Here is a 144,179-nt window from a genome sequence, read left to right as displayed (position 1 = left end):
CATCAAAAACTTATCATGAGGAGAAGCAGAGCAGCCATACCTTGACTTGCACCTGAGAAAACTGAGACCTCCCTGTTTCCCTGACAAGCAGAGGATAAGAACAAATCATCACAAAAGTTTCTCTCTTTAAATGTATTTCTGATTTGTCATCCTGCTGTACCTGCCTCAGGTCAGAGCGGTGGACCTCACATTAACCCAAAAGACTGTGTGCTGTTGTACTGTGGCCCTGAAAACATGGATATATACCGCCAAAGTATTTCATGCTTACATGGCTGTGCTTCATTCAAATAACAGTAGAGCCAGTTTGTAAAGAAAATAATCTTCTCTCCTCTGGGCCAGGCTGGATTAAGCACTTACTTTCTACAATGTGGTTTGCTATCTAGTTAGACTGAATAAAATCTGCAAAGATCTGAGGAATGGAACAGAATTTAGACCTCTGGAACATTTTGAAATGTTTTTATGCCTGACATAACATGGGAAACAGCAATTTTGGAGATTTAGCAAATTTCACCCAAGTATTCATAAAATCTTCTTTACAAAATCAGACTGTTGTCTACTATGAGACAACAGCAAGTGGTGTTGTGATTTTTTTTGTGATTGCAAAAACAGATGAAAAAGTGTTTTGCTCTACATGAAATAGACAGGGCTTGCAGAGTTGGGTGATATCCAGGGAGAAACTTCTCTACCAACTTATACTAAGTCATTATTTTGATAATGTTTCTCATTATTTTGAAATACTGAGATATTTTTTTCAAGAAAGTTTCTCATTATAATGATTTACAGGACTTGCGTAACCTTAAAAAATGCCATTTGCAGACCTACAATGGTGGAAAAATAAGTAAGCACTTAGTCCTACACAAACAAATGCATACACATACAATAGACAATTTCCAAGGTGGACAAAAAAAACATGTCAAAACATTTTTGTCATATCAGCTCTAGCATTAATAATGGCTCAAGAAAAAAAAATCATATCCTTGCATGTTCTGTGACATCTGCAGACGTCGCACAAAACCCACATGAGGAGAGGATGTCAGAGTTCAGGTTGAGTTTGTTCAAGCAAGAAGGCAATCCTTCAGAATAAGACAGTGCAGCAACGTTCAAATTAAAAATAAAATTTTCTATATCCACACCTGTCAACTGTGAAAGTTTTCTGTATAGTAAAAAAAAAATATTTGTATACACTTTAAAAATTGTGCATGAATCAATCTTTAATTAATATTATATACAGTGGCAGTGTCCTGTCTGCTGGTTTAACAATAATTTGTCATGTTTAATGTTGTGTTTTTATTTTCATCTCTAAAAGTAATCATGGACATTTTACCTGTGACGGCCCTGTCTGGCTGAAACATCCTGGTGCTGGTGGGAAGAGTGTAGATGTTGGTGGCCGAGGCAGGACCCCAGAATGACGAGGCAACATGTCCGCAATGTCCCAGTGGGTGCACCAGTGGGTTAGCTGCTAACAAAACAGAGCATCTGAAGCATAACGGAGCCAAGCAACAACAGCTCCATCAGGCCGAATGAAAAGCTGCCACACTGCAAGGAAATATATCAGACTAGCAGTATATGATGAGGATGAAACACACAGAGCTGGGCTGTGAGATGAACGTATGTTGCTGAGTCACATAACCAAAAAATTTAAAATTTTTCCAGCAGTCATTTTTCCAACCATGAAATTTGCTCTTCACACAAATGCTCTCATGATTTCTTGAAATAAAATTTATTTTTTCCTTCAGCAAAGCAAAATATTTGTCTCATGCTTTAAAAGTATTGTAAATGACGAAAGTTAGAAAACACTTTTTTTTTTTGAAAGTCACACTTTAAGACCACAGTCCTATATGTTAAGTATCATTTCTTATGAAATCTAAAATTCTCTTGTATGTCATTAAACCATAGTCCAAAAATGAAAATGTTGCTGAGTCAGAGTATTAGGCTACTAATACTACTTTTATTTCTTCAGGGATTATTTATGACATAAATTTGAACAAATGGGTTGGGGTATCATTAGATTACCAAGTATCCAATGATACCCCAACCCATATGTCATTGGCGAACATTTTGACATGGTAGTTTAGCTCTACTGTCAGGGAAAACACAAATAGGAACCTTTGTTCTGAAAACACTCGAACTTTGGAAGAAAATCTCAGTTTAGAAACAGTTTACTTAAACCTTAAACTGGCTTTGGATCAACTGTGGGATCCATTTCTGCAATAAACGAGGAATGTGGTTTTTGATTCCCCTCACTGACTTTTATTATCACCGTTGGTGTACAACATGTCCAGGAAGTGGTTCCCTCATGTGTAAGCATTGTCTTGACAAAGGATTAACTTGTTGTGCATTGTGGAACAGTGGACCAGCTCTTTACCCTTGTAGGGCTGCTGGAGAGGTCGTGGGAGTTTGCCCATCCAGCCAATATGTGCTTTGTGGACTTAGAGAAGGCTTACAACCATATCTCAAGGGGAGTCTTGTGGGACGTACTGTGGGAATATATGGTGCTGGGATCACTGCTATGAGCCATCCGGTTCTTCAATGTGAGAGCTGTGTCTGCATACTTGGCACAAAATCAAACACATTCTGAGATGGTGTTGGCCTCTGATTCTTTTCATGATATGCATGGACAGGATCTCAAGGCGCAGCTGGGGAGAGGGAGGGGTCCGGTTTGGCAACCTCAGAATTGCATCTCTGCTTTTTGCAGATGATGTGGTTCTGTTGGCTTCATCACACCGTGACCTCCAGCATAGACTGGGGCGGTTTGCAGCTGAGTGTGAAGTGATCAGGATGAGAGTCAGCACCTCCAAATCTGAGGCCGTGGTTCTCTGCCGGAAACAAGGGAGTTCAAGTATCTTTGGGTCTCATTCACGAGTGAGGGCAGAATGGAACATGAGCTGGATCGGCGGTTTGGTGTGGCTTCTGCAGTGATGTGGGCGCTGTGCCCGACTGTCATGGTGAAATGAGAGTGGGGCCAGAAGGCAAAACTTTCGATTTACTGGTCCATATACGTCCCAACCCTCACCTATGGTCATGAGCTCTGGGTAGTTACTGAAAGAATGAGGATGCAGTCACAAGCGGCCAAAATGAGCTTCCTCTGTGGGGTGGATGGGCTCGGACATCGAAGGGAGCTCGGAGTAGAGCCGCTGCTTGAGTTGGTTAGGGCATCTGATCAATATATTTCCTAGACACTTCCTGTTAGCGGTGTTCTGGGCACGTCCCACTGGTAGGAGGCCCCAGGGCAGACCCAGAACACACTGGAGGGATTACATATCTCATCTGGCCTGGAAACGCCCCGGGGTCACCCAGGAGGAGCTGGAAAGCATTGCTGGGGAGAGGGACATCTGGAATGCTTTGCTCGGCCTGCGGTTGATTGACCCAACTTTGGATAAGCACTTGAAAATGAATGGATGGTGTTGTGCATTTGAGCAGGTTTGCAAAAAGGTAGTGCTGTGCATCCATTCCACACACTGCATAACTCTGTTTTCAACACTGGCAACAAAGAACATTATTGTTTTGCTTCCAATACTGCGTGAGGAGGAGCTACTGTCTGTTTAGGGGTATCTATGGGCAGAAATGGAATATAATATTCTTAACTACTGTATTTTAGTTTTCATTAGCTTATAATCACCTGACCATAAAAATTGTTGTGTTTTCTTTACTTTAGAAAGAGCCGTTTATATCCACATATGGAGCAGGTCACCTGCCACTGAGTCCGACAAGTTGTTCAACCACAACCCAAAATGGACAAACCAAACACTGGCTCTAGATAGAGCCATTCGAGTTTTCATGTCAGCCACCATAGTTCTCCGACATGCTTGGCACACAAGTTTCAGTTGACTGTAATCTGCACCCTCACTGCAAGATTCCACAAAATCCTATACACCAGGTAAAGGTTTAACATGTAGGATTTAGCATTACTGACAAGAAGAGGAGGAATCATTGGCCCATTTCAACCTACGCATTTTTACGTTGTCTTCACATCAGCAAACCCTAGAAACAAGCAGGGGACAGTACAAAGTGACCTGAGAGAAGTAACTGGTTTTACTCAAAGTAAACATTATCATTGTCCTTAACATCTCTTGAGTCCCTGATTCAGTACTAAAAAAATCCCTTTCCCTAAGTTCATGCACATGTGTAATCTTTGTGCTTAAAGGATTAGTCTCTCATTTGTGAGTATTTCTGCGTGTCCTTAAAACTTTCTAATCTTGTGCTTTTCAAAAAGGATTTGCTGAATAATAAAACAAGACATAAAAAAGAACTGAATCTCTCTGTAGCAAATGTCAGTACTTCGGACTCTTATGATCGAAGTGGAAGAAACAAACATCTTTTAATGAATTTGTGTAAATTGAGCCTTCATTTTCAGCTCCTGTGGCCGCATGGTGAAAACAAGGCTTACAGGTTGGCTGTAGATAATTCTACAGCCATTAAATTGTGCATTCAACATTTACTTTAAGAGTCAAAGCAACAAACTTGTCTGTTTCCACTTTATTATCACAGAAAAGACATTAGTGAAGGTCTGTCTCTCAGTCCAACATTTTATACTTCTGTTGTGGTACTGCAGGCAGGTGTTGTGCAGAAGCAACAACAAGACAATAGGAACTTTAAGAAATTAAGTATTTAAGCAGTGACAGCAGACTGAGGAAACCACAAGGAGCAAAACAATAGCTGCAAACACGTGAGGCCTGTACTACAAAGCAGGATTTGGAGTTAGCGAGGTAACTTCAGGGTTAGCTCTGGGTTGTCAGTACTACAAAGCTGGTTCTCTTTTTACTGGGATAAATCACCATGGCAACTTACTCTGAGTGGAGCAGGTTAACTTCAGAGTATCGAATCACAACCTGTCAACACCCCGACCTCTGACCAATCAGATCACTGAAAAAAAACAAACAAATATTTTATTAGTAAAATAATCCACACACTGTTAATTGGCCTCTGTTATTATAAATGCCACATTTCGGTCAGATAGATCTCATCAGCCATTAATTAGGTTACTTTTCCACCCTTTACCTCAGGAGCAGAAACAGTCTTTAAATTGTTTTATGTTACATATTCATCAACCAACTAAAACAGCAAAAAAATGCTCTCTACTAATGTCACATAAGTTCATAGCTCAGTGATACCTGCATGTAATTTAAGTCTTGGCCAACAGTGAATTTTTGGATAGTATTTTCAGTATTTCTACATTTTAAGTTATAAGATCACAGAGTGTCGTTTACATCCCACGCAGTCCCAGATACTTTCGGTACCATTTCATCTCGTATGATATGAAGCAGCCTACCTTATTCGTGGTTCTGATGATGTCGCTCATAATTAACACCCCCGCCTCTTTCACATGAATGGCTGGTTAGGAAAACCCAGAGCTGACTTAACCAGTTGATAACCAGCTTTGTAGTACCAGTTATCAAGACGGCCAATGTCACAGGTTAGTCAAACCAAATAACAAAAAGATACCCAGGGTAGGTTGAAAAGACTTCATAACATGGGCCTCAGGATACAAAGATCATGAACTGACAAGGAACAAAGGGAAACACAGGTATACAGTACAGGCCAAAAGTTTGGACACACCTTCTCATTCAATGCGTTTTCTTTATTTTCATGACTATTTACATTGTAGATTCTCACTGAAGGCATCAAAACTATGAATGAACACATGTGGAGTTATGTACTTAACAAAAAAAGGTGAAATAACTGAAAACATGTTTTATATTCTAGTTTCTTCAAAATAGCCACCCTTTGCTCTGATTACTGCTTTGCACACTCTTGGCATTCTCTCCATGAGCTTCAAGAGGTAGTCACCTGAAATGGTTTTCCAACAGTCTTGAAGGAGTTCCCAGAGGTGTTTAGCACTTGTTGGCCCCTTTGCCTTCACTCTGCGGTCCAGCTCACCCCAAACCATCTGGATTGGGTTCAGGTCCGGTGACTGTGGAGGCCAGGTCATCTGCCGCAGCACTCCATCACTCTCCTTCTTGGTCAAATAGCCCTTACACAGCCTGGAGGTGTGTTTGGGGTCATTGTCCTGTTGAAAAATAAATGATCGTCCAACTAAACGCAAACCAGATGGGATGGCATGTCGCTGCAGGATGCTGTGGTAGCCATGCTGGTTCAGTGTGCCTTCAATTTTGAATAAATCCCCAACAGTGTCACCAGCAAAACACCCCCACACCATCACACCTCCTCCTCCATGCTTCACAGTGGGAACCAGGCATGTGGAATCCATCCGTTCACCTTTTCTGCGTCTCACAAAGACACGGCGGTTGGAACCAAAGATCTCAAATTTGGACTCATCAGACCAAAGCACAGATTTCCACTGGTCTAATGTCCATTCCTTGTGTTTCTTGGCCCAAACAAATCTCTTCTGCTTGTTGCCTCTCCTTAGCAGTGGTTTCCTAGCAGCTATTTGACCATGAAGGCCTGATTGGCGCAGTCTCCTCTTAACAGTTGTTCTAGAGATGGGTCTGCTGCTAGAACTCTGTGTGGCATTCATCTGGTCTCTGATCTGAGCTGCTGTTAACTTGCGATTTCTGAGGCTGGTGACTCGGATGAACTTATCCTCAGAAGCAGAGGTGACTCTTGGTCTTCCTTTCCTGGGTCGGTCCTCATGTGTGCCAGTTTCGTTGTAGCGCTTGATGGTTTTTGCGACTCCACTTGGGGACACATTTAAAGTTTTTGCAATTTTCCGGACTGACTGACCTTCATTTCTTAAAGTAATGATGGCCACTCGTTTTTCTTTAGTTAGCTGATTGGTTCTTGCCATAATATGAATTTTAACAGTTGTCCAATAGGGCTGTCGGCTGTGTATTAACCTGACTTCTGCACAACACAACTGATGGTCCCAACCCCATTGATAAAGCAAGAAATTCCACTAATTAACCCTGATAAGGCACACCTGTGAAGTGGAAACCATTTCAGGTGACTACCTCTTGAAGCTCATGGAGAGAATGCCAAGAGTGTGCAAATCAGAGCAAAGGGTGGCTATTTTGAAGAAACTAGAATATAAAACATGTTTTCAGTTATTTCACCTTTTTTTGTTAAGTACATAACTCCACATGTGTTCATTCATAGTTTTGATGCCTTCAGTGAGAATCTACAATGTAAATAGTCATGAAAATAAAGAAAACGCATTGAATGAGAAGGTGTGTCCAAACTTTTGGCCTGTACTGTATATACACAGACAACTAATCAGAAGAACAAGACACAGCTGGAGTAGACAGCTGGCAAAAGGAGGAAAACACAAGGACTGTTTAACAGTGGAGACAACAAGGATGTGGTAGGTAACACTAGAGAGCAAATGAGACTACAAGGCAGGTGTGGTGGGAACATTGTGAAACAGGGAAGGAGTAACAAGACTGATAGAAAGCAGGAGTGTAAGAAAACAGGCAGGAAACAGATAAAAATACAAAGTGAAAGACGACATGACACATGAGGAGAGTGGTCTTCAAAACAAAACAGGAAACAAACTACAACAAAACCCTAAGACCATGGCAACTCCCTGTCTGGTGTCTGCTGAGTATACTGTAAGTTTCATTTATTTATAAAATACAACTGGTGTGAACCTGACACTAGAGGAAGAAGCCGACTGGGCTTTTAATATAAACACAGCCAGGCACCGTGACATGTTCTCTCTAGTTTCATCTGTTTAAATTTACATCTCCCTGAGAGAATGGACTGTACTCTTTCATCATTTATCAAGGGATATATGATGGAAAAGATTTTTTAAGATGCATTATGGCTTATACATCAGACTGATGTCTGAGATTCTGGTCTGAAAATGTTTTGTTCCAGATGATTACTGAATCATTGATGGGGCACACGCTGACTTATTCATTTCTCATGCACTGTCATTGTACACTGTGTTCCAGTTATTACTCCATATCTTGTAATCTTAACAGGCAATGAGACCATAACTTTACAGCATTATTTGAAACAGTGTGGGCTTGATCCAGCAAGAAACCAAGTCGGAAACTAACTAATTAAAGATTAAATTTAAGAGGAAAATGATACTACATCCCTTACCTTTTCCATTTGTATACATTTTCTCAGATTTTACAGTGTAAGCTGAGCCAAATCACTGGAAACCATTAAACTAACACAAATCCGCACTTGGCAGGACTAAAGAGCGTGCTACCCTCTTCCCCTAAAAACAGTATGTTCTGATGGGGTAGTGAACATGTGGAGTACAAATCCAGCAGAACATCACCTTGTTTGGTAACACCATCTCTAAAAGCTTATGTCAGCAAAGAGAGAATTGTGCACAAATACAAAGGTCAAGTGACTTTTCTTGTTACTTCCGTCCATCTCCTGGAGGCTTTCATCCAAACAGCTCAGTATAGAGAAGTGAAAGTCAGTGGAAGGTGCAGGTCCATTTCCATAGTCTAATATATTACTTTAATGTGTGTAATGAATGCAAAACGTGTTTCCATTTCTTTCTCCCACCCAGTTCTCCCAGTACAATTTACTACTTCTTTCACAGCGATTGCAAAGAAATGCCATGTGTGAAGAGAGAACGAATGTTCAATCTTTCAAATCTCAGATGTTAACCCTCACATTGAACACTTCACCTGTGTATTCATGCTTTTTTAATCTTATCTTACATAGGACATTTTGTTTTTAATCAGACAAACTCTCTTTACAACTGCTTTTTGATTTATTGTAAGCTTGCTCAAGAGGGTGAGTCAGCGTGTTTATTTAGAGTTGACGGTGATAAGTGAAAGCCTGGACTTGAAGCATAAGCGGGAATTAACCTGGAAATGAGGTGATACACTAGATCAGGGGTGTCAAACCCATTTTAGGCCATATCCACACGAAGACGAAACCGATTTTGTTTATTAAAAGTTTTCCATAAACACGGAATCGTCTCAAGATATGTGTACATAAACATGAAGCCACTGAAAGCGCTGTGGTATATATGCAAGGCCTGTAAGTGGTGCTGCAACACTGCCACAAAGCACATCAAAAACAGAGAATAAGAAATGGAGCATGCGCCTAAAACTCGCGGGATGTAAACAAACACGAAGAAGAAGATGGCAGAAAATACAAATGCCAGAGGAGCCCACTTTGTATGGACTGACGACGAGGTAGAGCTGCTACGTAGGGTCACACTTGATTACAAAACTACAAAACTGCAGTCAGCCATTGTTGTTGTGGCGCCTTTACACCTAGCGCATTCGGGTTAAGGGAGAAGTGGGGTTGTGGTGTCATCGCTTCAGAAAAGAGGTGTACTGTGTTGTAAATACGGAAACGCGAAGGTGGCGTCTTCAGATTTTTTCACTCTGGGACCCGGTTTCAAAAGTTGGCATATTTGGGCTCCTAAAACGCTGGTTCCGTGTTTACGAAAGGTCTATACGATAAAAAACCTTTGCGGATACACCTAATGGCCTTAGTTCACGGGCCACATACAGTCCAATTTGATTGCGGGTGGGCCGGACCAGTAGAACCATTGCATAATATCCAATATATACAGTACAGGCCAAAAGTTTGGACACACCTTCTCATTCAATGTGTTTTCTTTATTTTCATGACTATTTACATTGTAGATTCTCACTGAAGGCATCAAAACTATGAATGAACACATGTGGAGTTATGTACTTAACAAAAAAAGGTGAAATAACTGAAAACATGTTTTATATTCTAGTTTCTTCAAAATAGCCACCCTTTGCTCTGATTACTGCTTTGCACACTCTTGGCATTCTCTCCATGAGCTTCAAGAGGTAGTCACCTGAAATGGTTTTCCAACAGTCTTGAAGGAGTTCCCAGAGGTGTTTAGCACTTGTTGGCCCCTTTGCCTTCACTCTGCGGTCCAGCTCACCCCAAACCAACTCGATTGGGTTCAGGTCCGGTGACTGTGGAGGCCAGGTCAGTGAGAATCTACAATGTAAATAGTCATGAAAATAAAGAAAACACATTGAATGAGAAGGTGTGTCCAAACTTTTGGCCTGTACTGTATATAATCCTATAAAACCTCCATTTCATTTCCTTGCTTTGATTTAAAGAAGTACAAAAGTAAATTTACAAAACAGATGACAAACAGCCTGTGATGTCTTCAGAAGAACAGATTCAATTTCACTTTTTCTCAGTCAGTCAACCACTCACAGTCATTACATGTGCATTTATAAATACATTTCCACTCCTCTGTGTGTGTGTGTGTGTGTGTGTGTGTGTGGGGGGGGGGGGGGGGGGGCTCTGAAAGCTACTCAGTGTTTAACTTGCTCCTGAAACCTGACACCTCTTAGCCTTCACAAGCACATCACTAGCTGGATTGGACTCTTTGGCAGGCTGGTTCTGTATGTTTGACACCCCTGCACTTGCTGTAAGCCAAAAATATGTTTTCAGTGATTTGGGCGTGTCAATCCTTTAAATGTGCTATTAGCTGTAAGTAGAGCAGGATGAGGTTATGATGTTCCTCACATATGTAATATGATTTGTAATGGTATTCAAGTTGATGTTAATGTTCTGAGTGAGAAAATGGATTAGGGTTAGGGAACAGGTTAGGTAACAGCATTAATACAAAGGGAACATACAGTATGGTTAGATAAAACCAAATTATCACCCATTAGTTATCACACTGGATCGTTATCACGAGTGAATTGAATGTGGCAGGTTTAGAGTGAATCTTTTAGTAGGTTACCTTTAACCTTAAGCTGTGATAAGATGTGGATGACCTCAATATAACTTAATGGTTTCATCTAAATGAAATAGCTGGATTCATTAGTTGATCAGTCATCACTGCACTGGTCCAGGAGTGTTGTGCAAGTAACATTGGGAACGCAATTGCTCCTGTGTTTATGTGTACACGAGTTCTGTGTGCGTTTATGTGACAGGACAGAACAGCAGCGGCAGAACAATCAAATAAAATTCAATATAAAATTACACTGAGCGACACTCAATCCTCAGTTAAATGTGCCATCTGATCTGCAATGAGCAGATAAGGTGGTAAGAGGTACCAAGACGATGTAGGTTATCTGTTAGCTATTAGCAGCTTACATCACAAGGATAATCTCAATCAGTGATATGGTTACATTAATATAATGGAGCTGTGTGCTGAATTTAAGCAAGACAATGTCCTTCTTAACGTCACAGCTGAGCAGTTATCAGGCGATAGAAGTTATGGACTGAACTGCTGGTTGTATAGATGTGCTGCAGCTCGCAAAAGCACATCAAACAACCCTATTTTCAAAGCACAATAGAAAAATGTAACCACTTGGACGGCCAGAAAGGACAAAAATGACGAGGGTTAAAACAACAATGAAGGTAAAAAAGTGTCTTTGTTGATGTGCAGACCATTCCTCCTCTGAATATTGTGTCCCATGGGGTTGTATTGGGCTTTAAAAATGTTTTGGTGCAAGATGGCACATTTCTGTAGTTCTGATAAACTTGATACACTTTTTACTAGACTCTAAACAGGGTCAACCAGTGCTTTCTTTATGTCTTTCTAATTCTTTGGTTTGTGGTTCCTGCCACCAGGGATTTATCAGCTGTGCAATAATAATTCCCTCGTCTGCTTTTATGACAGTGGCTCACCAATCGACCTCTATTCTATCATACGATTTCCCTGGGTCTCATTCATGAAAAGTGAGTAAATCTGTGTGTAGATTTGCACATAAAAGCCTACTCTACTAAAAACCTACTCCGGATTCAGGAACTCCGCGGGAAACTCAGATTTGATCATAAACACGTGTGTATGATCATGAATGCCAATCCATCGTAAAGTGACAGCGCGCTCCTGGTAATCAGCAATTAGCATAAAGCTAATAGCTGAACATGTAATGATTTTTTTATGAAGTAAAGATCGTGTAGTCCCCAGATGTCGGAACAAGATGAAACGATAACTGTGTTCACCTTACAGCCTATAAGCACACACAAAAAATACAGTGGTCACCAAACAAACAGAAGATTCATTTGTGGGGTTTTGAATGAAGTGAGAACGGCCGAAGGCCGTAGAGGCTGTGATCCGGCTGTCCTTACGGATATTTTTATTATCATCATTCAACATGTAGAAAGAACGTGTAATCTATTGAGTGGATTTACATAGATAATTCACAATCATGAACCTAATCTGGGTCTTAAACCTGCTAATGGCCAACTAATTTAACTAAATGTGTTATATTTTTAATATTTTGTCATGTTTAGATTGCATGTTTCAAAGGCGTCTGTGTATTGTGTACATAACAGAGTGCAGTACGAATAAAATTGTAATTTCCAATAGTGACAAGCAATATTTATGCGCTTTACTACATTTACACAAGCACTATGAGTGGTCAGGAGCAGGAGTAGATTTTGTTAGTAGCTACGAAAAGATCGGAGCTACTAAAATATTGATGAATGCGGACACGCACGTAAATTTCCATCTGCGAACAGTTTACACACAAATTCCTTCTGCTCACGTTTCATGAATGAGACTCCCAGTGTTTAAGATATGTTGTGAGTTGCTTTTTGCAACCTCAATCTCCCTCTCTATTTCAAAAAAAAAAAAAAACTCAGCTTGGGGAGTGTGCCGCCTGTCCTGTGTGAGGTGGGAACAGTTTTTCTTGTTGCAATTCTGTTTCAATTGACCTGTCGCGAAGCCCCGCCCCTTTGTGATGGTCCGACAAGCTGTCAGAGTAAGCGTGGAGCCCACACTGTAACTAACTGAAAACATATTATCATATTTTTGGAAAAATGAAAGAGTGATTCCAGAGAGAAGCAGACAGAGGGGTCTACAGTCTGTGTTTGAAGGATATATCCGGGATGTCAAACTGACTCAGCAGCAACAACAGGTTCAAAAGACAAAGATAGTTAGAAGCTAAAGCCGAACTATAGGCTACAGATCACAGTGTAAAAGTGAACCACCACATCACTGCTGATCGACACACAAGACAATGAATATAAAGGGAAACTTTGCTGATATTGAACCAGCTGTGTGGCATCACAGTGTGTGCAGATGAACGGTGTTTGGCTTCACCCCCATGCTGCTTCCTGCACCTGGACCTCTACTGCCAGACGTGCAGGGATCTCCAGGTGAGGTCAAACAACTTTCATCTGCGCACAATGCGATGACACACAGCTGGTTGAATATCAGTAAAGTTTCCCTGTTTCCCTTCACTGGTTCCTGTACAGCAGGATCAGTCTTTTTTTCACTGTTATAATCATTAAAAAGCAAAAGCAGCATGTGTATACATTCAGTAGGCTATATCTTCAGTAGCTAGCTAGCTAACCCTGCACTTTTCAGGGTTTGATTTTGGTTTTGGAACAGGGAAGAAACGTATATCTTTTTCCAACCTCTCCAGGTAACGAGTATCATTAAATTATCCAGCCACAACATTTAGCTCCAAATCCACAAAACCAGCCTGAAAAAGAAGGAAATCTGAAACAATTGCATTAAAGTCAATGGAGCCGGCCTGATGCTACGTTAAGATTGACCAATCTACGGGAACTGGACTTAGTGAAGGGTCAGTTGAAATCTGTCTCAGAGTACATTTTATGATAAAGAATTGAAATTTTGTCCATGACTGTTTTAATTCCATAAAAAATATCATTTGAATGCAACTTAACCTTGTAAATGTGAACTGATCAGGGACACAGACTGGGGGATTGTGTTCATAACAAGCGCAGTGACCACAATGTAGAGAGCATGACCATTCATGACAAACCATGACAAAATGTTGTTTAATTATCGGGCTGTTTGCTTCGCATTTATTGCAGAGTCTAGTTTCTGACAGGCAGCTGTCACAGTGTATCAATTACAAATACATTATATATTTCTTGTTCATAAAAATTAAAAATAAAATGTTGGCAGAGTTTTGCAAATCAAATATAATGCTGTTTAACTTTCTTAATGCAGTACTGTTTCATCGTGATTGCAAGAATAGAATGAAAAGGTATACTTTCAAACTCGCTGACAATCAGCTTTTTATCATATTAACAAATAACAAATCTTTGTTGGGACTGTAAATTACTCATTTTGATCTTCAGGGGAGTATTATGGGGGATATTAAGGCTTGAGTAGTATGGGATGAGCACACTCAGCCGTGGTGGTCCCTGCTCGCTCGTCCTGTCTCAGCTTCACTCAGGTCCTTTGCAGAAATTTGGATTCTCTGACTTCACCAGCTGACAAAATTGGCAGAAACCTTCAGACACTCATGTTGACATCACAGACACTACACCAACATTTTCCTACAGTTTATGCTTAACAGCTATTTACCTAACACGTTTCAATAGTCAGTGTGTTCTACATTTTGTACGGTGGACAGTCACTCATGTCACTTGCACTACACAGTCACATGGTGTCTTTAATTGGCTGCACCTCATTCAGACTTGACACACTTGGTGACAATACCATGACGACCACTGCCTTTCTCTCACTCTCCTCAAAGTAAATTCAAAATATAAACTCACGTAAGAATTGACAATTTATTATTTGTTCTGAGCTCAAACTTTAAAAACAGGATGAAGCTCTCATGAGCAAACCATCTTATTCAAACACTGGTGTCACTTTTGGGGGGTGGTAACAACAATTAAGTTTAATAGTAAGTTTGGTGTTTTTCAACCCAGAGACTCATTTCCCATGTTTTTGTGACTAATGAGAACAATTCAGGGCAATTATGCAAATCCTAGAATCCTAAATTAGTCCACTAAAGTGCTTGTTTTTGCCACTTACAAACTCAGATTGTTATTCTAAGTGTCTGACAGCATCATAGAGAGGACCTTTTTGTTTGAAAAGTAAGATCATTTTTTTGTTTAACCACAAACAGCCTCGAAATCACCATTGCTAAATCCACTAGACACCATTTAAACAGTCATTTTTATCATCATTCAAAGTCGAGATAAACAAAATAAAACTCACAAAAGCTGCCTTGAACCTGAACCTGTCAGTGGCAAAAACAAGCTACTTTAGTGGACGTACACTGAAGGTGTGAATGTGCCCTTAGTGTGTGCATTGCAGGCTGTTTTGTGGTTGCTCTCACTCAATACTGGACCAATTAAAATAAAAAAAATATTGTTATTCCCTTTTATCACTTAGACACAAAAACATGGCAAAATAAGATCCAGGTTTAAAAATACCAAACTTACCCTTCAAGCAAGAATAATTCACAATAGATGGAACATTCGCAGAATGTCCCTTTAAAGAAGTAAAGCTTAGGCATGGGAATAATTAATTGACAGGCTTAATTGACATTGCACTGCAAATGCTTAAATAACAGAGGTGATCAATTTTGGTGTGGAAAAAAAAATCCCCTTGAAGGCTGACGTTCCCAGGGCTGTGTCACACAGATTCTCCTGTTTTTTGCTGGTTCACCGTGTCAGCATCAGACTTTCATGTGACTAGTATCTGAGAGTACAAATAAAGGAGCCTGTAAACTAAAAGAAGAGCGTATAAAGACATACTCAGTGTGTGCAGATGACATATTCACCCCTCAGCCCTAGCAACCCTTAAAAAACTGACATCAACCAGACTTTAAAAAAAAAATGTAGTCTACAGACTGATAATACGTCACGAACAAGAATGTCACAACCACAAAAACAACAGAAATCCTCTAGGGCCAAAACCAAAATCCTCTACAAAGAAGTTTATCTCTGCTAGCTGCTCTAGGTCAGGTTCATGAAAAACATGATGAATCTTGATCCCTTGGATCACTTGGTTCTTCCAGCAATCAAATAAGGATTTACAGTAGAAAAAAAATAAAGATATGATTGGAATCATCCCATGAAAAAAAAAGTCCTTCAAAGACCCTCATTACCCATAACACTAAGCTTTTTCTCTCCTCTCAAAGAGTACTTGTGCTTTGTTATATCCTCTGGGTGTTTTTTCTGTTGCCATGTGTTGAAACCGTTTTTCAGAACAATTCATCAAGTTGTTAACATTAAAATAAAATGTACATCTTGACAGGTTAAAGTTCGTTTTTAAACTTTGCACAGAGGAGCCACTTTAATCCTCTTGTGACTCAGAGAAACATAGGTGTTAGTCTTTCCCACTTTGAGTTCATAACATTTCAGCTCTGACTTGATAGACCAAAATTTAATTGTTTTAGTCAGTTTCAAGATGACAAATCGACTGGTCGAGGTGTTTGCTCCGGACTTTCACGCACTGAGGCTGTCTTCTAGTTGGAGCAGGTGTTGATGTTCTTGCCGTCAGCAGCATCCTCCACCAGTGCTAGGTGATAATCAGTAGAGAGTGTGAAGTGGGACACGCAGCCCACCAAGCCTCCAACGTACTGTCTGTTTGTGTGAAGAGCTATCTCTTTCATTCCACCTTTAGGGAGTGAACAGAAAATGTAAAATTATTGTATGATCTACAGTAGATGGGCATCACTTTGTGAGACTGAGTTGTGAGTATCACCTACCAACATATAAGGGTCCATTGATGTTGAGTTGTCTCATCTTTCCAGGTGACCTGCCTGTTTTTGCTCCATAGTCATCAACTGTCAGCTTCCCTGACTGGCCATCCCTGAAGAGATAAGTGGCAATGGTACATGTATTAGTAAAGCTAAGTGACTAAAGCTCAGGTAGGCAGTTTTACTTTGGCATCATTGGGTAAAAATCCCATAATAACCTCTGGGGAGAACATTAGACTGGCTCTGTTTTCAGGCTTTGGAAAATCAACCCTGTGATTGGAGACTTTGGCCAATCAGAGGCCATTTCAGGGAGAGGGCGTTCCTATTGGCTGTTCTAGAAATGCAGATGTGCATTCTCATCCCTTCAGATGGTGACATCCTGATTCAATGGCTGAAAATCCTGCAGAGAGAGTTGCATCTACAGCATTAGCAACAACTGCTTGCACTGCAAAGCAACCCCTAAAAGGAAGATGGGTATATCAAAATGAGAGTCTAAAATAGAGTCTGACACTTAAAGGGAAAAAATAACATGGTCATATCAGCAAAGTATTTCGGATATGGAAGGAAAATGTTGCTAATAGTTTAGCCCTCTGCTAACCAGAACTGTAGGCTCAAGTCTGCAGCTAATTCAAGTTCACATTAGCTAACGTTAGCAAGAGCCTCAAATCACAGTGTGTTCTACGCCTCACTACCTCGCTGGAAGGAGAGCTGGCAGTTGCCCTGGAGAGACTGTTCAGTCAGCAGCTAAAGCAACTCCAGTTTAGCCAGCACAAACCTCAGTGCCTGGGGACCCAACTGCAAACCTTCTGTTGCTGCCATTACACAGGTTAGACCCAGCTCTGCTGCTGGCTACCAGCCCACTGTGACACCCAGGGCTAAGGTTTGCAATGGCTGAATTAAACTTTCTACATCGCAAGTGGACAAATACACCAACTGGTGCAGCTTTAATGTCTGAGTTGTAAAGTGAACACAAAACATAGATTTCTTAATACAGTGACATTCTAAGAGCTTACCTCACAGCTTTGACTCTGTGCCACTTTCCGTCAGTAAAGGTCCCGTTGACGGCAATGCTAGCCGCACCACTGCCTAGGTTATAACTAGAATGTCAAAGGAACACACAGAAGGAGTTTAGTTGGTGACAAAGGGTGCAGTGGGTTCACATGTGTGTGGTTCTGCCCAGATAAATCCTGGTTCTTTTCCAGGTCAGGGTCCTGCCTCAGTCTTGTGGTCTTTTTTTAGCTCTGCCTCGACTGGGTGCTTAGCTCTCCCTGCCCTTTGGTGGGATCAGCGTCTGTCTCCATCATCTTCATCCTCTTCCTACACTAAACTTTCTTCTCTTGCTGAAATCTTCCCTTTTCTCTCTCGCCAGTGCTTTGTCAAAAAGACAGGCAAGTGCAACCGTGCAGCAAGAAATATTTCTTTTATAACCCAGAAATTTCAGTAAGAACATGCGCTTGCATAACTGTTTTAGTAGTTTTAATACAAACACATAAACAAATACCTGAAGATTAGCACACCATCCTGAAGCCCCATAGACAGGAAGTCACTGTTGGGTCTCATTGGACTGTCTCCCCGCCACAACAACAGGCCATCCTTGGCTGTGCTCTTAAAACGCATGAAAAGGTTTGTCCTGGACCCAGAAACCCTGAAGAAAAAAAGGCAAATTTACTTGTAAGCACAACTAAAACAAGATCTTTTGCGTTTGTAGGAACAAACATTAATACAACATAAAAAAAAGAAAACCCTTTCACAGCCACTCATTTCACTACCAACCTTTTCAAGATATCCCTGTTGTCATACGTCAGGTAACTTCGGCCAATGAACTGTGGGATCTCAATGGCTTCAGTCACAGCTGGGCAGAGAAAACACTGTATTTACTTCATATCAGCACAAGGTGGCAGCACTAGCATGTATCTACTGACTCAGGCAACACTAAAAGACTAAAAATGATTCTAAGAAAGACGTATGAGGGCAAATAAGTATTTTTAAATGTTATTTTAGGTTAAGATTATGACAATGAGCAGCTTGTTAATTTCTGCTTTTTAAATTCATAGAAGAAAACTTACTGTTCAAACAGTAATTCCCACACTCTGTTCAGTGAAAGCATTAAAAACAGAGAAGGCATAGATAGGCTTAAGGGATTATGTTGTCCAATATATCATTTTATATGGCATTACATGATTACAGAAGACACATTTAATCCCTGAGAAGAGGAAAGATCATACCACATGATTAAAGCCATACATCACACACAAACAAAACCAAATAGTGTGCCATCTAAATGTAGAAGTTCAAAAAAAAAAAAGACAGACGTGCCGAAACCAGATACATATTTATTCCTAGTACTCAAAAGCACATGACAACAGCCTGAAGACATATCTTTCGATGAGCAGTGTGTAAACCACACATTGCTTTCAGTGATATGTATCAGCCGACATCTTCTTTTGTCTGATGCTCTCTAATCACAACACACCAAACTGTCAAAGGACACTTGTTCTTCTACACTTAATCGGTGTAGTGTTCCATCCACCTTTGGGATGTGCTGTTGATTGTTTAAACTCAAGGACCACACTAAACACTCAACATGCACCCATTTTATAACTGTACTAGTCACAGTATGTATGTAAGTATAACATGAGCCAGCCAAAAGATAGAAATGCTTAAGCAGCTGACCTTTCTGGCAGTGCCTCCCGTCGTACCCTAGAGGGCAGTCACATTCGTAACTGTCCCACTTTGGCCTGCAGGTCCCTCCATTGGCACAGGGACTTTCCACACATGGGTGCGCTGAATTTGCTACATTAACTCCACCAGCGGAGCCAGTTGTTATCGGTATGGTGCGGTCATTGAGTATTAGCTGCGGGGGTTAAAGACAGACAAGAGATGAGGAAGAGGGGGAGAGAACGAGGATTTCAACTTGACATTTGTTATTGTTTTTTTGCGGTAAAGATGATGAATGTATTTGTTTTATTTTGCAACAGCACCTCATGCTATGACCTAAATATGATTATTTTATTGTCTGCTACTTACCTTTGTGATGGATTTGAAATGAATATCATTATAACTGTATCACCAAATTTAAAAAAAAAAGTCTAAGTACAGGTGTTACAGGTGTGGATATGGTAATACCTTCTGAATGATTCCAGTGAAGGGCTTTTTTACACCTGCTGTCCTCTTGGTTTTATCGTATTCTGGTACTCCGCCAATATAAAGAGGTGAACTGCAGTTGATTTGAGTGAAAGCTCCCTGAAGGTTAAATCAGAGTGACAGGTGTTATTATGTTGTCTATTCATAAATTGATTTAGCTTAGCCATACAAATGCATATGTTCACAAAGATCAACATTGTATATGTTTTCTTTATCAAGTTCTTAGTGGAAAAGTGCCATTTAGAAATTTTGTCCGGTAAAGCAGAGAATTTTATCATGCTGAAATTTGGCAGCATCTTCTTGTCCTGTTCAAGATGTTTGCTTAGATTTTACAAATGCACTTGGAATGGAATAGTAAAAGATCTGATGTTAAAATGCTACTACAGTAATTTTGGAGTAAAACATCGAGCCAACTAAAGAGACCCAGCACTGAGCTTACACTTGTATTGTACCTTTCTAATCTTCTAACCACTCAAAGCGCTTTTACAACATGCCATATTAAACCATTCACACGCTGGTGGCCAAGGCTGCCATACAAGGTGCCACCTGCACCTGCTACTCCACTTAAACATTCACATGCATCCACACTGATGGCACAGCCCACAGGAGTTCAGTATCTTGCCCAAGGACACTTTGACATGTGGACTGGAGAAGCCGGAGATCAAACCACCATCTTCCGATTAGTGGAGGAACCGCTTTACCTCCTGGGCCACAGCCATAGGTAGTGTCTGATGACATCATATCATGAGAGGACTGCATGCTCCAGCTGAATTTGGGCTGTTTTTTCATTGTTATCGTTAAAATAGTTTGGCACTGGGAGCAGTTCTTTTTAACATGTAAATGTCAACACCTATAAACAGACTGCAATCAGGTCGTGCTGCTTGGTTCATGAAAATAGGGGTTGCGGTGTCCCTTTTGTGCACACCAAAGGCTCTGTGCACACAAGAGGACGCCACTTTGTACCAAAACACCTGAAAGTGGGGGGACAAAATGTCTCATTGTGCCCCATATATCCTCGCTAGTGGCTTTAGGGTGAGTACATGGTGGAGGTAAGTGTTACTGACACATTCATCCATCCATCATCCATCCATCCATTTTCATATGTTTGTCCGGGGCCGGGTCGTGGAGGCAGTAGGCCAAGCAAAGCACCCCAGACATCCCTCTCGCCAGCAACGTTTTCCAGCTCCTCCAGTGGGACCCCAAGGCATTCCCAGGCCAGATGAGATACTGTATGTAATCCCTCCAGCGAGTTCTGGGTTTACCCCGGGGCCTCCTACCAGCGGGACATGCCCTCTAACGGGAGGCAACCAGGAGGCCTCCTGATCAGATGCCCGAACCACCTCAACTGACCCCTTTCAATGCAAAGAAGCAGTGGCTCTACTCTGAGCTCCTTACCCTATCTCTAAGGCTGAGCCCAGCCACCCCACAGAGAAAACTCATTTCAGCCGCTTGTATCCACAACCTCATTCTTTCGGTCACTACCCAGAGCTCATGACCATAGGTGAGGGTTGAAACATAGATGGACTAGTAAATCGAAAGCTTGGCAGAAAATAATAGTGTGCAAAGATCCTCTTGCTGAGTTTGTTGTGGTGTTTTTCTGCCCTCTTGTGGTCAGAAACAACATAACACAGGGTTACACAGCGCAGAAAATACCTCAGCGATTCCTTCCATTGGCCTCTGGCTGTCCACCTGAAGGATACCACTCTTTGCTGTGCGAGACATCCTCAGCTCATGCCATGTGTCCATACTGATCTGCTCCTCACTCCTGTAACACAGATGGTCACACACAATAAAGGCCATCTAGTGAAATACAATAGCAAGAAGAAGGTGAAGGAGACAGAGAACAGAATGAGAGTATCTATTTATACCTTATTGTGGCACCTCCAGAGCCACAATCAAATCTGAACTCTACATAACCATCCACCAGGTTGATAGCCAGGAAGTCTCCGCTGCCTGCGTCATCACTGTACAACAGCGTCCCGTCGGGCATTGACGGCCGAAACGTCAGCTCAAACTCCATGAAGGACAGATAACTCTGAGAGGACTGAGGCCATGGGATGACAGCGTATGAAAACACTGTCTCATTAAAGAGAGGTGAGGATAGTGAGAAAGCTGAAGAATTAGGGAGAAGATATGAAAAGAGAAGAGTAGATGGGAGAATAGAAGAAGAATTTGAGCCGAGGGGGACAAAGAGGCATGAGCATTAAGATGATTAGAGAGAAGAGGAGGAGGAAGAAGAAGAAGAAGTTGATGAGAACAGAAGAAAAGGAGAGAAAGGACATAAGGAGAAGAAGAAAAAGTGGAAGGTTATGTCTTAGATGCAATCAATCGTTCTGCCTCTATATAAGACATAATAATCCTCATCTCCATCAATTTTCCTTTATATTGCACTCAACTGGTCGGTAATTACGTTGAAAGGTTTGTATGACAATCTATGACAGCCATCAGGTAAGAATAAACCGCAACGGGATTTGACTTTGTACTTTAACACTGGTATGAAACTCGGCTTCTTGTAAGCAGGACAAATAAGAGTTCTTTATGTAGGTGCAAGACAAAGGAAAATAGAGTCGACTCACTCTCTTCACAAAGTGCTCCCCTGAAGCCCAGCGGGCACAGGCAGATGTAGCCATCAGCACGGTTCGCAAAGCAGACTCCACCATTGGCACAGCTGACCAGGTCACACACGCTGTCGCTGCATTCACCTGGTGGTAGGAAGTTACGAGGTGATTAAGACTTCTTTACAAATTCAGATTAATAATACAAAATATAGCAAACGAATACATTTTGATATATTAGTAGATCAAATGAAGCTTTGCGTTAGTTTATGCATAATTTAGCAATTTTATAAAGTCATACGCCCCAGCTAACAGCCAGCTGATATGATCATTGCTTCTAAACAGTCAGACACCAATCACAGCACACTCTCACGACAACGCAGTCCATTTAAATATGGCCTCCTACTCACTGATCCCTGCTAAACCAATGCTGTCACACACTGCTGCAAATGCTTCCTTCACCCCCAGCCTCCACCCTCCAAATTCAGAGTCCTAACATGTCTCAAAGGTCAAACCATTATTTTATGTCTTGCTTTGGGCCCACTCTTGTATGCCCTTGGGGATTTTCTGCATTGCACTCCCTGTTTTGGTTTAGCATGGACAGGTCGCCAGACTATCACAGGGCTGACACATAGAGACAATCATTCACGCTCACATTCACACCTACGGACAATTTAGAGTCACCAATTAACCTGCATGTCTTTGGACTGTGGGAGGAAGCTGGAGTACCTGGAGAAGACCCACGCTGACACAGGGAGAACACGCAAACTCCACACAGAGGGGCTCCCCTACAGCCGTGTTTGAACTCTTACCCATGCATACGAACATGGAGATTGGGGAAACTGGTGCAGCAGATGGTGAGGTGGTGAATTGAAACCAGATTACAGAAATTAAATATGAGTGGAATCATTATATGTTATATATATGTAATAACGTCTCTCACACATTTCATTTTGCCTCATATCATGTTACTTATAGATCCACCTTATCGTTTTATTTTTGCTTGTGCCAATGAGCCATAACTGTGCTGTCAGGGGCACAAAGCACACTGGAGACATTGCGGTGGCTGCCACACACTTGTCTTTCTCCAGTCACCTCATGTTCATCTTCACCTCCTGCACATGTACACTGTGTAAATCAGTAAAGACCTGGAAATAAAGCCAGCTCCTGCTCTCACACAATTATTAATTTCCATATCCTCAATTTGAGTCCTAATCAAAACGCAGGCCAAGATTGCCATGACAAAGGTATATGAATAAATAAATAAATTGTGTTCACCTATTAAACTTTCATCTTCAAATGATTTCCCAATGTTGAGGATACCACTGATTGTCACGATCATTTTGGCACGATGTGAAGCAATCAGTCTAAACACTGTAAACATATAAACACTGAGGCGATACTCTGTCGTTGATGTGTCCCATTCATCAGCAGGTTCATTTCTATGCATCAGTGCCTATGTTGTGCTTTGCATAGAGGGCCTGATAGGAGGCTGATCCACGTGCTGATGATTCCAAGCTGATTTGGGATGTATAAAAGGAAATTGCACTCTGGCAGGCATACGCATGGTTTTTTAAATTAAAATATTTTTTCACGCATGCCAGTTTCAGCTTTTGTCGACATACTCATTTTTCCTATGGATCCTACGTGCTGTTTCATACATGAGAAAAAAAACCACACACACACTTTATTTTAAAGTATTTCAGGCACCGAGCTTTTATTTTGAAGTGTTGTTTCGTGCTGTACACTGAGTGACCACTGCCCTAAATCCTACACACTGGACCTATAAGTATATTTTGATGCTATTTTTTCCTACTTTGACTTAAGTAACATTTTCAGTGCTGGACTTTACTTATAGCAGAATATTTCTAGAGTGTGGTATTGCTACTCTTACTTAAGTAAAATGTCTGAACACTTCATCCACCATCTTTTTTTGCTGCAGCTAATAATAGCTTAGGCTCTTCCTGCATTTAGACAATTATGTTCTGCAAAATCCTCTGTGAAAGATGATTTACCTGCCTCCTGCTTCAGTGATAGATTGTCAGAGACCTAACAGCTAAGAAGGTTATTTTTTCTGATCATGACAGAAAAATGATCTCAAGTTGTGACTGATTATGATCCCCAGACTTTTTCTCTTCTTATATTAACACGTTTGCTGGTCTTTTTATATTTGTTTGTTTTAGGTTGCTGTCAGGTGCTTTAATGAAGGGATGAATGCTGTCATAATGTATCACGCTTTGTTGCCAATTCTTTGATAAAATGAAATGACAATGTGGCACCAAACTGTGCACGCATGTCTAACTGCAATAAATACCGCCTGGCGGCACAGTGGTGCAGTGGTTAGCATTGTAGCCTCACAGCAAGAGACAACAATGCTGGTTCGAATCCAGGGTGGGGGGTTGGAATCCTGGGGTGGGGCAGCCCCTCTGTGTGGAGTTTGCATATGTTCTCCGGGTTTCTCCGGGTACTCCAGCTTCCTCCCACAGTCCAAAAATATGCAGGTTAATTGGCGACTCTAAATTGTCCGTAGGTGTGAATGTGAGCGTGAATGGTTGTCTGTCTCTATGTGTCAGCCCTGTGATAGTCTGCCGACCTGTCCATGCTAAACCAAAACAGGGAGTGCAATGCAGAAAATCCCCAAGGGCATACAAGAGTGGGCCCAAAGCAAGACATAAAATAATACATAAAACACACACACACACACATATATATATGTGTGCTTCCTTACCTATATCAGCTCCACTCAGAGCTTTGCCCAGAGGCCAGGGTCTGATGTCTGTTGCCTTGTTGTTGATGTTCAGACTCTGAATGCAGCCAACAAAGCCACGATTTGTTCCTGTCGCCCTAACCAGCCAGTAAGTACTCGGGGATCCACCCACATACAGCGGGGAGCGGAAAGTTATCTTAGTGTACTGGCCCTGAAAGTGCAAAGAGTGAAGAGAACAGAATGTGCTTGATCCTTTATTACAGCGAGGACACTTAGAGGCTGCTCCACTGCTGCAATAGAGTGAAAGGCAATGTTGTCTGCAATGTCTCATACACAATTCATCCAAAACCAAACTGTCAATGTTAACACCGCAAAAAGCTTTTCCATTTTGAAAAGTGTACTGTGTTTTTGACAAGATAAATGTACGCATAAAAACCCTCAGCTACATGTCTTAATGCTAATGCCTATACAAGCCTTTATCTTACCACCTGCGTGTGTTATTGTTACCTGTGAGCGTCCAGATATGGGGGTGTCATTGTCCATACGCAGCCAGCCGCTCATGCCGTCTCTAAAGACAGTGACTGTGTGCCACTGACCGACCACAATACGACTGTCACTGACTATTTGAGCTGCTCCTGTACCGCAGTTAAACCTGAAGGAAAAACATAAATCCAGCCGTGATAAATGCTAACATGAAAAGATGATCCAAAAGCATTTGCATCCTTTAACAATGCTTCTTTAATTTCCCTGTCTTCTTATATTGCTTTACATTTAGAAATGTTTTCATCAAAATTTCACATATCTGCTTATTTTAACACCCCACTAAAGATATATTGTGCTTATAATGAGTGAACTATTCAAGACATATGACCACCATTTTACAGGAAAACTTCACCCACAAAATTATCATTTGTTTATCAATTACTCACCCCATGTAACATTGAATTCATTAAGAAAACTTTGTATTTCAACCATGGACGAATAATCCAAAAATGGAGAAAATGAAGGATGAATTGCAGTAAAATGGAATCTTTGTTGAACAACAGCAAAACTATGTGAAAACATTTCTGAAAAACTCCAGTCGTACATTCAGTACTTCCCAAAAACATGAATTTTCATTTGAATCTTACTATTTAAAACACTTTGGCATGATTAGTCTCACACATGGACAGGTGGGACGCCTAGACCTATTTTAAAATACTTCTTATTGTTTTTAAATGTTTTAATGGTTTAGCTCCTTCCTGTTGCTGACATACTCACCTGTTATCACCTTCCTATTTCCAAATGTAGATCACTTCACCTTTTGTCATGTCCTGCTTGCTTGTTTTTATGTATGTAATACTTTATTATCTTGTATGATATTTTATGTTCATCATGTATGATGTATTTTAAGCACATTGAGTTTACGCTTGTCGTAAAATAAAGTTGACTTATAGGCAAATGTGCAATTAAAGAAGCAGTCCCCTCTTATTCTAGCCTGGAAATCCAGAGTCATATCTAGAAAGAGTCTGGCCCTCACCGATACACTCTTTCTACCCAACGGGCGGCACTAACTGAGACATTTCAAATGCCACTGCACGCAAATGGATAGCACGATGGCCAATCATAGCAAAAAACAAGGTGACGTATTCATTGCAGTTAGCTGTCTAACAGTCTGCCGAACAGTAGGGCTAACTAATATATTATGCTTTTGCTGTATCCCGTCGGCAAAACAGCAAAAACGTCCTTCTTCTAGGACAGTCTTCTGTTCCTCTCTCAAGGAAAAAGATAAGTGTAGTTGGCTTAGCGTTTCTTCCAAAGCTAAATTGAATGGATGCGGTCCTTCGGCAGCTGCCATCTTGGCTGTATACTTTTCGACTCCTACAGCGCAGCACCGTCGTCACCATGTCACCAGCCCGTCTCTGTCAGATAGACTGATCTGATTGGTCCGATTGGCGATTCAGCTGGCTCTGCTCGTCGGAGCCAGATTCCCGTGCAGTGGAAATTTGAATTTGCTAGGGGCGGGGCATCTGGATTTCCAGGTTACTCTTACTCCAATTCATCAAGAATTTTCTCAGTTTTTGGATACTTGTTCACTGTGGAGGCATGAGAGAAAACCAAAGTTTTCTTTCCATATTCAATGTCACATGGGGGTAATTATTCATATATAAATGGTCATTTTGTGGATTAAATATTCCTTTAAAATGTAGTTTCTTGGGGTGCTCATTAGCTCCTCTGGTAGAGCAGGTGTTCCATGTACAAAGGGCTTATCCTTACCGCAGGTTGATTCCAGCCTACTGCCCTGTGCTGCATGTCATCCCCCTTCTCTTTCACACTAGCAACTGTCCTATTGATTAAATGCAAAAAAGCCCTAAGAAATATCTTTCAAAAAATTAATAAATAAATATGTTTTCTATATGCTGCTTTAATTCAGCAACCAGATCTCTAAGAATCTAAACCCGGTAATGAGTCACTGTTTTCCTCACCTGTAGTGCAGCTTGCCTCGCACCAGAGCCAAAGAGATAAAGTCTCCACGGCCGTGTTCATTTTCTCCACAGTATAGCAACAAGCCATCCTCAGAGTCTGCCTGTACCACAGAGAAACTGTTTCAAAGCCCTTTTCTACCTTTTAAAAGACAAAATCATTTGGGGAAAAACACGTGGTAGCTTACCTTGAACTCCAAAGTGATCTGAAAGGTCTGATAAGAGTTCTTCAAGGGTTCAAAGGTCATGTGAGAGTAACCAAAGAACCTGGGAAAGTTCACTGATACCACTGAAGAAAAACAGTGAATAAAGTTATAATAAATGTATCTAAAAGTTGGAAGTGTAACACAATTGAAAGCTCTCCCATCACCACATAAAAGCTTGTACCCAGCTATATTTCTCTCACCCTCAGAGCACGTGTCCCCTCTTCGTCCAAGGTTGCAGTGGCAGCGTGAGCCTCCACCTTCATAATCACTGAGACAGAAGCTGTCCGGGGGGCACACAGTGTCATCGCATGTCAGGTCATACACGCGAGGTACCTCACCTTTCCAGGGCGACATGGTTGGAGTAGTAGTGGTGGTGGGCAAAGTGATGCTAAGATGGATCAGAAGAAGAAGAAAGATAAGCACATTTAGTTTTGTTTACAGTGCACAGTCAGCGGTTCAGTTAATAACTGTTTCATTTTCAAATGCAGTCTTGTAACGTTTTTATCTGTTCAGCCCTCAGGTTTATGTAAAAGTGATACCGTTTTTCCTTTTTATCTTAGGGTAAGAATCAAACAGCAAAAGCAAAAATGTTCACTCAAATGCAATACAGTGGCAGTTAGGCCACCCGAAATTTGCAGCAGCTAATGACATGCTGTACATCACAACAAGAATGACAGCTTAAATTGATGTGACATTTCACTGCTCCAGTCTCCATCTATTATCAAATAATTAAGTGAAAGAGCACGAAAAAAATAAATTGTAGGTGGCTTGTAAGAGAAAGCAGAAAGGCGGGATGGAGAGACAGCAAATCTAGAAATCAAAGAGCAAGAGGAACTGCAATAAGAATCGTTAATTTATTGATATTAAAGAAACCTTTCTTGATACCCTTGTTTGTTTCTCTTTCCATAGGGAAACATCTGTTAATGTTCAGCTTTGCCTCCTCCAACTGCTGGTAAACATAGTGACATCTTATTAATGCAATACTAATCTATTTAAACAGATATCTGCTCATGTACGCAGAATCTGTAGGCAATAGGACAAGATTTTAGTAGCAAAGGTGTTCTGGTTTCCGTTTGTAGTCTGTTATAGTTTTAGCAACATTGATCAGTCACATAGAGTAGCAGGCCAAGTGTCTGTGTGGAAGTGTGGACGCATTTGCCGAAATGCAATCTCAGAGCCCATTAGCTATCGTCTGATATCTGTTCATAGAGATGTGCCAAAATGACCTGCCCACAGAAAAGGAAGTCTTAGTCCAGACATCTACTAGCTACACCTAAACCTTTCAAATACTGGCTATTGTCTTCAGAGGCTTCTCAGACCGATAGCTGATTGGGTCAGAGATTGATCCAAAGCAGACTCCTTCAGTAAACTGGGTATCAAAGTAACTTGAGGTTTTAAGGTCCATCTCACCTGGTAGTGGTCAGTGGGGCAGTAGTCGTGGCATCAGTCGTAGTACTGGGCTCTGAGATGGTTGGGAAAACCAGATCTGAGAAATCTGGGAAGATGGATGAAGTGGTGGAGGAAGCTGGAGGGGCGGTAACGTTAGGAGGAGCGAAGGTGTTCATACGATAAACAACGTGCCGACCAGATGGCGGATCAGGGCGTGAACGGAGCTGGGACTTCCTGTTGTCCTGGTTGATACCTGGGAATGGCTTCAACTGGAAAGACGAAAGTGATTTATGAGATTAAATACACCTAGAATGTGTCACAGTATCCCTGTCCAGCTGTGGTATGTGATAACCCACCTCCTCAATAAAGATATCGTAATCGGAGTCATCAACCTCGAAGCCATCTTCATCTTTGACCTTTGAGTCTGTGAAGTAACGCCCGTAATCACCACTGCCAACTTCTGATGGACCTGTTCGGATCATCAATACAGAGACATGATGTTTAGTACATGCTTTAAAAAGGTTTGATTCCTTAATGACAGTTGATTAAAAAAGACGATGGCAGTGGATTGAAGGGTCAAACAAAGTTGGCTGAATGATGAAATACAAGTCAGCTGATGACGATGACAATGACAAATGCCCCTGACAACAAACAACAGTGGTGTCCAATTCATGTGAAAGCTGCACAGATGGAGAGATTGAGAATGACGTCTGGGCCTTATGACTGTTTTCCTATGATGAATGATCATAGGCTGGGGAACGTGACATTTCACTGACGATCACAAGACACAGACATTAAATTGTAGTAACAGCTTCGGCCCTGTGGATCTACCTGTTCGCCTGTACCCAGACCGCTCCACCACGTACTGAAACGTGTCTCCTCGATACAGAACGGCAGCTCATAACGTACAGAGACAAAGCCAGACAGTGAATACTTTTTAGTAAGCTTCTGTAACTGCAGCTGCAAAAAGATTATTTCTCCAACCTCTTAGTTGAGTGCAACTAGAATGGTTTTGATTAAGACAAACAAAAGACAAAAGAGTATGTGTTATTCTCTGCTCCTAAGACCTTGCATACATGTGTATTACATAGTTGGTACATTATATATATATTATGTAAAACTTACATTTACATTAGACTCTTATGTCTCACTTGTATGTACTCAATTCTTGAAATTCGACTCTGAAAAGACAGACGTTCTGATCATTGGCCCTGAACCTATCTCAAAACAAATTCAGCCACTCGCCCTCACTCATAAAATAAAATCAGGTGTAAAAAATCTAAGTGTTATTCTGGACAGTAATTTGACCTTGGAGCAACATGTAAAGAATGTAGTCCAGTCTTGGTTTCACCAGCTGAGGAATATTTCCAAATGTAGGTCACTTCTGTCCTTCAATAACACAGTGAAAGTCATACATGCTCTTATATCCTCCCGCCTCAATTACTCTAGTGCTTTGTTCACCTGCCTAAGCACTTGGTTCAAAATTCAGCAGCTAGACTTTTGACCAGCTTCCAGTTTCTTTTAGAAACCATTTTAAAGTTCTTTTAATTACAAGGCTCTCAACGATCTGGCACCAGATATATAACTGAGCCTCTCACACCGTACCATCCAAACAGGCCCCTCAGGTCTGCTAGTCTAGGTCTTCTAACTGTTCCAGAGTCCAGGTTAAAGACAAATGGTGATCGAGACTTTTCAGTTCTTGCTCCTCGGCTTTGGAACAGCCTCCCACTGAGCATCAGATCAGCTGACTCTGTTCACGTCTTTAAATCTCGTCAGACAACTTACAGATTGGCCTTTCCTGACAGTTGACAGACGTATTGTGTGTATGGGAGTGTATGTATTTGCAGCCATGTGTATATGTATGCATGCTTACAAGTGTATGTGTTGGTGTAGGCGTATGTATGCTTATGTTTTGTTGGTATAACTTTTGTATTTTCTGCACATTGGAAGAACTACAGTGTATGTTCACTGTGACATCTCCTCTGCCATCCACTCTACCTTCACAAAGCTTAATCTTATCTTACATAACAACAACCCCCCCCCTCTTGTCTCCTTGTTCCTTCACCTCCTCTTCCACTGTGTCAAAATGTACCATGCTGTTAGGAGAGTTAGGGAACTGAAATATATTTTATAGTTGTGGATTGATATGAGACAACTTACACAACATAGAAAACTGTTAGAAAAAATCAAAGATCTCATAGAAACTTGACGATTGAGCCTGAGTGGATACCGAGATTAAAAGTGCTAATTAGCGCAGCCTAATAACATTAAATCCTGAATACTGAGTGCTGACATACAGGGAGGGGGGATGCCCAAAAAAGCCCTCAGCAAACTAATCTTCTGTTGTGTAACAGGCCCCCTCAAACCATACAACCCTGTTTTCAACCGCTACACACACACACACACACACACACACACACACACACACACACAGGAACTGTCACAGAGCGAGCCACGAGAAAAGTATGTCAGTCAGTCAAGCCCACCCCTGCTGTTCACTCAAGCAGCGGTGCATTGTGTGCATGCATGTGTGTGTGTTTGTGTGCATGCATGTGTGTGCATCCATCAGGGGTGTGGATGGGCAGGGAAGGGGTCTGGCATCCTGTCCTTAATCCTGTCTGATGAGACTCGGACCTAACCCGCTTTTATCCCCTGCTAAGAAACCACGCTTCTCTATCTCTTGGTTTCTGTCCGTCTGTCTCTCTGTGTCTGTCTCACTGGCTCCTTTTATCACGTTTTACGTAACTTTCATTGACATTGTTCTTAACAGCTTCTTTCTAATATTACCTCTCTCTTTCTCTGTCTGTTTTTCCAGCTCTGTCTCTGAGCAGTCTAGCAGGTCTTAGGTCACTTAATTTGATCAGAGCAGTTTACAACAGTTTGACAGCTAACATATCATGTCAAGCAGAAGCCGCTGTCCACATGGCTTTCTAGAGCCAGCAGTGTGGTCTGTAGGTCAAAGACAAAAGTCTGGATAATGTGATTGTATCTACATGGCTGTTTTTATTTTAATAGTCATATACAGTCCTACTTCTTAAGCCTGATACTCACACACACACGACCACAAATCTGTAGGTGAATTGTTTGAATGTCACAGTCCTCATTCCATTAAGACAATTATTGCTATTACTATTACTGCATGTGTGTGTTTGTGTGTGTATGTGTGATACACACCTGTGTGAATGTGTGTGTGTATTTGTGTGTTTTAATATCAATCAGTTGTGAGCAGCCCCCTCCCCCATCCCCACCACCACCAGCAGCTGACTACATCAAAAATAATAAAGTAAATGACTGTTGCTCTACATCTCCATCATCCAAGGTTGCGCTGACACACTGACAGGTGCTGGCCTACATTCAAGCTCAGAGAGGCAAACTGTGTTTCTGTGTCAAAATCAATAGAGTACGTTGAATTTATTCCATAATGGTGATTTAAGGAGGTTGTGTGAGCCTCCAGTAGACAAACAAAGCAGAAAATATTACATATTTTCTAAAAATTGGAGAAAGCATATCTAAAATTATAAGATGATTTGATGATTATATTGTGGAACTGCATGTGATAAGACTTTTATAACAGCAAAAATATGCTTCGTCTCTAAAGTTAGCACATTATGCAATATCCAGAGTGGTTGTCTTTATATGTTGGTGCTCTCAGTTGACAGAATGAAATGTTTCAACAGGAAGGCAATCCAGGCACTCCGAAAAATATAGAAAAACGGGGAAGGAAATATTAAAAACCCCTTATTGTAGTGGCTAAATCATTAAAAGAGCCAACGTGTTCCGACCACTGCAGGTCTTTGTCAGGGCTTTCAAAACATACAACACAGGAGCACGGTCTCACTCTGAAGTCGTCGAAATCTGGTGCTTGGGCAGTGACTTGGGGTGTCAAAAACCAACGAGAAAAGCCGTCCTTTAATGTCAGCATGATACGCGGCCGGTTGCCGTTATAGTTTAGTGGCGCCCAGTGGCGTCAGAGGGAAACTCAGCAGGACAAGGACGAAAGTTATGGCCGGGGAAGTCCAAGTAGTGCCAGCGGGAGGGGTGGTGGATGGGTCTAACAAACTTCGACTTTCACCCGAGAGAGGCGTTTGTGTCCTTTAAGATTCTACAGCCAACCCCTGTTCTTTTTTCCTAAACCCAAATGTGTTGTTGTTGCCTAAACTCAACCATGTGTGTTTGTTGTTGAAGGACATGATGTCCCAGAATGTCAACAACCAATGCACCCAGGGTACCTTGCACGTCGTATCTGTATGTGGAAAGTCCATGACCAAAACGTCAATATGTGACAAGGTTGGAGTGAGAATGTGTTGAACACAGGTATGGCCCCACCTATATAGTGGCAGGAACCAATCGGGGGTCATCACATGACCCATATAATGGCATGACAGGTGAAACAAATAGACAATAATGAAAAAATACCAATTTAATAGAAAACACAGAGTGACATGAGATAAGATACCTAGAAAATACCCAGATTGCCTTCCTGTCGATCCTGTTGTTTCCCCTCTTCACGAGCACCCGACAAAAGGTTTTGATCTACGTTTGTATACAGAGCAACCAATTGTCTCTCTCTGTCTGAATGCAATGTTGAAAATCCGCGCGTCACTTACATGAAATCAGATGCTGCTGGGCAAATGCTGCCTCAATAGGTTCGTTTTTAGCCACCTTAAAAAGAGGTCCACCTAAAAGACTCATTGTAAGTTTAGCTGTTTAAGATGTTATCTCAAAGCCACCTGAGTCCTTTGACAATAACAGTAATTTTACTTTTTTGAACAGAGTTGCTGTTCTACCTCTGCCTCAACTGGTTAGTGTGTGAGGTAAAGCAGAGAAAGTATTCTAAACATAGCATACACTCACAAAGATATTGATTTTTTTTTTTAAGAAGGACCTTTTTAAGTGGCTAAAATGTGTTTTTCTGTGGCCCTCATCCACAGCAGTTCAGCTTCCATGCTGACGGGATTTGGTTTATCAAAGATGCTAGCAAAGCAGAGTACATAAAATAAGCATAACAGAAACATCAGATAGGTCGGACTGCCATGTTTACTATATGTCTTTAAATGCTGACAAGAGAGATAAACAGGTTTGCCGATTTTACATATCTCCATAATGCAAATCAACTGCCAGTTGTCTGATTGTGAAAGTGATTGTTGTTGTGAGAATTTAAAACAATGCCTCTACTGTAACTAATAGAAACTTTAAAATCCAGTTTCATTGCTTCACAGTGCTGGGAGAAAACTGAGACTGTCTCCACAGTAATGTTGGGATTTATACAGTGTGGTTACACAAGATAAATGTGTTATTGTGAGGAAGAAGTTCGGTGATCCAAAAAACATATAAGCACAGTCTGTTTAGTTCTGTGTGGGTGTGTTGTTGAAACTAAACTGAAACCGACTTTGTTTTGAGATGTGGTTGAAACCAGACTAACGAGGGAGCAAAGCTTTCCTGGCTGTCACATTACACATCAACATTCAGCCTTACCCAGAGTGCGCACAGGGTTGTTGATGTGGCTGGGTGGGCTGACTCCGTGCACGTTCGCCGCCCTGACAACGAACTGGTACTCTGTTTCTGGTAATAACCCCTTCAAAACCATGGAGTTCGTCTCAATGGGCTCACGGATATATGTCCACTCCGTGTCCATTTCTGGCCTGTGAAAGACAAACACACAAAAGATCTCATTTAGTTTTTTTCCTGATATTTCATTTACTAATATGTTTTACACACTTGTGATATTTCTCAAAACACGAGTGGTCCTTGTGATTTTTTTCTTCCAAAAATAATCATTCTCAAAACATCTCCAAAATAATTGTCTGATATGTTTGTTATGTTTTTGTGAGGGATGATTAAAAATTCTGATGATCTCTCTCTTAATTGTTTTGCTCCTGCTGTTGTGTGTCCCCAAGTATGTCAATAAGCGATTGCAAAGAGTGGAATTACTAGAGACTGTAGCTCTGAGTCCAAAAACCTTGAATAACTTTTCAAACAAAACAAAATGAGCAATTGATTGAGATGTTGTTGTTTTTAATGTTTTCATGTTACTATTTTTGAGGCCCTTTAAGTCTTAAAGCGTTATTTTCTGCTTTAATCAGAGCGTTGTTTTGAAAAGTCGAGCACAAAACAAAATGAACTCCTGAACTTTATTTTTTCTGCCTATCATCTCCAGCTTCCATCTCCAGCTGCCATATTTGTCTGCTGAGTCTGAGCGCCTGGAGCCACGGCTATCTGTTGAATAGAGTCATCTTCACCACCAATCAATGTCTCTCTTCAGCAAGGCCTCCTTTGATGTAAGGGGGGACATATTTGCCTCTGAGATGGCCCTTTTGTGTGGAAAATGTGCCTGCATGCAAAAACAGACACTGATTCATGTCTCCTCTGTCACAGCAAGTGACAGTTTGTCTGCCTCCGTCTCTTTGTCTTTGTCTTTCTCTTTGCTCAGTTGCAGGGTGTTAACTCTGCAGCACGAAGGGCAACAACTATTGTGTTGTGTAAGCTCCTTTCCCTTAATATTTTTACAACTTTTTTTCCTTTAAACAATTCTTATTGGGGCATTTTTAAAATTTATATCAGCTTATTTAATTGTGTCTGGCAAAATATCAGAGGATTCCAAGGAAATGATTTGTGACTTCCTTGACACTGTAGCCTGAGGACTCATCTAGACATGGGACGTCCTTCGTGTGTGTGTGTTTGTGTGTGCATATACTGTATATGTGTGTGTGAGGCTGGACACTTGCTGGACAGAGAATGAAATTCTTTCTTTCTCATGTGCCATGAGGGTTAGTCATGTCCAAATACAAATGGCTACATTAAACAGACAAGCACGGACCTTGTGATATCCACTGCAAGAGAGAGCTGTATATTCTGTATCATAATATTGTGTTGATGAGTGGATGCACAGGGTCTATTTTAGAGGCAAATACACTTTATTTGCTTTCTTGCTGAGAGTTAGATGAGAGGACGGATACCACCCGCTGAGCTTAGCTGAGCATAAAGACTGGAAGCAGGAGAAAACAAGAAAGTGAATAATGTAAGTATTTCCCAAAATCTCAAACAATTGCTGTAAGATATTATTATGTAAATGGGTGCACCATTACATCTGAGGACGCTATCACTCTTGTACATTGTTGCATTGTTCCTGTTCCTGTTCACACTGACTTATTACAAATGAACGAAGAGGAAGAAACATAAAGTCATTCATCCTGAGAAGAAACTGCTTGATTGGATAGTTTTGGAGTTTGTCATCCTGCATCATCAGGATCCATGTGGGAAAATCAGATTTTGGTGACTGATTAAAGTTTATGAGGACTTCTGACAAGTATATTTATGTTCTTTGGTGTCACCAAGAGCTCATGTTGTAAGCCTTATTGGTATCATTACACTGCAAATTGATCACAAGTTATGTATAATGAACTAAGGGTGCTTTCAGACCTAGAGTTGTCTTGCTTTGGTCTGAATCAGCGACTATTTTTGTTACAAAGTTGTATAATTGCCTAGAGTTGGTTTGTGTTCTCACGGCAGCATTTACAAGAGAACCAGATCAAATGCCTTGCACGAGAAAGCTGCTCTTGATTGGGCAGAATTTCCATGCAGGAAAAATCCAGGAAGTAAACAAAACGTTTACAAAACTTGCAAGATAAATATGACACTTTCTAATGTCACAATGGAGGGACAACTACGCAGGTTGATTTTAGCGCTGCTCATCATGGACTATATTGCGGTCATTGTTCATTTTAGTCAAACCATACAGTTTGAAAACGAGGCGCGGCTCCAACTAGAAAACAATGTTTTGATGCATTGGATGTGCTGAATGTGCATATTAAGGCAGTACAGGAGGAGGTGCATATTAATAATCCTCCAGGACTGTAACATGCTCATGTTTAACCCAAACAATGTGTCATGTGACTGCAGTTGGTTCAGATCCAGGTCAGAACACGTTCTCACCACAAACCGAGACCACCTCTTCAAGGTCTCAGTCCGATTGTTTTGGTGCACACCCCAGTACGATGATTGTGTTCACACCTGCCCAAACAAACCGCACTTAGGGGACAAACAAACTTCAGTTCCATTGAACCGAACCAAAAAGGGCAGGTTTGAAAGCACCCTAACAGTTAGAGGCAGGACCACAAGGATGTATCTTGCACAGTAGTGATTTGGGGCTTATTAATAATGGGATGACGGTCACACCCTTTACTGATGAACTGACAAAGTACATGGAGTTGGATACAAGCACTGCTCAGAGCAGTTTTAACAGCTCTGGGCTGTTAGGCAGGCAAAGGATCTTGTCTAGGTCTCAGACAAAGAGGATTCAGGATTTTATTTCAAGGCCAGACTATAACTGCAGGGATATCACTAAATGTCCTGTGCACAAAAGTTGTGTTGTGTAAAGATGGTCAAGTTGATTTCAGCATCTTAGTGTTTGTATTTGTTTGCTCATAAAAAACAAAGAAAAATCCCCACACGAAAGATGCACCTTTCCAAGGCCTTTTGATTATTTTATCAAGACATTTCTTGTGGTGCACTTCAACATGCACACATATATATCGTATATGGCAATAAAAGAGGTGAATGAAGAACAATCTTCATTTGTTTCTGCAGGTGTTTGTATGAGAATGGTGATCTTTCAGGTCAATTTGAGGAGTGCCTATGATTTAGCCTGGTTCCAGACCATAGACCCCGCCCACTCAACTGAGTAGGCTTGCATCTCTGGTCTGGCATACTTCAATGAATTTGCGATTTATCTCGTCCAAACGATGGACGGACTAATGAACGCCGGGGGTCTAGCGATTAGCCAATCAGCGCCACGCTGATGTCAAGCTGTACGCCGGTGGGTAACTGGTAAGGATAGCAACAATGGCGACCGCTACAGATCCTACAGACCACATTAACGATGGTATCGATGTATTTTGCCACTACTCGCGTTAATGGAGGACCAAATTAAGGAAGCTGCTAAATTGGATTTAACGGTGATGCAGCTGGGCGTGCACAACGACGGAGACATTTTAAACGGGCAATGCTCGCTTGTTTTCGGCACCCCCGAGGCATGGATACTAATGACGTCAGATTCTGGGTGAATCGTTGATCTCTACTGATTGGTTAGGGAAAAATCAAATCCCCTCCCCCTTGTAAATCGCCTTCAATGGAAGCCATGTCAGACTGAAGGTTCTGGGAGTTTCAGTCTGACACTCAGACTACCTATGGTTTGCACTGGTCTGGTTTGAGTCTGTCTCAATACACTCTGGTCTTGGTTATGACTTGGTCTCAGTTTCAGTGGTCTTGACTACAACACTGTGATGGTTAACAAATGATTTGCATAAGCAGGTTGGCTTTCACACCACAAACACCTTTACAGCCAGTCTCGATTTGGTTGTTCGGTCCAGTTTGAATGACAGCTTTCACACAAGCCCAAATGGAGCATACTAACAAATTAGGTGTTGAGGCACCCCTAATCGCTAGTAGTCTATTTTAAATTGGTATCTTTAGAAACCTCAGCATGTTGACTACAACTTGGACTTGATCAATGCTTGGCCCCACAACAACCATACAATAATGGACCCATCAAGCAGTCACTGTGGTTCAGGAGCTACATGTGAGCAGTATTCTTGGAAAAAGCTCTGTCATTTGTCCTCTTCATCCAGTTTTGTCCAAAGACAAACAGCTTATCAATTAAGAGAATGAACAGGTAGATGAAACTAATCAGTCTTTTCCCTGTCCCCTCACAACCTGTGATGGTTCAAGGCTTTTCAATTAGTTGTGTTCTTTCACTCCATGATGTGACCACCTGAGGCTACTCTTTACCTGACAATATGGGCTGTTTAATGATTTTTGTCTGTGTGTGACCTGTGTGTAATTGAGTGCAAATGCACAATGCTGTAAATGCGTCTTTGAGTATGGGCAGCAACACTGTGCTGGTGAGGTCACAAGAGGCCGGTTTGATAAACATAAACCTCCGTTAATTGCTTTCTTGGGGCTCGTCACTCAATAACTGACCTGATGTAAGCCACCAGGAAGTGAAGGACAGGTGCGCTTCCCTCACTCTCTCCTTGCTGCCATGACAACGCCAGCTCTGTGTCAGATACAGCCATGACAACAGGCTGAGTGGGGGGCGATGGGGGCATGCACATGTCTAATGGCACAGAAAGAAAATGAATTCAGTGGGAGATATTAACAAAACTACCGTAGAGAAAAAATAGCATTAGCTTTAAAATGGATTCCTACTGCTCACATATTCTTACCATGTGGAGCTGTGCTGATGTCTCGGGGCATGCTGGGTCTACCCTCCCCTGCCCAACCATACGCTCCAACAGTGACTCTGTAATTCGTGTTCATCTTAAGGTTACCAATGTCCACTTCCTAAAGGATGGCATATGGGTGAGTGGGGGCAGAGATACAGATGAATATAGTGAAATAAGCAAGAGCATATCAGCAAGGATGGTTAGAGGAAGAAAATGAAATGAAGGCCATGAGAAAAAACGAAGAGAAGATGGTAGAAGAAGAGAAGGAGAAGACTAAATTACTGATTATGGATTATTTTAGATTTCTGAGTGGAGAGTAAGTCAAATCCAGCCATAAATGTCAAGTGTGGTAAGAAAGCAGTGATGCGGTCTAATTCAGTAAGTAATGGTAAATGATACTCACAAAGCTTGCTTGTCCATCAAATTGCCCCTTTTGAGAAAATAAGAGCAAAAATATCCATAAATATTTGCGTGTGTCACAGCATTGCCATAACTTAAATTGCAGCTCTGAAACATAATAGCAGTCTACATCCTGTTTGTAATTCATTCATTCATTCATGCATTTTCCATAACCACTTATCCTGTTTAGGGGTCATTAACTCCTACAGGCACCAATTAACCGAAGCTGCGTGTCTTTGAGTTGTGGGAGGAAGCCAGAGCACCCAGAGAAAACCCACGCTGACACAGGGAGAACATGCAGACTCCGCACAGAAGGGCTCCCCCACCTCTGGGTTCGAACTAGGAACCCTCTTGCTGTGAGGTGACAATGCTATCCACTGTACCACTGTGCCTGTTTGTAATGTGGTTTTACATTTTTATAAAAAGTCATAAAGGATTTTCTAAAATTTTCCATGATTTGATAAAGGTGGCTTTAATAGTCTTTGGCGCCAATTATTTAAGGTTAAGACTCCAGTTATTCAATATGTTTGTTACTGTCAACAAATCCCATGAAAAAAATCAAAGGCAACAGTCCATTTGTTTAAAACAGAAATTGAAAAAAATAACAATGGACAATGGAGTACATGAATAAAATGTATCAGGCTTTGAATACACAGACAATACGTGTTAATAGGATCTTAGCAGGTCTTTTCATGGGATTTGTTGACAAAAAAAAGTAGAATATTGCAAGCTTTATCTTCTAAATATTTTGTTGGCCAAGTAGGGCAAATGCACTACAACAGCCCCAAACATTTCCATTAGGGAGAAACATGCTGCAACTACAGGTATGACGCCAATTCAAAAGCACGTGCTAAATCCCAAACAAATACAACAATGCTAATGTGCTGTGAAAAAAAAACCCCTGCCGCATAAAGCCAAAACAAACAGCAACAAAAACACTGATGCAAAGTCACAAACACACAAACCACAAAAACAAAGGCAACAGAAAACTGCTGCATATCCAGTCAACACAACAGAAGTTCTCCAGGCCTCTAGGGGGAGTGCTAAGTGGAACAGCTTGATTTTCAACCAAAGACAGAGCCAGGGGCGGAAATCCTGGGGGGGACAGGGGAGACATGACTCCCCCTTCAATAAAGCTGCCCCCCCCCTAGAATAATTTGAGACACAATTAATAATTTTTGAACAGTGCAGTAGTATTTATTAAAAGCACAATGTAAGTGGTGCTCATTATAATCGCGCAATAATGTGCTATTTAAATCTTAAAAGATTTAGTCCCCCCCTCCCATTCCTAGTAGTGGTATATCCCACACTCTTTCCAACGGGCGGGGCTAGCAGCCATTAGTACTTGGCAGCAGTAGCAGCGTGTGGCTGGAACCGTTGCCCACATCGCGCATCGCCGGGTAAGATGTACACTCACACAGATACAGTTTAACTTACACGAGTTACAACACATCCCATTTACTGTTACAACAAGCCCCAGGCCCAGGCTGATAATATAAACTGTCTGCAACATTTCTCCTGCATTGTTCAAAAGCCAGAGTTTAGTGATAGTCAGAGAGGACAGGAGAGAAAGGAGAGGGAGAGGACAGGACAAGAGCAGTCAGTGGCGGAGCAGCTTGTAGTTAATATCTGTAGGCTCTCCACCTGTCAGTGAGACAAACATGAAAGACGTGCAGTTTAACTGACGAGGAGCGGCCATTACGCACGACTATTACGCAAGGTTTTGAGGTGCGCAGCGGCAGATCTCACAGCACACTGTTTATAAACCAGTTCACCAGTTTAATTGCAGGAAATGTTTATCTCACTGCCAGTAAAAAAACGAGAAAAAACAAACAAAACGGTTTTCTCCTGCAGCCAGGCAGAGACGACGGATCCATTCCACACACCTGAGCCAGATGAAAAAGAGGGAGAGAAGGAGAAAGATTGAGTTTCTGTCTTTGATGAATGAAGCCTTATTGTTTTGCTGCTATTAAACAATGAGAGACATGTTTTCTCCGTTTACTTAACAGCATAAATATTCACACTACTTCGCACGGGGAGACAGAGACCTGCTCTGTTCCAGACACACTCAGCACCTTGGACAGCACGGCGCACCTGACTGTTGTTGATGTGTACATGTTAATTTGATTTCAATCATTTTGTTTTAAATCTGGACATGTGCAGGTGGACTCAGCCAGTGCTAAGAAAGGTCCTATGCCTGCCTGTTGGAGAGATAGAGAAAAGATTAAAGCGTCAAATTGCGGTAAAAGATACTGTATAAAAGACAGGCTACAACTTTTTTTCCTTGTCCCCCCCTGGAATTATTCTCTAAAATTTTACTGTTTATTGTCCCCCCCCAACTATGAAATGGGATTTTCGCCCCTGGACAGAGCTCTAGTGCAAGCCATGTAAACCTGTTGCTCTTTTTTAATATTGTTAAAGACTAAGGCCAAATGTAAAAATAGAAAATAAGTAAAAATTTTCTTGTTGTCTCATTACACCTGTTCTCTTCCAGCTTCAAAAACAAACACTGTTTCGTCTGGTTTTTCTTTCAAGTTGAACATCAAGCTGTTCCATTTTCACAAGTTTCTGCTAATGGAAATGTTTTAGGCCCTTAAAGCACATTTGCCCTTGTTGGCCAGCTCATAATGGTGTTCTTGGAGCAGGTTTTTCTGTGCACTGATAAAACAGTACTGCAAAGATTTTGTTGGCTACTACGCCTAGACTTTCACATATTGTCAAAATTGGCAGTTAGGGACAGATCAAAGTTGGGTGACGATTACAATGGAAATAGTTTCATTTTTCTAAGCATGTTCACCACTGATTTCAAACACAAAGTAAACTCACAGTGGTCAGCATGTCGAGGCTGAGAGGCACTTCCATCAAAGACGCTGTACCCATTGTACGACCATTCCTCACCTCTGTGTAGAAGACCTGAAACACACACACACACATGGTCACAGAGAAAGACACATAAGAACATATGAAAAGGTCTTAGATTCTTACTGTTAAATTAAAAGTCAAAATGTTGGATTAAAAAAAAACTTCTTTGTTTTTTTTTACATTTCAGCTGGTATGACATTATTAAGTCATGGCTGTGACAACGTAAACACGACACAATTAGGAGGAAGTACTATGAGGAAACAGGATTATTTATGAACTTCCAAAGTGATTGGCCAAATGAACACACATGTTTATCTGTGAGTCGTGGGGAAGCTAGATAGCTGACTAATCCTCTTAGTGCAGGCATATGGTCAAAAGCAGAGCACACACATACACTCATCCTAATCCACACTTTGTTAATTGTTGATTCAAAACAAACACAAGAGAAAGGAAAAGGGAAGAATAGAAACTGGGCTCTGGTAAAGCATGCTCATTAAAAATATTTTCTTGAAATTTAAACATGCAAGTGGGCACTTGTATGGGCACTTAAAAGCCATGACAGAAATAAAAAAAAGGAGGACTCCTTTTTCAGTTCAGCTTTCAGTCCACTCTGTGCAGCAACAATACATTATATCTGGAGTATATACAAATCTGCTTTTGCACATCACTAAATTTATGTCCATTATGCCTCTACCAAAAAAAGCCCAAAAAAAAAAAATCCCACTTTAGCACTCGAAGCACAGAGTGGAGCAAAACATCTCTCGACAAGACACTAAAATCATGATTTGTGACCACATCTCTCAGAGCTGTATTGCCCCTTTAAAAGCATAAATTCAGCAGTAAAGGTGCTCCGTCAAGAAATTTAGAAATATCAATCTAACCCTCAAGGCCATCTCGCTGGACAGTGGATTTGACAGGCAATTTGAAAGCAGGAACAAAAATGTGGAGAAGGAAACGGGCATTTGTTCATGAAAAAAGGAGGACATTTGATTTACAAAATATCTCAGGAGTTGTTTTTTTTATGTCTGCCAGGTCGAAAACCTTTCTATGCATTTTGAAACAGAGTTCTGGAAAGGAATATGTAGGGGCGTATCTGTCACCCTGCTGTTTGTGAAGCTGAATGTTTTCTTTTTCACTTGGGTTTGAACTGTTTTTCTGTGTCCGTATGGCAGGTGTTGCCTCTGATTTTCTTTAAATTTTGGTGTGTGGTACCAGACAAGAAAGTCATCACATTGAACTGGCTGCTGGTGAACCGTGATATAAATCGTGTGAACAGCCCTGTCACCAGGATAGCACTGTACAATTCTGCAGACCATAGATATGTTACATTTGTATGTTTCTTATATATCATATCAACTTTTCTAAAGTGACATAGTCCTGATTACATGTTTATGAGTGGACGTTGTCATCTGGAGAGGATGGTGGATGGCGTGACACCCAGCAGCTGCCAAACTACAGACCACATTTTTAGACCAACAAAGGACCAAACTGTTTTTTTTTTTTTATTAATACATAGGGCAGCATTTCTAGCCATGAGTGTTACACCAAAACATGTATTATAAGTAAGCCAAACATGATCTTTTTATAACCATAACCAAGTGGTTTTTGTGCCTTTCTATGACCACATGTGAACTACTGTGTTGTCGAAACATGAAGAAACGTACAATACCAACATGTATTGTGGCGATTAGATTGGTATGGAGCATTTTACCTTAAGACTAAAAAGACAACAACAACAACATGTAAAATAATAGAAATGGAAATACATGTACTTCTAAACAACACATTCTCACCTTAACCTTACATACTGACATTTGGACATGGACTTTCCATGTCCGCGTATGATGTGCAAGGTACCCTGGGTGCGTTGGTTGTTGACATTCTGGGACACTGTGTCAAGTTCTGCCTGTTACAGGCTCCGTTTTCACAGGAAATTGGATTTGGCTTTAGAATCTTACGAGACGTGAACACTGCTCTCTCTGGTGAAAGTCTGTGTTTGTTGGACCATCCACCACCCCTCTGGTCCACCCCAGTCACACTTTTATCACCTTAACTTTTATTGTTGTCCCACCGTGTTTCCCCCTGGCACCGCTGGGTGCTGTTAAACTATAACGGCAACCAGCCACATATCATATCATACCTGAAGTTAAAGGACACCTTTTTTCATTGGTTTCTAATGCCGCAAGTCACTGTCCAAGCACTAGATTTCGACGACTTCAGAGTGAAACCGGGCTCTGATGAGATGCAATGTCATTGAAAGATCCTGTTGTTGACTGACAAGAGCGAACAGCTTTTTTTTTTTCCATCAAAAACCCCTCTATAAACCAAGGGTTTTATGTAGAATCCTCCCAGAAGGGCTGTAGAAATAGTAATGGACAACCTTATCTGTATATCTCTCTCCTACTTATCATGGTTTTAGATTCTCGGGTTAGCCTGGGGTCAAAAGAACCACATGCATCAGTCTTAAGCTTAATGAAGCTCATAAAGGGTAAGGACTGATATGATCCAAAGCAACCCACAACAATTATGGTTCACAATAATGTTTTTTAGTAGGTGGAGTTATTGTGGAATCACTGCTGCCACAGCCTTTACTATTTAGATAGGGCTGGGAACCAAATCTCTGCTTTAAATTACTGACAAGTACAAAATACCAAGTACCAGTGACCCTTAAATAAAAAATAAAAAAAATGGCAGAGCATGTATGGCATGAAAGGTATCACCTATGGCAGAACACAAGTGAGATAAATTTATTAAGATTCAGAAACATCTACATTTAAAGATACCATTTGAAACATGGGTAAATGTGAATATTTGAAGGGGGGGGGGATCTTTAACACTCAACAATTTTAACAATTCTCAAAGAACTCTTTCGTCCAAAATGGGTTCTTTAGATCAAAAGGCTTCTTATTGGAACCGTAAGCCTAATTTACGTTCAGGCACTTGACAGTTTTGATGAGTGTCGCTCGACAGAAATTACGTATTTTCAACAGAAAAAGGTGTCACGCAACACTTTTCTTTCATGTTGTACAGTCAGAGACTTTTGTTGTTTTGCAGACAACTTCATATTTTGTTGCACAATGTGACTGGTAGTGTTACTATCTTCACCATTTAAAATTTAGATTCTGATCTGCATTCAACATCTCTGTCCACAGAAACTCCTGCGGAGCTGAGAGGATCGTGGCTGACGGACAGCAGATATTTATTGAGCAAAAAGTTTTCATGTCAACCACTGGAAGAAATCAACAGGGTTTCTACTTATTAATTCACTGATTTTAATTCCCAGCCCACCACTCTGAGTTGAGTGAGGGGAATCTGCCGCTCACAGACAGACTGAGAGCCGATCAATCAATAAATATACTGTTGATAAGTTAAAAACACATATACAGTGGATGTTTCTGTGAACAGCTGTCTGTGCAGATTACGCTTCACTAAATAGAATAGAACAGAAACAGACTCAAAAAAAAGCTGGTTACCATGAAGATGACTGAAACTTTTAGTCAAAGCTTGAGTTGATAACGTTGCGCTGCTCTTATCTGTTGAGCGATACAACCATAAACAAGCCTTATGTCTTCAGTGAAGGGTTCTTCAGAAGCAGTATGTTCTCAGTATGTAAAACCGAAGCCCTCAGGTACCACTTTTCCACCAAATTAGCTCTGGTTCTTGAACTGGTTCTCCTCATGGTTCCAGGAACCTTAGTGCTATCCAGTGAACCAGCCTGCGTTTCCACCGGTTTTGAGTGGAACCATTCTAACCAACTTTTCAGGTTCTGAAACAATTTATTTTTGGTCAAAATGCTCTGAAAGGTTCAAAATTAGGTGCAGGACCTTGAAAGGACCCGGTTCGAAGCAGGTGAAAAGGGATATGAGAGAACTCTTTTGGAACCCTTATGTTTAAGAGTGTAGATCTGCTATTAGTGACTACCTTGTATCCAGTGATGGTGCTAACATGTCGCCGGGGCATCTTCCACCGTACGCTAAAGGCGGTGCAGTTGATGGTCTCCAGCTGGATGTCTAATGGAGGACTCAGACGATCTGGATTATACAAACACACAAACAGGGACATTATCAGTTATCATTATCATTATCAAAAAAGAGTTTATGACAGCCTATAGTCACAAACTCTTTTTTGTTTGTCTTAATTTATTAATTGTGATGGGAACATCCATCCATCCATCCATCCCCAAGGCATTCCCAAACCAGATAACAATAATATTAATAATAATTTAGATTTATGTAGCGCTTTTCAGGATACTCAAAGACGCTTTACAAAGAGCAGATGAGATATGTAATCCCTCCTACCAGTGAGACATGCCCGGCACACCTCTAACGGGAGGCATCCAGGACGCATCCTGATCAGATGCCCAAACCACCTCAACCTCGACCGCAATGGAGACAATTGATGTTATTTATTGTGTAAGAGAATTTTTTACCAATATGTACAGAGTTAATTATCACCAGATAGGTTATCTTATCTCAGTGGAGTGTTTTAGTGTCTTTTAGCTCATTGTTTTGGCATTCCTTGCCCACAACTTCACTCTTTTGTTCCCTCTCATCAGCAGCTCTGTAAAACCCACTATTAGCACCAGCAGACAGCCCTTTATTCGTCAGACAGCCTTTATTGGTCCGACATCTATTGCACGTCTCCTCAGTTGCTCTTCCTGAGGCTTCTACCATTTTTTTTTCCCTGTTAAAGATTTTTTGGGGGAGTTTTTCCTTATCCGCTGTGAGGGTCCAAGGACAGAGGGATGTTGTATGCTGTAAAGCCCTCTGAGGCAAATTATTATTTGTGATATTGAGCTTTATAAATAAAATTGAGACTGAAATTGAACTGGCAAAGTTAGTAACTGTGGCTGGTGAGCACAGTGAGGCCAGATATCTAATTCAGCTTTTGCTGGACCACGAAACTGATTATTGTTATTAAAGATTATTTTTTAAGATAGTGTTTAAGGATTTTAGATAGATTAAACAGTATAAACTGAAAACTAATTTGTCTTCAGAATATTTAAAGAAAAAAAAGCCTGTCTATTATGTTTAAACGCTTTGTCAATAGTTCTATGAATTTTAAGCAAAAGCAAGTCTGTTGTAATCTCTTTCCAAATAGCCAAAGATATGAAGAGAACTTGCACTGTATTTCACCTTATAGTCTACTTGAGGGCTGAAAAAGGACCATTTAGTGGTATAATCTGTAGCTCGATGAGAGGGCCTATATCATCTGACTGAATTCGAATGTCATTATTTTGATGGTCTGAGTTATTAAATCCTGTGTGCTTCTGTGACACTTCAAGAGATTGTGATTGCACCTCGACTGCGACCCGAAAAGCCTCTTATAGAGGAAAGAAAGAGAAAGAGCTCTAGAGCTGTGGCCCATCAGCAGCCCTGATGACCTACTGTATATTCATTACCTGGCTTTACTGGAGAAACATGAGCAGACAAGGACCCTTATAGCCTCACAGTCATGACACAATGTATATTGACTGTGACATCCAGACCATCGAGAAGCTCCTTAGAGATGCTAGATACGGTAGCTGAACATTATAAATTGATTTTATTTATGACTTTGATAGTATGTAATTTAAGAGTAGATACTTACATGATCTGATGTGGTCTAGATTGCTTTCTCCTGACACGGGGATTGCAAAGGTTAATATAGCAAGACAGACCTCTGTAAATTGAAATCTCATGTAGCTACAGCACTGCTCTTTTCCACTTTCCCTTTTCTCTCCTCTTTATGTCTTGTGACTCCGCTCCTCCACTTCCTATGCCGACCTCTCTTATGTCCTCCTGAATCCTCTCGACATCTCTTCTGCTTTTTTGAACCCTTCTCTCCGCTCTTCCATCTGAGCGGGTAATTCAATATGTCAGCTGAATTCCCGCGATCATCCACATCTCCCCAGGGGAGCGGCCCGGCGAACGTACGGGTGAGCTGAACTCACAGAATTAGAGCGGATAGAGAGGGGACTTCTTAAATCGTAATTTTTATGTCCATCAACATACAGAAGCTTACAGTGGTGCTTCGTGCGTAAGGTAGGTCTGGGTAGAGATTTAAATCCTTGAAGTGACTGGAGTGAAAATATAAATATGAATCCCAAATATCCTGACATAAAACCTTTAAACTGGTGATTATTTTTGGCAAGTATGGCAGGATTATGTATTGATCCCTCTCCTGTGTCTCCTCAGGTAGCCTTGTATTAAATTAACTGTGGTAAACTTCCCTCAATCATACCAGCACCTGGATTTCCCTGCTCAAATCCAAACACATCATTTAGCTGATTTTTGTTGGCTCTAGGGCTGATGCTCAAGCTACACATTGTACTTTAGCATTCGCATGCCCACCACCACGGACACAAAATGCCAATCAAACGGTAAAACTAGGCAGGGCTGATAAAATGTGCGGAGTCTGCATGTTCTCCCAGTGTCAGCATGGGTTTTCTCTGGGTACTCTGGCTTCCTCCCACAGTCCAAAGACATGCAGGTTGGGGATAGGTTAATTTGTAACTCTAAATTGGCCATAGGTTTGAGTGTGAATGGTTGTCTGTCTTTATGTGTCAGCCCTGTGATAGCCTGGTGACCTGTCCAGGGTGTACCCTGCCTCTTGCCCAATGTCAGCTGGGATAGGCTCCAGCCCCCCCGCGACCCTCAACAGGATAAGCGGTTACAGAAATGAATGAATGAATGAATTTTAGCTTAACGTTTAACTGTAACTCAAGTTCATTTGTTATCAGCCGGCCTGGAAAGTGGCCAAACTCGCATAATGTCACCGACCAGCCAACACATTCTCACTCCGACCTTGTCACATATTGACCTTTGGTCACGGACTTTTCATGTTCAGATACGACGTAAATGGTACCCTGGGTGTATTGCTTATTGACATTCTGGGACACTGTGTCAAGTTCTGCCTGTTACATGCATTGTCTTCTTTGAAGATACACTTCTGTTTTCCCAGGAAATTTAACATTGACATACAGTCTCTTTCAAAATAAATACACTACGTCAGTACCACATCACGAATTGCCTTTTTTTCCCCTTCACAACAAACACACATGGTTAAGTTTAGGAAAAAAGAACAGGGTTTGGCTTTAGAATCTTACGGGACGCAAGCACCACTCTCGGGTGAAAGTCTGTGTTTGTTGGACCCATTCACAACACCTCCTGCTCGCCCTAATTAGACTTTTGCCACCTTAACTTTCATCCTTGTCCTGCTGCATTTCCCCCGACACGGCCGGGGGCTGTTAAACTATAATGGCAACTGGATTTAACTGGAAAATCCTGGAAGCGCTGGATTTTGACGACTTCAGAGTGAGACCGGGCTCCACCAGCAGGAGCGTTTATTGGTCCGGTGCGGGGCAGTGCACTCTGGTAGTTGTAGGCTTTCTTGTTCTTGAGCAAAAGCAAATGCAACAGCCCCTTTCCTCTGTTTTCATTGGTCATATAGCACCAATTTTAAAAGTAAATGCATCATTCTACTGCATAGACAGCCAGGTTTTGTGAAACAATCATCTTTCCAACAGTGAAATGCTTCTAAAAGCAAACTGCTTCTTTTGCCAAAGCTGGTCTTTAAACACTTGAATTACAAAATTATTGAGATTCTTTTTTAAGAACTGGAAAAAATATTTATTGTCTGCAAGTTTGGTGTTAAAATATGGTGACAACACAACTTTTCACATTAACTGGTGAGATGCCATTTACAAGTACTGTGTAACAATTATAGCTCTACAGCTCTGGACGCATTCCAAAACTGGTCCCTCTTTTTAAATACACCTGAATACACAAGACTGCTTGCAATATTCACCATCATGAGCTTCTGATGTCAAATGGGGGTCAGAAAAAAGACTAATCAATACATACACATGGGACAGGTGAGGCCACATTTCCCAGGTCAAGCATGTGCAAAAGCCTGCAATGTGCACAGGAAACCACTGTTCAGAAAAAAGCCACAAGACGCCACAGTGTCAGGAAACCAAGCACTTTCATTCTTTCTTGATAAAGAATAAAGTGACAACTGCAGCAGCTCATGCAGAAAACATGAAGGAACACACAAAGGCCTTTTCTACATCCACCAAATACAAGTACACCAGATAAGCATACTGCCATGATAAGTAAGTTTGTAGTATCATCTAAATAATAGTTCGACTAATACTGGATTTTTATGGCTAATACCAATATCAAAATTTGAATATTTGAATATAAATTATATTATATGACATATTGGCTGATGGTCATTTTGCAACCAACATTAACTTGTCAGGGCTCTCTAGCCCTATTTCCACCGAGCAGTACAGTACAGTTCAGGTCAGTTCGGTACGCTTTTTTTCCATTTCCACTGTAAAAAGTTGTGGATGGTACCAACGGAACCGTTCCTAACCGTCCCCATTTTTGGTCCCCCCTCTGTTGGGGTACCTAGCACTCAGATCTGGTACTAACAGGTGGAGCTGTGAAGACTGATGTCCATTGATTGGTCAATAGCGGACGGTAACTCTGCTCAGGGCTGAGCTGTGGCTGGTTATGAGGCTCATGTAACCACTGTTCATACCATGAACTTGTAATGTTACTCAATGCATAAGCTGATGACATGAATCAATCAACACATCGTGACAACTTTGACCATTCCATTAGTTTTTATATGACATACACTTTTAGTAATGAGTGGATCTTTCAGCATTTAGAAATTTATATTAATTTCGACCACATAATGTGAATGAAATATATTCTAATCCTCACTCTGAGAAAAAAAAAAGCGTTGCGGAGCGTTGTTCCTGTGGGCTATGGCAACACTAAACCCCAAGCTTGCCTGAGAAGGACTAAATGCACAGTCTATTTTTAAATATCCTATCGAGCCTCTCTCACTGCAGCCTATTTTGTTCTGAAAATATCAGCGTGCAGCCTCGTTCAATGGACAATAAACGAGGTGCAGACTTCTATCTGTGTCATGGTAATGAGGAAATACAGTGAGTGCCAACAATCCCGCCCACATTTAAGAGTACTGTTTGTGGTGGAAACTCTAGGGTCTAGGTACCATGTCTGAAGGGTTACTTTTGGTTCCAGAGGTACCATACTGACTATGTAACAGAGACATTCTTTCTGCATTAACTCAAATATATTTTTGGCATTCCTCTACAGGAATGTCATCAGCTGCTTTATAGACTGATACCAATGTATCTTGAAGAAGCTGATATCGGTCCAGTCCAAACTGTCCCACACAGCATCTCAGCATGAGAATCTGTTTGTCAGTTTCAATCGATGTTAATATGGAGCATTTTTTCATAGGGTGTTGACAAGAGCTTTCAAGCTGTTTCAGGCACCAAAAATCAGAAAGGTGCTCTCCGAATACTCGCTCTCACTCTATCAACAATGGTCCAATCTTAAATTCTGACTTTCTTTTGGACCAAACCACCTGCTCTGATTCTATTGCTGCTGCTCCACTTTAAGAGGTCAGTCTGGGAGCACTGCTCTTTCAAGGTCTTAGTCATCCAAAAGTGAATGACCACTAAGCCACTTGCTGCTGTGCTGCTCTTCAGCGGGGCTTAGGGAAAGATATATACATTAAATCTGAAGGGAGAAACTGGAAAATGTCATCTTCACAAAAAACTGAGGCTGTTTCTTGTACAGTATTTGTTATATTTTTCTGGTCTCTCACCAAACAACATCGTCTGTACTGACTGACATGATAGAGAAGATTTGATTTAAAAGGCGTGATTTTCATCAAAATAAGTTTATGTTACAGTAAGTGTAAGAAATAAAACCACTGAATGACTCTATAAATAATTCAAAAGCTTATTCAAACTGAGGAGAAAGCTGTCAGAATCCAGAAAAAGTGCGACCACCTGGGGGAGAGATGTCATTCAATCTTAACTCCTTCCTAGTACCACCAGCTTTGTTGTGTAAAGGCTGATGTGATTCATGTGGACATCAAACCCTGTTGACATCACCCCTCCTCCCCCCATGACGGAGCCTGAAAGACCTCCAAACAAAAAAACAAGTACAAATGTCACTGGAAGTCATAAAGACAGAACTACAGCCGTCCTCTGTATGGCAGTCCCAACTGTGGTGAGTTTTTCTGTGCTGACAGACAGATGTAATAGTCAGTCTGCTGTAGCCTGTGGGTCCGAAAGAGTGAAGGAGAAATACGGCAGACAGTCGGAAAGACTGACAGCGAGAGAAAAAGGAAGTGATGGAGAGAGAGAGAAAAGAGGAGGAAAAGGGGAAGAAACTGGGATGGAAAAAAGTGTTCAGGGTGACAGAATATCAAAGAAAGGTAGAGACAGGGGAGAGAGAGAAAGAGACTGTGGAGATGACGAAATCAACATCCAGGGATTTTCTGCCCAAAGGAGCACATTGGCAAGTTTGTTGATGTGCTGTCTGGAGCTGAATATTTCCCCTACTTTCTTTCTTTCTTTCTTTCTTTCATTTTTTCTTTGAGAAATATTAACATATTATCTAAAATCTTTAAATTACATGGACAGTTTTCAACAGCACAATTTTTTGAGGAAGAAAACACCACTTTTGACCAAGTTATATCTGTGTCTTTTCCCAAGCCAAAACCCTGCTTCAAACTAATCAGGATTAAAAATATTAATAATACAGGTATTGTGGACAGTGTGTTCAGTTCACCATTTATGGTTAAGATGCAGTTTTGTGCTGCTGCTCAGTGATTAAAAAGAAAAAAAGAGGGGTGGCTTTTTAAAATGACCTGAAACATGCTGCTCTGTAGCTTTTGGTTGTCACTTCTACGCTGTATGAACAGGCATGTAACACAGATTACATGATAGTGATGGTGTATGGTATACTTTCCAACAACCAAAATCAATAATTTCCAGCTTTTCTCACCATAAACTAGACCTTAAAGGACTTTAAATGTTTAAAATGGTCACTTAGATGGTTCCAATTCAAATATGACGTGACAAAGTTTTAAATCTGGCTTTATGATACTGGTGTAATCAAACAAATGGAAAGATGAGCACACACAAAAGCTGCCCTCACCAACATTGCTTTAATATTAAGTATTATCATTATTGTTATTTTTAGTAAATGTGGTATGAAGGTCAGTGGGTGAACTCACCAGATCTCCGAGTATTTGATCTTCTTGCACAAAGGCAAACGCTGGCTGTGCATATTGCAAAGAGAAGTAAGTATAAAAGACTCCTTTCTTTACATGTAGATTCCATGTCTTCTTTTGCTCGAAAGTTTAAAACGGTCAGATGTGCATTTTATCACACATGCAAACGCGCCTGTAGTTGTAAATGTAAATATCCCCTTTGCTGGTAAAAGTTTTTACTGATAAAAATCGTTTTTTTCCAGCCAGATTTTGGCGCAAACGCCACCCGAGGACAGGCAGAAACTGCCCGAGAGGAAAGGGCAGCTCCGGTTTGACACTGATAAGATTACAGTCTGCAAAAGATCAGTGGGTTGGACACATTAGCGGACAGACAGACAGCCACTGTGCCCCCACAGGCGCGCTGATGGACGATGGAGAGGGTTGTCCCGACAGTTCCCTCGTAATGCGCAACAGCTACAATAACTGAATGGTGGGCACGATCATTTTTACGCACGAATCTGGTCTTCGTGTCACGCTCCGGTCCGCTTCTTAGACAGCGATGAGATGGACAGCGAAGTGCAGGAACGTGGGGCCATTTAGAGCTAAGAGGATAACGAGCCTCTAATCCGCGCACTGGACACAGATGGAGAGCATGTCTTGACGCAGAAGTAGGGGAGCCGCTCAGGCAGCAGACAATGTGTGTGTGTGTGTGTGTGTGTGTGTGTGTGTGTACACAACAATGACCAAAGGAGGCAAAACAATGGAGCTATTAATTAATGTGCCCCTGAGTATTTAACTGTACTCATTAATATGTGACTACAACTGTCCAGCTGATCATATATTCATCAGTGTGGTCTCGACCTGAAACAAAGAAGTAAAGTTTGAAGAGTGGTCTGTGAGTGTGTGTGTGTGTGTGTGTGTGTGTGTGTGTGTGTGTGTGTGTGTGTGTGTAAACTCACCATGTGCACGTATGTGTGTGTGAGGGAAAGAAAGAGAGGAGTGTTTGCTGGAGAGCTCATCCAAACCACCTCCAAGGCATTTTTCTTATCAAGAGGGGACAAAGAAAGAGAGGACTGGGAACAATGGAAACACAAATAGTACCCCTCACTATTAACACTGATTGATAAAGTACAATTTTTTTAGTTAAGGTCTAAGTTTATTAGGAACAATGTACTTCTATCCATTACATGTCCTGCACATTTTTTCCTAAGTTATATTATATTACTTTATTATATTAGAGGTACCATGGGAGAAAAATCTAACCTGCAGCCAGGAAAGAGGCAGATCTGTTAAGCCATTTTCATTTTCACTCTGCCATCTACTTAGATTCATCTACTTAGACTAAATTTCTGAGTAAGGCATATTTTATTTTCATACAAAACAAGTATGTAACATGCAGTAATTACTGAAGCCATCAGTTTGTGCAGATTCATTTGAAAATCCTTTTATCTAATTCTAGGTTCTAGTATAAATTTAAGTTAAAGGTGAATACCACCACCAACATTAACAATTCCAGTATGTTATGTCCACGGCTTCAGTATTTGTGAACATAAGCTACCCTCTGTCAAAGCTGGAAACCAGAGAAGGCTAAAACTTGTGATGCCATAAGGTCTAGAGCTACTCCACTGACAATGCCTGATTATTATAGCCAAATGTACTTTATTCTATTGCAGTGTTCTCAGATTGGAAACAAAGAATGTACACATATACTCAGAAAACTCCCCTGGGTGCTCTCAGTGTCACCTATAATTTCTTTCATCATAGAGTGCTCCAGGGATGACATTTTTCTGAAGGTCGCGCAGAAGTTAGCGCTGCCCTGGATCCCTTGTCAAAATACAACTGGATTTTGGATTACTGCAGAAAATAAGCTCTGTGGCAAACAAGTGTTTATGATACTTATGTATATACACTTATGTTTTGTTCAGCAAGATAATCTTCAAAAATGAACGCCACTTCTTTGTTTTTTGAATCCTAAATGCAATCACCAGATGTAAAAATCTAACTTTAGGCTATAAACGAGCTGCAATACAGACACTTGTCTAAACATCGCCTCCACAGGATGGCTGTAAAGCCGTGTTCGGGGTGATGATGTTCTGTAGTGTCATTTAGCAGCTGCCTTTTTTTTTAAGAACAATAAAAACTTCAAAATTCACAAGTGGGGTATTCACTTCATCATTTTATTTTGTAGAACAGAACGCAAAAGTCTCTTAAGCTTGTGTTACAGACCTTATTTCATGCATCTAACCAAAAAACAATTACAAAAACCCACTCACTTCATGACAAGGGAGTGGTGAAATGCTTGCACATTTCTAGGTTTTACTGTTGACGGAGCAGTACCAACACACTCTCACTCCATCCTTGTCCCATATCAACATTTGGTCATGGACTTTCTACGTCCAGATACAATGTGAAAGGTACCCTGGGTGCGTTGGCTGTTGATGTTCTGGGACATCATGTCAAGTTATACCTGTTACATGGATTCTCTTCTTTCGAAATACACTTTTTTTAGCATTTACATATAGTTTCTTTCAAAATAAATGCACTACGTCAGTACAACAATGCAAAATGACATTATTTTTCCTCCAACAACTAACACACGTGGTAAGGCTTAGGAAAAAAGAACAGGATTTTGCTTTATAATCCTGCGGGACGTAAACACCACTGGGTGAAGGTTGGAGTTTGATACACAGACGGCTTTTTTCGTCAGTGTCTGATGCCGCAAGTCACTGCCCAAGCACCAGATTACAACGACTTTGGAGTGAGACCGGGCTCACACTGCTCATTTTATACTTGATGACATCACAAATGTGAGTTTTAGCACTCTAGCTTTTGAATTTGGGAGAGAGTTGTTCATGTTTACTAATATTGTTGGCCTGTCTCAGACCACAAGAATAACATATATGAACTTTGAAAATGGGTGTAGTTCCCCTTTAAATCTTTAGGGCCTGCAATGCAGCATACCAACTACCTACTAGTTTTACATGTCCATTATACTCAGACAGCGGCACAGACGATATCACCCATTCATCAAAACCCCTCTGACCCCTGCACTGTGAAGGTAGAATGGTGATATTAAGCCAAGACTGACTGAAAGTGAATACATTTCTGAGACGTAGCTCACAGGATGATTTCATATTCATGAGTGAGGTTATGACATGACAGCTCTTATATTTCCATATGACCGCTATGTTATAATTGTAATTGTAAATTGCTGCATTTATAGCGCTTTGCAGCATGCCTATTATTCACACATGAACACACACACCCCAATGGGAGCGAGCCACCATACAAAGTGCATGTCTGAGCAGCATACAGTACAGACATTTAATAAATTACACTTTAGTTGTGTGCTGCTGCTATAAGGATATTTAAACCGAACATTAATGTATTTGTCAGTAATGCTGCCAGAGTCTACACAGGTGATACACAGGTGTAAACTGTTGACAAATAGCCACAGTACATTAATAAATAGACACACAGGACAACACGTGCTTATATCGGCCTTATAGACAAACAATAAATACTATTATGCTGGGTATAAACGCAACAAGTCTTTTATAGTGATCTGTTTGGCCTCCTTTCTGAGTTATGCAGCGGTCACTTCACCGAAGTTAAAAAAAAAAACTAAAATAAAATCACACCACTAATCATAATCAAAGACTTTCAGAGGAAATGCAACACTATATTAGTCTTTTCACATGATGCAGATTCGTGTTAATTTCTATTCAGCTCGCTTCCATTCTTTTCCACATTCACATGCCACTTGTGTTAATCATACGCTCTCTGGGTCACAGGCAAAATGTAGTCTGATTATTCCAGTTTCTTCACCTGCTATTATCGACCAATCACCAAATATTACACGAGCAGCCCGAGCAGCGCACCTCTGGGGTCAGAGTAAGATATGATGAGTGAAATATCATCGCTGCTTTAGAGAAACTCTGACACTGTGTGGAAGCTGATTTTATGCAAATATAGCTCTACTTTTTTGATACATGTTTTTTTTTTTTTCATTTTACACTCTTCCAGTGCTCAGTTTGTGGGGTTAAAAGGGGTCAGGTGGTCAGTGACGATCCTGAGCTCCCTGATAGCTTAAATGAGTTCTACTGTCGCTTTGAAAAAAGTTATGCCAGCCCCCTTACAAAACCCAGGTGTGCAAACCCTCCCAGCCCTCCTTTTGTCATTAAAGAGGATGAAGTCAGGCGTCTACTTAAAAAACAAAACTGTAGGAAAGCTGCTGGCCCTGACCTCATATCCTCTGCCACTATCAAGCACTGTGCCGCTGAGCTGGCTCCAGTTCTCACACATATTTTTAACTGGTCATTAAGGGAATGTAGAGTCCCTGACTGTTATAAGTCTGCTGTCATAGTTCCTGTTCCCAAAAAGATTAGCTGCTTGAATGATTACAGACCGGTAGCCTTAACTCCTGTAATAATGAACATTTTTGATCGCATTGTATGTGATCACCTGTCCAGAGTAGTTAGCCTGGACCCCTTTCAGTTTGCATATAGAGCAAACAGGTCCGTTGAGGATGCTGTATCCCTATGTATCCACTCCATCCTCCAGCATCTAGAGACCCCAGGCGCCTATGCTAAGATCCTTTGTATAGATTATAGCTCTGCGTTTAATACTATTTTGCCGTCTAAACTTTTTAATAAACTTCAGCAGTTGGGCGTCCATGACTCTATCTGTCACTGGGTCTTGGATTTTCTGTTGCAGAGGAAGCAAATGGTTAAGGTCAATAATAATACCTCTAAGGTCAAATACATTAGCACCGGCGTCCCCCAGGGGTGTGTTTTATCACCCCTGTTATATTCACTGTATACAAATGACTGTGTATCACACACAGATTTGGTTAAAATTTATAAATTTGCAGATGACACAACACTAGTGGGGCTGATCTCTAGGGATGATGATACTGCATATAAGGATGAGGTCCTCAGACTAACTGAGTGGTGCTCCCTCCATAATCTAGAGCTAAACATCTCTAAAACTTAAGAGTTAGTAGTGGACTTTCATCGGAAGGGGAGAGTGTCTCAGCCCCTGTCCATCCAAGGGGTGGAGGTGGAACAGGTGGACAACTTCAAGTTTTTAGGTACCACTATCTCCTCCTCACTTAAGTGGGGAGACAACTTGAGTTGCATTACCAAAAAAGCCCACAAGAAGCTCTTTTTCCTTCGTCAATTGAGGAAATTTGGGGTGGCCTGTTGGGGGTTGTTACAGTTCTATCAAGCCACCATAGCAAGTGTCCTTGCCTTCTCTATAACTGCCTGGTATGACAACTCTACTGTCCAGCAGAGGTTACAGCTAGACAGAATTGTCCACACTGCAGAGAAGATTATAGGCTGCAATCGACCCCCCGTCTCAGATATTTATGAGGCCCGTATCCAACGCAAGGGAAATGAAAATCCTCCTGGACGAAACCCACTCCGCCAACCCACTCCTAAATGCACTTCCATCAGGTAGAAGGCTGAGGGCCATTACAACTAAGACCTCCCACTTTTTGAAGAGTACTTACAGTAATGTCATTAAGTTCCTTAACGGCTCTACGACCCTGCAGCAGTACCTTATGAAATTAGATAACTCCTCCACAGGATTTGAATAGCTTGAAGAACTTTTATTTATTTTTATTCTTTTATATAGTATTTATGTTTTTATTATGCTGTGGTGTCACACACTTTTATACATTTTACATATATACATATTGCACTTTACTAGAAATGCACTTTAGCCCCCTGGACTAACATCCAGGCTCTTCATATGAGTGGTATGACCTGTTCTCAGGACATGTGACCTTGTCTGTTCCTGCTGTCTTTGTATGTTGTTTGTTTGCTGTGACTACCATGTGGTTTGTCCTTCCATGTAGAGCGCACTGTAGCAAATCCCTAACGACTTGCGCAAGTTGTATGGCGATAAAGTATTGAATCTATCTAAAATACGTGACTGGAAACTAAGGCTACCAAAAGGCTGATATGACACTCTCTTTTATATTTCAGTCCAGTCCAGGGCTGACAGTTGGAGCTTGTGACACACCTGACTTCCTGAATTTTGATCACATATGTTCCATCTAAATCAAGTTTAACACTTCTCTGTTCTGATAAAAGTGAAATTTGAGGTAACAACTGACCCTGTGTACTGTGCTTTGTAATCATGGAGTTGTAAAATTCAAACATATTTGACGCCAGGACCAAAAAGCTACAGTAACTCAGATTAGCAGCGTGAATGACTATTTACTGAGCACCAAACTGAGGAGAGCTCTCAGGGATCTCGATAATGCATCAACCGAGGCAGATCATGGCCCAAGAGTGACACAGAGAGGTTTAGTGAGATAATGAGCAGCGTCCACACTGATGGTCACTGTGTTGCATGAATAGGGAGCTCCATGGTTCCATCTGCTGGACAATCACAGACACACAGGACACAATGGAGAGACTGAAAAGAAAGAGACACTGATGCAGTTGCAAACAAAACCATATATATTCACATTCACATAGATAACCAGTCCATCTGTCTCTATATCTGGGCCCCAAAACACAGGTAGCTGTCATATTAGCTCAAGTAAGAAACTGATTTGTTACCTTTTTAATTCCATTAAACACAAGCAAATAAACCAGACTGGTGGTTTAGAAAATTGTTTCCCTTAATGAGAAAAAAACAGCCTGTAGTCAAAGGCACGTGACATTATCTGTCAGATGTCTGGGGAACTAATTTGTTCTCTGTCACCACACAACAAAGATTAATAACAATATCAAGATAAATTGATTTTAGTCTGTATTTGCATCAGTAGATTTGTTATTTTGCACACACTCCTGTTATCCTGCATACCCCAACCTCTAAAATCTTTAACATGTTGAAGATATATTTCATGTTATTACCACAGTGCACTGTTTATCATAAGAAGTCATTTTAAGTCTGTAAGTAATTGCATTTAAACAAGTGATAAAGACAGAAAGATTACTCTCAGGTGTGAGCACCACTGAAGTGCTGTTTAATGCTGTAAATGTGAAGCACATTGCTAATAGCAGTGGTAAACAGTGTCTACTAGTGGCAGCATTTAAGTACTACATGCACATGTGTGTGAGCAGTCGGTACATCTGGAGGTTTCAGTTTCTAATCTGCATTAGAAATCACCGAGCATAATGTTCTCCACCTGTAATTCCTCAAGTGAAATCAGACATTTAGGTTTTGCTCAGCCACCTAGCAAGCAATAATGTCACACTCATTACAAAACTGAAGACAAACAGTGGTGTGTTTGACCCCATCTTAACATTACTGAGACAACTCCCAGTGGCTCGGCTCAGCAGACGGCATCCACTCTCACAGCTCCCGTAGCCCGATCACTCTCAGCCCGAGGCCCCAGCAGCACCAGAGTACACATGGTGTGAATTACCTTCTAAGCACCGCTGTGGCTCCCCACAACAATCCATCCACCACCCAGACCCATGAAGAGCAATAAAATCATCAGCAAGGGAACTTCTGACTTACTTACTCTTTACTTCCTATAAAAAAGTGCACATCCTGTGAGTAACATGACAAAGAAAATCAAGATTGAAGCCCAGCTGATTTCCTGATCATTTCTGGTATTTGTCTTATTTTTTGGTAACTTTCCATTCTGAATGTTGATTTCATGCAAGTTGATATCCTGAATTAAGTGAATCCAAAGAGTTCACCATGGTCAGAGTTGACTTTAAGGGGTTAAAGGTGATCAGTTTCCCTTGCTCCTGAGCCTTGCTTCTGGGTATAATAAAACAACACTAAAAGTCTACATCCAGCTCGTGGCTCAGTGAGACGCACAGCAGTATTTTGACATAAATGCTGTCATGTCTCAAACTTGCTTATAATAGAAAGCTATCTTGCCAGCCAGTCACCAGAAAAAAATATTCACATTGTACATTTCTGCAAACCATGGATGTTACATTTTTATATTTCATACATGTCAACAGTAACAATAAGTGATGAAGTTCAGATTGCATGTACAACCCCTGGCAAAAATTATGGAATCACCAGTCTTGGAGGATGTTCATTCAGTTGTTTAATTTTGTAGAAAAAAATCAGATCACAGACATGACACAAAACTAAAGTCATTTCAAATGGCAACTTTCTGGCTTTAAGAAACACTAAAAGAAATCAAGAAAAAACATTGTGGTAGTCAGTAACTTACTTACTTACTTTTTTAGACCAAGCAGAGGGAAAAAATTATGGAATCACTCAATTCCGAGGAAAAAAATATGGAATCATGAAAAACAAACAAACAAAAGAACACTTCAACACACCACTAGTACTTTGTTGCACCACCTCTGGCTTTTATAACAGCTTGCAGTCTCTGAGGCATGGACTTAATGAGTGACAAACAGTACTCTTCATCAATCTGGCTCCAACTTTCTCTGATTGCTGTTGCCAGATCAGCTTTGCAGGTTGGAGCCATGTCATGGACCATTTTCTTCAACTTCCACCACAGATTTTCAATTGGATTGAGATCCGGACTATTTGCAGGCCATGACATTGACCTTATGTGTCTTTCTTCAAGGAATGTTTTCACAGTTTTTGCTCTATGGCAAGATGCATTATCATCTTGAAAAATGATTTCATCATCCCCAAACATCCTTTCAATTGATGGGATAAGAAAAGTGTCCAACATGTCAACGTAAACTTGTGCATTTATTGAAGATGTAATGACAGCCATCTCCCCAGTGCCTTTACCTGACATGCAGCCCCATATCATCAATGACTGTGGAAATTTGCATGTTTTCTTCAGGCAGTCGTCTTCATAAATGTCATTGGAACGGCACCAAACAAAAGTTCCAGCATCATCACCTTGCCCAATGCAGATTCGCGATTCATCACTGAATATGACTTTCATCCAGTCATCCGCAGTCCACGATTGCTTTTCCTTAGCCCATTGTAACCTTGTTTTTTTCTGTTTAGGTGTTAATGATGGCTTTCGTTTAGCTTTTCTGTATGTAAATCCCATTTCCTTTAGGCGATTTCTTACAGTTCAACTCAACTCAGACGTTGACTCCAGTTTCCTCCCATTTGTTCCTCATTTGTTTTGCTGTGCATTTTCTGTTTTCAAGACATATTGCTTTAAGTTTTCTGTCTTGACGCTTTGATGTCTTCCTTGGTCTACCAGTATGCTTGCCTTTAACAACCTTCCCATGTTGTTTGTACTTGGTCCAGATTTTAGACACAGCTGACTGTGAACAACCAACATCTTTTGCAACATTGTGTGATGATTTACCCTCTTTAAGGAGTTTGATAATCCTCTTCTTTGTTTCAATTGACATCTCTCGTGTTGGAGCCATGATTCATGTCAATCCACTTGGTGCAACAGCTCTCCAAGGTGTGATCACTCCTTTTTAACTGCAGACTAACGAGCAGATCTAATCTGATGCAGGTGTTAGTTTTGGGAAAGAAAATTTACAGGGTGATTCCATAATTTTTTCCTCAGAATTGAGTGATTCCATAATTTTTTCCCTCTGCTTGGTCTAAAAAAGTAACTGTTACTGACTACCACAATTTTTTTTCTTGATTTCTTTTAGTGTTTCTTAAAGCCAGAAAGTTGCCATTTGAAATGACTTTAGTTTTGTGTCATGTCTGTGATCTGCTTTTTAACTACAAAATTAAACAACTGAATGAACATCCTCCAAGACTGGTGATTCCATAATTTTTGCCAGGGGTTGTATATGAGCAGAGTTTCTCATCAAGAGGAGGAGAAGATGGTAGAGGTTGTGAGACCTAGGTGAGACAACTGCCAAGCTGCAGACCACTGTTAGAAACCAGTTGTGTTTGTGGTGACAAAAGTGGGTACTTTTTAAGAAGATGTTGGGGACATTTCTATCCATGCTTGTGATGGAAATTTTAAGCCAAAACATCTTTGCCCAACCCTAACCAAGTGGTTTTTATGCCTAAACCTAATGTTATGCCATACTCTTGGGCAGCCCCATAGGGAGAAAAAACTCCATCACTGACCCAACATAATCACATAAGACATCTTTAAAACACTCAAATCTATGGGATTATTTAACAAGTAAAACAAGCAAACAAGACAACAACAACCCCAGGCAGAGAGGCAGCAGGACCAGTAATCCCCACACCAGAGGCCTCTCTCCTTTACTGCCAGCACAGGGTCTCTTAAGCACCTCCTCCATGCCAGGTGCACTGCACCTCATTAAGTAATGCACCACACCTGGGCAGATCTGCAATGGAGAGAAAAGTGACAGCAGCACAGAACACATACAGCCGTAACACTAACCACATATTAACCACAGTGTTGTCACAACATAAAATTGAAAGATCAAGTTTCAACATTCTCTACATATGAAATATACAAATGTAACATATCCATGGTTTGCATGCCACATTTATTGTGGTGACTCGGTGGGACAAGCTGGTGTTTAGCTGGTATATGTATGCCATCTTAGTTTAGCATGTTGACATGCTAACGTTTGCTAATTAGAGCTAACCATGAAAAGCTGAGGATGATGGAAATGTCATTAGTGTTGCAGGTTTTCAGTCATAAATCAGTTCAGGGAGAACCCAAATTCAGAGTAAAAGGCAGGTTGAAGTTTTAAGAAAAAGCAAGCTTTAATGCAGCTGATAAAACACATCCAGACAAAGCAGGCAACTGAAAGTCCATAAGAAATCAGAACAAAAACTGAACTGTAAACCAACTGGGAAATTATGATGAACTCAGGTGAAAAAAATCCAAACAACACCAGGCAGGAAATGACCAGTGAGCAGGGAATGACACCAACAACATGAGGATGAGCTCAGGAATAGATGCAGATGAACTGGCAAGGAACAAAGGGAAACATACAGTATATCTAATCACAAGAACGACACCCAGCTGGAGCAGGAGGACACATGCAAAAGGAGGGACATGGGGACTGGCCAACAACAAGGGTGTGGAGGGGAACACTAGGGTGGAGCAAACAAGACTAATACAGAATAGGTGTGACGGGAAGACTCTTGGAACAGGCAAGGCTATTCAAGAGAAGGCTGAGACACGGGGTCAAACATGGGGGGATTGCACATGCGCAGTGTAACTTGAGCTGCGATGCTGGAGGGTGACAGCAGGGGCGCTAGATAAAAACCGCAGGATCCGCTCAGGCGATCAAGGAGTGCGCTTGGTGCGGTCTGCTTGGACTTTTGGACGGCGGCTGCCTGAAGTTGTCGGAATTGCATCTCTGTCATTCTCACCCACAACGCAGGCCACCAGTGACAGTCCAGTAATAAGCTGTGAAAATGATATACATGCACATCCCCCTTATTCCACGGTCTCACGCCATCTACTGAGCCTTTGAGGAAGTGCAGACCAGATTTTACTGCGCATGTGCAGTCCCCCTATGTTTGACCCCATGTCTCAGCCTTCTCTTGAATAGCCTTGTTGGGAACAGGGAAGGACTAATGAGACAGGTGTGACAGAAAACAGGCGGGAAAACACACAAATACAGGAAGTAAAAGACATGACACCTGAGGAGAGAATCTACAAAATAAAACAGGAATCAGATTAAACATGAATGAATAACATCAAACATGGACCACAAACAGAAAACTCAAAAACAAAGCCCACAGGATAACAGATTATAAACAAAAACCCAGGATCATGACAAAACTGAGGTAAAGGAGAAATTTACATTTTTTCCACAATGATGGCACTGTAAGAAAAGTTGAGGAATCACTTAAGTTATTTCAGTTTTTCCTGAAGGGGGGCATTAATGAAATTTTCTGGCAATCCATGTAAAGGTTGTTGAGACATTTCATTAAAAAACGCAAACATCAAACTCATGATTGCACTAGAATAAAAGTTGGGATCACTAAAGATAGGATTCATCACCTGAGAATAATAACTGATGATACTGAGATATGTGGGATTTATACTTCTACATCGACATAGAGTCTACACTGTACCTTACACCATAGCCTGATGTGCACCTCCCCAGAAATGTAACAACAAGCTGAAACCATTTCCCTCGGTGCTTTTATTTACTTTAATTTCACAGATAAGAGACAATAAATTGTGAAGACACTAAAGCCTTCACAATATAACATTTTAAGTGTGTGATTTATCGTTTGGGGATTTATTCTGGATTCATATGAGAAGAGGAAATCTTTGCTCGTCGCTAGGCTAATTTATACAACGTAAAATGCCATAGGCTTGTGCTAAAAACATTAGCATGTTGTATATGTGGGGAAAATGTGTTCAGCAAAAGACAAATACTTTGTCTGTGAATACTGCGAGTTATAGTGAAGCTGATTTGTGTACATATGTCTGAAACTGTCTCTATTAAGCCATGTTTAATGGGTGTTTTGAATCAACTAAACCTGACAGCACTTCACAGAAACTCCGTCGCCAACTAGTGTTGTGGAAATGTAACTGCAGAGTGACAGAGACACACCACCACACAAGTATAAATGCTTGCAACAGCGTAGGCTACGTGCATAGCGTAGGCTACGGTGTAGGGTCTGCGATGAGTGAAAAGTGAAAACGTTGACCTGCTGGTGGCGCTTGAGTAAAAGTCATGATATCACCAAAGTCATTAGGATTCATCCTCTGGGGACAATGAATGGCTGCACTAAATTTCATGACAATCCATCAAATAATTGTTTAGATATTTCAGTCTGGACCAACTGACCAACACTGCCATCCAGAGCCATGCTTCTAGCTCTCTTCTCTCCTCCTCTCAAAGTATGACATTAAAACCTGTAAATGTGGAAAACAGGGCTACAGCACACATTATCACCTATCTCCCCACTCTCCCTGTCAGTGTGAAGAGTCAGGAGATTCTTTTCCCTGCTAATTACTACACCGGCAGCAGTGTCCCAAATCAGACGTCCATTCCAGCTGTCAGCTCCTCCCTCCCATAAGCCACTCCGGGGCCACAGTTTCATGTTGGCCGATAATGACGGGTGAAATGACCTGTGCAATTAGCCTAGTTTCATGCAAGTCAAACTGAGCCCCAAAAATGGCTGACAGATTCAATTGCAGATCGGCCCCCAATTAGCCCTCATGCTTTACAAGAAGGGGCATTAACATCTGTTTGGTGTATTTGCTGCCTGCATGAGTGTAATTGCTTGAGGATGAGGTATTTCCATCGAGTTAAGTGAATGGGTCAGTGGAAAGGGAAACCTCGTCTGAGTGATTAGTAGTCTGACTTCTAAAAACCTCAAGCGGAAGACAACTGTTATTCTGTATGACTTTACAGCTACAACATATTTGGATGCTCACATGGTTTTTGCATGCTCAGTGTAGTCAAGTGATTACAATACAATGTGGCTAAACATGCACTGACACAAACATGATTCATCACGAAACACTACGCTTCCAGGGTGCGTGGACGTACATGTGTGTTTATACATTAACATATACTGTACACGCGCATGCGGATAAACAATGTGTATTTCACATCAAGCTTGTAAAGTTAAACTACTTCAGAGGAAACAGATTTATTTAGTTCTGCTGGAGAGCAAATATTTCTCTTCTTCTTGGAAAGATTTTGCTGTAGAAAAAGTTCATGTGCACTAGAATAGCGGGACATTTTATCCACAGTAATCACTGCAGAAGAAGAGAGACAGTAAGGGATATGGCTGCCTCTTAAGAACAAATGTTTGCAGGGATTCATTGTGTCTTAGCACTTGAGCTGAAGTCATCTTGGTTATCCCCAAATAACTGCACTGGACCCTGTTCCATCTGGACTTTGAATCAAATATGATCATGTGGTATACATTACTGTAGATATATACTATTTGTTCTGCTTAGCCTGAACAAAAAGTCTTAAAACATTACAGCTGTGTGAGTGCAGCCAGTTTTACTGTGGTGTTGACTAAAGGGAAATAAACAACGTCTGACTATCTTGGACGGAGAATACTTGACACGTTCGGCCTTGTTTATAGAGACAGATACAGCGGGTGGAGGAAGCAAAATCCCTCAACAATGTTTCTGTTCCTCTGTATTCAGTTTTCTCTCTTTTGTTTCTCTCCATCTGTACTCTGTTTGGCTTTCCTTCTCTCCTCTTTCACTCAATTTGTCTGCAGGCATATCCCCTTTTCATCTCCTTTAATCTATTTTTTTTACCACTTGAATAAGTGCATGGACGATCATTAGCTGACATAATGTATATATATGCCAGACAAAACAATTTTAAAATGTCTCCCGGTCTACTGAAGGCATTCAGACATAAATGGATTACCAAACAGACCTGCAGGGCCCGAGGGGTCAAGTCATCATTTTGACTTTGTTGTGTTTTCAAATGTCCTATTGCAGTGGTTACCAACTTTTGGGTCGCGCATCCATTCTCAATGGACAGCAAGTGACTTGTGCTTGTGTCAAGTTTGTAAAAAACACACTTTATTTTGAAGTACAGTAAATTTCTGGCACAGAAATGGCGCTTCCTGCTGCAGAGTGAATGACTAATGGACATTTACTTAACAGAGACTTGACAGAGACAGCAAACTAGCTCAGTGACATGGCCAAATGCAAGTATGACTCTGAATATATTAAACATCACAGACCTTGAACTAATGACTATGGAGCAACCTGGGCCCCGTGGTGGACCAATTGGGACCCACTGTTCTAGTGCATGTCTTTGTTTTGTTTGAAAGGTGCTGTTGCACTAAATTAACCTTCTTTGCCTTAATGACCTAAGCCATTTAAAGGAACAGGTCACCCCCATATCAAAAATACATATTTTTCCTCTTACCTGTGGTGCTATTTATCAGTCTAAATTGTTTTGCTGTGTGTTGCCAAGTGTTGGAGATATCGGCCATAGAGATGCCTGCCTTCTCCCGAATATAATGGAACTAGATGGAATTGAACTTGTGGTGCTCAAAGAACCAAAAAATACATTTGAAAAACTCAACAGCAATGTCTTTCTCCAGAAATCATGACCTGGGTACTCAAGATAATCCACAGACCTTGTTGTGAGCAGTTTCACATAGGAACTCTTTTCTTTCTACTGAACTACATCTGCTAATCGTATTGCCAGCTGCACAGACAGAAGCATGCATTGTCCATCAGCTACCAACAAAAACAAATAGCAACAATAATATTCTAACTAATAGTTTGATACTGCTAGCTGACCTAGCACCACTGAGCTAGCTAACATTAAAGCTCAGCCGAGGAGGACGCCATTAATGTTTACATCTTACACTGTCAGAAGCCTCTCATCCATGAGTAGATGTATGCTTCCAAGGTCTGTAGATGGGGGTACTGATTTCTGGAAAGACACATTGCTGTTGAGTTTCGGTGGGTTTTTTTGTTTTGGTGCTTTGAGCACCACAAGCCAAGTGCCATCTAGTTCCATTATATTGGAGAGAAGGCAGACATCTCTACAGCTGAGATCTCCAACACTCTCAAAGTCACACTAAAACAATCTAGACTGATAAATAGCATTACATGTAAGAGTAAAAATATGTGACTGTCCCTTTAAGACTCATAGTAAACCAGCTGATGTGGCAAAAAAATGGTAGGTAGGTCAGGTAGCTTTAAGATAAGAACAATATTTGGACCAGCATATGAAATCAGTTGAGCCAACCTAACTAGACATCTTATATTTACAGGCAATAGGTAGTAAGTGAGAACTCACCTGTGCATGTCTCCAAGTTTATACAACAAACTAAAGCAGCAACTTCTTTATGTACTCATTTTTAGGAGATCTGAAATGAAACATGGATGTCCATGCACATGGGCGCCAGTTGGGACAACATTTTCTCTAACTCCTATAACGATGTGCGCTCAGCATCACCTGTTATTTAGGAAAGTGCATTTACCAGAGCAGACAATATAAATTTGATTTCTATGCGATTGAAAACCTTGTTGAACACTATTTCATGATGTTCTCCTGCTCATAAAGGCTGCGAAATATGCAGCTTTTTCAGTAGAAGTTTGAAAAATACTGTAGCATTTAATGATTTTTACTTGATTTGGTATCAATAGCTAACTTAAGCCAAAACTAAGTGGACACCTGAACAAAGTTATGTCAGTGGCTAGTCCAGTGTGCAGTATTAGGCACATAAACTCCTCAGATCACTTTGCTCTTGTTTTAATCATTGAACACACACACACACACACACACACACACACACACATCTGCTTTGTTGTGTTCTCAAATACAAATTATAAGAGACAGAGATGGATAACAATGTAATTTGACACAATGAAATTTACTTTACAGTCCCACTGACATTCTTTCACAATGTGATTTAATCTGCAGCTTCAGTCATAGTAAAGTGCTAGGTTTCATATTGATGAGCGGTCTTTAAAATGCAGTTTGCAGGTGTTTAATTTGTTTAACAGGATCACTCACAAAACACACACAGTAAGATGAACCATGTACAGTTTGTTGTGTGTCCCAGCAACAGTATATCATAGTACAAGTCAGTTATCGCTCAGTAATTATTGAGCCAATTCCACTTATTTCAACACCATTAACATGTCTTTGAGATGTTCTTTTGCACATTTTGAGTCAGTTGCACTTTACATGTTGAACATTTGTGCACAGGAATAAACTAAAATGACTCTATATAACTCAGATTATGCAAAACCAAACCAAAATAATGTTTTCTTCTGGCACATTTCCCAAAGTTAACCCCCCAGTTGCTGTAATGGATATCACTTCCGACTTCCCTGATGTTAGATGTCATCTGCTCATCAACTGCAAAACAGTGTGATTTCTATCCCACTGTGGTTATAAGTAGCAACACAATCTACTCAGTCTGTTTTGACTGGCTGATTAGAAACACATTTCCCATCCAATATCAACCAAACACTAAAAAGCAGGATGTGGATTGTGGAGTAGTGTTAGCGGAAAGTGTGAAACTTCGCTCTCGCTCTCAGCCATCTGAGTACACAGACTGAGCCTCTTTCATAACACAGCTTCTCTACCCTCACCAACTTCTGGAACCTGGAGTTCAGTCATGAATTTGGACCCCATCCCTCTGTGTAGTCTGCATGGGTGGAGACAGGAAGAGGCAGAGGATGGTCCATCAGACGTCACCACCACTTCCCATCTCTCCTGTTAGACCTCTCCTTCTCCTCAGTCAGGATTGATGGTGAGTGGGGATGGACAGGAGGCACTGCATTGTGCAATAGGAGCCGTGCGCACTGAATGAAAACCTATAGATTGCATACTGGGAGGAATTTCTGGCTTCAAAGCGTCGTTGGATTTGCAAACAACTTCAGAGCGCACTCTTTGCATTTTGCGCTTCTGCCTTTTGGTTTTGCGCCTCCTTGGATGTTGCGCCACGCTGCACGGCGTCTGCCAGCTGGCACAAGTGATATCGTACAGTTTACAGTGCGCAGGCAATAACACACGGATCCTCACCATTTTCCAGTGGCAGGAACCCGAGCTGATGAGCGCGCCCCACCTTTTCCTCTCCAACTATTGAGCGTCTCCAACATGCTGTTAATCGCGTTTGCCAGATGATACCTGTTGATTTTTCATCGCGCCATGTCCTTCTGTCGGACTGAAGTGGACAATGAAGTTATGGGATAGCCTGACCACTTGTTTGATACTGCTGAGCGCCGTGCACGCCAGCCGGCTGCTCCGGAGCCGAACGCAGTCCACGTCCGCCAAGAGGAGAGGGCGCGCCGCCGAGACTCCCCTGGAGCTCCCGCCGGTTCAGATCCGCCTGTCTGTCACTTCCCCGGACATCAGCCGCGCTGAGGGGGATACAGCGGACTGGGAAGAGACGCTGGCTGGAGGAGAAAAATGTAAGAGCCTGTGGTTTTTGTATGGAGTGTCCAAAGTGCCAAAAACACCCCAATAAGTCATTTACACCCAGCAGGCTTGCTGAGTCTTGGATTATTTATTTATTTCTAAAACAAATAATGGTATTGTTATCTGTGTCTAACGGAAAAAGTGCTTCAAGATTTTGCCAAATTGAAAACATGTGGAAGAGGCATATTTTCACTTAAGGAAAAATACAATGTGTGCACTAAATTTTGATATTAAAAGCATATGTCAAAGGAGTTTATAGTGCATTGAAACATGTGCAATAGTGCTTTAATTTGGCCTCTAACCTGCTTATCAGTTAGGCTGGCCTCATTTAGAGCTGATTTTGATATCTTCATACCTTTCCCACAGTGTGCAACACCCACATATGACATGTTAATGAGTTTGGAACAGAATTGAATGAGTTGGCAACTAAAAAAGGATTGAAATTATTATTTTCTAATATTTTTTGAGTTTATAAAATGTTATAATCTATTGTTTTTTATTTAATTTATCCTTTATTTAGCTAGAACTAATGAGTGTTGGATTTTTTGCTATAAAAAATGACAATAGTTGTCTGTCAATCCACTACTTTAGCTCTAGCAGTATGTGCCACGAGGCTACAAGGAGGCTGCTGTATCTATAATGCAGCTTGTCCCCCCAAATATACAACACTCTGGTGCAGAAATAAGAATGGGATCCATTTGTAACTTGGATGAATCAGTTCAAATGGAATTCCTCTGCAGTAAAAAAAAACACAATGTGTACCATTTCCGCTTTTGCATGTGTAGTTTCTGACACAACGCTCCATCTGTTCAATAGAGTGATGAGTTAAAGTGAAACAATATGTGCTGTCCAATGTGACACGCCCTTGTAAGAATGCCATTTCTCTTGATGCGTTTCAGACACCATGGAGGAGCCCGCTCCAAATGAGTTTGAAGACGTGGTGGACTTCATCAAAGTGACCATCGGCAGAATACGTCGCTCCTCCTCATCCACCGTGTCCACATCTACCTCGTCCTACACCACCTCCTCCCCCTCCAAAGAAGACTTGAGCAGCAGAACTCGAAACAGAAGGGAGAGGAAGAAGGGGGCGAGCCAGCAGAGTGGAGGAGGAAGAGCAAGAGGAGGGGAGACGGGTAGGAAGGTCAGAGGAGGAAGAGGTAATGGACGAGGACAGGGCTGCGTGCTCAAACAGATTCAACTCAATGTGACGGACCTCGGTTTGGGCTACCGCTCCAGCGAGGAGATGATATTCAGGTACTGCTCCGGACCCTGCAGGAAGTCTGAGACCAACTATGACAAAATCCTTTACAACCTGGCTCACAACAGGAAACTTCCTCACAAAGACACGCCCCCTCAGGCTTGCTGTCGGCCAATAGCGTTTGACGATGATCTCTCGTTTCTGGATGACAACCTCGTCTACCATACCGTGAGGAAGCACTCCGCCAGGAAGTGTGGTTGCGTGTAGGGAGTGCGAGCTGGTGTCAGGATTTATGTAGTTTTACGTTGACTCCCACTTCGAAGAATTATGTTGAGTGTTTGTTTTTTTTTCGATCTTACTCACTGTGAGGAAACTTTCAGGCGTCGTGTGGCCGTTTATGACATGAGTTCAACAGTAACGGAGTAAACATGGCGACGAGGTGGCGTCACTGCAGTTTTTAGAAATGATCCTCTCCTCCTCCTCCTCCTTCATGGCTCAATCACATCCAATTTCCTTTACAGTTTACACCTGACGCCGTTAATGTGTTCAGTGTGAGTTTAAACGTTTCCCTGGATACTCAACATGAAGGACTGAAATCAATCAGACACAACAGATGGTTCAGCAGACTCACTCTGTCTACTGTATAGCACACATGTTACACGGAAAAAGTTAAACGCATATGAAATGTATTTATGAAATCTTGAATTTATTAACTTATTGATATTTATTTTGTTTTTTATAAAAGGAATACATGTTATTTATTACTGTAATGTGATATCTCAGAGTGTGCCAAAGGTTTTAATCGAAGAGGTTTATGATTTATTTCCATATAAATGCAGTAAAAGAGTGAGTGGTTTAAACTGTGAAATGATCTTTTATAGGTGCCCTGTGGAGGACACAAACAAAAGTCACGTGTGCATTCAGTGATTCGCACCAAAAAAGACATTTTGTGTATCCTATAGTTCGAACAAAAGAGTTTAATACGTTTTCTTCCACATAAAACATTTGCCAAGCTGATTTTTAAAAAGAATATTTTTAAATCATGCATTATTTACATACATGTTCATTAGCCTGCAATCTTCTTCTTTGCCTTTACTTTTGTATCACTCAGCTTCTTTGCTCTACAGCACTACTAGTGTTCAAAAACTCCACAGGACACCTTTAAAGGCTTTTCGTTCACAGTAAACCCACCTCTGTATCTTAACGTTTACAATGTTCCACAATTTTAGTATCATTTGATGGCATTGTTTCCTGTTTTTGTTTTTAATTAATGAAGTGAGAAAATATCAAAACCTTTCATTGTCATATTCACAAGAGTCATTGTTCATTCACTGCTAATGTCACGTCCTCCTCTCAGATAAATTGCTGTGTTAGTGAAATAAGACTTTCTCACTTAAGAAACATAACTACAGCTTTATTTTTATACGGTATTCACATTTAAATTGTCTCATATGATTATTAATAAATGTATTCTACACACTGTAGTGTGTATGTAATTACTCACACACAGGACATAGTGTTTCAGTCATTTATGGATGAGCTTAGCATTGACCCTTTGCTAAGTCCCACCCCAGGATGCAGACTGGCCAATCATAGCGTAGCATCAGGGCGGTTCAGACCAGGGTCCGACAACAACACAGCTGTGCTCCATTGACTCTAATGCAGTCATTTCAGATTTCCTTCATCTTCAGGTTGGTTTTGTGGATTTGGAGTTAAATGTTGTGCCTGGGACACGTCGTGTATTAATGATACTCGTTACCTGGAGAGGTTGGAAAAAGATATACGTTTCTTCCCTGTTCCAAAACCAAAATCAAACCCTGAAAAGTGTAGGGTTAGCTAGCTAGCTACTGATGACTGGTGCTGCTGAAGAAGTTACTGCTTTTGCTGTTAATGATTATAACAGTGAAAAAAAAGACCGACCCTGCTGTACAGGAACCAGTGAAGGGAAGCAGGGAAACTTTACTGATATTCAACCAGCTGTGTGTCATCACATTGTGCGCAGATGAACATTGTTTGACCTCCCCGGAGATCCCTGCCTGTCCAGCAGCAGAGGTCTGGGTGCTGGCAGCGGCACGGGGGTGAAGCCAAACACCGCTCATCTGCACACACTGCAATGCCACACAACTGGTTCAATATCACCAAAGTTTCCCTTTATATTCATTGTCTTGTGTGTCGATCAGCAGTGATGTGGTGGTTCACTTTTACACTGTGATCTGTAGCCTATAGTTCGGCTTTAGCTTCTAACTATCTTTGCGTTTTTAACCTGTTGTTGCTGCTGAGTCAGTTTGACATCCTGGATATATCCTTCAAACACAGACTGTAGACCCCTCTGTCTGCTTCTCTCTGGAATCACTCTTTCATTTTCCCAACAAAAATATGAAAATATTTCTTCAGGGAGTGCAGTTAGTTACAGTGTGGGCTCCATGCTTACTGTGACAGCTTGTCGGCCCATCACAAAGGGGCGGGGCTTAGCGAAAGGTCAGTTGACTGCTTTTAAGGGACAGTTTCCCCAAAATAAACAAAAACACATCATTTACCTGTGGTGCTATTTATCAGTCTAGATGTTTGGTGCGAGCTGCCATGTTGGTTGTAGAGATGTCTGCGTTCTCTCCAGTGTAATAGAACTAGATGGCACTTGGCATGTGGTGCTCAAAGGGCCAAAAAACATACATTTGAAAAACTCAACAGCAATGTCTCTTTCCAGAAATCATGACCCGGTTACTCAAGATAATCCACAGACCTTGTAGTGAGCAGTTTCATGGAGGAACTACTTTCTTTCTACTGAACTATACCCACTAACTGTATTGCCGTGCAGAAGGAAGCATGAATGTACTCATGGAGAAAAGGCTTGTGCTTGTGACGGCATGAGATGTAAACGTCAATGGCGTCCTCGGCTAAGTTGTAGAATTAGCTAGCTCAGTGGTGCTAGGTGAGCTAGCAGTTGATGCATGCTTCCTTCTGCACAGTGATACAATCGGCAGTGTAGTTCAGCTGGAGGAAAATAGTTCCTACTTTATACTGCTCTCAACAAGGTCTGTGGATTGTCTTGAGAAACTGGGTCATGATTCCTGGAAAGAGACATTGCTGTTGAGTTTTTCAAATGTATGTTTTTGGCATTTTTGAGCACCACATGCTGAATGCCATCTAGTTCCATTACACTTGAGAGAAGGCAGACATCTCTGTGGCTGACATCTCCAACACCGCAGCTCACACCAAAAAATCTAGATTGAAAAACAGCATTACAGGTAGGAGGAAAAATATTGTAGCGTCCCTTGACAATGAGACTACCAGGCATGAACTTGTTTCGCTGGCTTTTTATTCATTAACTTAACACAGGCTATTGTGGGCCATAGCCAACACCAAAGCAACAAACCTGTCTGCTTTACAAGGTGTTTCCTGCATTAGCGGATTCTTCAACAACTCCCCCATGAACTAGCAGGAATAACAACAACCCACCCTCCTCAAACATGCGCCAATTACAGGTGGGTATCTCACACAGATCACTGCCATAGGTGCTACTATCGATTGACAGGCTTCACAGCATCTTAAAACACACAATTTCTCTGGGAGTAACACGTTTACTTACATTACGGAAAACCCTTTTACTGTAGGTGAACATGACACACTCTTACAGTGACAGAATCCATACAGTAAACATCACGTCACCCAGTCCATTACAATATGTATTTTTGATTTTGGGGTGAACTGTCCCTTTAACAACCAGCCTATGCTGAAGACAAAAACTCGGGTTTCAAACATTAAGCCACACAGGTTTTACATAAACGTAACATTCATAAAAAATAAGTTACGTAACAGAAATGAATCATTGTTTTCTTTCACTTTTGTGTAAAAGAGGGAGACGAACAAGAGAGCAACGGGGCTCTGGGGATTTAAGTTTGTGACATGTAAAGGATGAAAAGAATCTGATGTTATCGAATGACAGGAACGGGCATTATATGGAGTATCTGTACCTAAAGTAAAGTACACTGCCTACAGTATAAGAATAAAAGAAAGGTGAGACGGACAGTGAGGGATGGAAGATAGATGGATGAAAGATGAGTGTTACAACATGGAAGGATAAGAAACAAAGTCAAGAGCTAAAGTACATGATGGCTGAGAGAGGGAAGACAATGAAAAGGCAGTATGATTAAAAGGTGGCAAATATCCAGAGAAGAAGTTCGAGAACACGAGAAGAGATGATGTGTCTTGCTTAACTAATGTGTGTGGTCGATATCTGATCCGTCCCCTGCTCTCTCACATTTCACAGCCCTTCCTCTGCCTGACTCCGAAGCTGTGAGTCAGCGCAGCCTGGTTCAACAACTAGAGGGTAAAAACTGGGCCGGCCAAGTCTCCTTTATTTTCTCATGCAGCTCATTATCTCTATAAACGATAGTGTGATTCTGTGTGATACACCAGTCGAGCTCAGAGCGGGTGATGAATGCAGTTTGACAGCTGGGGTTTCTCTGTTAGACGTGTTTAGATCTACACTTCTGCTCTGTGGGCAGAAAGAAACTTGAAATCATGAAGATGTTTACGCCCCTGTGCTTGAAATTTTGATCTATTGGATGTTGAACATATCACCATGGTAACATTATGATAGTAAAAATCTGCAGCCAGTAACTTTGGTATGAAAGCGGTTACTCGCTGTATCAATATTTTCATACAACAAAAAGGATCTTAAATTAAAATGAGCTCCAGGTTGAATTTTATTTTAAGCTTCCTCGTTTTTGGGTAAACCTAGAAATGCAGTAGAGTGAGTCAACACTTTCCACAGCCATTACTTCTGTTTCTCCTACTTATTACTTTAGTTTCCAAGCCACAGATGATGCAGTTGTACTAAAGAATCAGACTCAAAACCCTAATGCATAAACAATGTTTGAAAACACAACACCCACAGTGCATCTCGGCCAAACGTACAGTACACTCTAATGGCTACTATGGGACCAGTTAAACATATTTCTGAGTTAACCATGATAGTGCCAAAGCGTTGTTGGCTCCGCTGTGAAAAATGTACATAACAAGTTCATCAGCTTTAGCCGTGGACAACAGAGGAAACCATTAGAGCTCACTGACAGTCAGGAGATAGCGTCATTAGTCAGATGAGTCTACTGCTCTTTTGTTCACGGTGTCAGAGGAGCTTGTAATGAAGGATAATGTTCCACTGGAGTGTAATACAACACAAGTGTTAGCGGTTAAAGGGAGGGTGCTCCAAACAGGTGCTAAATACTGGCAGAACTGTATGTGTTGACACATTCATGTTACACTGAGAGCATCAAGGGGATGGTTCACCTAAATAACAAAATAATATACTTTTCTCTCATGTGGGTTAGGGCCTGCCAAATCTTCAGAAAGGTGTTGTGTTCATTTCTTAGAGTATACGTGATCTTTTTAAGTGGAATGCAGCTGCTCATTTCCGAAAAGCACCTGGCTATGGGAAGATAGGAATCAGACTTCCATGTCACCGCTATGCACCTCCTGGTAATGCTCAAATCTGTTTCCAAAAACCTCTTTTGTAGGTTCCATAAAGAAGCACTAATGGTTGTAAAGTTCCCCAAAAGGAAAATTTGTGGATAGAATAGAAAAGCAAATCCTACAAGTTTTGTCCTGACTTCACTAAAGCCATGCCACAATGTATTGACCTTTGTACATGACCAGGTGCAGTGCAGAAACAAGCCTTCCTCTAAAACCACATCAAAAACATTTGTCAGATAAGTCAGGTCTCTCTCTGTGGTGTTATGTAGAGTTGGTGAAGAAAGTTATAATGGATCGTAGTCATGCAATGTTTTATAAGATATGAGATATCATCTCAGTAAAATGAAGGGGAACAGAATGTTGCTTGTGGGACTCATTGCACTGAAATGTTACCAAAGAACCAACATCAAAATGTATTTCCAGGACCAATATCCTGGCTGCAGGAAGCACGGTGGTGCAGTCGATAGCATTGTTGTCGCCACATAGCAAGAGGGTTCCTATTCAAACCCTGGGGTGGAGGTTCAAACCCCGGGATGGGGGAGCCCTTCTGTGCAGAGTTTGCATGTTACCCCGTGTCAGCGTGGGTTTTCTCCACAGTCCAAAGACATGCAGGTTAATTAGTGACTCTAAATTGGTGTGAATATGAGTGTGAATGGCTGTCTGTCTCTATGTGTCAGCCTTGTGATAGTCTGGTGACCTGTCCAGAGTGTACCCCAACTCTCACCCAATGTCAGCTGGGATAGGCTCCAGCCCCCCATGACCCCTAACAGGATAAGCGGCTACAGAAATGAATGAATGAATATCCTGGTTGCTGTAAAGTCCACACACCTCATTATTACATTTTTACAAGTTAAGAAAAAAAGAAAAAAGAGAAGTGGTTTGAATGAAAACTGTTGTTAGAGAGGTCTGGGAGTTATCCAGAGTAACCAAAGCACAGTTTCTGGCAAAATTTGATTCTGCTGAATTTCCTAAATGTATTTTTTGCTCCGTGAGTTCCACAAACAGTTCATTGACGTCCACTGCATCAGAGTGGAGGCAGATATCTCAAAGCCAAGGCAGATAAAACCATTTAACTCACACCAAAACAATCTAGACTGATAAACAGCACTACAAGTAAGAGAAAAACTACATATTTGTTGTGTAGTATAGAGAAAACTGCAACCAAAAGTGTGACTCAGACAGCTGTTTAGTTAATAAAGCAAGTCAATAAAGCAAGAAGGGGTGTCTTGGGTTGATCCCTGGAAACAGGCTGGCAGGCTGGAGTGGCAGGCAAATGGGTGGTTGGTGAGTGTGGATCAGAGGCACAGAGAAGCAAGGTTTAGGCAAAAAATCAACAAGTAGGCCGTAGTTAGTACTGCAAAGTAGACAGTCTGGTGGATACTGGACTGCAGAGCTGGGGTATATGTACTGTTGGGGCTGATTAGTGGATGACTTTCAGGTGAGCAGGCTGATTGGCAACAGGAGTTGACACCAAGACACATGGAAGGAGGGAAAAAAGCTGACACATGAGGAATGAAGAAAAGGCACAGACTATGAAAGTATTTTTTAATTTGGGGTGAACTCTCTTTAAACAAAAGCTTAAAATGTGAATAAATGTGATAATAAATTATTAGATGGAAGGTTTTATTGATATCTTCCATATGAATGCTTCTGTTAGAGCAGCTGAGCAGTCAAACGCCGGTTGTAGTAGTTACCAGGGGTAAAAGTTCATGTGAAGTTCATCTCCCGTGATTTTCAAACCACTGCAGTGACGCTGCTGAAGTCGACCTGTCAGATTTCCAGGACAAAAGCCAGCGTCCTTTGCATCTCAGCACAATGGTTTCAAGATTTACTTTATAAGAAGTAGCTCAAATTCTCATCATTCAATTCAAATGAGTGACCAGCTTGTTTACAAGAGGAGGCAATTTTGGGCAGAGCCTCGTCCGCCACCATTGTGCCAGCTGGTGTGAGAAAAGATACAAATGATAACCTAAGTGTAATCGCGGTTATATCAGGCACGTCGCGGGGCCTCATGAGAGATCTGTCAAACCACAAGAAGTTCTTTGTGCCACCGCTCTGGAATCTGTCAGAGTGACTCAGGCTATATGACAAGTCAATTGTAAAAGCAACCACAGGAGGAGGAATGAGAGCCATCGCAGACGAAAACAATACAGCCACCAATTCAAGGCGTATGACGACAGCACAATACTGATGCTGTCTCAACCGAATTTTGAGATCAAAGGAGGCTCCGAGATCTATTATCTTCTCTTATTCTCTACTGATAAAAGTAGTTTGTCTTTTGTGAGTCTTGTTATCTGAAAGCTTAATACAAAAGTAGGAGAGAGGTTTGGGGTTTTATCGCCAAAGTTCTGCTGTATTTGATAGTAAAAAGTCTAAAGAAAACACCAGTGTTTTACTGATTCATGGAAGGAACGGGCTCTGAGCCGTAGTAAACGAAACACTGCTGTGCTGTCATTGGACTGGCTGCAACACAAAGCAGAGGCAGAGGGGATTAACATGGAGCTGTAACCGCACTGCACTGATCATCATTGACTGGCCTACAGCCAAACCTCCAGTCTGGACCACCAGCCGAAGGCTCCCCACTCATCACTACTACCACACACACACACAGACACGTGTTATCAGTCATCGCTACAGTGAACTGCAGATGAAATATACACTCATTCACCCGATGACCAGCAAGACCGAAGAGAGAACAAATGGTGGTATCATAAAACACTACAACATCAGCAAAACCTCTATTAGGAAAATGTCAGCTTCTCTGACAAATGTTTTAAATTTCGCAGGGTTTTAATAGTTTGTGAGCTCACATGAGACAGTGCTGACATACATCTAAAGGAAATCAAAAGAAATCTGAGATATTCCAGCAGCATGTACATACTGTGATGCAAGCATGTTATATTTTAAACATACATGACATGAGGAATTTGAACTGAATTTAATTTGACGGATGAAAGATTTTGACTCGACTTTTAGAGCTGTAGAAGGAAATGACACGAGGTGTGAATGTAACACTATCACCTGCGTGTTGGTGTGTGATAGGTGTTCGCTCAGCTGGTTAAATATTCAAGTGAAACCTAAGAATGTGACATTACAACACTCTGTCTCAGCCTCACACTCAGGGCTCAATTTTGTCTCCTGTTACGGTAGTTTTGTGTATTTTTTGGTTGTTGTTTTTTTTGTCTATTTGCAGTTCTTTTGCATCTCTCTCTGTGGTCATTTTGAGTCTCTTCCCAGTCAGTACGTGTTAATTTGAGTGACATGCTGCAGGTGAAAAGTCCTGTGACTTTAAGCCCCTGGGCCTGTCCTCAGGGCAACCCAGTCTCACCCTGAAGTCAGCGATATCTGGAGCTTGGGCAGTGACTTGTGGCATCAGACACTGACAAAAAAGTTGTCCTTTAACATCGGCGTGATATGCGGCTGGTCACCGTTATAGTTTAACAGCACTTGGCGACATCATGGGGAAACGCTGTGGGACAAGAAGAAACGTTAAGGTAGCAAAAGTCCGAGTAGCCCAGGCACAAGGGGTGGTGGATGGGTCCAACAAACACCGACTTTCACCCAGGAGAGTGGTCTTTGTGTCCTGTAAGATTATAAAGCCAAACCCTGTTTTTTTTCCCCTAAACCTAACCACATAAATAAGTAAATTTTATTTATATAGCACTTCCCACAGAGAGGACTCACAAAATGCTTCACAAGATAAAATACAAAAAATACAATAATAGAAACAATGCAAAATACACAAAAACAAATAAAAAGTAAAGTGCAGCGAAATACAGAGATGATACAATGGACAATTAATGGAACGCAAGCCTAAACAGATGTGTTTTTAACTGCTTTTTAAAAATGTCCACGGAAGAGGCCGCTCTCAGCTCATGAGGTAGTGCATTCCACCATTTCGGTGCAACAGCCTTAAAGGCTCTATCACCTTTCGTCTTTAATCTTGTGTGAGGGACAGTAAGTAGGTGGCCTTCAGCGGACCGCAGTGACCTGACAGGACAGTGAAAGGACACCAGATCCATCAAGTATGCAGGTGCTTGACCATGGAGGGCTCTGTAAGTGATGGTTAGAATCTTGTGCTGGATCCTGAAATTAACAGGGAGCCAGTGCAAGGATGCCAGGACTGGAGGGATGTGAGTGAACTTATGAGATCTGGACAGAAGCCTGGCGGCAGCGTTCAAGACTAGTTGGAGGCGGTCTAATGAAGTTTTATTTAGACAGGTGAAAAAAGAATCTAGACGTGAAGAAATAAAAGCATGGATGATCATTTCTAGCTCGGAATAAGTTAACATGGATCTAAGTTTGGAAATGTTTTTGAGGTGGAAAAAGCAGGAGCAAGTGACAGTTTTAATGTGGTCATCGAAGAGCATGGCCTGATCAAATGTGACCCCAAGGTTTCTCAACTGGGGCGCACATTTGCACTGAGGGACCCTAAGCAGCTGGCCACTTTAGATGCTGAGGCGTCAGGTGCAATAATTAAAATCTCAGTTTTAGCTGCATTCAACTGAAGGGAGTTAGTAGCCATCCAGTCCTTAATTACATTCATACAATCGTACAGTGAGTCAATTCCATCAGTCCTATCAGGGTTAAAAGAAAAATATAACTGGAGGTCATCTGCATACATATGGTATGAGATACCTTCAAAATTGCTGATGGCATCTCTGAGAGGGAGCATGTATAGCGTAAAGAGGATAGGCCCAAGCACTGAACCTTGGGGCACCCCGCAAGAAAGGGGGGCAAACTCTGATTTATGAGGGCCAACAGCCACAGAAAAGGATCGATCAGACAGATAGGATTTAAACCAATCAAGAGCGGTCCCTGAGATGCCTACCCTGTCCCTCAGCCTGTCTAAAAGGATGTGGTGATCAACAGTGTCAAAGGCTGCACTGAGATCAAGCAGAACCAGGATAGTGGATTTACCGGCATCGGAGGTCATCATGATGTCATTGGAGACCCTGAGAAGAGCAGTTTCTGTGGAATGTAACTGATGATAACCGGACTGAAATTTATCTAAGATATTGTTACTGTTCAACGCTGTCACTAACTGGTTTGCAACTGCTTTTTCTAGAATCTTAGATACAAAGGGCAACTTGGAAATGGGCCAGTAGTTACTAAGAACATCGGGGTCCAGATTGGGCTTTTTGAGAAGTGGCTGAACAACCGCTTGCTTGAAATGGGACGGGACACGACCAGAAACCAGTGAGCTATTGATTATGGAGAGCAGAGATGGACCAATAGTGCTGAAAACATTTTTCAGCAAAGTTGTGGGCAGGATATCCAGCGGACTAGAAGAGATCTTCATAGTGCACATAAGATCTGCTAAGTCTTGTAAGGAAACAGGTGAGAAATTGTCAATAACTGACTGTTGTTTGGGAGGATCAGGAAGGGAGGAGGAGGAGGGTGTTACACTGGCCTTGACACTGGCAACCTTGTAAGGTTGTTTTTGTTGCCTAAACCCAACCACGTGCGTTAGTCGTTGGAGGTTGTACTGACATAGTGTGTTTATTTTGAAAAAAATCTGTACGTAAACTTTAAATTTCCTGTGAAAACAAGATGTGTATTTTGAAAGAAGACAATGCATGTAACAGACAGAAGTTGACACGGTCAACAACCAACGCACCCAGGGTACCTGTCACGACTTATCTGGATGTGGAAGGTCCACGACCAAACGTCAATATGTGACAAGGTCGGGGTGAGAATGTGTTGCTACATCTGTGGTACATCATCGTATATGTCTATCTATACAGCAAAGTCTAAATCTCTATGTGAGTGTTGTGGCAGATGAGAGGGCCAGTTTAAACATATATCATTGCATACATTTGCCATTTTAACCTCTTCTGAAAGCCACAAGTTGCAAAGTGAAACTGCTACGTGTGTTGTCGGTGCCCTCCAGCCTGACAGTGATGTAAAAATAGAAGCTGCTTCAAATCCTTCACAACTTTCATCCTTTTCTGTTCTGTTCTGCTCTGACGAAAGTGCTCTTAGGTGTAAACCCTTTTCTGAATGAATGCCCTCGCACAGAGAAGGCAAAGCTGAAGATTTTGACAGGCTGGTTGATGACGTGATTTTCTGTCCACTTCTGTCTGTGCTGTCAGAGTGTAATGATAAGAAACAGCTCACAGGCAGACTGGACAGTAGCCCTGCTGGAGTGGAAGCTGTCCACTCCGATGTGACACACTACATCAAGCAAAGAGGGAACTGCTGAGATGATGTGACGGCCTGCTTGAAAAGGGTGTGATCCTGAATGACACCACCAAAGACTCGCAGACACAGGGAAAGTCATATTTGACAAGCTTGGATTTACGTCAGTGAAATATTTATTCTAAACTGTATTTCTGTTAACACAGAGACCTAAATTATAAACCTGATTTTACTGACAGTATATGTGCAGCTGCTGTGACATTTCTACCTGCCAAATTTATTAGCAATGTTTTGTCTGAGCCAAATGTATCAGTTGTTCCTCAGATCAATTTTTAGCTGTTAACCTAGCTGTCAGCAGCTTCAAGTTTAGAGTCATATTCTCATTCAGAGATATTTTATTGCCCTTGACAGTGTAATAGAAGTTTATTTTTGCAGAGCAGGTTGGCTATTAGTCATTAGGGAACGACTTTGCCCTTGAGCCAGACACTAATGTACACGTGCTGATTCACCATGGTTTAATTACACTCAGTCTGCTGGAGGCAGCACTATTTGTACTAGGTCAACCTGGTCTCACTCCGAAGTCAACAAAATCTGGTGTTTGGGCATTAACCTGCAGTGTCAGACACTGACGACAAAAGCTGTCCGTTTATGTCAACATGATACATGGCCAGTTGCCGTTATAGTTTAGCAGCGCTCTGCAGCGTCAGAGGAAAACGCAGCTGGACAAGAACGAAAGTTAAGGTGGCCAAAGTCCATGTAGGGTGGGCTGGGTCCAACAAACACCGACCTTCACCCGGGAGAGTGGTGTTCCTGTCCCATAAGATCATAAAGCCTAAACCTCACCATGAGTTTTAGTTGCCTAAACCCAACCACATGTGTTGGTTGTTGGAGGAAAAAAAAATGTCAATTCGTGGTGTTGTACCGATGTAGTGCATTTATTTTGAGAGAGATGTAAACAGAGGTGGAACGGTGGTGCAGTGATGAGCACTGTCGCCTCAAAGCAAGAGGGTTCCTGGTTCAAACCCAGGGTGGGGGAGCCCTTCTGTGCGGAGTTTGCATTTTCTCCCCGTGTCGGTGTTGGTATTCTCCAGGTACTCTAGCTTCCTCCCACAGTCCAAAGACATGCAGGTTAATTGGTGACTCTAAATTGGCCGTAGGTGTGAATGTGAGTGTGAATGGTTGTCTGTCTCTATGTGTCAGCCCTGTGATAGTCTGGCGACCTGTCCAGAGTGTACCCCGTCTCTTACCCAATGTCAGCTGGGATAGGCTCCAGCCCCCTCCGTGACCCCCAACAGGATAAGCGGTTACGGAAAACGAATGTATGTAAATGGTAAATTTCCTGTGAGAACAGAAGTGTATTTTGAAAGAAGATAATCAATGTACTCAGGGTACCAAACTGTTTAAAAACACAACAGTTTCTATAATATTGAACATGATCCAAAGTGCTTTTTTGTCAACTGCTATTTCCAAGGACAAGAAGGAGCTTTCAGTGTGTATAGCCACATTTGAGATGAGTGTTTTCCTGGAACATGAAGAAGATTAGGGCCAGAAAATCAAATGATCTAACACAAATTGAGCCTGATTTCAGGCTAGGTTCACTTGTGTATACTGCTGTGGTAAACCTGTGGTTAGGTCAAAACCTACTAAATCCCTACAAACGGCAGCTATGATAAACAACATCAAACACAAACTTTACACAGCTGTAACAGCCCTGATAATTTTTTGCAAAAATAATTAAACCATTCATCATGTTATCTACTCCATGTGTCACTTAACATAAAAAGTACCCATGGATTTGGGAGTTTCATGACAACATACTACAGCTGTTCCCTCCGGAGATAAAAAGGTTATAAATAATACAAAATGTACATAGCATACATTGTCAATACATCAGTGTACATTCCTCTCATCGTTTGCACATATGGCAGGGAAGCTGCGGTACAGACTGGAACTGCTCTAATCTCCTCTGTAAACACAGTAGTGATATGTGTGTATGTGTGTGTGTGTGTGTGTGTGTGTGTGTGTGTGTGTGTGTCTAAGACCCCAGGAGGCAAACCAGACCACTAACTCACCATTCATTCTCCCCTCATGAGGAAACAGCCGACCTCCCTTTATCCCTTTCTTGCTCCCCACTATCCCTCCAACCTCCTTGTGTCTTTCACTACCTCCTTCATCTCCGCACACCCTCCCATCTTCTGCCTCGTGTCCCCCTGCGTTTTCTTGTCCCTTAGCTTCATCCATTAATGTCTCCAGCCCTCCGCACTTCTGTTTTCTTGTTCTCTTTTACCCCCTGTGAATAAATTCAGGATTTGGCTTGCGCCCTGCAGCCGCCCATGTGTTTGTGCGTGCCTGTGCGTGTGTCTGTCTGAATATTCCCTGGCGTTAACGGGTGAAACCTCTTACTTCCTCCATAAACACCTCAGTGGTATGCAAAGGATCTGTAGCGAGGGCTCCTGACTCCTTCACCTTCTGTAACTGCAGTTATGCCTCGTAAATAAGACACATCAGAAGTTGCTGAAATGTCTCCCTGGGAGCAATTTACCAACCTAACAGTCAAGTTCTTGGCTTAGACTGGCTTGAGCTGGGTTCAACCTCTGTGAAAGCAAGCATCCATTGTGCTGAAAGAATCCCTGGTTAACTCAGTACATAAGAGTAAAAAACAAACTCTGGTCTTTGGTCATCTATTGTCAGGACGTGCAGTTTTTTTTAATTTAGACATTTCTCACTACTTTAACCATTGTTCCTTTGCATGAGCATTTTGATGTAAGGTACAAGCATACATGTCAGTTAAATAGAGGCTAACCATTGTTAGCTAGTAAATTAGTTAACCTTCTTATACTAGGCAGGATTGTCAGATATTGCTTGTAAACACGCTCGCCAGCAAAAGTGAATCCTGTGAAATGGTTTCATATTTAGGTGTGCCATGAATGTACCAAGATTAAACCTAAAATGGTTCAGTCTAGAATGACTTGCAAGACATATTGCTGTGAACAACAGAATACTTCGCACATCTATTTCCAAACAGGTGTGTAGGACAGGGACCAGCAGAACGCAAAAACTTCCTGCACACTGTCTAACTTGCAAAAATAATTATTCCATCCATCCATCCATCCATCCATTTTCATCAACTTCGCCAGGGCCGTGGCGTGGGAGCAGTAGGCCAAGCAAGGCACCCCAGATGTCCCTCTCTCCAGCAACACTTTCCAGCTCCTCCTGGGGGACCCCAAGGCAGATGAGATATCTAATCCCTCCAGCGTATTCTAGGTCTGCCCCGGGGCCTCCTACGTGCCTGGAACACGTCAAGCGGGAGGCAACAAATGGCAGAGTAATATATTGTAGGAAAAAACTCCCGCACACTGACAAATTTGCAAAACAGTTATTTTAATGCTGCAATGTTTCAATGACTAGACCTTCATCGGGCAAAGCCTGACGAAGGTCTCGTCACCAAAATGGTAAAAATATACCAAACACAGCGTGCACCCAAACTGATGTTGACTCCTTTAGGTGGCCAATATGTCTCTTTGCTGCCCCTGTCGACAGCAGCACACTGCTCAACCTCTGTGTCAGCACTCCTGCCTGCCTCCCCAAACCAGGGCCACGACAACTAGGATCACACTAACCATAAACAAGCACCCATCTGTCCCTTTAAAGCTCAACCCTTTCATTTGTGTTTTCAAGGTGGAATAAATACTGTATTCAGTTGATTTTGTTTAACCAGGTCAGATCAAAGAAAATGTTTAGCTGACTAGACCATCAGACAAAACCTGATGAAGGTCTTGATCTTGCAGCATTAAAATCATTATTTTTGCAAGGTAGATAGTGTGCGGGAGGTTTTTCTACAATATGCATTTCTCTGCAATTTATCGTCTGTTCTGTTGTCCATTTATGACGTATATTTATTGGACACCTTGATTTAGTTTTATATTTTGTTTCCTGAGGTCTGATTTACTTATAAATCACTGTATTTTATTTCCCTCTGTCCTTATCAGCACAACATTATAACTGTGGCCTTGTTTATGTTTTGTTTCCTGCATTTAATGAATCATTGTAAATCATCAGCGACTAAATCTAAGTTTCATAAACTTCTTTCTAAACTTCTGTCTTTGAGATGCTGCGCTGTGTGTGCCTGTTTGCCTCGGAAGATCATAAATCTGGTGAATATATCACGCCGGTGGGTTTAAACTGACAATATAACATCCACACAGATAAAAACACACAAATACAAACAGACACATAAGCACAGTATCCTTATCATCTAACACAAACCACATTTATACTCTAAACTCCTGCCAAATGGAAAAAACAACACTGTAGCATGCCAAAATTGACATACCACCAAAGCATGTGTGTGTACATAAATCTACAGCTCATCAGGGCACTGAAATAATATAGGCTCCCCGACCACGTGAGCAAGCATTCCTCTGTGATCACTGCAGCATTGCACAAGTGTTTCTTCATCTTTGTCCTTTTCACAGCATGAAAACAAAAAGATGGGGATTGTTTTAAGTATGAAAACAGATTCACACCTCAGTGAAATCCAAATATTTGACTTTCACTGTTAATGAGCGTGTTCATATTAGTCTAACTTTGCTCGGTACATGCAGAGGAGAGAAACAGGAGAGATGTTGCAGAGGAGAAGGGCTTCAAAGTGACATGTGCACAAAGAGCATGAGCCACATTCAGACTCACAACATTGTGATTACACATCCAGATCAGCCCACTGATCCACAAAGATGCTAGAAACTGAGAGGGAAACGAGAGGAACAACAACGAGAAGAAATGCGTAGATGCGATTGAAAAACACATCAGATACCCATGCTGAGCTAGAAGTTAGGGGGAAAACAAGGTCGGTACCAAACGTTGCAGTTTTTAGCTCCTGATCAAATCCAAACATAAGTGTGTAAGATTCCCAAAATACCTACACAAGTATTTACAAGCCTCTGATCCTCAAACAGACATCTGTTTCCCCCCTGAGGTGAATGGACCCTGAAATGGATCCTACTAAGCCAGAAAATAACTCACAGAGCAAAAGCAGAGAGCAAACAGTTCAAACCTCTGACTCACAGCCCCTTTATAACCCCTCTATAACCTTCCATAGTCTACAATGACCTTCTTATGACCCCTCGTAGTGCCTTAATAACCCCCATCGTGGCCTGAGTGAGCAGAGACAGAGTTGATGGAAATTTGATATCTCATGCTCAGTTGCCCTGTAATTCTCTCATACACATCATCAAAACATCCAGAGCTCGACTGCGAGCACACGGACACTTAACAGGGACACATGTACATATCAACACACACGTCTAATTGTTTTAAGGCTACTTTTTACTGTGATCTAACAAAAAAAAAAGTAGAAGCAGAAGGCAGATAATAACATGTTTATGTGCCCTCTGATACATGTAATTTATGCCATATGGTGGAAAGTGCCCCATGCCATTGTGAAGTGGACACATCTTTAACAGAGATTACCACAACAGGAAATAAAACAATTACCTCTGTAATGTTTCTGCCATTCTCTAACCTTTGAGGTACACAGAACACAGAACAACAGTAACATCTTAATAAAAACAATTCATCACCGGTCTGGATGGAAAAACTAAATCCCACCACAGGCCAACTATAGAGATCATAACTTCAATTCATGCAGCCTTTATTCATCCAATATTACTGCATTCTCCAAAACATGTTTAACATAATAGGTAATTTTTGATATTTTAAAGAAATAGTTCAACATTTTGGGAAATGCACCGTTTGCCTTCTTACTGAGAGCTGAATGAGAAGACAGACACCATGTTCAGTCAGTTGCATATTGGTGACATCATCTGGCATTAATGGAAGCATTAAAACTTCGCTATATTAGATACAATTGAGAAAGGACGGCAGAGGAGATACCCGCAGACCAAAAAAATGTTCACAGACTGAGATCAATGGATGCTCAAAGTGCAAAAAAAAAAAAAAAAAAAAAAAGTGAATAAAAACAGCAGCAAACGTTTTAGTCCCTGGCTATCATCTTTTTTTGCACGAATGTCCTACATAAACTGACATTATTTTGTATTGAGCTAAGCCTGGAACCGAATATCTCCTCTGCCATCCTTTCCTGTTTGTCCATTGTACTGAGGCACCCAAGAGAAATGTTTTGTTTGCCCTAAGTAGGCGCAGTTTCACAGTAGCCTGAAAACTTTAGATTCAGTAGAAAAATCCTTGATAAAACATTTGAATGGCATGAGAGCTATGGTGCTTACACTATAGTGCTTCCAATCCAGAGAGCAAGAGCATCAAAGTAACCTCTGACACTCACAACAACAGAACTAAAGCTCTTTTCTTGACTAACTGACACCTAATGCATGGCGCAAGAGAGACCTCATGCTAATAGCAGAACAGCCGTGGACTAAGCAGCATGTGTGAGAAGTAATAAAAATATAATTCTCTCTTTTTCATTGCTAAATATATCATTGGTCACTTTTTAAAAATACAGTCGCTAAAAGGGTCTGAAACATTGCTAAATCTAGTGAGAAATTATTTTGTATGGTAGGCTAAATAAGAAGCTACTGATACGTTCTATTTACCTCTGAAGTCGAAGGTCAGAGCTGGGAAAGACATCACACCAAAGTTGAATACGTTCCAGTACAAGTCAGAAAACCAAGATGTTGTTAGCGATACCAGTTCTAGTAAGGTTCGCAGTTGTAAGCAAAACCAGTTCTCTTTCGGTTGTACAGTCGGTACAACATGTATGTATAGGGATTGCGTCCTCCCAAGACCAACCTGAAAAACCTTTCTCAAAATGTCTGTAAAGGCCAATGAGACTGTTGCAGGAGAGGACTATAAATACCCTGCACAGTCTCATCTCCTCAATCTTTTTGCACTTCAACTTGCAAATCCTGTCACCAGCAGAACCCTCACAAGACACTTAACTGTCCGACAGGAGGTGAGCTCTCCCTACCCAGGATGTCCCTATCAAGACTTGTTTCTGCCCTTGTTTAGCTTGCTAGCTAGCTAGCTAGCCGCACTCTATGCCATTTAGCTCAGCTAACGGATATTTGTTTAGCCCCGCTAACAAATTATTTCAGCTATTTCCTTACCTGTTTAGCAGTAGCTAACGGACAACTTGCTTTTTAGCCTGCAAACTTGCGAGGTGGAATGGCCCAGGATTAAAAGGAAAGAGCCTCTCCCGGTGGGTCTAGCAAAGCTAGCAAAGCAGGGAAAGCCAGATACTGCCCATGCCCAAGTGTGTGCGGTTTCTCCCTCTCAGAGACAGACACACACAATGCTTGCCCGGTCTGCATTGGCATGTTGCAAATACAAACACCACAGCAAAATGTCCACGGACAGAAGTTGGACAGGACTGTGTGTGTAACTGTTTAAATGAGACACTGAAAAGCAAGAAGTGCTGATAAACAGTATGTTACTACAGTTATCACTACAGTTGGTGAATGGAGCCGCCATATTGGATTTTGAGGTTGGGGTTGTGGGAGGTTGTCCCATACAGGGGGCTAAAAGTCAGGACATCTCAGCCTCAGCAGCTTTGATTTTGACTTTTTTTTTTAAAAGTCTGTTAAAATTAAATCGACCTTTTAAATTAACTTAAGCCTGTCTGGTGTTTTGAATTCTTCCAAATGTCTGTTATTTAGCATAAGTAGAGCAGAAAACCGACTCCACGTCAGCAATAAATGAGAGAATCGAACATTTTTGCATTTTTTTTTTTTTTTACATATTTGTAACATATATCTTTGCTTTTTTTTTTTTTTTTTTTACATGTTTTATGCTCTGTTCAACCGTGTGTGTGTTCCATGTTTCACATTGCTGCAACATAAATTTTCATTTGGAGATAATAGAATCAAAGTTGAGGGAACATGGCCCTACAGTAATTTGTCGCTGCATTAAAATGAGCTGCATGATGAGGGTAAACCACAAAACGTGCTCTAACCCCCAGAAAAGCACCATGTGTGATGTCCAAGTACGTTTCCAGCTGTTTTTTCTTCACTTTTTTATGGAGCTCTACGTGACTGTGGCATCACTGTGGGACACACTTCCTGTCTTGTTTTCTGGCTAAATCTGCGGTGGATCTTCCATACTGTGGATTCTGAGGATAAATGGTCCTGACATAAAAGAATAACATTTGAGGAAACTGTTATGTTGCATGCCTTAGCTGAATTATGAGCAGGCTGAAATGGAAAAACCTGCTGTGTGTAAAGCGGTCACTCATTGAATCTATTATTCAACAAAAGATACCCTGATTAGAGCACTTGACACTGGGGCTGAACACACAGGAAACTGTCAACGTGCGCTGAAGTCACACAGGAGGCTGCCGTAATGTCAACACAACACACTGTCATCAAAGGAATCATAACAAGGAGAAACCACCGGCCTCACACATGCATCAGGAGCAGTGGAAGAGACTGTGGAAAAAGCTGTTGCACACACACTCGTGATGACAGAAGTACACACTTTACACTACCTCAGTCTGCAGCTGGATTTCAGTGAGGGGCTAACAACTCTGTACAGCTTTATTCAGGAGCTCTTTCGTGACAGTGACACTGTCAGTTTCATTCTCATATGTATGACGTTTCATCATTACTGTAAAGCAAGCTTAGGACGGATTCAATATTACATTTCTTTTAAAGGGGTACTACAGCAATTTAGGATTGGATATCCATAAATTTGGGTGACACACAAGAGACAGTTGAAGAAAAAGAATGAGAGTGAGATGTCCTGATGTCCTCACTTTTAGTTCCTAGTATGGGTCAAACTCCAAAAATATTGAATCCTGCAATTCTCATGATACCGTCTGATTGATTAGACCCACTTTGCCTGGTAAACGTCACATCTTTCAAACTTCACACCCCAGTTTGCAATTTAGATTGTCTATCCATCTGAGACAGTGTGTCCTCACATGAGGACATCACATTTTGGCTTTACTTGACTTTATACTTCATTCTACTCAACTTAGACCAGTTGTCCTGGTTCATGGACACTTTTTTGTGCCATCTAGTGGTAGTAAACCCACAATACACTAATCCATGTAAAAACAAGATGGCAGCCATCTCTGCCAAGTCAGTCTGCAGCTGATCCCGACACAAACTGAGATAACAAAACTAATGACGTAACTATGACATCATCTTGGTCATTTTCTCAAATTTGACAAAGCACCTTCAGAGCAACATATACACGACATGCAACTGCTTTCTCAGTCTGAGTAAAATGTCGTCCACACCCAGAACGATAACTATAACGATAACTACAAACTATATATTTGGCATCGCTGTCAGAGCGATTTGATGAACAACAGAAACACTGACAGCCAATCGAGAAACCCATCCGAATTTACGGGGTGACACAGCTGGTGCATGTAGCGTAGGCTTGGCACGACTGTTCACACAATGCTATCGTTTACCAGTGTGTTACTGTTAAAGTCATCATTTTTGGTGTGGGCGGCCCTTAATACTCCCGATGATGACTAAAGCGATCATCATGTGTGAAATCAGTGGAGTGCCCCTCTAATGGATGAATGAGCTGTTGTGATTGCGGTGAGAACAGCTCTGGATCTCCACAGAGAGACTTTATTGTGTCACTTCCTGTGGTCTGTTGGTGAGAAAGTCCAGAATCAGTAGCGAGTGGATGTGGGCAGCCTGATATCTGCTGGTTTATGACCAGCTCAGTGGATCTGATTGTGGTGAAGCTGAGCTACTGTATCATCCAACGATGAGAACATGCACATGGAACTGTAAATGGGAAGCACTGATTGTCTTTGGTTCTCTGACGTACACGTCCAGTCGATGCCAGGGCAGTGAGGTAACCTTTCAAACTGTGTCTAGACTTTTTAGTCAGCACTTTATTTTTTAGGAAGCACATATTCAACACAAAATACCTGTGGAAAAACGCTGACAAATTCTGAAAAATTATACCTTGATTCACAGAGACTGAAAAAAAGCAGAAACCAGACATGGTGGAAATGCAACACGCCTAAACTATTTTCTTCAATATGCAGACACTCTGCTGTATCATAATTCTGACTAAGTAAAGTTGCTTATCTGACTTATCTTGCATTCCATATTTGCATATCTTGAACACAAGCTGTCTGATCGACCACATTTCTATGTCTGTCTGCAGGAGCTCATCTTTAATTCATGTAGACAAGCAGACGGTGCCCATTCTCCAGCACACAAAGAATAAACTAACCTTAACCACGACTCTGCTGCTGGGAAACCTGCACAACATGTTCCTCGACATCAGCAACACATTAAACTCAAAACAAGCAATTTCCAAAGAGTAACTGTTGCACATAGCACACTGTGTATTTGACAGCCACCAAAGGATGCACGATTATTTCTGTAATTGTTGTGTTAGCGTGGACTGGTGGCTGGAGAGGTGCCAGTTCACCTCCTGGGCACTGCCGAGGTGCCCTTGAGCAAGGCACCAAACCCCCCTACCGCTCGGGGTGCCTGACCAAAGGGCAGCCCCCTCACTCTGACATCTCTCCACTTTGTGCATGTATAGGTCCTGTTTGTGCATGTGTGTGTCTTTCGGACCTGTGTGTAATTGACAAGCAAGAGTGAAAACATTGAATTTCCCCTCAGGGGGATTAATAAAGTAAATAAAACTTATGGTTATTAATGACTGAGCTGAGGTCGAGACATCAACAATCGTCTGACAGTGAAGGTCTCTAAATCTGAATCTTGTTACTACAGTTGTGTCATATCTGTGTGTGTATGTGCCACAGCTATAGCAGAAGTTGATTTGTCTTCTAAATCTGGAGGCAATTAGCTGCTGGAGCAGGAATCAAAATGCCAGAGCTCGTCATAACGCAGGTCTGAGGAAGACAGATTTCAGCTACACAACAGTGTTTTGACAGGGAGCTGCGAGACAGAAAATAGTAGAGAGCATAAAACTATAAGACAGAGTTTGTGTTCTCTCTTTATCTTCCTGTTTCCCACATCTGTAGAACAGATTATTCTGGTGGCGGATGGGTGAGATTAACCCCTAATAAGACTCCACATTAACACCTCGCCGCTCTACTGTGTCTGGCTGTCTCTGGTATGACAGATGAGCTGCTGAAAGCCTCGTGGTGCACAGTAAAGCAACAACACGCACCTTCTCCAGGTCACAGAGCAGGGAGGAAGATAACCTTTGAGTTTTAGCTTTGTTTTTACATCTTGTTTTTCTCTGCAGTCTCTGTCTCATGTGCACGCCACACATCCACACCATCACATACCCTCCTCCTTACATCTCCCTTCTATTAGAGGCCCCGTGAGAACGACACACACATACTACCCTTGGAGGAGTTAGGCCTTTGCCCTCGGCAGGGTCACGCCGACTTCCCGTGTGAGGGCAGGAACGTATAGTGTATAAAGAATTCATGGTGCATGTCTTTCAATGCAATGACCCGTGATAAAATAGTCCCACACAGGCTGAGTGCCACGGGCAGTACAGGACGACACACGCTCAAGACACGACACGTAAAGAAGCATGGAGACAGGCAAAAACACAAATACAAACACAGGTTTACGCAGAAATAAGCACACAAATTCCTGCTCGAGGAGTCACACGCACACACACTCAGGCCACCATGCACATGCCTCTGGGGGGTGCAAAGATACACAAATCATGACATTCATTTTCTCACACATGCAAAGACACACACACTTTCAAGTCTTGTAAAATGGCATTTATGGATGCCACCTGTCCGCATGGGATCTGATAAACACACCAAGGTCTATCCTGTTTAGTTGAATTAAGTCTCTGTAGCTGTTAACACACAGCACCAGCCTCTCTCCGTTCCCTTTACTTCCCGCACTCCCCCTCCTCTCCTCTGCACCACCCCATCCAACACACACACACACACACACGCACACAGGGGGTTGCCTCTGCTAGTGGTGGAAGTTATCCATCACATTTTTCATTCCCTCTCTCCATGGAGCCCCTCACAATCACCTCATCTCTCCTCATCACATCTGCCAAAACATTTCTCTCACGCTCGCAGCACTGACGGGTTTCAAACGTTCCCCTTGTAAAAATGTCCTCCACTTTACTGTATTGACATGAGGTGGAGCTCTGGGGTCAAGCCAGCGCCCCAACTCCCAGGATGACAGAAAATACTCCACTGGTAGAGATCAAAAGTCTGTGATGTTGAGTCAAGTTATTTTGCAATGGAGTAATAGGGGATTACTTTCATCTATTTATCTGCTGATTGTTTTCTCAAATAATTATTGAATCAAAGAGTGTCAACAAAAAGTGTAGGAAATTTCTGCTACATTTTCTCAGACTTCTTGACATTGTCCAACCAACAGTCAAAACCCAAAGGTTTTCAGTTTATGGTGATTTTGAAAGAAAAATAATCAGCAAATTCTTACATTTTAAAGGCTGCAACAAGTGGATGTTATGAACTAATAAGTTATCACAATATTTTTGTCAGCTGACTATTCAGTTATCTGACTAATTGTTTGAGCTCTAAATTGTGTTTTAACCATTCTGTTGCATAAACTAGCCTTTATTCTACTTAATTTGTACAGGAATTGTCTTACTTTATTTCCCACAATGCTTTTCAACAGGTGAATTTGCAGGTGGCAACAAAAACTGCTGGCTGACTTTTAATCTGTTTAATGCTCTATCACATTCTAGAGTGCCTACTTTACATTAAAAAACCCTTATACAGCTGTTGATGTTCCAGGACCTCCTACCAATACCAGGACATCAACAAAAGCATGTGGTTAGGTGTAGCAAAAAACATCTTGGTTTGGCATTCGGGAGGTGAGCACTTGGCTCCTGGGTGAAAGTCCAGGGTTTGTTTGACCATCCACCTCCCCTCCTACCCACCCTGTATGGACTTTCCTGCCCCTTATATTAGGTCGTTACCAGCAGCATTGCAACCTGACCATGTCCTACAGCATATCATACTGCCCTGATAGGTGCTGTCTTTCCAACCAGCGACATTTCATAACAATGCCAAAGGTAACGTCCAGCCGTGTTACATACTGCTGCAAAAGGTGTGACACCAAAAGCCACCTTTCGACAACTCTGGAATGAGAACGTGCTGGAGGGGGAGGTCATAATCACTGATAAGGTTGTTCCTTTCATGATCTGTTTGCATAATTGTAGCATATGAATTCAACAGCCTGGCTGGCAAATGGCCTGTCCGCCCCTCATACAGTCTATATCTGACCCATCGCTATCACAATCACTGAAGACAGCATCTTTTTGATTTTTAGGGACAACTGTAAGGTTGTATGCATTGTCTGGGCTGTCACCTAGATCCCACATATCCAAAACTTAACTCAAATTGAACCTGTACATTTAGATGCATCGTGTCACTAATGTAGCTGTCAAGATGTTCACTAATTCTGAACAAAGTTCAGTAAATGCAAATGCACATATCGATACTAGACACCTTAAAGATGATTTCGGTCCTATCTTTATGTTAACTAACTTTGCTAACCTTTTGTTTGGGAGCTTTGATGCAGCCATACTCGTCTCATGGTGCAACAAGGAAGTAAACAGCTCTGGTCATATGACAATTTACACTGAACCTGTGACACTGCATATATGTCCTTGAGACTCTTAATTATGTCAATGTTTGCTGGAAATGCATTGATATATCATTCGGTCACATTATAAGAGCCTTATAACTGAAAACATTTTTTGTGGTCACTATTGTTAACAGTGGGATTAAACAGGTTAGGACTTTGGACACTTACTGAAAAGCTGACTTTAACATACTGCTGCAACAAAATTATCTCTTCATGTACACTTTGACCTTTTTAGATAGGAACTAGAATAAAGAAAATACACACACACACACACACCCAAATTTAGAAAAAAGAAACCACAATTGATGGGTATTGGATAGTGTTACTGGGACCCTAAAGCCTCAAACGGTGAAAGGTATTATTTTGTATGCACAAGTTGGTGGCTAGTGGGAATGTATTTAACTTCTGCACACAACTTAATAAGTTGTTCCCACAAGATGTTGTGTGCACACACACCAAAAAAAAGGGATTTTAGAGGCTCCATACAATTTTAAGACTGTTAGGTTTTATACACTGTGTCCAACAAAACAGCTGAATCAGAAAACAGACGTCTTTATTTGACAACGATCCTGTAAAAAAAAGGCTGTGAACCTTAAAGTTTCATAAGACAGTCTGACAAACATTGAATCAGGGCTGATATTATAGAATATAAATGGAAAATATTTCTTTGAAAACCTTAAGTAAACCCAAATTGTGGTTTGAATTGTGTATGGATTGCCACAGGATATCTGGAATGAATCTCTGGACTGGATATAGATGCAAAAAAAAACCACTAATACTGCAGGCCAGGCATGCAGAGTTCATTGGAAACAGGTACAAAGAGAGATGTTGTCAGTGACATGGAGAAAGCATTGTGGAGAGATGTGGCCCAATCCCTGTTTGCATCCTGACTGCCAGCTTTGCCTCGGCCAAATCATTTGCAATAAATGTTCCTGCCAGAAGTGGAGAAAACTCCTAAAATAAACGCTTCATTTACTAATGAGTCAGTCAGTTTTCTGGGGTTTGGCTGATATGTGGAACTTAAATGCTCTAATGTGTTTAATAAAAATAGGATAAATGAGACCGGCACAAATGGAAACTATGTCTGCCATTTCTTTTGTAACCATTGTTTGTCTGAACCAATATCTAAATTCAAACTCAGATAATTGGGATAACACATAACAGTCAGTGTGTCTAAAACACATTCATTTTCACATATTATCCAGACCGCATCAACAAAGCAGACCTGTGTCTGACGAAACCTTTACTATCAGCTAAATTAAACAGCTCAAATTTACAGATGCGTAGTCATGCAAGTATAAAGTTGGATTAAATTTAGCCTGATGGCAGAGCTGCAGGAATGTTGTATTGACTCCAGCTGCAGAGTCAGTGAGCACTTGCATTTCTTTGACTAACCTTTGACAACAAACAGTGGTATTGGCTGCTGTAGACGCCCGCTGCAATCAAGACATTCAGCCTACAAAAACAACTAAACACCACTATATTTGGTGCTTGTTCCTCCCCTCCGCTTGTAACTCCCAAGAGTTACAAAGTTTTTGTTAATGTTGGACTACTTTAATAAACCAAGTACTAAAAAAAACAGTAACATTCAGATGTTTGGAAATGAGTTCCCAGAAAAAATGTTAATCGATAGCAACCTGAACACTCAAGTTTTATCAACCAGAGGTGTGTGCTGCCCTCTAGTGGCGTCAGTACAACACAACAATTTAATAAGCTGCAGCATGACCATGATGTATCCTTCAAAGCCACCACAAACAAGGAGAGTTAACAAATAATATCTTTAACCATGTTTTTCTTCTTTTTCTGGCATGTATTACAATGTGTTAAAAAAAATTCTTGGCTTTAAAGTTGTTATTGTTGTTTTTTCATATTAGTTTATTATTTAAAAAAAAAACAGTGAAGTGTAAGTATAGAATGACACAGAAAGACAGACACATGGGAATCTGGAGTGTGTAAATACCAGATAACTGACAGAACATGTGCACTGTAATTACAATGTATCTGTGAAAACACGCTGCTGTTGTATTTAAAAACAAAATAATTTATCAAAAAGTAAACTGACAGTGACTATTTTTTTCTGTTTTGTTAATCTAAGTACATAGTAATATGATACATGTCCAAAACTTGTTCAGAACAAATGAGTGAAAGTACGTTTCTTTTCTTATATTCTTGTAAAAATAAAACTGGGGGCGATCGGGAATCAAACTGACAATAAAGCATCGCTGAAATCCCCCCAAACGGCTAGTAAGGCGGTTTGTGTATCTGTGTGTACCTCTGTATATGAACATCAGCACAATAAAGACAGTGAATAAGAAATCCTGCCCTGCCTCACTTTACAAACTGTTTGCCTTGGACGTGAAGCTCCTCAAAGTCTCCTTCAGCTTCTGTATGGCACCTTCATCTTCCTCTACAGCCTTAGAGCAGGCTCGCTGCACTCTGCTGTGCAAATCCTCCAGACACTTCTGTTAAACAAGAACCACAGGAGCCAATGGGTTATATTACACACATTATTGTATTAGAATAACATTAATATAGGTGCAGATACAACATGAACAACATGTTAAATATTTTTAGGTGGTTATCACAGCGCTAATTTTTCCTCAGTATTGTTTCGCCATTTCATACAATCAAATATTGTTTGCATGGATTTTAACAGTGGCTGCAGTCATATAAAAAAAACACAGTTCTTGTATCAGTCATGTGCTTGTGAAAATTTAGGTTTATTAATCTGATACACTAGTTTGTCTGCCTGCTAAAACAAACTGAAATATTCCTGGGATACAGACTCTTCCCTGCAGTACGGGAACAGATGTAGAGCTGTAAGAAAGTTACCTCTGTGACTGCCAAGTGGTCTGTAGCTGTGGTAAATACAGACGCAAGGTTGTTGGCTACTGTTCTTCTCTCCTCGTTGGTCTCCTGCAGCACCAGGTGGTACCTGAAAAAGAGACGACCACAAATGTTTTATTTTAAAACAAAACACATCATTAGACTAACAGAATGAGAAACCTGGAGGATGTTAAAGCTCACACATCAAGCGCCACTTAATGAGAATAAGAATAAATGAGGCAGAGTTATCGAGGTGAAACAGTATTTCCAGGGACGTTTGATAATGTACACAACATACATAAGTACGTAACAGTCACTCACTGTTGTTGTGCTGTCTTCAGTTGTTGCACGGCATCGTCGTAACCATAATTGATCTTCTTCTCAAGGAGCTTACGATGGTTTTCCACTGACTCCTTCTCTGCTGCCCAATCCTTTTCTTCTTGGGCCAGCTCCTACAGACACAAACACACAGGAAACTATTGTTAGTACATGTATGACGCAATTATGCATTATCTGTATGTCACCAAAATGTTCAAATGTTTACTTATTCTTCTCTTTCAGCTTCAAAAAATAATAGTTCTGCACGGAAACAAATGCCATCTTATCTAAATTTAGTTAGGTGTGGTCGATGTTTGCCATTTGGTGGTGAATGGTGGATGTAGTATGGCATTTCAACCAGCATAAAGCAGACCGTATTATATGGACTATACCTGCATGTCAGAATCCAATCGTTCATCCAGCTTGCGAATCTGCTCTCTCAGCTGCTTCAGGTCATTGGACTTGTCCAAGATGTTAGAATTCACCTTAAAGACACACACATTTAAAATGACAAATGTGATTCAAAAAGAAAGATGCAATTTGGTAGTATTGTGTCATGACGGGAAAAAGTTAAGGAGGGTTTTGTTACCTGTTCACAAGACTCCTCCAGACTGAGCTTCATGTTGGCTAATCTAGCGTTCTCCTCCTCCACGTCACTGACCAGCTTTCTCAGGAGCATCTACAACACACAGCACAGATCAGAACGAGTACACAGATACCAAAATTTATCATCATTTACAGCCCACAATGGAGTACACATTTACATAGAATGGGGTGTATGTAACTGGAAATAACCTAAGCCTTGGTGATAGTAAGCTACAGCTGTTCATACTAAATTATGATCCATCAAAATATGATGGATTCAAATGTTTGTGTAAACAGGATCATTAGCTAGAAGTACCTGTCTCTGCGTTTTATGCTGAACCATGCTGCCGGGTCCACATTCAAACGGCCTGATCTCGAAATCATGACCACCAGCGTTCTCTGCCGACAGTGGCATCAGCTTCAGTTTACGTGCCAGCTTGTGGTACTCTGCTACCTTCAACTCCACCTGGAATTGTGGACAATAACAAGACAGGACAGAGACAAGAAGGGCGAGGAAACAAGTTAAATCAAAGGTCAAAAATGTGTGCCAATAGATGAAAACAATCTGCTGTTATCAACACTAAGTATCATGGTTTCATCCAAACTATTAAGGAGAAACCGAGTCATATGTCACATACACAATTCCCACTCCTCTGTGAATACATACTAGATGTACATACAGTACCTTCTCATTCACTTTGGCCAGAGCAATCTCCTCATTCCACTTGTGCTGTTCAGCATCTTCCAGAGACTTGGTGAGACTGGAGATGGTCTGTTGGAGTTCCCTCTTCTCTCTGTTGATCCTCTCGACATCTGCTGGAGTAAACTTCTGGTTTTTCAGGAGGCATTGCAGCTCATTTTGCTCGTGTTTGAGTGACTCCATATGGCTCCCTGCAGAAAGACAGGAAGGAAAAAACATGACATTTATAAAATCAGATCCAATCACCAGTTCTGATCAGAAGGAGAAGTTCAACTTTACTAGAGAAGAACCAATAAGCCGAATGTGACCGCATTACAGAATATTTAAACACCTGGGTATCCATGCGAGTAGTTTAATCACTACAAAGGACTTTGACGCTCAGTGGTCATTCAGAAGAACTGAGTTATTCCTGGTTGACAGTAAGAGACTGAATGTTTGCACTCTATACTCTATACACTCTATATTGGCAGCTTTAAAAACATGATAAAGTATGGTCTCTCGTGGTTTATTTATCAACAACAGGAATGTTAATGTATTTGTTTTAATAGGGACTCAAACTGAGGAAGGACCTCTGCCAAGACACAAGTCCAGTTTACCCGTACATTCAATCTTTATGATGTTGGTAATGAGTGTGCACAGGCCTATAAAGAACTTGGAAATTTTAATTCCAGTAACTAAATGTATAGTGATTATTAGCACAGACGTCTTCAGGGGTGCTAAATATTGAGATTCAGACGTCATCAGATCATCAGGATCCAGCACATCCTGCTACAGAACTGGCTGACTGACACAGTTATATTTACCAGTGGTCTCCAGCTCATCGCTCAGTTCTGAAGCTTTGTTCTCCAGGTTGGCTTTAAAGGACTCCAGGCTGCTGCGATAACTCTGGAGTTTCTTGAGGTCCGCCTGCAGCTTCACCCTTTCCATCCTCTTGGTCATCAGACGGTCCTGTCCAGGAGAAGAAGACAAAAACTTATCAGTCTGATTTGTTGTCGCTCTCAATGAAGATGCTACATATTACTGACAGAACTAGAAATTGAGTATTTCGACTAAAGCTTTAATATCTTTGCACATCCAGTAGTGATGAATATCTACATTTCCTTTCCTTTTAAGCAATACTTTTTTGTTGACAATGCTCACGTTTTTGCCCTCACTATATATATGAAATGGTAATGTAAAAAAATATCAAGATTTTAAAATCATAATCTGATCTGTGCACATGGGGTTGCGTCAATATAAAGGTCTTCTTACCGTCTGGCTCTCCTTCTCAAGTCGTTCGACCTCATCACTGAGTATTCTGTGCTTTTCCTCCATCGTGTTCAGCAAGGCTTCATCAACATTATAAAGTTTCTCTGTGAAGACACACAATTACATCTATTTTTCAGTATCAACATTTTAAATATAAATCAAAATTGGACTTAGGAATAGGGATGTCACGAGAACCAATACTTTGATACCAAGTTGATGCCTGAAACCATGATGGTGCTCGTTTTTTTTCGCATCCCCAGTACCTACAGTACTGGGGATGCGATTCTTCCAGACCTGGCATTATATCGACCTACAAGTTTTCTAGTCTGCTGTTAAATGCCAAAGGAAGAACGCCCTCAAAGAAAACGTCTTCCAACTGCGCTTTGCCTAGACTTGTTGAAAGGAAAAGCATTTTTCTGATGCCCGTGTATTTTTTCAGTTCTTAATAAGAGCGCTATGTATTTGCACAACGCTACAAATGCCAGTTAGTGTCTATTCTCTGCTGAGCGCTGCAAGTTTGGCTCTTTTTTTGTTCACTTTTTGGTATAACACTGTGCATGTCACTGTCACTTTTTACCCAGCCATCCAATCACAGCGGAGGAGAGGCAAGACAAATGCCCTACCATAAAGAACAACCGTCACACCTTACAGGTACAAGTGCTGAACAACAACAATGGAGAAGAAATATGTTAATATATTGTAGACTGTATATTAATATACGTTTCCTCACCCACAAAATTTCATGAACCCACACAGACTAGTATTCTGCATTTGAGGCAGATCATCAGGAATAAATACTAACATTTAAATTCAATTTAATTTAAGTTTTCAATAAAGGAGTGTATGCTTAAATAAAGAATTGTGGAATTTCACTGGTTTTGTATTGATTACTAAATTTCTGGTACCAATACATGCCTGGTTACATACTGGAACATACATAGAAAGCATTTCATTCTTAAAAAAACAAAACAAAAAACACAACTCATTTCATAGAGAGATTCAACGCTTACTTAGTTTACTGAGGTACGAATCATCCACATCGTCAAATGTGTCTTCACCCTGCATGAACTTGGAGTAGGCCTCAGCTGTGTAGTCCAGGAGGAGCTGCACAGTAACAAAACAAAGTGAAAGAGAAGATAAAAATAAACCCACATATGTTTTAGATTGCATAAGACAAAATCAGTGCAACCATATTATGTTCAGTATTGTTGAGGATGTAGACTGTAGAAAATACAGAGAGATCATCTGAATGGCTTTGTGATAGACTGTATCAGTAAGAAAACACCAGCTGTTAGTAACCATGCAAGACTGAGGTCTTGTGTTTGATTCCAGCAGCAGATACACGGTACATCCTCCTGAAATGCCTCTAGCTTATTGTTAGTGGACTGTTTATGTCTCATGGTGCTGATTAAAGAAGTCAGAATACCTTGTTGTACTCAGCGCCTTCCTCGATATCATCGCTGTCCTCACAGAAGTCGCTGAGCAGCAGGTTCTGCTTACTCAAACTCCAGTTTATCTGAAGCACAGAATAAGCACAACACCAGTTTTAACTAGTTTCATTAAACAAAAATCCCACTGGTTTAGTATATTCTGAACAGTCCACTGTAATCCCTGTTAAAAACTGTTGTTTGCTTCTCACCTTGACTTGGTCAATTAGCCACATGAGAGCACCCAGGGCCTGAGGCCAGGTGTGGGGAGCTCCGACAGAATACATTGAAGACTTGGAGAGAACAAATGGATACCTTAAATCAGAAACAGGAAGAGAAGTAAAGACAGTCAGCAATGTTTCTTAAACTACAGAAGAAGAGACAACAGGAAGGTTCACAAATAATAGTAGGGTACTTCCATGTACAGGCTTCTTGTACTTTGATTTTATTAAATGCTGTAGCCATCTATGAAGAATTTTCTTTCGGTCGTTCTTTGTATTTTTTTTTTTTTTTTTTTTTAAATCTAGCCCCGACTTAAATTCCAGTTGTACTGAAGTGCTTTTGGATTGCAATTAGCTAAGCAACCAAGTGCTTTGTATGATCAAAATATTCACTCAAGTCTGTAGGGGTACTAAAGAAATGCTAATACATACAACACTTAGTAATACTAAAAGACAGAATTTTACCTCAGGGCTTTGAGCATAGCTGGAACCTCCTCCTCAACTTTTACATTAGGCATCTCAAAGGTCGGGTCCAGCTGACGGTAAATGAACTCAAACACCTTCACAAACTCCTTGGTAGACGGAGACTGGAGGGTCTTGGCTGACAAAGTGCCTGGGTAACCCTGATCTGTCAGGAACTAGAAAGACAAAAAAGAAAATTTCAGTATGGATTCCCACTCATAATGACCAACACCTGTACTATTGTTTTTTTAAATGCAAATGCAGGTACAAAAAAAAAAAAAAAAAATGAAGCGACAATTCAATTCCACACTCTGATTCATGAAATGTGTCAATCAGGCGTGTTGCAGTAAAGCTCAAGATTCAGTGAAATTAAATGAGGTGAATGTCGCTGTCTGTAATAGTGAATTTTTGGATACAACCACTGAGGGGCAGCAAAGTCTTTCATTTTCATAATCCACACAGAGTGAGGGATGTATTGAGCATAATGAATGTAGCAATGTTAAAACAAACTAACCCATTAGTGCATGTATACACTAAATGGACTCAAGAAGTGTTTTTACCTCATGCAGCTGTCTGATACATTGCTGAACAAAGGATTTATCATGCAGAGGTCTGGTGTCTTTGATTTTCTCACTTCCTCCAAACCCTGCCATAGTGCTGTTGCGAGGCATGCCGGCTCCACTAGTCCTGCAGATAAGAAATTAACATACCACCTCAATAAATATCAATTTTGTTAATCAACAAGGGAAAAGAAGTTTCATTTCATGTGCATCTAAATAGTAGCATTGTAGACAGGCATTAATGGGAAAGAAAAACACACAGATAATGATTCTGATGAACCAAACCTGAACAGAATAATGAACTCTTATTCAGTCATTTCAGTACCCTTCACCACATGTATACTGTTATTTGTGTTAATGACTTGCTTTGAGGTCACATAGGTACAATTTGTTTTTCTATACTGTAAGGCAAGACAACACATTTTCACCACTTACTATATTCATGTAATTGTACTGCCACAATTTGTGTCAGATTTCATTGATATACTGCATGTTCTCTTTCCTTTATAGTTGTTTTCACATTTCTATGTGAAGTACACTGTAATGCAAAACTGTACATTTCTAAAACATTATTCACGTACCTGGAACTAAAGAAACTGGTCCTCCTTTCAGAGTTCACAGACGTTGGTTTGGGTATGTTGAGCTTTCCAAAGGAAGGCTGTTTACTGGTAAGAAACAAAAATGTGAACAAATGCATGTGTTCCACTTGCTGACACACATTTGTACAAGCTGCCTTAAATCCATTCTTCATCTTCTTTCACTGACCCATCACATGTTCACAGATAATGTTTCAAATTTGCCAAAATAAGTAGGACCCTAAATTTTGGAGCCTCTAATTAAATATTGCCCTAGTGTTTGTTTCCGAGTTTGTTCAGGGTGTCTATATATATCAGACAGTTAAATTTAATGCTTTTAAAAGCCACTTAAGACAAGATTTTTGGACAAATAATGTTGTACTTATTTAAGCATTGCAGGTAAGCATTGCAGGCAAGTAGTATGTATGTGGTCTAGTTGTCATGATACCAAAATCTTTGTTTTGGTACCCATACCAATATGAATTTCGATACTTTTTGGTACTTTTCCTAAGGAAAAGTCCTTTTGGCTACAAACCTTTAGAACAATAAATAGTAGGGGTGTAACGGTACCAAAAAAAAAAATCATGGTTCGGTAAGTACCTCGGTATGGACGTCATGGTTTGGTTGCTCAAATGTTTCACCAAGTTTGTGTTGTCTTGTATTGTCTCCCTTTGCGAGGCAGACTTTCTCTTGTTTTTTTTCACGTGCCAGCTGCGAATGTTGATACAGGTGTTGTCATACACACCACTTGTGCAATCTGTGCTCCAATAGGAACAAGAAAGGCGTTTGTGTGCACAAATGAGTAAAATAAATTAACTAAATTAATGAATTGAATCAATTTCAAAGTACCGGTATTTTCCAAATGCAGTATAGTACCGTTTGGAATATTCTAGTACCACAGTACTATTTTAGTACCGGTATACCGTGCAACACTAATGTGGTCTAGTGCAGAGGTAGGTGTTATGTAGGAACATGGTTATTAGAGTGAGTTTTGCCAACATATAAGTGCAAGTGCAAGAAAAAGGACAGTATTATAGTTTTTTTTTTTAAGATTTGTGACATTAGAAATGTGGACTTTTACATAGAAAGGCTTCACTTATTTACACAAAAAGACATTAAAAATTGTATAAATGAAATTAGATAAAACATTTGTAGTTGTTAAGACCTCACATATTCAAATTAGAGACTATTTAATGGCCTTTACAACGTTATTGACACTGGATTTAAGACATTTTAAGACCGTTTAAGGCCCTGTAGACACCCTGTTGTTATTACACACATAGGAAATAGCATTAAACTATACTCAAGATGTTACTCTGTCTACAGTGTAGTCCAAACGAAGCTACTCCAGTGTCATAGTTTGGATACAACCCCTTATAAGAAATAGTCAAGGAGTAATGTGTTTAGTTATTATGTGCCTAGTACGTGAGTGGACTCTATTCATCGTATAGGAAATCGGTACCTTTGCTGACCCTACAAATACATATATGAATTTATTACATTTATTTTATAAAGTAACTTCAAACCAACCTCTTGGGTGTTGTGTACACCATGCTCATCCTGTTGCTGTCCTGCACTCTCATTGGCAGCTCCGACAGCCTGCTGCTTGCTGCTCGACTCATCCTTCCACTGGACACAAATAATTACAACAATGAAACCAGTGCCGTTTATTAAAGTTACTCTGTTTCACAAAGTCCCCCAAACTACACAAAACGACATAGTATTAGTGCGATAATGTTGACTACATTTTGAAATTGATATAGACATAGCCACAGCTGGCTAACGTTGACGTAAAGTCTGACAGTAAGTTATCTCAGTCTATGTTATGTGCTAACCTCAGCTCAGCTAGCTAACTAGCTAGCTACTCGTTCAGTGACCTGGGTTAGCTAGATAAAACTCAACACGCCGTCAAAGTTATTCCCAAACTTAATCTAATGATCGCTGTTAGGGAGCGAAGCTGGCGTAAATTAATTACGGTTATTAACATCTTTAAATTAACGGTTGCTAGCTGTAACGTTAGCTAACTGTAATTAGCTAAGTAAGCCACAATAACGGCAGTCGTCGCTATCTTCGGCAAGCCTCGAAAACTATTACATTTTGTCAGACTGTTGTTTCGCTGAATAATTTCCAGTGATTAAAACTGACAGGTGTTGTGGTTTTCTAGCAAATTCAAGACGTACCGCTCCATATTTCGTAGGTGGAAAGCTAATGTTTACAAAATGAACCGAACATCCGAAACGGGCGAAGTGGCAAACCCCGCCAAAACAATACAAAATACTGGACAGCGGTGACATCACCAGAGTACGGAAAGCCGTTTGGTCCAATAAAGCTCCGTAATGCGTTTTACAAATTGCCTGGCTTCCCCACACACAGCGTCATTCACCCACACGCATCATGATAATAATATAAAAAAAAGATGTCACCTCTGTTTCACATGTAAAATCTAATAATTAATATTTGTTATTTTAAAAGTGATCTAAAGAGCTATGAGAGGAAACATAGGTTAACACTTTGCTGTACAAGAATATTCAAATTGTTGGATACGTCCTCAAGCAAAGTACTTTTTTCTACTGTACTACTACTTATGACTAATAATCCTGAGAGTGTCTGACAGATTTGTCACAGGTAATCATACTGTTTTATTTAATTATGCAACTGGTATAAAAATATTCAATGAAACCACGTAGTAACATAGAAAGTTACTGGTGTTGGGTCTTCCACAGTGACCGTCTCCCTGAAGGGCAGAATTTGTATTTAAAAACAAACACACAAACAATTACGTGATAGTGTATTCAAATACTATAAAAACAATTAAAACCACAAATTATACCCATACTTCTGGTTTTGAAATATATGTATAGACTTATTTATAAAGAGTTTTATTGGCATAATATGCAAATAATCAACCCTCTAAGTCCTTTAAGGCCTGTCTGTTTTATCAGTATCCAGCTCCTAAACTTTTCTTCATTTATAAAATGAAAAGATCAGATTAACACTTTGAGCAGACAAGTGACAAAGAGAAGTAGAAAATTTATTGCAGTATTTGTTCCACCAAAAGGGTATGAATCCCCTTTCCTCTTATTACTAGGGTGACCTAATACAACAAAATCTACATTTACAAAATATCCTCCTGCAATAGGCCACATATACTGCATGCGTAGTTCGAAATAGAATAAATTATGTTCAGAGGACTCTGCCATTGTACAGCATGGACAAATAAAAGTGAACAAAAATAAAAATTCTTATTTTTTTTTGTCTTTTTTCATCTTTTTCCTTCAAATATCTAAAAGCTAAAAGGAAAAACCATCAGGGTGCTAGTAGTATAATAAACTCCAAAAACACTTTAATAAGAACATCAAAAAGACTAATTTCCAACATTCACTTAAGGTTTTATTCTTTTTTTTTTACAGCTTTTTTGTCTTCAGAGATATAAACATTTTAGTTTTTTGTCGTGTTAAACTATGATACAGTGGGAGTAGAAATGAGCGACTAGAATCTGCTGCACAACAGCGAAGGAGCTCCCACAACAATGTTGACAAAACATTTCCCTCCAGGTCTCTCTTCTGATAGCCTTTTTAAGGGATAATTTGGGTGAATTATTCCTTTAATGCCTTCTGGATTCTATCCTCTGCACTTTTACACAAACAAAACGTGAGAAGTCCCTCTAATATAATAAGTCTTATGTTTTGTGTCATTTTCATTTTTGCAAGAATAACTCATGTAAAAGTATGTAGTGTCAAATATTCTTGCCCTCTTGTGTTTTCTTACAAAAATGAGGAAGGAGAGGCGGAGGGTAGGAATCCAGTGAAGTTTGGCTGCGTTGTTGGAGGTGGCAGGTTGAGGAGGAGGAGGAAGAGGAGGAGGAGGAGCAGGGAAGAGGAGGATTTTGATAAAGTAGAAATGGAGAAGGGGGACCAAAAAAAAAAAAAAAAAAAAAAAAGAAATTAAAGAAAAAAAAAAAAAATCACACGGGAGCCATTAGCTAGCCCCTCCTTCCCGCGCTGCATACAGTGAGCGTAAAGTCTGTACTACTTTGTTGCTCAGTTTGTGGTTGCTGGTCAAGGCAATCTTCTTGTAAATGATGTCCGACTCCTTAATAGTGTCCACCCAAGGCACCTGTTTGCGGCCGTCGCGTTTCTTGGCCTCTGCCCAGGGCCCCGAGTAGGAGCCGGCCATCCAGTGGATGCTATATCCATTGGCGGTCTTCTGGACGACTCGAGCTATTTGCGGCCGGTCCTTGTATTTGGGGCAGCAAAGGGCAATCACATCCATGACCTCCACGATCTCACTCATACGGCCGGGGTCCGAGGAGTCACCTGCTCGCCTTGACTTTCGTGAGGACTGTAAAGAGGACAGAGGAAGAGAAGTTGAACTATTTTTCTCCACATTTTAAAATTGTATTTCATAGACAAGGTGCATAATCATTCCTCTCACCCCTGAGGTCCTTTCGTCGCCGTCGCTATAATCGTCATCTGTCTCTGGTCCTGCCTGATTGCGGGGACTGGGTCCTGACATGGGGCCGGAGCTTCCCAGTAGGGCGTTTATGGCTTTATTTCTGATGTTAGCGCTGGCAGACGCTTCTCCTTCCTCATCCTCCTCGTCTGGGTCCAGATGTTCCATCAGAACCTTAAACTGTGTGGAGTGAAAAAGACTTTGAGACACAAGTTTCACACTCCACTGCCGTTAAACATCGACCTCCAAGAACCAAACGTGACAGAACAGAGTCGGGGTAACCATTAAAGACTAACAGGTATTAAACCGGTCAGTTTAGCCTGAGCAGACACAATGTAGACATCAGACCTGGTCAAGTTGCGGAGTATCTCTTCTTTGCTTGGGTGAGAGTAGAAGATAAAGGCAGCCGGTTAAGAGGTAAGTTAGTTCAGGGCTACAAAATGGTGCCAGGAGGCCCAGTAGACTTATGAAGTCACAGCCTGATACCTGCTGTAGGGCCTAGTGCGAGACTTTTACATACAAATGAATGTCTGTTACATTTATGCTCTTGCCAAACAAGTTCACACAATACCTATTCAGCCTATCTCTACCAGGGAAAGCGCTCTGTATTTCAGAGTATACAGGTGTTGTTGTGTATGTGGTGATTAATGTGATGTGTTTTATGTCAACCAGCCAGAGCTAAAGGGGGCAGGAAGCAAGGAGAGATCCCTTCTAGATATTTCTAAAGAGATATAAAGCAGACATTGATGTGGACTGCTCATTTTGTCAGCGGGTTTCCGAAGATTTATGTCATCAGTTTTAGTCTTGTCCCCACATTTGTCATTTTTGGCAAGATGTTTGTATATTTATATCCCAATGCATTGATTCTGTATTTTCCCTTTTCTATTAAAATGTATTTGTTTGTTTCATGTGTTTTTTCTACTTTTCTACAAAAGCAAATCAATACTACATCATCAATTTGATTTTACTTAAAAAAAAAAAAAGATCTCATTAATAAATCTAAATTTTCCAATCTTAAACCATTCTTTTCAATTTTTGAAAACAAAATCAAAGACTACATTATATGAATCCTTTATTCTAGAAATAGTGAAGTTATTAAAACCTTGACCGTAACACCTGGAATTATTTGTTTATGATTTTTTTTTTGTTTGTTATTACAAAAAAACCTAAAAGTTTCCAGAGGGGATGCTCCAGATAAAAAAAACCTCAGCTTTCAGAGGAAGGACTCAATTAAAAAAACCTTGTGGGGGAGGGGAAGATACAGTAAGCTTACCTACAGTATATTTGCATTTGCAGTATATTTGCATTTCTTTGGCACTGGGTATCCTGGATGCCTGCTGCTTTACAGTCTGGCACCTGGTCGCTACTTTTTTATAAAGCCCCGACCTCACCTGAGCGCTTTGGGGGTACATTCCCATAAATATTTGGAACACAGAAAATAAGAAAAAAATACAGGCAGAGGGCAGAAAAAGCAGAAAAAGACACGGCGACACACTTCTAGTGGGTCACCAGTTATGACTGAGAGGGATTTCTTCTGTACGAGTCTATATACATTGTTTTTTAGGAAATCCTGTCTAGTATATCTTTCATATGTTTTTGTAACATTCTTCAGATGATTAGCAATCACTTTGTATTTAAATGCTGATGTTAAGTTTCTGGTGAGAAGACCCAAAAACGAAACAAAAAGGAAACAAAAACACTGACAATGAAAAGTCTGATGGAGCTTTATTACTTACATCTAGGTACTGTCTGACAATCCGCCTCTTGACATCGTTTGACAGCGAAGCGCGTGCCATGTTGTTGGAGATGAAGTCGATGGTTTGCCGTGGGTGGAAGTGAACGTTGCTTTTCCTGTTCACTGCCTTATCGTACACCTTGGCTGACTCATTCGGAGAGTACTTCTGGATTTTACTGTTAGATGACAAAAAATATTGAGTGAGCAGGTGATGTGTGGGTGAAGGTCTGAATTGGTCAAACTTAAGATACAGTAATTTAGATAAAGGCAATATAGACGTAAAGGTTATTTCACTCTTACCCATCTGAGAATCCGTATTGGTTCTTCAGGTGCTGTTTGAGCACCAGCAGCAACAGGATGCCCTGAACAGCATTAGCAAAGTCCAAGAGACCTGTGGGACTTTCTGGGAGGAGCCTCATTACTTTTTCCACATCCTCCAAATCCAGATCGTCCAGATCAGATTCGGACTCTGAGCTCTCCGAGTCTGAAACAGGTTTTCTGGCCTTTTTTGGCCGCCGTACCACATCGTCATTGTCACTGTTTTCCTCATCGTCGCTCCTGGGAGAATCACAGTTCATCTTTTCCTCATCATCCTCCCCATCTGACGTGTTCTTCCACTCCTTTACCTTCTTCTCCTTGCGCCTTGGCTCCTTTAGCAGTAGCTGGAGAGGAGAAAATCACAAAAATCCATTTAAAATTTATAACTAGAAAAATTGCTACTCAGAATTACTTCCCCATTAGAGGGGACACATAACCCCAGTACATGCGAGCTAGTTTTGAAACTGCTATCCTACCTCTTTGAAGGTTTGCAACAAGTTGCTGCCAGAGACAGACAGGGTGATGTCTATGTGGTGCATAATGAAGAGAGGCTCCTCCTGGCTCTGGTATGGGAAGCAGGCGAGGTTGTCGGCTACAAACAGCAGCATGTTTACTTCCGTCTTCTGCAGAAAGAAAGAAAGAACAAAGGGGGAAAGCATCAGTGCCTGGCATAAACTCACATTGCAGTGATTGATTGATTGATTGGTCCCGTTTATACGACAATGATTTCAACTGAAAACAGTAAACTTTAGTTGCATTTTGGCTGATCGTTTACACGACAGCGGTGTTTTGGGTGCCTGAAAATGCAACGTTTTGGAAACAGGTTCCAGAGTGCAATGTTTTGGAAAGACGCCATCTCTGTTGTCATGTAAACTTGCAATATGCAGTTCCTCTGAAAACGGAGACTTTTCGCACATGCGCATTACACTTCCAGTCACTAGGCATGCGCGAGAAAGTTGACCATCACAACAACAATCTCAAGCTCTGTTTGTGCTGCTCACCCTGTTGAATTTATCAACGCTTCTCCAGCAAAGTGTAGATCTACTGTAGCAACTCCACCTTGTCGTCCGTCCAGACAAAGTTATCTGTGCATGCTTTCGCCATTGTGTCTTCTTTGTTTTGGTTTGTAATCACCATGGTAATCACCGCGTTGTAGAGGAGGGCACTTCAGCGTAGGCGCGTGGCATCATGCCGTGGTGTTGCTTTGCAAATTTACACTGCCACCCACTGGCCTGGCATGCATACTAGAGCGTTTCCAGTAGACTTTGCAGCTCCGTGTGAACGGGGATCGTTCAATAACGTTGTCATATAAACGCAGACGTTTTTTTAAAACGCAAATGACAGACTTTTCCGTTTTTAGAGAAACGGTTGTCGTCTAAACAGGGCCTTAAGCAGTAGAAACCCAGAATACAAGCCTAAAAATGAGCTTGAGCTTTAACTATTCATACATGGTCAAAAACAACCTAGTAAAAATAATTGTAAAATAAAAGTAAAATAATGGAATTAAACATCTCCGAACTCCACAGTATTTCTCACCTCTTTATAGAAGGTGCTGCTTTAAAATCAGTGTCTGTGCCCTTAAGAGTCAGATTTAACACTTACACGTTTAATTCTATCTCTTGCCAAGACAGACTGCTGGTAAATGTGTAAAAAAAACACAAAGTAGATTTTGACTTGGCACGTCGTTAATGAGGAGACACCACTTCACACTGAGCAGTGCCAAGACGTGTTGGGATGAGAGCAGGTTTACTCACAGCACTGTCATCGAAGAGGTTCAGCAGCGAGATGAGGAAAGCCCTCCGGTGCTGCCGGTTCCCCCGGATCATAGTGAAGAGGTGCGAACAGAGTGCTGAGTGCGTCTCGTCCTGTCTGAAACCTCTTATGATCGTCCTATGAGATGACTCGATGGCTTGCTGCAAGTTGTATGACATCTTCATCCCAGCTACTGCCTTCATCTGCAAAAGAATATGTTGTAGGGAAAGTGTTAAAAATGTGGCTTTTCGGACAACAGCTGAGACGGCTGCTGCTGCCATGAGAATGTGCCAAAAATAATTAGACTAAAATGTGTTACAGTACTTTCCAGAGCTTCATAAGTTACATCTACATTGTAAAGATGGAAAAACTATTGAATGTGTATGAATTTAACTTCCTGGTTTTGGACTGGCCTGCATAAGCTCTCAGATCAGTTGCTTTAAATATATTTTTTAACCACATTAATATAAAAGTCATCTTGCGCATTCTTCCACCAATGCGAAGGTGTAGCTGGATGTCGATCATTCAGTACTGAAAGTTAATAAGCAAGTACTCAAACGCTAATTCTTTATCCAGGTACAAAGGGTTTAACTAGCTCAAGGTACCTGTGTGGGATTAAGTGGCATCTTGCAGCAAGGTTTCAGAATGCAACCATCTGAAATCCCCTCCCCTCCCCTCTCCCTCCCTCAAGTTTTTAAAGCTTGACAACGCTGAACACAAACTCACATGGATGAATCCTGTGTACTTCTTGTCGATCTCCACCAGCTGCTGGTCAGCTTTGTTCCTCATGCTGGGCTCTGGGTCTGTTCCCATCGCAATGAGGTAAGGTACACACTGCACAGACAAAAGAGATGTGATGTTTATACTTCTGTTATCACACATTTTAATCAGGGGTATGATTATGTTACAGCACTTAAAATAATGAATGCTGGTTATTTTTTCGGATTTAAGCTGCTTACACAAACAAACATTTTCACAAACAAATGGATAAGAATAAAAGTGTGGATATGATGACCAAACAGAAATACTGATATCATGATATCATGTATCACCTATATCTATGAGCCCAATTCTAGGACATATCACTTACTAGAGGTGGGGTAGTTTGACAGCTTCTGGCGTTCACGTCTTACCTGTACAGGATGGATGAGACCCTGGTTGAGTGTGAGAGCTATGACGTTGAGAGCAAAGTGCCGTACACTGGACTGGGTGTGGAAGAACGCCTCCAACACTTGTTTTAGATAAAGCTGCATGATAGAGCTGCTCATCCCTGAAGAGATGTCTCCCATCTCCTTCAGATCCTCCTGCTTGGACAGTTTCTTCCCTGCAAGGATTCAAAATATGAATTCATCAATTGCTGGCATTACTGATGGCACCAACTATCAAAATCTGTATGCTGTCAGAGAATGTAACACTGGAGTGCGGATCAAAAAGCTCTTGAGCAATAGCGCTTACATTCTCTGTCTGCTTCCTGCATCCGCGTGTCCTCCTCCTGCAGGTATGTCTGGAGGTTTTTGAGGATCTGGATTTTGAGGTTGATGGAGGAGGCACTGTCAGCCAGGATGCCGTTGTATAAGGACTTCACCTCAGGCATAAACATCTGGCTGGGATGCATGATCACAAGGAAGCCTGAGGGAAGAAAATAACAAACAGCATGTAAGAACAAGCAAACAGGACATCTTCCTCTGCTTCATCTCCACCTGCTGGGGCAGGAAAATCTGCTTACTACTGCTGTCCTGCAAGTTGACACTGTAGATGAGTGACTCAGCAACATCCCATGCTGTCAGTCTTTTTAAACACTCATTTCTGCACACAATAAATACTGTGAACTGTACATTTGTCAAACCTAATAACATTTCAAAATGCTTTTCTTGCCTAAGCCGATGATGGCTTTGGTCTTGACCTCCTCGTCCTCATGTTTGGTGAAGTATATCAGCAGCTCGAGAACTTTCTCCTTGATTACGACCTGTACACAAAATACACAGACACATATTTGTGAAGAAAGGGTACATTAACCATTTGTTACAGCAGCAGTAAAGGTGGTAGAGCGATGGCTTTGTTTTCATATCTGAGCTAATTTCTGTAACTTTACGTGCAACACTTTATCTGGCAGTGAGAAAAAACAATACTAGCTGTCACAATCTTGTCGCAGCTGGTAAATATTTTGAAACATGGACAGTAATCTTACCTTGTTGGTGCCCTTGAACTCCTCCAGATCGAAATCAAAGTGCCGGGCCAGGGCACCCACAGTGAAGAGCGATCGCAGCAGGAAAGGCTTGTTTGCTACCAACGTTGTGCTGTTGGGATCCTCCTGATGCTGAACCTTCAGCTTGTTAAGTGCACCTAGGAAAAAGAAAAAAAAAAGTTATTTCTAAGAGAACCTAGATTATTATTGTGTCCTATTTTTTTCTATAACACTTGTGGCTAGGTTAAACTACAGTCTCCTCACTTCTAAACTGACACACTGTTTGGACATACAGTTGAAATACAAGCTATATTTCCTTGTCTTAGAAAGTGACAAAGGCAACACTTAAAAAACTCAACACATCAGCCTTCTGTCATCCTTGCAAAAACAGTGCATACAATATGATTGTTGCTAACTGTATATCTCACCATAGAATCTGTTGAAGCAAGCCCAGACGAACTTATAGTTGTGCGTGACTTTGTTGACAACAGCTCCAAGACAGCTCACACAGTGCTGCACCACCTGGAGAAAAGGAAGGAAGAACATCATATCATCTCTGTAACAACACTGATGACACTATACATTTCAAAGAGTAAACTTGATTCGACTTAGAAATTTGTAAAAAGCCACGGCTACGCACCGTCATGCCATATTTGATGATGAGCTTCATGAGGTCTTCTTCAATGGTGGCGAGGAAAGTTTCACTGGGGTGCTCCATCAGAGGCACCACAAGCTCCAAGATCTTCGCCACGTTACAGATGACCATGAAATCATTGGCAGTCTGCAGGGGAAACAACGTAACGGTGATTACTGGGGAAGCTCTGATGGATCAGGTGTTTTCCGTTTACTTCTCCCCGCTGATGAGCAGGATCAATAAGATTTAAGTGTTTATTATCAAAGAACGAAATAGATGAAGTATATACAACTTACGTTACACTTTGTAGTAAGGTAGGGTTGCATGGTCATGGCGTGTTTGACCATGAGCTGGGCCCTGATCTTGCTGAACAGGTACAAGGTGGTGATACACGCCACTAGCCGCGTTGAGTTTACGCCTTTGTTCTCTGCAGAGAAAATTAATTATTTAAGTTCCTTACGATAGTTTAAAAAAGAAAATCAACTGCTGCATTATGACACAGTTTAAGTTGGTGTCAAATGATTACTTGTGTACCTGCAAGAGACTCCTCATATTTGAGGATGTGCTCCACCAGATTGTCAACTAGCTGAACACAGGCCTTTTTGGCTGGCTTATACGATGCATCCTCTTCAGACTTGAGAAGCTAGAGTAACAGAGACAATGTTCGTATTAGAAAAGGTTTTAGACATTGCTATATCTCCTATAATGTGAAGCCCTGATACAAAATCAAATACTTACATTCTGAAGAAGCTGTTCGAACCAGTCATAGCCGGTGTCTCGACATGCTGCAACCTGAAGAGGAAATCAGACATGAGATTAAACATATTATGGCCAAACTTCCCCAATAGATAATAATGATACGGGGTGTAGGTTGATGACAGATTTTGACTATTTGTGGAGATTTATTACAGGATACAACAAACTGGTGAGTCACTCTAACTTACGACATCAGTGATGTTGAGGATCTTTCTGGTCATGGTCTCTTTGTCATGAGCTGGAGTTGGAGTAAACCACAACTTCTGGAATGTCTCGTTCACCAGTTTCTAAAAAGAGCACAAGATCACGTGTCTTTAGTTTGGATCTATACTTTGTACTATCTTTCAAAGAATGTTAAAAGAATAGGAGTCACATCTCATATAAACTAAAACTGTGAGGAGAGAAAGGTGCAGTCGATCCGTACCTTGATACCTTCCTCATCATTGACCCTGCGGATCATCCTCACACACATCTCAGTAACCTTACTGAAGGTTGGCTGCTCCAGACAGATGTCTCTGAGGATCTTGATCACCCGTTTTCTTACACTGATACCAGTGTCCTGTGAAACAAAACAAATTCAATTAATATAAAAGAATGTTTTGTAGGCATTTTGATCATCTGCAAAAGACACATCTACATGAGGTGCAATAGCTTTTTTCTGCCAATAGGTGGCAGCACAAGACTGTAATGAAGAGTGAACTCCTCATGAACCCTCCTGAGCATTTCCATGACAACAGGTACAACAATTTCAATGTTCACTTGCAGGAGCTGAGTGAAAAGACTGAGTACAAAGCTTGTGTGTGGGACTGCATGTCAGTATCAATAGATTATATTACTACGAACATCACAATGATCTGAATTAATTCTGCACACTATGACCTGGCTCCTTGTTCAATTACCTTTTATCTTTTTTAAGCCAACACACAACATCCAAACTGAACCTTTCTAAGCAAACTTTCTTCAAACTCTAGCCCTGCGGTGCTTTTTCATTTGAACTCAGTGACAAGAAAAATTAGCCTTCCTGCCCGACTGGAAGAAGTGGCCCCACTCATCCTATTTGCATATGTGTTAAACATGCACATGAAACAGCAGCTCCATTTCCATACTAGTTTCAGACTTAGTTTTTAAGTTTAAAACATAATTTGAGTGGCAGGGAAAAAGCTGCTTTTCCACAGATGACAATCTTGATGGTTAAGATCATGAAAGCAGAGTTAGGACTGCATGATTATGGCCAAAATGCAAATCATGATTACTTGGACCAATACTGCAATCACAATTATTCATTGATTTTAGGAACAAAATATTTTAATTAACAAATCTTTGCATCAAAATAAAATTTTAAATAATGTTCTTCTTCATCTGAATTTAGTGCATCTTCTAAAAGCATAATAGAAATAAAATTGTACCCAAAATATAGGTTACCAAAAAATAAATATGCCATAACAGAATGCAATCAAATGAAGTCGGGGATTATTGGACACATATATTTCAATCTGTCTATGAGAGCTGGGTGGATATGTATCAACCACTGTACCTTTTTTTTATTTTTTATTTTTGGACGGTACTGAGATGTGCTGTGTGTCACTGTTAAGGATGTCTGAATTGATGCTTGACAGGGCAGGGATTCACTGAGGCAAATTTAGCAACATTATTCTTCTTAGTCTTCATGCATTAATCGTAGTGCATATTGTGGTGCTTCTTCAGGTAGTCTCCTAAATCCAAAATAGTTCTAAATAACTGATGATGATGGTTGATAAACAATGACTTTTGTTTTGCTCTTCTGCAGTCACAACATTGAGGAAAGTTTTTCTCAGGCTGCCGCTACAGTTTGCACAAACAGCAGCATGAGAGCTCATCAGAAGTGGAAGTTGGCTATTTATGAAGTGCATAATTTGTGTGTTTTCTATGAGCAGAAAACGCATTTTAAACGTCAATATCTCACTTGTGATTAATATTCGATTAATTGTGCATCCCTAAATGAAGTGAAAAGACATTGTCAATGCAACACGTCAAGTTAACACCAGTTAAGAAGATACAGCAGCGTATGATGTTGTCAAATGTTCTGTTCTAATAAATCATATTTCCAATAGCAGCATCTCTTGTGGTGTGGAGCAGACAGAATGAGACAATGGACCCAAAATGCATGGGCACGTCGTGCAAACAACTGTGCAGGTTGGTGGGGGTGCTCGGTTGTTTGGGGAGCAGTGAACTAACACATCGATACCGATACATAAACATCTTGATGACTCAGCATTCAATAACATCATTGCAAACAAAGCTCATCAACTAACACAGTCATCGGAGAAATGGACAACCTTCACATGTACAGTTCATACAGGGATAGTAAGACCTCACAACACAATAATCAACTTACCAGTATCCTCTCTATGAGCATGTCATAGTACTGCTCAGTGAGTTGGGGTCTGCTGAGCACAAATCTGCCCAGCAGCTCTACAGCTGCCTCTCTCACACTGGTAGAGTTGTCCATCAAACGACCATGGACGCCACGCTGCATGTCGGACTGCAGAAGTAGAGAGGAGTGTGTCAGTATATTACACATGGGGGAAAAAAAGACCACAGCATAACTTGTGTATTTAACAGTATAGCATAGAACAGGATAAGAACGTGCAGGAGCACAAGTTAAGACAGCTCACACCATCTAAGGTATGTAAAATTAATGTGCAAGTCAGGCATGACGAAGTGTCTTTAAAACACAGATCCTAACATACCCTTGCCAGTATGCTGGGGTCCACAGCCACAACCTCAGACAGACATTTCATGGCTTTAGTCCTTACAGCGATGGCACTTTCCCCAAGGACTCGCAAGATCTATAAAATCAATAAATACACCAGCCGATGATTACACAAACAGACTCTATATTCAGTTCAACACTTCACAAAACATAGATGAAACAGTGAGCCCTAACACCACCCGAGTTTAACTGTGTGAATGACTTATAGACGATTTTATGTTGCTGCTGTGAATCATTAAAAAGGCAATGTTTATGGTAATAATATTCAGATCTTACCTGTGTTAAATAAATATCAAAGCTCTGGGCGAACGGCCTCATGGAGGCCAAATAACGCACAATCAGACAGGAGTCCTCATAGTCCACAGTGTCAGAGTTCATTCTGGAGGGGAGGGGCAAAGACGACCAGTGTTATAGGATTTTACAGTCATACAACCAACAGTGAGACGAACTGAGAAGATGGCTGTGAGAATGAGTGATATGGAGTATAGTGCTTACTTCAGTGTGGCAAAATGAGCCGGCGTGGTCTTGATGATGTTACGCAGGAACTTCTTGCGCTTCTCAGCACGCTGCATAATTTCACCAGTGGTCTCCATCTCCTTGGCATGTTGTGGTCCATCTGATGAGTCCTCATCCTTTGGATTCTGGTTCCGCATAGACTTCTCAGCCTCTGTGGTGGCGTCTCTGAACCACTGGGCAATGTAGAACTTTCTGGCAAACTAGAGGACAGCGTAAACCTCAGTATAAGATTTACTGTAGCTAATTCAAGGAATATAACTATTCATTTAAAGTAAAATAAAATAAATGAAACAATAGTCCCATCAACACATAGTGATACTTCAAGCCGTTGTGTATGTAAGCCTTTGATGTAGCCATTAATTCAGAAGAAAAAGGTGGAGCTGAGTAATTTGAGCAGATAACAATGAATTTATGACTCAGCAGATGTTTTTTAGTGTTACGGGAACATGATACTCAGAACATGCACACAGATTTAACAGCCAGTCTAATGTAAACCTACCACCAGTGAGGCGTCTGTCTCAGCGTTCTCTTCCAAGTAGTCCAGTAGAGCCTTCTGCAGCTGCTGGGTCTCATCACTACCTTGAGACTATATAATCATACAGAGAGATTGTTCCATTTAACTCATTTTTGTCACTATAATCATCAATTTATAAATTCAAGAGACAGTGAGGTCATCCAATATGAAGTTGTTCTTCTACCTCTTGTAGGATTCGATCGATCGATCTCTGGTCCATCTTGCTGGTGACTGCGTCCTTCCTCAGGCGGGCAGCCACTGTGCCCAAGTAGTCCAGAGATGCCACTCTCAGAGCCATCTCTGTCTGCTTATTACTGAACTGGTGTACCTGATGGGAGCAGAGACAGAGCGAGAAAGAAAGATTTTTACTCTTCAGATAAAAATTTACTTTTACTTGCATGCTAAAAGAAAAAAAAGAAACCACCTCATCATTTCATTAGATGATTTGAAATAATTTTACTTTAGTGTCTCTTTAAGTGTTAAAATACTGAACTGCCACTGTCCAATGGTGTTATATAAAAATGACCTACGTAACTACAACATCATTCATAAATGCAAAGAATGCCTACTACCAGAGGATGTCTTTTCCAAATAATGAGCTGCAACCTCTTAAGTGCATGTCTCAGTGTAAAAAGGGTCCCTTTTTTTGGAAACACTTGAGCACAAATAGGTGCATTTCCAGTTTAAAGAAAGAGCTCTGTCATACTAACCAGTAGTCTGCCAAGCAGACTGAGCAGCAGCTCTGCAGCAGGCCACTCTGGTTTGTTTACTGTCGAGAGCAGGTCCTGGACAAAGTTCTCAAACAATGGCCGGTAATCTTCTTCCCCCTGCTTGCTGCCACACCTGAGGACAGGGGAAGATGAAGAAAGTGGCAGAAGGGAAAATGGAGGGAATAATAGGAAGAAAGGGAAAGCAGAATGGAAAGCATTAATAATCGAGGCTGAGGGTCATGACGCCACCAGAAAATAAACAAGCCAGCCGACTGTTTGAATACTTGACAGACTTAAGCATTGTTTTGATAAGTAAGTCCAAAAACTGTTTGCATCTGATGCAGTTCCAGGCGTGCACATGGGGGCACATGCACACTATGACAATGGTGGTGGTTTGATACATAACAAACTGTGGTAGTAATGCACATGACAGGCAGCAATCCTCCAAAAGAGGAAAAGTAGTTCTTCAGCCTTTTGTCTTAAGCATTAATATGCGCTGTACGTGTGTTAATAAATACTTATGGTGACAGCTTTAGGATAATGCAACATGTACATAGCATATTCCAAGGTCGTGCAGAATGGAAAGGTAATTACTTTTTGAGGAAGACTGAGAGGAAGTTTTGTGCCGTTCTCATCGCCGTCTCGTACGAGTTGGTTATCAACACATCTTGATCCACCTAAAACAAGAAAAAGGACTTGTGAGCATATTTCTGAATATGTGTTTGTATAAATTATACACATGCTTGCTTGTGTGGTGATTTTGTGTGTCTACTTGCTGTCCTACCTTGCTGTCGTACTCATCAAAAACGTCCTTGTCGTTGGGGAGGTGGACCACACACTGGATCAGCTGCAGCACCAGAGCCGTCACCATCTGGATGTATAACGGCTCTCCATCCTGGTCTGAGCTATTCAGCCTAAAGATACAATGGGCAAACATACATGATAAGTAACTTTTACATTGGGAAATCTTTACCTCTGACTCAACTATTAGTTTACATCAATGGTTGGATAATAATAAAGTCTTTCATTTGATGCCTTATGCCATAAATCGATGTCCATTCATATCAAGTAAATTACCTGAAATTCCTGAGGGAGCGTTTGCTGGTGGGCAGTCTGGCCAAAGAGGTAAAGATCTCCTCTAAGATCAGCTGCCGATGCTTCTCATAACGTGAGAACACCTGAAGACAAAATAATAAAGGTCGTTAGACTCTATCGTCATAATTTTGTAGAGCAGTAAAAATACACGTAAAGGATGCACACAAAAAAATCACAAGGAGTTGTTAAGCTGTAAAAACACTAGAATGAAGTATTTTGTATAAAAGACCCAAAAAGATGGCTGCAAGCAGTCTTTTTAGATAAATGCCAATAAAGAATAAACAAAGACTTACTGCTGTAACTAGTTTGATGGCACACAGCTGCAGCTCACTGACATTCTCCACAAAAAACGGAGTGATTCCCATCGAAGAAACCTAGACAAAAAGGGAGAATTGCATCAATCATCATCTGGTTTGCAATGCAGTTTTTGACTTGATAAACAGCTACGATTTTTCTTAATTTTTACCTGGAGGATGGTGGTGTCTGTGAGTAGCTGGATCTCTAGGAGCTCAGAGATGTTGCTGACAATGTCACACACTTTGTTGTACAACATGATGATCACACGTTGCTTGTGTGTGGAGCACTTTGCACGCTTTGCCTTGGAGCTTAACAAGCCACCTAGATGGACAAGATTAACTCTGTTAAATCCTGCGTCTGACCATGAACCATAATTTTGAACACTAACAAACATTTCCCGTTGAAATTTCCATATGAGAGACTTTGTCGTGTATCATAACTGGGCTAACAGCTTTATAAACACATTTCACACAAGTTTCATACAGGGAGTCATTTAGTTTGTTCTAGATGCTTGAGATGAGATGTTTCAGGCCATGTTTACACGAAAACGATCCGCTGAAAACGGAATCAGAATTCGTTTTGGTAACAATCGCAGTGCACACGGATCCGCAAAAATTACCACAAGGCTGCAGTGTACATGCCAGGCCAGTAGTTGGCTGTGTGCAATGAAACAACACGAGCCTGTGCTCATGCACTTCCTTCTACAGAGCAGTGATGTATAAACAAATAAAATGACAACCGCACGAACATTTGTCTGGACGGACGACGAGGTGGAGTTGATACAGTAAATCTACACTTTGCTGGAGAAGCGTTGCTAAATTCAATAGGGTGAGCAGCACAAACAGAGCTCGGGAGTCCGCCATTGTTGTTGTGATGGTCGACTTTCTCGCGTATGCCTAGTAGGGCTGTCAAAATTGCTCAAAAATGACATTCGAATATTCCTTCTAAAAATAACTCATAGGTTCGAACCATTTGAATTTTTTTTTTTCGCATTATGTCCACAAGAGGGCAAACTAATACAAGGAAACATACTTGTATATGTATTAATACAAGGAAACATAACTACTTGTAGGTATTTTTATTTCAACATAAATGTCTTTGAAAACATACCTACACATTAAAACACATAAAACAATTATCTATAACATTACTTTTAGAAACGACCGCGGACCTCTTGCTTGCCCCCCTGTCTGATGCGCATCTGATGTGAACGGAAGTGCTCCGGCTCGTGCGAGAATTTCGGTGCGCTGTGCTTCGCAGCACCTCCGCAGGCGGTGTGGCCTTATGCAATGCTTTCAGTGCAGCGGCCCAGGCCAATAGCCACTCGCAAAGAGGACAGCTGCAGTGGTGTTTTTTTTCCTCCACAATCGAATATCAATTTTCACATTCGAAGGTCCAATTTTTTTTTTCAAATTCGAATTTAGAATATTCGTTGACAGCCCTAATGCCTAGTGACTGGAACCATAATGCACATGTGCGAAAAGTCTCCGTTTTCAGAGCAACTGCATATTGCAAGTTTACATGACAACGGAGACGGTGCTGCTTCCTAAAAATTGCACTCTGGAACCCATTCTCAAACATTGTGTTTTCAGACACCCAAAATGCAACTAAAGTTTACCGTTTTCGGTTGAAATCGCTGTCGTATAAACAGGACCTCTGTTTATTACAGCTTTAACTTCTGCTACAGGTCATGCAATTTGTGGTTAAGGTATATATTTCCATGCAGAAAACAGTCTATGAAGTCAGTAAAAGAGAAATTTTGAAGAGATAACCCTGCAATTTCCAGACAACGGGGATCAACGACCAATCTGACAGGTCTGTCTCTCACTTAAGTTCTCGGATAGTTTTTTGAACCAACCTGATAAAAGGTTCTCAGACAATCAGACCAGGCACATACAAAAATCAAATAATGAAATAATATTAAGTTCTTTTTTCCTTTGTGCTCACCTCCATGAGGGTCGACCCTGTAGACTGGATCATATTGTGGATACAGTGTGTTCTGAAGATGGAACTTGGTGTATTGTAGCACCCGCTCTATGACGTCTTCGATGTAGACAGCCTTCGGCATGTGCGTTGAGGTCATGATGTTCAGAGCTGTCAGACAGGCATCCGCTGACTTTGTGACTCTCTCCATTATCAGGTCTCTCCAAAGTTTCTCCTCATCCTCAGCATCAAGGTCCTGAGGTTAGAAAGGGGGAAAAAAACAAGAATGCGTTTTACAAAAATCCCAAAAAAAACAGCATTTTTATGAACTCTAGCAAAGAAATGTTTTCCAGTATTTAATTTTTTTTCTTTACTTTTGCTGCCAGTGGGTATCTTTTGATGTGTCCACATGAATACTGCATGGAGTTCTGTAGTGTATCACATCCCAAGCCCCTTTAATACTACTGCAAAGAATATTTTACACAGAATGAGAGAGGAAAGGAGCTCACATGGTTCATCATGGTGGAGAGCTTGGATCCATCCTGGATGTTCTTTTCCAGTATATTCAGCAGCTTGACCAGCTTGTCTGACGGGATCTACAACAACAGGGACCTTTGTTAAAACCTACATCTGAAGCAGCATCACACATCCACACCAGTCCAACTAAACATCTTTATATTAATATATTTAAAGACTGTACCCTGCTGGAGATGCCCATGGCCTTAATCTTGGCGGACTCGCTTCCCAGCTCGCTCAGCTGATGTTTACCGAGCAGCAGTTCTTGAGGTATCTCATCATCATCCGCTGCTGGAAAAACCACAATGACATACAGTGAGGTTTCTGCATTTGGAGCTTCAAAACTAACCACAGTTTCAAAGCCAGTCAGCGCTGATATTTACCCATGGCAGTGAAATCCACATCCTCCAGATTCTCCAGTATGTTGTCAATGCTTGTTAAGAACCTCTTGAATGTAGACGAGTCCATCAGCTCTTCTTGGGTCAGCTTGGGTTCATATGCTTTCCGTTTCTTCTGCTTCTCCTTCATCTTCATTTTTCTGGCAACTGAGACAGAGGATGTTTATCTTAATTTTATGTTGCGGTTTGTTTTGTTTTTATTGTGCGTGCCAAATACCAATAATCTCTCTTCAAGTTTAAGGGAACTATTTGTTTTCTAGATTTCAACTTGTCGCATTAACACTGACAAGTAAAGTTTAAATGCTGTCTCTGCTTTGATATCATGTCATTCATTTAGTTTTCTCTACATGGACATACGAGCAGCACCTCCCAATCTATCAATGCTAAACACAAAAGTAAAAGCATAAATGGAAATGCTGTGACAGAGGACTTGAATACACACTTTCACTCATGCTGGGTGGCGGTGAATGTTCGTCAGAGGAATCTCTGTAGCGGCTCCCCGAGCCTCTTCGGCTGTCCCGGTGCCCGCTCCTCCGATGGTCCCCTGAACCGCGGCGCTCTCTTTCCTCCATATCCCAGGACCGGTCTTTGTCTCTGCGCTGCCGCTTTCTTGCAGCTGTAGAGATTACACATTAAGAAATGAGGCCCTTAAATCTAATACAACGGTTATACCAAAGTAGCACCAGCCCTTCACAGTTTATTGGTATTTTAATATAAAAATGTGTACAAATGTTCATAAATAGTCAACAGGCTTCAACTTTAAGCTCCTTTAGGTTCTCAAGTGCAGTTCCTGTTCAAAACATGCCTGACCACGGCTACTTCTGCATGAGGAAACCCCCAACAGCTATGTTCCCTGACCAGCACTCGCGCTGTTCCTACATTTATGACAGCTACAGTAGCTTGAAAAATAGCTGCAAATAGGGTGTGCCAAGTTGAATTTAGCCAGGGCAAGACCCACCACCAGGGGTCTGATCCAGGTCCGTCCCAATTCCCTGCATGGATCAGAAAACTTTCTGTTGCTGCTGATGCACAAGTTATACAGAGCCTTGCCGCTGGCCACCAGCCCACTGTGACCCCTGGCACTGGGGTTTGAGCTGGCTAAATTCAAGTTGCTACAGCTGTTAAGGTGCAGACACACCAAACCGTCATCAAAGAACTAGCGGCAACGAAAGCCAACTGTTCCGTCATCTACATCGCCTCACGTCGCCCTGTGTCAGTTGCATTTGAACACACTACACGGACTACATCCGATGGCCAAGTGGCACGTACGTTCTGCGCCTGCGTGAGAGAGGTACATCCTGTCAGCCGTGGGGTTTCCTATCTGTTCAGCCAAGCACCGCAGCACATCCACGGACTATTACATCTGGACGGATGCTCAATAAACCTGCTGCTTCTTCCCACTTTAACCTGAATAACAAACCAGGGCTCGGTGCTCCGGTTGGATCCAAACGGAGAGCCGGGGCTAGCTCAGAGACTAGCAGAGGCTAACTGGCTGTGCTTTCCTTCGGTCATGCTGCGGCTAACGCTCCGCAAGCCGCTCCCAGCTAGCTATGGTTTGTTATTCAGGTTAAAGTGGGAAGAAGCAGCGGATCTGTTGGGCAGCTGAGTGAAGTGGAGCCTGAGGAGGAAACACCAGTTAGCCCCGGTTTCACTACAGGCAGATTCACTCGCTACAGGGGCGAGGAAATAAAAGCTGAACAGCCAATCAGTGATCTCTCCCACCGACAAGCTCCACCACCGATTCAACATGCTCAATCGCCCGAAAAGCCACTGATGCCAAAGTGCCAACGGTGAGGGACACACCGCAAAAACTAAGCCGACAGATGCTCACCGACGGCCCGACTTTGGTAGACGGCCGACCGTCAGCTTGGTGTGTCAGGGCTTATAACTGGAAGTCCATCTCCAGAGCTGCTGCCCACTCTTCTCCCAAAGAATTACCCTACTAGTGGTGGGGACTGAGGCGGAGAGATGTGGGGTGCACAAGCTAGCTAATTCTTGTCTTATTTGTGGTCTAGTTAACAGTAAATTCATCAAATTCAGTGCCCCATTGCTATTTTGCTACTGTAGTTGTTATATTTCACAGGACCCACATCAGCCCAGCTTTCATGAGAACACAACCATTGAGGCTTTCGACATACGGACGTAGCCATGGTAGGTTGGCGAAAAAAAAAACTATAGAAAATGCCTGTTCAGAATGGGCTGATTGCTTGGCCTCCCGTTTTGCTGCTTGCAGCTTTCTCAAGAACCGCTCATCCAAACAAATTCACACTCAACACGACATTTCTTTGGGTCATCTATTACCCGCACCAAGTGTCAAGTTGATGAGATGAACAGTTGTCAAGAAAATCAAAAGACAAACATACATAAATACATGCAGAAATACAGACAGAGATACAACCATTTTGGTTAAATTACATTTTAAGAATAATTCTCAAAGCAAATGACCGAACTTAAAGCAACGACTAGAAGTGAGAAGAGACTAGACTTAAATAATTTGACTCACACTCTCCATTTGGGTCAAAATCGTCATCCGAGCTGACCTCAGCATATTTGGGCTTCTCATTTACAGTGCTTCGTTTCCTCTTGTTCACCTTTACCCTTTCACACAGGGGCATGGTTGACTCGATCTCTGCCAGCAGCTCTGGGGGAAGCTCCTTCAGAACCGCAGGGTCCATACCACCTGAAATTTGACAACATTTTCAAGTTATTGAAGAAAAAGGTTTTTGTTTATTTACGCGCATGGTGAAAAAATGCACAGTGGGTGTGAAAAAATGCTGTGAGGTCATCTGAAAGCAATGAACAAAGCTGCGTCTTGTTCTCACCTTTGCCAGACTTCCCTGAGGAGAGCCTGTTCTTTCCAGACTTGCTGTGCCGGATGATCCTCTGGATCTGGTCAACAGAGAGCTTTTTCAGAACCACAACAGGCTTGGGCCTCTTCTGAAAGTCCTGCACCAAACCAAGCCTCTCCAGTTTAACCTTGGGCTGTCCCCACGGTTGACTTTCATTTGACCCGCTGCCATCCTTATCACGTTTGATCTGAAAAGACAAACAAACAAAAAACAATCAGTAAAGCCCTCTGAGTTTGTCAAGTTTCAAGTTCAAACTTCATTTGAATTCACACTTAAAATTTCTGGACAGAGAAACATGGTCTTTGTCTATGGAAAAGAAAATCATGTAAGATTAAAAAATGTAAACAATGGATCAAACTGACATGAGATTGGTGATTCTGATGTTAGTTCCCAATAAAGTTCTGATAACAAAGAGTTAAAGGAATAATCCACTGTTGTCATGATGTTAGAGTAATGGTCAATACATGGTACTTTGTCAATGTTGCAGTGTTCAGCCACTTGGGGTGACGGGTCTAAACAGGAGATTTAAGTTACGAATGTTTCCACTCATCAACATTTTTCATATTGGGAAAAATGTGATGAACAATATGAAATCACTCCTTACTGGCTGAAAAAATTAATTGGTTAATGGCAAGCAATCACTGGCCAAAGTATTTTACTTCATAAACAGAGCAATTAAGAGCCATTCTGTTCCATCCACTTAATTCAGATCATCAAGTCGTCATTTCAACACACTTTTCCTGACATTTAGAATCTTTCTCAATTATATGCTGAAATTTTTGCATTTGTGGAAACATTTCTCAGAATATGATTCAATCCAATCAATTCCAGCATAAGCCATCTTTTAACAATTTCATCAAAACACTGCTTAGCCTTGCTGAGAGGAACCAAGTGGAGCTCAGAGGGGACAAAGATGGTTACTATGGTTACATCTGAGTCTTCCTGACCGATGCTAGTAGGTTCGTAATCGCTCAGTGAAACTATGTTTAGATCTAGGTGGCATAGCCAGTTTAGCTATGGTCTGCCAGGGCGACTCTTAACCGTTTTTATGGCAACTCCAGTTATCAACCAGGTAATCGGATACGTTTTATTGCTGGTACGCTGTGTGGATAATTAGATACAAGGGCTGTTCTGAAATATTTGCAATTAATCGAAGCTTCTGTTCGTGGGCTGTCAGTGTCAGGACTTTTCAGTCCACGCACCTAAAATGTGACAATTAGCCACTTTGTTTGCATGCAGGTTGCAGTAACATTAGCCATAATAGTGAGAAGAAAAGAATACTTTGCAAGACAGCTAAGCAGTTTTTAAGTGATTTGCCATGCTTGTAGATTTGTGATATATGCCTGTTTCCTTTAGCATATCTGGCACACTTTAAAACCAGTCCAGATGCCAAAATGGCAGTGTAATCTTGTTTGCTTAGGTGCTAAATCTGGCTACCACAGGTGGCTGCTAGTGCATCTGTGGTAGTTTGTTCCTTGTTTAAACTGATGCTGATTGAGAGCACAAAATAAGATATTGTATACTGTATATGTAAAACTGTGCTTGCCTCTTTGTTCGTAAATACAAAAACTCCCATGTGCAAATATTTGCTCAGCACACTTAGCATGAGGCATGCTGTCATGGCATGAGGCTGGGGGCTGCATGTCTGAACACTGCATTGACAACAGATGCAGGAAAAGATGAAACAAATGAAAGCTTGACTACAAAAAGGAAAATTAGCTTTTTTCTCTCCAGGGTTTGGGCTGCATGATGCTGACAGTGAGAGCTTCAAGTTGACATTTACCCACATGAAACATCTGACAAAACAGCAGTGGAGCATTTCTTTAAGTTATTTGCTTTTGTTTACACACAAGACCAATGACTAAAAAAAATCTACTTTTAGCAGATGGTTAGGTGTGGGTTAATGTGTTAACAGAATTTTGAGACCAATCTCAGGACTTAACAACAGGCTTACAAATGGGAAAACAAAAAACATAAACAAGAGTGAGCAGTGGTGTGATTTGGTTTTGTGAGATTGCAGGCAGTGAAAAGCTGAATGATTGGTAGGTGGGTAGATATTTGGTTTGGGTCAGTCCAGATCACCTTAGGGATCTGGAAGTTCTTCAGTGCGCCACTATGCCCTCCCAGGAGCTGAGCAGGGAAAGAATCTGGAAGTTTAGCACCAGAGGCAGACGAGGCTGGTTTGGAACCATCGTGCCTATTGGCGCTCCGACCAGGCTCTCCAGTGGAAGCAGCCCGGTACCTATCTCGGTCACTTCGGCAGCGAGAGTCAGGGGAGCGTCTGTCTCGACCACCGGTCTCACTCCGATGCCTCCTGTCTCTGTCAGAATCTCGGTCCCTGTCTCGTCCGTGCTCTGCTCGGTTTGATGACTTTGGCATGTCTCCCCGTCTGTCAGAGGACTTCTCATCATGTCGGTGCTTCGATGACTCTCGACCATCTCTCCTACTGTCATGTTTATCGACCCTGTTCTTGATGACTTCTGGTCGTCCGTCTGGTTTCAACCGCAAAGCTGTGTCAGAACCTTCCACTGCAGCCGGCCCACTAGCTGGTTCTTCAGGCCAGCGTTGGGCCTCAAGGGCTGGAATAGGGGCAGCCAGACAGGGGTCGAGCTGGCCATCAGCTCGGCCTGCCTGCTGGAGGTCGATGCTCACCATGAGGGGAGGGCGGCTGGCACCGTTCCCAGCTGCTGTGGCCTCTTGCGGGGTCAGTTTGCCAGCATTGCCCCCTCCTGTTGATCCACTGCCTGGGGCACCTGTGGGGCCACCTGGTCCCCCTGCACCTGGCTCCAGGGGAAAAGAGTCCTGTTTTCTCTTCTTCAGTGGCTTGTCTGTATGGAGAAAGTAGAAAATAAACATACTTGTAAAACTTTTAAAAGGTATAAATCACAACTGTTCAGCTTTTATCCATTCAGTCACATTCTACACACCTTTATCTTGGACCTCCTTGGAGCACTTCTCACTGGCCGCTTCTCGTTCTATCCTTTCAATTTCAGCAAGGGCATCCAGCTCTGCCTCGTCGTAAGGAGAACTGGGAGGCTGGAGACCACTGGCACCACCTGCTTGCTGCTGTTGTTGCAGCCGTGCTCCTAGGTTTTGCTGGAGAACAGGCACCTGCTGAAAGCCCAGTTCTGTCTCCATGTTGTCAGAGTTCTGGTCCATTCCCGGCAGAACATCACCTGAGATATGAGCAAAAACACTTTCACAGGGTTGTATTTAAAAAGGCTCATGGTTTTCAGCACTCCCAAAGGTTCTGACAAACAGGATTTTTATTTTGTAATTTAAGACATAGGTGCAGCATACCTCTTTTTACTGCTGCTAATTGATTTAATAGCAGTGAGAGTGATCAAGATTCAAACTGGAGATGTAGGAACTGCCTAACAAAAAATTGGCAATCCAACTAAGATTAAGCCGGTCCCAAATGTTCCTTACCTGGGGTATCAGACTCATTTGACTTGACCCTGGACAGCTTGAGGGTGAGTTTCGTCGAGTCCTTGTTTGGAGAGCTTACAATGTCGTACATATCTTTCTCCTCTTTCACCGCTGAGGTTTTCTTCCTTTGCTGGAGCTGCTGTTTCTGGTCAGGTCCTCCCTCCCTTGGTGAGGGCGCATAAGGAGGTGGTGACTGCAGAATCAGCGGGGGACGAGAGCCCGCTGTGAGGAAGCAGCATCAAACAGAGAAGAAAGTTATCCTCCAAAGGCGTGAAAAAAGAAAGTCCAGTCCAAAAACAGACACAGTACTGTGATGACAATTGACAGTGCACTCTTATAATGTGCAACGCTATATACAAAGATGGTCCCTAAGACTGAGATGAAAATCATTGTGGCCTTGTATCTCTTTGAGGGATAATGGCCACAAAGCATTTTGTTGCTGTTAGATTGTATTTATGAGCCAGAGACGGCTTTTTCCTATATGTATGCACTGTTCCTCTTCCAGTGTCCTTACGTTTGGGCGTTCCTTCACTCCCTGCTGGTGAGCAGCCAGACTGAGGAGACCTCAGGGCGAAAGAAGGATTCCTCATGGCGGAGTCACCCTCCTGGACAACACACAGACAAGACAGATGTAAGCAACCAGATATGAGCTTTACATTGGACTTTCAACCAAGTTTTTGTCCAACTGTTGCCACTAAAGCCAGGCCTATCAAGACAACTACTGTTGGCAATACATTTTACTAGAAAAAAAAATGCAATTAACAATATCACTGTCATTGTAAGGTCACTTTATGCCACTTAAGTAATGATAGTAGCATAATAATGTAATAATAATAATAAGCATAAAATTGGCACCTGCCACCAGCCAAATGCTAGTAAAATATGCAAATGGCTGCTAAATTTGGTTCACCCTACAGCCTACAGTACAAAGGTAATCTATTGCAGTAGCAGATGGACAAAAAAGTTAATTTCCAACCATGACGTACACCCTTTAAAAGAGCAATGAAATTTTAATTCCTAAAAATATTCAGACAACATAAATAAATGTGTGTGCATGTGTTTGTGTTTGTGTGTGTGTGTCTGTGTGTGTTTGTGTGTGTGTGTGTGTGTGTGTGTAGGAGCTGAGCCAAGCCTAAGGGGAAACTCCGACAGAGAGCAGAGAAGAGGACAGAAGCAAGGCAACCAGCAACAACAGGAAAACATGTCTCAGCATAGCATTTTCTCTGTTCTTTCGGCTCAGGAGGTGCGAAAAAAAAAACGTCAAAGTCTTGACGTAGAGAAAGCACTGACTCCACTGTACAGGTTCATTATATTTACACAACTAATTTTGCAACCAAAATAACCAGAATTCGGCACGATTATTTCTCACAATTCAGAACCATAATGCTGATTTAATTTAATACAAACACTGCAGCAGTGTACATATTATTCAGCATCTGTTACACGTTTTCCTTATCTTCTGGACATCAAATAAACCAAAAAAGATTTCACCTCAAAACCAGTGTCGATTTGGAAACTTGCAAATTGAAAATATTTAAAGAAATTGAATGCCTGTAGCCATTTAAGACTGACATATTAAAACCTTATTAAAACAAACACACAAATATAACCACACATATGTGGCTCGACAGGTTTATAGCAGAAACCCATGTGCCTGGTTGGTTAACATTACGTAACCACTCATTAGTACCTAAGAAATACGTATCTTCTCTTTAGCCTTAGGCATTTTGTGAAATCTTGCACCTGAATTCTTTCCAAATCTGCTCTACTGCACAGCATGTTTTTTCCCTGATGTGCACGCTCACTGTTGCCTGTTTACTACCTGAGCAGTGACAGTGGGGACTTTCATGTACAGTGACATCAAATAAATGCACCCTACATGCTGCTTGAAGAAAATGTCTTTTTACTCATATAACAAAACTTCCAAACCTCATGCAAAGAAATTTTACGAGTTAAAAAATAAAATTATTCAACACCCTGACTTTGTTGCTTATGAATGCCTGCCTTGGTCAGTCGTACCTCATTGCTCAGTCGGTGTACAATATTCATGTAGTCCTCAGTGCCATGTCTGTCTGAGTGGTGGTTGGCAGCGTTGGCCATCTGCCCCGCTACTTTGCCCTCATGGATATTCCGTATGCCACCTGGAACCATGGGACTGGCCACAGACACTGGCGGGTAAAAGACGACAATGAAAAAGATTTATTTTTAAATGATCCATTAGTGAGGTAATTACAACCGCTGATCATGACAGAAAAAAATCTCTTAAAAATGTGTCCAAAAATTGCTGATAAAAATAATGAATACTTTGTGAACCACTGATTTTAATATAAATGTTGTTGGTTTAACTGTGTAAATTTGGCTTCAGTTCTTCCACGAGTCCCACAGAGGTTTCATGAGACCCGGGAAAATGGTATGCGAATCACTAAAATTTCAACCACTATACACAGACAACATAACTACACTGAATGAACAGGTCACCACCAAAGTAAAAAATGACTTTGTGTGACAAATGCAAACTTATTTTGTTTATTAGCAACTGCCTCGAGTGGAAAGCATATTTCTGCATATCACTACATGGTTGAAACAAACCTGTTCCTCCTGATGTTGGTTCCAGTGAACTGGGAGTATATGATTGATTGCATCAGAGGAGGCACTCTAAATACAAAGCTCTGGAATTTCCAACCAATTACATGTAATTGCAGAAGCCACAGTTGTCACAGTTTTTATAAAATTAAACGTGCATTCGATTTATACTTGGAGGGCATGAATTTTCTAGCCACAGCCGCCCAATGCGTAAATCCATAACACAAAATTTTTATCATTATAGATGACAGTAACAGCAAACACAACAGTAACTCAGGATTTTAACTCTACAAAATACATTTCTATATATATAATACTGATAAAATTAAGTTAAAATATACATTAACAAACTGCATAACAAACATTTGCTGCACTGCATTTCTTTTTGCACATCTGCCAACATATATAACAACGACAATATAGCGATAAGCCAAAACTGACTAATAGCATCGACTCTACTGACCACATGGGCTAAAATCAAAACTGACCAAATATATCTAATTAATAAACAGCAAACTATATCATTACAATTTTATCCAATTTTGACTTTAAGGACATTTATATTGTTCATTGCTCCCCTGTTTTGAAGTATTGAGCACTACTCTTTTATATACTTGAATTAAGAGTTAGAGATAGTTACTTTCACTTGTTATTTCAAATGTGTTACTTTCAATAACACTCGGAAATTTAAGACAAAAATATTTTAAAGCAATAAAGCGATGAAGCAACACCTGTGAGGCAACTAAAGGAAGTGATAGGTTTGAACCAAAAGTGGCTTAACAAGGAAGGAACCAAATTCTGTCCACAAAACCACAGCTGCTAATCATATGCAACAAACAGACACCAGCACATACAGTGCATTTAGAAGACAAAAGTCAAAAATTGGACATTTAAATGTACTCTGTAGGCATGCACCCATTTATTGGCTGAACATCGGTATTGGCCGTTATTTAATTTGTTGACTGCCATCGGCCTATCGGCACACAAATTGACATTCACCAACAGCAGTGGTGAATGTCATGGTATCGGTCAAGTGTTTTTTTTTTTTGGTTTGGTTTTTTTTTTAAGATAGAGAGAGGGAGAGACATGCAGCAAAGGGCCACAGGCTGGAGTCAAACCCGGGCCGCTGCAGCAACAGCCTTGTACATGGGGCGCCCCGGTCAAGTGTTATTTTAAAAATTGGTATCGGCCAAGAATTTTCACAGTTGGTGCAACCCTGGTACTTTCCACTGCAATTAATATATAGCTGATAAAATCTAGAGGGAACATGTCAGAAAGCAATAATTAAGTTTACCAGTTTAACATGAATATCTAAAATAATCATACAAAATCGCAGACTTCACACAAAACCTTACTAAATGGGGATCTTTGGCTGCATGTACACTTTTTAGGAGACTCCATCAACCCCACACTTTTACAGTATACTTGCATACAACACACACATACACTCCTACCTTGTTGTATCTGTTGGTGTTGGTTATAGCTGGGTGGTTGTTGGTGGGGATACTGCTGTATATATCCAGGGGCAGGGCTCTGAGGAGTGTAGGGGCTGGGCACTGGACTGTTCTGGCCCATGTACCGACTACTGGAGCCAGTCTGGGGCGCCACAAACCGGCTGGAAAAAGGGGAGGAGAGAACGGAAAAAAAAAATAAATAAAAATGAGCAAGCAGATAGAAGAAAGTCGCATGCCTAAAAGTAAAATAAATAGCAATATATAACTTGAATAATTCAAATAATCCATGAAACTAGATAATCACACTAAATATAGTGATGCAACTGGGATATACTAATTAGAGTTAAATAAATATGTTAACATCAACTACATGGTTATGTTTTTTGGTGTTATGACACATTAGAATCCACTACATTTTCCAGCTTGACTCACCTTGGTGGATTGGGAGAAATCGCAGCCGGCTGGAAGTTTGCAGGCTGGGCAGGGCTATGCATGGAATTTTGGGTGATCTTGTATGGTGGTACCATCGGCTGCTGCATAACATCTGTTCAGAAAAGAAAATACAGTATATTTTCAAATGAATATCAAAATGTAACTGGTCTTTATGATTGTATGCTTTTGTGTCATAATGTGCAACAGGTATTTATCTCCGTACTTTTCTCCCTGAAGATGCCAGGGTTCCTGGCCAGCATGGTCTGCAGCAGCAGTGGTGCATCTCCCTCTGGCTCATCGCTACCCAGGTTGTCCTTCAGCTCTCTGAGAACACACACAGAAATCAAGTTCAGTCACATTATAGGATGAGAATAAGACAAGTGGCAGCATAATTAGAAGTAGTAAGCAAAAATTCATTACTGAATAATGTTTAAAATCTAAGCATGTATGAATGCAAATATTCATTGCATTAAACATACACAGGACTAATTATGTGTTTATATTTCATGAGATGGTAGCTGTCATTTTAATGTATTTTGTTGTATTCTCGAGTATTGATTTGTCGGGTTTCAGTGGATTTACATGAATAAACATAAGTCAATGCCTCGATATAAAATGACATAAAACACGATAAAATTTAGCCTCATTGCACATTGCTAATATATCTAAAAAATTTCCCTTCGGGTAAAACATTAAAGAAAATGTCTGCAACTTTTTCACCTTTCAATAACAGCTTAAAAATCCTTTCGATAGTGCACTGTAATAGTGAGAACAGCGCCTCTTTCATTCCCACTCCTCGCCTGAAAAGCCTATTCTTGCACTATGTAACTTTGTTGAGCAGGCTGGATCTCCCAAGAGGAGTTTGTAACACTTTACAGCACTATCTAGCTGGCTGTTAAGCAAAGCTTTATGTTTTGTTTTCTCAATGCTTCATCTGTATGTGCGTGATTCTGATGTTTTCTTTTGATATGTCTGAAAAGATTGAAATTTAGATCTGATTTGTGTCATATCTTACAGGAAAAAACAGCAGAGTGTACATTTCTGCCAATGATATCTATGAAAGATTGCGACAAAGGTTGTAACTTATCAGTATCATCCCTGTCTCGCAGAGGTTAGTAGTTCTTTTAAACACCACCAAAGTCACATTCAAACGCTGAATTAACTATGCATATGGGCTGAAAATGCTAGCAGTATTTCAGCCAAACTAAAACTTTCTATCATTCTTTTTGCTTTCTTAGCATTTATCTCTGATTACACAATAAATAAAACTATACAGAGCCACATTTGTGTAAAATCCTGTAATATTATCCTCTCAGCCGACAAAATTCTTTGGCTTCTAATGTTTTATTCGCTGGTCTCAAATCTTTCAGCTTGTCAACAAATGCACGTGTACAGCTGTCCATGAGACTCCATGAAACAGGCATGACACCAACAAGGTTTCAGGCTTCTTAGCAATTTTTCATAAATAAAATTAGCAGGGATGTAAACTCTGCTGCAGGATTGTCGCTATTTTCCCATTAGCCATGATAAAAAAATTTGAATGATAAAATATAAATAAAAAAATCAACAAGCATGTAAATTTATGAAAAAAATCCTGAAAAAAAATCCTGAAAAAATAAGCATTCTCTGGTCTGAAACGCTGAGAGTATGTCCACTGACTGCGCTGAAACTAAGAACGAGTGAATGAGTGTGGCCACACAGCAACAGGCTCTCGTTCAGCAGCTAACACAGCAGCACAAAGCAAAAACCCACAGCAGTGAGCAGGAACAACCAGGCCAGGTCGCCAATTAGGACTGAAAGGTGCATTCGTGACAGCTAGTTTGCTTGTGTTTATATGATTGTGGCATTTAACAGAGTTGTTTATTCATACACTTATTGGACTGAAAGAGCTAAGACCTCGCCGCTTACTCACAGGGGGTTAACAAAACAAACCAGGTTACTTGAGTAACAGCGTAACAGTCTAATAACTCCACAAATCCAGTAGTATATATTTCAAAAAATATTTTCACATTATCAGACATTATTTTCCAACATGTAGAAAAAGCCATCCATTTTCAGGCAAATGTGTTGCCTCAAATCTTCAGGTAGGGTCTGTCTCTATGTGAAGGACACCATTTTGCCATATACACACTTTCACTTTAACACTCACATGTGCTCTGTGGAGACCTGGTTGAGGCCATGGGCTAGCTGGGAGGCCAGATTCTCATCCCGACAGCCCAGTAGGCAGGTAACTTCCTCTGCGATCCTCCCATTGTATAGGAGGCTCTTAGTGGTGGTGGCCGGGAGAGGGGAAGGGAGGGGCAGCTGGTTCAACACTAGAGAGATAATGTAAAGGACAGAGGTGGGAGGGTAAAGAAATAAAGATGAGACAGAAGCAGACAGTGTGAGAACCAAGCATGAGCAACACAGGACATTGAAAAGTAAAGAGAAGAAAAAAAGACAAGGCAAAAGACAGAATACCCAATCACAATTGCAAATTTTCATTTGTTCAATATTTCAGAGGAGACAACACAAACTGTGACAGTGTGTTCGGAGCATGGTTGTGTGTCACTCACAGTCTGTGAGGCTAGCGATCCCAGCGAGAGTGGTGATGGGAACATGAGGCATATCCCCATTCATGCTGAAGGTGAGGGTGGGGGAGTGTGTTGATACACAGGTAGATCAGGGGGTCGATGGACGACACCCGTCCTCACATCTCCTGACTCCTAAGAGAGACGGAGATCAGTCAGAGAGAGAGAGAAGGACAAAAAACAGCATGAGTGATAGACAGGAGAAGAAGTGGAGGAGAAAAGGCATACATTTGTAAAATGAGTAAAAGAGGCAGAGAATAGACGGGATTGAAGAGAGATGAACAAAAATGAACATAATAAAACAATCAATATTATTCAGACAAATCCAAAATGTGGAATCAAACGCCTTAAATAAAGAAAAGATTGTTGGATATACTGCTATGTCTGTCCTGATGCTAATATGTTTTGTAAGGGGGACACTGTGTCTCCTGCATCATCTGTAAGCCACAAATAAAAGTGTCTTCACAGCAATCAAGATAAACTGAGATGGATCTCTCCCTTTTCATATCTAGAATATCATTATTTACATACGTTACTGATCCTCCAGGGGGGAATCCTCAGTGCTCTCTCCCTAGGTTACAGGGACACCGAATCAGGAATGTCATGCCACTACCACGAGTGCAGGTTAGGTGTCTTTCTCAAGAAATGCTCAACAGATACAAATGCACAGAGGACTGAAACCAGGCCGTACCGTTAGAGAACAAGGTCATTAAATATTAGACCATCCTGCTGCTAAGTCGTGATATGTTACACTGGTGCATACTTTAAGAAGTGTCAAGTCAACGATAAATTATCCAAGGCCAATATACAGATAAATAAAATCTTTGCATGCTTGTTATATTTTGTTACACCTTGATGAGCAAGTCTGAGCTCAGCCTCAGTATAGTGACTGATGCTTATTATGAGTCATTTAAATGTCATGTCAGATTACTTAGATCTCCCCTAGTAGCAGATACGCAATGTACAAACATCTTGGTGTCTTCTAGAGAAGTGGAAACCAACATGTTATCTGCACAGAAAATATATTGTTTAGAAAACAAAAAAAACAAACAAAAAAAAAGTTGTAAACACAATTGTGCATCATTAACGTTACTGTGTGGCTTATTAGGTTAAATGGCAGAAAGGGGCTTTGTAGATTGGAAAAGCATGACCATAGTTATGTATCATGCTGCAGCAAGTATACTTAGTGAATAATATACTGCCTCTGTGATAATGTACTTCATTAAATAAGTACTTTGGTAACACAGTAGATATTGTGCCGTGCATTTCAGTATAAATAACATTCCTCTATCATTACACTTAATATGGCCAGTACTATGAAACTCAATAAGTAGTTAACTGATGTAAATCTTTGTTCACACATTTCAAACCAGCTCTGCTATGGTGGCTCTGCACAAAGTAGGACCCTGTGTCGCACTTAATTTGTCTTAAATCCTTTTGCTTGTTGGGTGTCCTTGACCTCTCAAGTAAGATCGCACAGGAGATCAAGAAAAAGCAGAGGAAAAGCCAGCTGCAATTTTCAGAATATCAGCCCATGCTTCATGGATAAACCTGGTTGCGACAACAAGCCGATGAAAGGCCATTACGGGGCTCTCTTGTTATCCACATTTACTCTCCATGACACAAAATTATGATGAATGTGTTTACATATTATAGACATTAAAATTAAGGACATTGATTGCATGAGCCTCAAATACACCCTAAACACATTACCAACATTCTCAGTTGCCTAAATTAAGAATAAATGGACATTACTATTGATGATAATGACAAGTCAGTGAAACGATAAATGACTGAAAGCATTATAATAGTACCTTTTTGAAGAATTCTGTGCAGTCTCGGGTGGACTCACTGACATTTCAGATAAAAAGTCCTACTCCTTCAATCTGTTGAAAGAGAACACGGCTCTGCATCAGACTTTGTGACATATAATTGCATGTTATTCTTCTCTGGGGACACTAGAAACTAACCCAAAACAGCAAAGTAAGTCCAGCTGCAGCATCACAATATTGACTATCACACATGCTTTTTATTCTTGCAAAGCCCATGCACAATCTTCAAACCCAGATGCAACAGTGAGCAGCACTGACCGACCTCGTAAGAAATCTTTTTGATGACTGTTAAGAAAACGCAACATGTACAGCAACTTCTGCAGGATACTGTTTTCCGTTAAATGTGTAAACACAATGTTACAACCAGACTTCGGTGCAAGCTTACCACTGAGGTCAAGTAGTAAATACGTGCAACAGCTCCTGCACGACATAGCTGTTACAGTAGCTCAACAGATGGATATTGTAAACATTACATTAGCTAGCTGCAACGTTAGCATGCCTCGTCTATGTGCTCTTCCTCAGTACGCAGGGGCTTGGCTGACAGCTGTGAGACTGACAGGCAGGAGGCAGCACAAAGGAACAGATGCACTGTGATGGTGGCGGCAGTAGTGGGGGGCTGCATCCTCCAGTAGCCGACAGCCACCGTGCGCATTCTGCACACTGGCTAACTGCACAAAGCAATCAAACTGTGCCTGTTGTAGCCAAGAAGCAAAAATGTGCACGATCCCGCTAACATTAACATGTCCACCAAACTCCGATAGTTGAGTAAGTGCAGCTGAGGCAACGGAGCTTGTACCCAGGCTGTAACGTTAGGCACTCAAAACATTTCAAAACAGGATAGCAACCAAAACCAACATTAGCTCCAGCAACTAACGGACAGCGTTAGAAGTAAAATTACACAAGATAATAACAACCCAGCAATTAGCTAACATACAGCTGACGTTAGCATTCATTTAACTGTTTACCTTAGTTAGCTGAGATGCCAGCTGCAGCCCGCTAACGTTACATGCGAACAAAATCATCAACGCTACACTGCCAAGAAGTTGGCTGCCTGGGTCTTCCGAGCTAACCGCGAAGCTAGTGTTACCACTTATGATAGCAGCTAAGATCACTAACGCTAGCTGCCTAACATTCGCTAACAACAATAGTCGTGTTTTAATAGCTAGCTAGTTATGCTAACTAGCCCCTAACTGTTGTTGGTTAGCTTCTAATGCTGTTTCCCCGTTCAAATTAAGGGACGGCAATTCAAATAATACAAGGAAGCGCTTGTCGGGGTTGATGAATGTTCGTCAATTTCCCGTGAGCTCGGGAAAATGCGATGTGTTGTGTGAGTAGATGTAAAAGCAACGGGTCGGAATTCAATTCCGTGGCAACGGCCCAATCCTCGGGCTCGACAAATGACATCCAGTTGAGGCCGTGCGCCTTGGCGGAGCAAAAACACACCTAGCTAGCTTGGCTGGCTAGTTCGCTAGCTTCCGTTACCTCCCGGTCAACGATTAACGACGCCGTAGGTGGTCTTGCAGCAGAACATTCATTACTGTTATAATTAATAATCGCAATTTAAAAAGTTTGTTGCATAAAGATAGATAGGTGATTATATTTACCTTCGGATGTTGCGTTCAAAGGGAGGGGAATGTTTTAGCTTGGTTTGTGTCCGTGTCCGTATCTCTAGCTCCCCCTTTCTTCTCTCTCGCAGCTCCTCCAGAAGGAACTCGATTGGCTTGCCAGCTAGCTGGTTAGCTAGCTTGCTAGCTATCAACAATAATCCGGGTCGGACTGATTCGTTCTTTTTCCGTCACTCAAGGGTGAATGTTTCAACGTACATTCATGGGGAAACATTCGTTCTTCGGAGTTTCAGTCGGTCTGCGCCGACATAAACAATGAGTGCAGCCAATTTCGACAGTAAATGAGAAATATGACGATTGTTGCGATCATCAAGAGGCTCTCCTCTCGTAGAACAAAATGCCGACCGGAAGTTCTGCCGTCTGACTGACCAAAGATCTCAGGAGTGACTCCCTCCATCGGCGCCAAACAAAATGCCATGCAACGTTTCGTGTTTCAGCCGCTAGGCAGCGCTGTAACACAACCTAAACTCCTCTAGTACAGAATATTTACTTTTAGTTTTAAATAAATAAATATATAAAGAATTAATTTATTTTTCTGGTGATTAAATAAGCTATGGAATTACCAAAAATATCAATTAAATCACTATAAATATCTTAAACTTTATTCTT

At 41.2% G+C, this 144,179-nt stretch overlaps 4 protein-coding genes across 7 annotated transcripts; 1 reads left to right on the top strand and 3 right to left on the bottom strand.

Moving 5' to 3' along the window:
* Positions 1–13,645: 13,645 nt before the first annotated feature.
* egflam (EGF-like, fibronectin type III and laminin G domains) lies at positions 13,646–53,888 on the bottom strand. 3 transcript variants are annotated; one of them, XM_078170687.1, is made up of 26 exons: positions 53,301–53,888; positions 46,167–46,276; positions 42,210–42,296; positions 39,388–39,414; positions 38,985–39,102; positions 38,740–38,875; positions 34,237–34,403; positions 29,593–29,658; positions 29,118–29,230; positions 28,783–29,030; positions 27,573–27,760; positions 27,355–27,455; positions 27,170–27,270; positions 25,212–25,356; positions 24,726–24,915; positions 22,019–22,144; positions 21,311–21,554; positions 21,096–21,207; positions 19,425–19,541; positions 18,972–19,152; positions 18,365–18,388; positions 18,072–18,150; positions 17,800–17,943; positions 17,312–17,395; positions 16,308–16,411; positions 13,646–16,216 (listed from the first exon to the last, which is right to left on the bottom strand). In XM_078170687.1, exons 1-26 carry the CDS (start codon positions 53,404–53,406, stop codon positions 16,065–16,067), a joined length of 3,270 nt encoding a protein of 1,089 aa, XP_078026813.1. In that variant the 5' UTR covers positions 53,407–53,888; the 3' UTR covers positions 13,646–16,064. The 3 variants fall into 3 exon arrangements, with proteins under 3 accessions (XP_078026813.1, XP_033474611.2, XP_078026814.1); XM_033618720.2 differs by lacking the exon at positions 29,593–29,658 and having other exon boundaries at positions 53,301–53,887; XM_078170688.1 differs by lacking the exons at positions 18,365–18,388; positions 29,593–29,658 and having other exon boundaries at positions 53,301–53,886.
* A 16,287-nt stretch (positions 53,889–70,175) lies between these two features.
* Positions 70,176–73,654, top strand: LOC117252964 (glial cell line-derived neurotrophic factor-like). Its single transcript, XM_033620272.2, has 2 exons — positions 70,176–70,983; positions 71,890–73,654. The coding sequence occupies exons 1-2, from the start codon at positions 70,749–70,751 to the stop codon at positions 72,453–72,455; spliced, it is 801 nt and encodes a 266-aa protein (XP_033476163.2). The 5' UTR covers positions 70,176–70,748; the 3' UTR covers positions 72,456–73,654.
* Positions 73,655–99,175: 25,521 nt separating this feature from the next.
* Positions 99,176–108,576, bottom strand: ndc80 (NDC80 kinetochore complex component). Its single transcript, XM_033618845.2, has 17 exons — positions 108,424–108,576; positions 107,774–107,872; positions 106,250–106,333; positions 105,669–105,795; positions 105,112–105,284; positions 104,638–104,740; positions 104,425–104,514; positions 104,009–104,102; positions 103,002–103,102; positions 102,554–102,698; positions 101,736–101,941; positions 101,367–101,516; positions 101,055–101,144; positions 100,858–100,950; positions 100,469–100,599; positions 100,154–100,256; positions 99,176–99,783 (listed from the first exon to the last, which is right to left on the bottom strand). The coding sequence occupies exons 1-17, from the start codon at positions 108,429–108,431 to the stop codon at positions 99,655–99,657; spliced, it is 1,926 nt and encodes a 641-aa protein (XP_033474736.2). The 5' UTR covers positions 108,432–108,576; the 3' UTR covers positions 99,176–99,654.
* A 677-nt stretch (positions 108,577–109,253) lies between these two features.
* Positions 109,254–143,941, bottom strand: nipbla (NIPBL cohesin loading factor a). 2 transcript variants are annotated; one of them, XM_033619519.2, is made up of 49 exons: positions 143,550–143,941; positions 141,928–141,999; positions 140,099–140,248; positions 139,693–139,858; positions 137,767–137,867; positions 137,544–137,655; positions 137,112–137,272; positions 135,094–135,242; positions 133,589–133,679; positions 133,075–133,296; positions 132,573–132,821; positions 131,728–132,473; positions 129,619–129,832; positions 129,300–129,476; positions 127,239–127,412; positions 126,782–126,943; positions 126,583–126,689; positions 126,392–126,478; positions 125,907–126,138; positions 124,129–124,280; positions 123,956–124,036; positions 123,645–123,745; positions 123,352–123,481; positions 123,162–123,244; positions 122,568–122,700; positions 122,042–122,185; positions 121,843–121,929; positions 121,323–121,543; positions 121,104–121,206; positions 120,805–120,903; positions 120,450–120,596; positions 118,500–118,634; positions 118,264–118,362; positions 118,058–118,111; positions 117,854–117,962; positions 117,616–117,746; positions 117,326–117,466; positions 117,114–117,207; positions 116,689–116,843; positions 116,376–116,466; positions 115,956–116,129; positions 115,634–115,824; positions 115,227–115,334; positions 114,503–114,703; positions 113,225–113,371; positions 112,731–113,092; positions 112,432–112,606; positions 110,678–110,875; positions 109,254–110,584 (listed from the first exon to the last, which is right to left on the bottom strand). In XM_033619519.2, exons 3-49 carry the CDS (start codon positions 140,160–140,162, stop codon positions 110,222–110,224), a joined length of 7,623 nt encoding a protein of 2,540 aa, XP_033475410.1. In that variant the 5' UTR covers positions 140,163–140,248; positions 141,928–141,999; positions 143,550–143,941; the 3' UTR covers positions 109,254–110,221. The 2 variants fall into 2 exon arrangements, with proteins under 2 accessions (XP_033475410.1, XP_033475412.1); XM_033619521.2 differs by having other exon boundaries at positions 132,298–132,473.
* Between the last annotated feature and the right edge of the window lie 238 nt (positions 143,942–144,179).

This window comes from Epinephelus lanceolatus, chromosome 9, assembly GCF_041903045.1.
Source record: "Epinephelus lanceolatus isolate andai-2023 chromosome 9, ASM4190304v1, whole genome shotgun sequence".
NCBI lineage: Eukaryota > Metazoa > Chordata > Actinopteri > Perciformes > Serranidae > Epinephelus > Epinephelus lanceolatus.
Note: the sequence above shows the minus strand (reverse complement) of the source record. Positions and strands in the feature narration are given on the sequence as shown.

What these genes read in the sequence shown, in the direction of transcription:
- egflam (XM_078170687.1), bottom strand. Translation starts at nt 53,406, where the DNA reads ATGGAATCTACATGTAAAGAAAGGAGTCTTTTATACTTACTTCTCTTT. An exon ending in ACGATATCTTTATTGAGGAG is followed by an intron (nt 29,031 to 29,117) that starts GTGGGTTATCAC and finishes TCGTCTTTCCAG; the next exon opens with TTGAAGCCATTCCCAGGTAT. An exon ending in GATGGTGTGCTAATCTTCAG is followed by an intron (nt 17,396 to 17,799) that starts GTATTTGTTTAT and finishes TTGACATTCTAG; the next exon opens with TTATAACCTAGGCAGTGGTG.
- LOC117252964 (XM_033620272.2), top strand. Translation starts at nt 70,749, where the DNA reads ATGAAGTTATGGGATAGCCTGACCACTTGTTTGATACTGCTGAGCGCC. An exon ending in GCTGGCTGGAGGAGAAAAAT is followed by an intron (nt 70,984 to 71,889) that starts GTAAGAGCCTGT and finishes GATGCGTTTCAG; the next exon opens with ACACCATGGAGGAGCCCGCT.
- ndc80 (XM_033618845.2), bottom strand. An exon ending in GGCTAATTGACCAAGTCAAG is followed by an intron (nt 104,515 to 104,637) that starts GTGAGAAGCAAA and finishes TCTGTGCTTCAG; the next exon opens with ATAAACTGGAGTTTGAGTAA. An exon ending in TGGAGGAGTCTTGTGAACAG is followed by an intron (nt 100,951 to 101,054) that starts GTAACAAAACCC and finishes TGTGTCTTTAAG; the next exon opens with GTGAATTCTAACATCTTGGA.
- nipbla (XM_033619519.2), bottom strand. Translation starts at nt 140,162, where the DNA reads ATGAATGGGGATATGCCTCATGTTCCCATCACCACTCTCGCTGGGATC. An exon ending in TCCTCAACATCACTGATGTC is followed by an intron (nt 118,112 to 118,263) that starts GTAAGTTAGAGT and finishes TTTCCTCTTCAG; the next exon opens with GTTGCAGCATGTCGAGACAC. An exon ending in CAAAGCCATCATCGGCTTAG is followed by an intron (nt 116,130 to 116,375) that starts GCAAGAAAAGCA and finishes TTCTTCCCTCAG; the next exon opens with GCTTCCTTGTGATCATGCAT.